This window comes from Rhinolophus sinicus, linkage group LG14 (genome assembly GCF_036562045.2).
Source record: "Rhinolophus sinicus isolate RSC01 linkage group LG14, ASM3656204v1, whole genome shotgun sequence".
Classification (NCBI taxonomy): Eukaryota; Metazoa; Chordata; class Mammalia; order Chiroptera; family Rhinolophidae; genus Rhinolophus; species Rhinolophus sinicus.
In genome coordinates this window covers 55,020,087-55,153,412 of record NC_133763.1, presented here as the reverse complement: position 1 = coordinate 55,153,412, position 133,326 = coordinate 55,020,087, and the positions used below count along the sequence as shown (strand labels likewise).

General features: G+C 47.6%; 29 protein-coding genes, 1 long non-coding RNA gene and 3 pseudogenes across 41 annotated transcripts; 15 read left to right on the top strand and 18 right to left on the bottom strand.

Moving 5' to 3' along the window:
- Positions 1-589: 589 nt before the first annotated feature.
- Positions 590-2,193, top strand: LOC141568523 (histone H3.1). Its single transcript, XM_074318690.1, has one exon. It carries the CDS (start codon positions 624-626, stop codon positions 1,032-1,034), a length of 411 nt encoding a protein of 136 aa, XP_074174791.1. The 5' UTR covers positions 590-623; the 3' UTR covers positions 1,035-2,193.
- Positions 2,194-4,679: 2,486 nt separating this feature from the next.
- LOC109435967 (histone H4) lies at positions 4,680-5,107 on the top strand. The gene has a single exon (XM_019714208.2). The coding sequence runs from the start codon at positions 4,694-4,696 to the stop codon at positions 5,003-5,005; it is 312 nt and encodes a 103-aa protein (XP_019569767.2). The 5' UTR covers positions 4,680-4,693; the 3' UTR covers positions 5,006-5,107.
- A 2,624-nt stretch (positions 5,108-7,731) lies between these two features.
- LOC141568553 (histone H4) lies at positions 7,732-8,473 on the bottom strand. The gene has a single exon (XM_074318777.1). The coding sequence runs from the start codon at positions 8,357-8,359 to the stop codon at positions 8,048-8,050; it is 312 nt and encodes a 103-aa protein (XP_074174878.1). The 5' UTR covers positions 8,360-8,473; the 3' UTR covers positions 7,732-8,047.
- Positions 8,474-12,742: 4,269 nt separating this feature from the next.
- LOC109435936 (histone H1.3) lies at positions 12,743-17,822 on the top strand. Of its 2 annotated transcripts, none has more exons than XM_019714168.2 (2): positions 12,743-13,555; positions 17,684-17,822. In XM_019714168.2, the coding sequence occupies exon 1, from the start codon at positions 12,904-12,906 to the stop codon at positions 13,552-13,554; it is 651 nt and encodes a 216-aa protein (XP_019569727.2). In that variant the 5' UTR covers positions 12,743-12,903; the 3' UTR covers position 13,555; positions 17,684-17,822. The 2 variants fall into 2 exon arrangements, with proteins under 2 accessions (XP_019569727.2, XP_019569726.2); XM_019714167.2 differs by lacking the exon at positions 17,684-17,822 and adding an exon at positions 14,177-14,274 and having other exon boundaries at positions 12,745-13,555.
- Positions 13,624-14,706, bottom strand: LOC109435913 (histone H2A type 1; annotated as a pseudogene).
- On the bottom strand, positions 17,709-18,117 carry LOC141568534 (histone H3.1-like; annotated as a pseudogene).
- A 1,115-nt stretch (positions 18,118-19,232) lies between these two features.
- Positions 19,233-19,754, bottom strand: LOC141568535 (histone H2A type 1). Its single transcript, XM_074318743.1, has one exon. The coding sequence runs from the start codon at positions 19,632-19,634 to the stop codon at positions 19,242-19,244; it is 393 nt and encodes a 130-aa protein (XP_074174844.1). The 5' UTR covers positions 19,635-19,754; the 3' UTR covers positions 19,233-19,241.
- A 96-nt stretch (positions 19,755-19,850) lies between these two features.
- Positions 19,851-22,166, top strand: LOC109435955 (histone H2B type 2-F). The gene has a single exon (XM_074318744.1). The coding sequence runs from the start codon at positions 19,971-19,973 to the stop codon at positions 20,349-20,351; it is 381 nt and encodes a 126-aa protein (XP_074174845.1). The 5' UTR covers positions 19,851-19,970; the 3' UTR covers positions 20,352-22,166.
- Positions 22,167-23,892: 1,726 nt separating this feature from the next.
- Positions 23,893-24,347, bottom strand: LOC141568550 (histone H2B type 1-C/E/F/G/I). The gene has a single exon (XM_074318775.1). It carries the CDS (start codon positions 24,320-24,322, stop codon positions 23,942-23,944), a length of 381 nt encoding a protein of 126 aa, XP_074174876.1. The 5' UTR covers positions 24,323-24,347; the 3' UTR covers positions 23,893-23,941.
- A 277-nt stretch (positions 24,348-24,624) lies between these two features.
- On the top strand, positions 24,625-25,312 carry LOC109435950 (histone H2A type 1). Its single transcript, XM_019714189.2, has one exon. It carries the CDS (start codon positions 24,635-24,637, stop codon positions 25,025-25,027), a length of 393 nt encoding a protein of 130 aa, XP_019569748.1. The 5' UTR covers positions 24,625-24,634; the 3' UTR covers positions 25,028-25,312.
- A 635-nt stretch (positions 25,313-25,947) lies between these two features.
- LOC141568575 (histone H3.1) lies at positions 25,948-26,715 on the top strand. The gene has a single exon (XM_074318841.1). The coding sequence runs from the start codon at positions 26,243-26,245 to the stop codon at positions 26,651-26,653; it is 411 nt and encodes a 136-aa protein (XP_074174942.1). The 5' UTR covers positions 25,948-26,242; the 3' UTR covers positions 26,654-26,715.
- A 694-nt stretch (positions 26,716-27,409) lies between these two features.
- On the bottom strand, positions 27,410-28,571 carry LOC109435937 (histone H1.3). The gene has a single exon (XM_019714170.2). The coding sequence runs from the start codon at positions 28,536-28,538 to the stop codon at positions 27,894-27,896; it is 645 nt and encodes a 214-aa protein (XP_019569729.2). The 5' UTR covers positions 28,539-28,571; the 3' UTR covers positions 27,410-27,893.
- A 4,077-nt stretch (positions 28,572-32,648) lies between these two features.
- Positions 32,649-33,531, top strand: LOC109435961 (histone H4). Its single transcript, XM_019714202.2, has one exon. It carries the CDS (start codon positions 33,048-33,050, stop codon positions 33,357-33,359), a length of 312 nt encoding a protein of 103 aa, XP_019569761.1. The 5' UTR covers positions 32,649-33,047; the 3' UTR covers positions 33,360-33,531.
- A 61-nt stretch (positions 33,532-33,592) lies between these two features.
- Positions 33,593-56,788, top strand: LOC141568467 (uncharacterized). Its single transcript, XR_012491606.1, has 3 exons — positions 33,593-33,837; positions 36,396-36,523; positions 56,656-56,788. It is a non-coding gene; the product is annotated as an uncharacterized LOC141568467 (long non-coding RNA).
- On the bottom strand, positions 34,526-34,951 carry LOC141568466 (histone H2B type 1-C/E/F/G/I). The gene has a single exon (XM_074318571.1). It carries the CDS (start codon positions 34,919-34,921, stop codon positions 34,541-34,543), a length of 381 nt encoding a protein of 126 aa, XP_074174672.1. The 5' UTR covers positions 34,922-34,951; the 3' UTR covers positions 34,526-34,540.
- On the bottom strand, positions 40,713-47,762 carry LOC109435953 (histone H2B type 1-M). The gene is made up of 2 exons (XM_019714193.2): positions 46,889-47,762; positions 40,713-42,210 (listed from the first exon to the last, which is right to left on the bottom strand). The coding sequence occupies exon 1, from the start codon at positions 47,275-47,277 to the stop codon at positions 46,897-46,899; it is 381 nt and encodes a 126-aa protein (XP_019569752.1). The 5' UTR covers positions 47,278-47,762; the 3' UTR covers positions 40,713-42,210; positions 46,889-46,896.
- H1-4 (H1.4 linker histone, cluster member) lies at positions 48,102-48,927 on the bottom strand. Its single transcript, XM_074318568.1, has one exon. It carries the CDS (start codon positions 48,878-48,880, stop codon positions 48,224-48,226), a length of 657 nt encoding a protein of 218 aa, XP_074174669.1. The 5' UTR covers positions 48,881-48,927; the 3' UTR covers positions 48,102-48,223.
- On the bottom strand, positions 56,612-62,222 carry LOC109435945 (histone H2A type 1). 2 transcript variants are annotated; one of them, XM_074318569.1, is made up of 3 exons: positions 61,636-62,222; positions 59,121-59,249; positions 56,612-57,431 (listed from the first exon to the last, which is right to left on the bottom strand). In XM_074318569.1, exon 1 carries the CDS (start codon positions 62,149-62,151, stop codon positions 61,759-61,761), a length of 393 nt encoding a protein of 130 aa, XP_074174670.1. In that variant the 5' UTR covers positions 62,152-62,222; the 3' UTR covers positions 56,612-57,431; positions 59,121-59,249; positions 61,636-61,758. The 2 variants fall into 2 exon arrangements, with proteins under 2 accessions (XP_074174670.1, XP_074174671.1); XM_074318570.1 differs by lacking the exon at positions 59,121-59,249.
- A 121-nt stretch (positions 62,223-62,343) lies between these two features.
- Positions 62,344-62,918, top strand: LOC109435960 (histone H2B type 1-C/E/F/G/I). Its single transcript, XM_019714201.2, has one exon. It carries the CDS (start codon positions 62,491-62,493, stop codon positions 62,869-62,871), a length of 381 nt encoding a protein of 126 aa, XP_019569760.1. The 5' UTR covers positions 62,344-62,490; the 3' UTR covers positions 62,872-62,918.
- A 3,259-nt stretch (positions 62,919-66,177) lies between these two features.
- LOC109435966 (histone H4) lies at positions 66,178-67,030 on the bottom strand. Its single transcript, XM_019714207.2, has one exon. The coding sequence runs from the start codon at positions 67,004-67,006 to the stop codon at positions 66,695-66,697; it is 312 nt and encodes a 103-aa protein (XP_019569766.1). The 5' UTR covers positions 67,007-67,030; the 3' UTR covers positions 66,178-66,694.
- Positions 67,031-70,459: 3,429 nt separating this feature from the next.
- HFE (homeostatic iron regulator) lies at positions 70,460-78,958 on the bottom strand. Of its 9 annotated transcripts, none has more exons than XM_074318388.1 (7): positions 78,542-78,837; positions 76,800-77,285; positions 75,091-75,354; positions 74,643-74,942; positions 73,571-73,846; positions 73,339-73,452; positions 70,460-72,500 (listed from the first exon to the last, which is right to left on the bottom strand). In XM_074318388.1, the coding sequence occupies exons 3-7, from the start codon at positions 75,326-75,328 to the stop codon at positions 72,460-72,462; spliced, it is 969 nt and encodes a 322-aa protein (XP_074174489.1). In that variant the 5' UTR covers positions 75,329-75,354; positions 76,800-77,285; positions 78,542-78,837; the 3' UTR covers positions 70,460-72,459. The 9 variants fall into 9 exon arrangements, with proteins under 9 accessions (XP_074174489.1, XP_074174491.1, XP_074174488.1 ...); XM_074318390.1 differs by having other exon boundaries at positions 76,800-77,260; positions 78,542-78,639; XM_074318387.1 differs by lacking the exon at positions 78,542-78,837 and adding an exon at positions 77,871-78,499.
- An 11,359-nt stretch (positions 78,959-90,317) lies between these two features.
- Positions 90,318-91,028, top strand: LOC141568538 (histone H1.4-like). Its single transcript, XM_074318749.1, has one exon. It carries the CDS (start codon positions 90,347-90,349, stop codon positions 90,986-90,988), a length of 642 nt encoding a protein of 213 aa, XP_074174850.1. The 5' UTR covers positions 90,318-90,346; the 3' UTR covers positions 90,989-91,028.
- Positions 91,029-91,475: 447 nt separating this feature from the next.
- On the top strand, positions 91,476-94,371 carry LOC109435939 (uncharacterized; annotated as a pseudogene).
- A 1,353-nt stretch (positions 94,372-95,724) lies between these two features.
- Positions 95,725-96,376, bottom strand: LOC141568539 (histone H3.1). Its single transcript, XM_074318750.1, has one exon. The coding sequence runs from the start codon at positions 96,243-96,245 to the stop codon at positions 95,835-95,837; it is 411 nt and encodes a 136-aa protein (XP_074174851.1). The 5' UTR covers positions 96,246-96,376; the 3' UTR covers positions 95,725-95,834.
- A 996-nt stretch (positions 96,377-97,372) lies between these two features.
- LOC109435949 (histone H2A type 1) lies at positions 97,373-97,938 on the bottom strand. The gene has a single exon (XM_019714188.2). The coding sequence runs from the start codon at positions 97,901-97,903 to the stop codon at positions 97,511-97,513; it is 393 nt and encodes a 130-aa protein (XP_019569747.1). The 5' UTR covers positions 97,904-97,938; the 3' UTR covers positions 97,373-97,510.
- Positions 97,939-101,709: 3,771 nt separating this feature from the next.
- Positions 101,710-102,166, bottom strand: LOC109435958 (histone H2B type 1-N). Its single transcript, XM_019714199.2, has one exon. It carries the CDS (start codon positions 102,137-102,139, stop codon positions 101,759-101,761), a length of 381 nt encoding a protein of 126 aa, XP_019569758.1. The 5' UTR covers positions 102,140-102,166; the 3' UTR covers positions 101,710-101,758.
- A 243-nt stretch (positions 102,167-102,409) lies between these two features.
- Positions 102,410-102,979, top strand: LOC109435948 (histone H2A type 1). The gene has a single exon (XM_019714187.2). It carries the CDS (start codon positions 102,428-102,430, stop codon positions 102,818-102,820), a length of 393 nt encoding a protein of 130 aa, XP_019569746.1. The 5' UTR covers positions 102,410-102,427; the 3' UTR covers positions 102,821-102,979.
- A 67-nt stretch (positions 102,980-103,046) lies between these two features.
- On the top strand, positions 103,047-105,867 carry LOC141568573 (histone H3.1). The gene has a single exon (XM_074318839.1). The coding sequence runs from the start codon at positions 104,113-104,115 to the stop codon at positions 104,521-104,523; it is 411 nt and encodes a 136-aa protein (XP_074174940.1). The 5' UTR covers positions 103,047-104,112; the 3' UTR covers positions 104,524-105,867.
- A 1,890-nt stretch (positions 105,868-107,757) lies between these two features.
- On the top strand, positions 107,758-108,911 carry LOC141568557 (histone H4). The gene has a single exon (XM_074318788.1). It carries the CDS (start codon positions 107,815-107,817, stop codon positions 108,124-108,126), a length of 312 nt encoding a protein of 103 aa, XP_074174889.1. The 5' UTR covers positions 107,758-107,814; the 3' UTR covers positions 108,127-108,911.
- Positions 108,912-109,741: 830 nt separating this feature from the next.
- On the bottom strand, positions 109,742-110,246 carry LOC141568476 (histone H4). Its single transcript, XM_074318584.1, has one exon. The coding sequence runs from the start codon at positions 110,213-110,215 to the stop codon at positions 109,904-109,906; it is 312 nt and encodes a 103-aa protein (XP_074174685.1). The 5' UTR covers positions 110,216-110,246; the 3' UTR covers positions 109,742-109,903.
- Positions 110,247-110,250: 4 nt separating this feature from the next.
- Positions 110,251-111,838, bottom strand: LOC109435965 (histone H3.1). Its single transcript, XM_074318583.1, has one exon. It carries the CDS (start codon positions 111,415-111,417, stop codon positions 111,007-111,009), a length of 411 nt encoding a protein of 136 aa, XP_074174684.1. The 5' UTR covers positions 111,418-111,838; the 3' UTR covers positions 110,251-111,006.
- Positions 111,839-113,426: 1,588 nt separating this feature from the next.
- H1-1 (H1.1 linker histone, cluster member) lies at positions 113,427-132,063 on the top strand. 2 transcript variants are annotated; one of them, XM_074318563.1, is made up of 2 exons: positions 113,427-114,448; positions 131,475-132,063. In XM_074318563.1, exon 1 carries the CDS (start codon positions 113,806-113,808, stop codon positions 114,439-114,441), a length of 636 nt encoding a protein of 211 aa, XP_074174664.1. In that variant the 5' UTR covers positions 113,427-113,805; the 3' UTR covers positions 114,442-114,448; positions 131,475-132,063. The 2 variants fall into 2 exon arrangements, with proteins under 2 accessions (XP_074174664.1, XP_074174663.1); XM_074318562.1 differs by lacking the exon at positions 131,475-132,063 and adding an exon at positions 116,914-119,147.
- Positions 120,340-128,643, bottom strand: LOC141568462 (E3 ubiquitin-protein ligase TRIM38-like). The gene is given in 10 exon segments (XM_074318564.1): positions 120,340-120,675; positions 120,678-120,878; positions 120,881-120,921; positions 121,152-121,268; positions 121,358-121,380; positions 122,286-122,516; positions 123,577-123,672; positions 125,703-126,794; positions 127,304-127,372; positions 127,860-128,643. Coding segments are annotated over 8 exon segments (1,389 nt in total). The 5' UTR covers positions 126,114-126,794; positions 127,304-127,372; positions 127,860-128,643; the 3' UTR covers positions 120,340-120,406.
- Positions 132,064-133,326: the final 1,263 nt, after the last annotated feature.

Below are 133,326 nucleotides of genomic sequence, written 5' to 3'. Positions count from 1 at the left end.
CAAAATTATGCCTTTGACATTCCCACTTTGGTCTGATCGCAGCTGGCAACATTTAAGCTTTTTTCAAGAATCAAAGAATGGTCACATTTAAACAGAGGTGGGATTTTTCTCATTTGTAATCTCAGAAAGGAGCAACTGGAAGGGAGCAGTGTTTGTTGGAAGGTTAGAAATTATGAAATAGAGTGGTGGTGCTGGTAAAGTAAGACAATTTTTTCTCAAGGTCAAACCTCTGATAAAGGAAAACACCGTACTGGATGGATTATATTCAAACGCGGAGTTTTTGAAAAGCTTGATGAGCCCTGCAACTTTCACTTTCATTTCTTCACAAACTTAATCCCAAAGAAGGATATTAAGGAAACGAACAGACCAATTCATGAATGACTAAAACATGTAAAATACAGGGTAAATATAATGCAAAGAACTGAGGGGACATAGTAGAACACATTTCTCAATTTGAAGATAGTCTAAACTGGGTTCTACTAGCCAATCACAAGGCAAAGTAAATTACGACATTCAAGGCGCGGAATTTGAATATTGGGACCAATCAGAAGGGGGTTGCCGTTATAAGTAGGAGCGAGAACAGAAGTGCTTTCAGTTGTATGCTGTGTTTTTAACGTGTCAGCATGGCTCGCACAAAGCAGACAGCGCGCAAGTCCACCGGCGGGAAGGCGCCGCGCAAGCAGCTGGCCACCAAGGCGGCCCGCAAGAGCGCTCCGGCCACCGGCGGCGTCAAGAAGCCGCACCGCTACCGCCCGGGCACGGTGGCGCTGCGCGAGATCCGGCGCTACCAGAAATCCACGGAGCTGCTGATCCGCAAGTTGCCCTTCCAGCGGCTGGTGCGCGAGATCGCGCAGGACTTCAAGACCGACCTGCGCTTCCAGAGCTCGGCCGTGATGGCGCTGCAGGAGGCGTGCGAGGCGTACCTGGTGGGGCTGTTCGAGGACACCAACCTGTGCGCCATCCACGCCAAGCGTGTCACCATCATGCCCAAGGACATCCAGCTAGCGCGCCGCATCCGTGGGGAGCGGGCATAAACTGCTCTTACTGCCGAGCGGTAACCTAAAGCCAACCGAAAGGCTCTTTTCAGGGCCACCTATACGTTCAGTTGAAAGAGCTGTGCGCCAAGGGCTGCAATTTAAGACCAGGAATTCAGTTTGTGAAAGCAAAGAAGTGCACACTAACTGAAATGTGTGTGCTTCCTGTGTCACAGACTGATCTGGTCACTAAGGCAGGACTGGGACTCTGCACAGGTGAGGCGAATACAATAATTCTGTTTACTGGAACTGGTCAGGGACCATTGAGACCATCTCCACTTTCTCCAATAAAGGCGCATGTGGCGAGCCAGCCGCCACAAGTCGATCAGATCCTAAATGGGGGAGTGGGAATGAAATAAAAGACACTCACACAAATGCTAATGCTGCAGGTCTTCAGTGATGCTGAAACCTCGAGTTTATTGTTCACCAATATATGCAGTTTGAGTACGTGCAACTTAACAAAGAAAGTATGCATTACCTTAGCAAATGTAAATTTTTAACTTTTACATAGAGGATACAAAATCACTGAAACTCCCAAAAGTAATTATCCTATCAATTACCCTGATAGCCATCAGTCTTCTGTGTCCGGGAACTGGCCGCTCCCACCACATTCCTCAGTAGCTTGTAAGCACCCCCCAGGTGCAGGCAGAGACAATGCCTCAGGGGAGGAAACAGGTTAAGCATAAACCGGGCCATTCTATAAGGCTCGGAGTTAGCTGTAACCATGGCTCCCCACAGGCGCAGTCCTGTACCTCCCTTTGGCAACACCGGGTCTGGGTTCTGCCACTTTCGCTGACAGCACCGAGGTGAGTCCTCATCCTGACAAGTCTGTAAAGACTGGAGGCCCTTAAGGAACGATGTCACAGGTCTGCACGTCAGGAACACCGAAACTCCAGTAAGGGCCACACAGCCCGGCTTTCCTAGCAGTTTATTTAATTGCAGGCCGCTCAAGAAGTGAGATTCACAAACACCTGAACAGTTCAATGCAGTATTTTTTACCTTGAAGGCAACTTGCAGGTGATAGTAGCACCAGTGTGACTCTCACGTGACTTGATTGACTATCATTAGGCTCTCAGTCCTCATAACTGCACTTAATGTATCTGCCAAAAACTAATTTTTGGGCGGAAGTCAGGGAATACAAAACGAAGCAACAAAGCTGGGGCATCAGGTGGGGGAAGAAACAACCCTTGTACCTGAAAGTTCTTAACAGCATTACTTGTAATAGCCTTAAAGTGGCAACAACTTTGTATTTTTAGATTGACGCTTGGTCACACAAATTCTTGCACTGATACAGTTGAATCCTACTGGCAATAAAAATGGATGCCATTGATACGTGTAACAAGTCCGCTGGATCTGAAGGGCATGAATAGTGACAAGGCCAATCTCAAAGGTTACATGTTGTACAATTCCGGGTATGTAGCATTCTCAAAATGAAGAAACCACAGATGGATAACATGTTTAGTGATTGACCCAGGACAGGGGAGTAAAAGGTGGGTGCCTGTGAGCATGAAGGGGTAACACAGAGTTCCTTGGTGATGATGGAACAGTTTTGTTCCAGCTCTGCAGTGGTGGTTCCAAGAATCTACTCACGGGAGATTGCACAGGACCCTCCTCACTTATGCACAGACGCGTAAATGAGAGCATGTGAAAACTGGTGAGAACTGAATAAGAATAATTGTGTAGGGGATCACCATTAGGGGAAATTGGGTTCAAAGGACTGTATTTGAAATTAACAGGTATTAAAAAAAAGCTGTAACAATTCTTTAGCATTTGCTACTTTGCATCACTTAGGATTCAACGGCTTGCTTAGCAAATCAATGAGATTGTCATATAAACAGCACTTTTTTGCTTTCTTCTGGCTGTTCTAGTGGTGACATCTATTTGGCTGATTTGGTTAATTTATGTTACTTGATTTTGTAGATATTGCTGCTCCTACCTCAGAAGTAAATTGAGTTTCCAAAAGTTGATATTTGCAATCTCAAATTTTCTGACGGGTACTTGGTTGAGTTAATCCAAGGTGCTTAGGAATGTGTGCTTGGTACCTCATAAATGCACAATGGTAAAGAAGAAAACATCACAGGCCCAAAAGGACGTTACACATGCTAAAAGCCCAAGATATGAAACCTAGATTTCATACTTGGTCTAATTGCAATTTGAAACTCTCCCAGAAACATAATTGACCAGGATAGGATTTTCTGATCAGGCATCAGTAACGCCTTCTGTCACATGAGCCCTCTCCATCTACCCTCTCCCCCACAGCTAAAAGAGCAATCTGCATGAGAAAAACCTCTTTCTGCTTCTCTGAAAGAAAAGATGTGCAGGCCCCAAGAGCAAGCCTTTCTTTTGTTAATAGCTCCCTTGCCCTACCCTTGTTCCTCTGAAAACTTTCCATTCTTAGAGCCCCTCAGATCGCCATTCAAGGCGGTAAATGGGATGTTGCCGGATCCATGAGTTGCTTTAATAAAATTAGATCTTCCAGTTTACTCAGCCCAATAGTTTTCTATCAGTACAGATCATCTCCTATTTTGAACACTCTGTTGCATACTAAAGACATCATATATACCTTAATGGTCTTATATACTAGCTTAGCATTTTTTTATAATACAAAAAGATAGGAATGCCCACATTTTAATTAATATTTCTGGCACTTGCATAAAATCCCTTTGCCTAGCTTCAGAGTCAAGGAGCGCTGTGCTCAAATTCCACGCAGCAGCCCCAGGAAAAGTCTCCCCTTCCTCCCTGTGTCTTACGTAAGAGGAACAGCATTAGCCCTTGGCAATTTTCATCCTTTCCCTCTTCAATCCTTCGTTTTTCAAATGCATGTACTCAGTGTAAATGATAGCACTGGACATATGGTGTTTGTTACATGGGAAACGTTTTCAAATCCTTCCATGTGCTTTCATCCTGTCTGTCATTTATAAATCATTTGTTTTCAAAAGCAGAAAACCAGGGCGATGGATAGGAATTTATTGTCAACGAACTAGATGCCAGTCATTCTGCTTTTATAACAGCTCAGTTATCAACAAGAGTTTGTCCTTTTTAGTGACAAGGCCACTAACAGATTAACATGCTCCCATTAACAGTTTGACAGCAGCCGCTCAGGGATTCCAAACCCCAAGGCTGGTTGGGTTGCTTGGAAATATTTTTGCCAATTCCTTTTTTAATATGCAAGTAGGGTTTATTAGTGATACATTCTCAGGGAAGAGAATGGGCCTAGCGGAGGTGGGGGAGAGGGAGACAGAGAGAGACAGAGAGAGAGAGAGGAGAGAGAGAAGGAATGAATAGGCCAGAGAGCAGGGGCAAAAAAAAGAAGCTGCCAATTCCTGTTTCTTGGGATTTGGGCCTTGTCAAAGTCTACTCAATTCCAGTGTGGAAAAGATCCAAGAATATGTATGGGATCGACAGATCGCCACACACACACACACACACACACACACACAGAAAGCAGGTAATTCCTGTACCTGTTTGGCACCCTGATTAGAATTTCTTATTTTCTTATCACCAGCAAATCTTCGATTCCCGCCTTTGCTAGGGGCGGGGACTCAGGGCGGTTTCCCGCCTTCTCTGTCTTTCGGTTTCAAACGAGGTCCGCCCACTCGTTATTTAAGAGGCTGCAGCAGCCAGTGCCAGGCAGACATCGCGGAGTCTGGTTCCTCGTCATGTCTGGTCGGGGCAAAGGCGGCAAGGGGCTCGGGAAGGGCGGCGCCAAGCGCCACCGCAAGGTCCTGCGCGACAACATCCAGGGCATCACCAAGCCCGCCATCCGGCGCCTGGCCCGGCGCGGCGGCGTCAAGCGCATCTCCGGGCTCATCTACGAGGAGACCCGCGGGGTGCTGAAGGTGTTCCTGGAGAACGTGATCCGGGACGCCGTCACCTACACGGAGCACGCCAAGCGCAAGACGGTCACGGCCATGGACGTGGTCTACGCGCTCAAGCGCCAGGGCCGCACCCTCTACGGCTTCGGGGGCTGAGTTACTTCTACTCACCAACCTATCCTTTTCCCCACCAATGGCCCTTTTCAGGGCTCCCCACTTTTTCTACAAAGGAGCTCACACTTGCCTTTTGGTCCATGAAAGCTCATTAAAGCTACCACTCCTATGGGACAGGCATATAAAAGCAGGTAACGTGCCTCGTGCGGTATTGTCCTTCGGAAAAAACGGTGTGATGCCTAGCATTTTTTCATTTAGGTGACTGCTTACATGGGATAGTTCTAAGCTTCAGTTGTATACACACGTGGCTAATTTAATCCTCAAAGCAACCCGAAGACACATCAGTGTTAAAATAATAGCGTGGGTAGATACTGATCTTCCGGGCTATATAAGTAACTTGGGTGCCCACACACGTGGAACTGAGGGTGGCAGCCAGGAGTGGAGCACCAGGGAGCAGTGTTGCTTCTGTGCCAATACCTGGCTCACAGGAAACAGCGCTCTCCATTCTAGCCTGTTGGATGTTAGCTAGATGCCAGGTGGCCTTTGTAGGGGTGTCAAAATTTTACCTTTAACTTCCCTTGCTGGGCCTGAGAATTGAATTGACATGACTGAAGGGGCGCAGCACAGGTACCACAAAATGTGCCATTTTGGCTTGTGACTTATTTAGAGCTGAGGACAATCAGGACCCGGTAGAGCAGAAAAAACTTGCACTTCTTCCTTAACTGCCTAAAAGAGTTTGGGGCAGGGCGTCTGTCCCAGAAAAAGCGTTATAACCAGAGATGACTTATCTGAATGACCCACCTCTAGGTGAGGCAAACCTCTACTAGCAAAGTCTGTCCTCATCTTCCTGTGAATAACGCCCCCAGCCGTAGGCCCCAGGCCCTACCCGTTTCTCAGCTCAGGATTGGACTTACGTGCTTACAGGGGTCTGGCTAAATTTCCTTTCACTACGGAGTCAGGGAAACGATGTCTCATCGTTAAATTCAATGACAGCGTTTAACTTTAGAAGCCAAGACTTGGGTAATGGTTGTCACAGCTTTTCCTTTTGAGTAGTTCGGTGGCTCTGAAAAGGGCCTTTGGTTTTGCTGCAGAAAGCGAACTTACGGGGTCGAACTCAGCCCCCGAAGCCGTAGAGGGTGCGGCCCTGGCGTTTGAGCGCGTAAACCACGTCCATGGCGGTGACCGTCTTGCGCTTGGCGTTCTCCGTGTAGGTGACGGTGTCCTGGATCAAGTTCTCCAGGAATACCTTCAGCACCCCCCGGCTGAGGCAAATTTGACCCGATTCTAGTCTCCAGTTGGGCCTGACAATGAAATTGACATAGGACAGATTAACAAGAGAAAATCACACATTTTACTTAATATTATTACAGGTACAGGGGAGTGTACACGGGAAAGTGAAGACCCAAACCTGTTAGGCCTAAGAGCCTACATATTAGGTTGGATAGAGTAGCAATTGTGAAACAGTAACTAAAATATATGTAACTAAATACTAAAATATATGTAAAAATATATGTGAAACAGTAACTAAAATATGGGGAGACTGACGTGAAGATAAGGGTTATTTTAGTAAGGTCTGTTAGTACAGATTTCTCTCAGCCTCAAACTCTTCCCCTCCCCCACCCCACCCCAATCTCTGGTGGTAAGCATGTTCTTTTCTTCCTGGTACAGGGAGGGTAAGTTTCCCATGGGATAATTATCTCCTTTCAGAAAGAAAAGATGCCAGAGCCCCGTTTTTCTATCTGCTCTATTTCAACTGCCTTTCGCTCAAAATAATCCTTATGCCAAAGTGGCATACTTTGGGGGCGTACGTATTCTGCTATCTTTCAGCTGACACAAATAATAAACGGGTCAGATGTAGCAGATATAATTCTTAATATGAGTTTGGATTTGGCACCAATCACTCACAATAACCATGGCAAGGGTATTTGTGAGTGAGTGATTGGTGCCAAAGTCATGTCATGAACTGTGACTCCAGATAATTCAAACCTTGGAGATTTGGTACAAAGGGAAGGGTGTAGTAATTGATAGAGGTATGGATTAAGTTGAGACAACCAAAATATATTTTTATATGGAAGAAGCCAATAGAGAGATTAAAATTTTAAGATGGAATATCATTATGGTTAGAGTAGGATGACCAACTCATTTATTATCGAACCAAATAATTTATTGATAGTGGAAGAAGGCTTCATTAACTAACCTAAAACATATCAGGTAGACTGAAGCTGTCCCTGGTAAACTAGGGCGAGTTTTCACTCTGCATTTAAGTGACACAAATGCAAGTCCTCAGGTAGGGAAAAGATTTCGGACACAGGTGGGAGGGTGAGCGTGGGATAGCCTAAGGCTACTTCTTTTGCGTGGAGGGGAAATGGAGATGTAAGGATGCAGTCAGGGTCACAGGTGGGAAGGCCTTAGGCTGACAGAACACGGAAAGACTGTTAAGTTAAATTATCCAACTTTGGAAAGAAAGCTGTAAGATGATGGATGACCTAAGTCACAGTAGAGTTCTAGTCCTCAGGGATGCACTGGGTAAGACAAGTTTAAAATTTCTCTCCCACTCCTGACATGGTTTCCTACCCTAACTGTATCCACGTGTTCCCCGCAGGAGGGAGGTTAGTTAAAGGCCAGCGCGCCCTCTGGAGGACGCAGGTGCTGGGTCAGCGGTGCGTCCTGGTAAAGCGAACTTGAATGCTCCTGGGATAGAATGAAACGACTTACTAACTTAGTAACATTTAGGTTAGGGAACTGCTGCTATTTAAGGCAATTCGCTCCCGGTGGTTACAAGACGAGTTCCCAACCGCGCGAGCTCCTCTCCCCCGCCCTTTGTTCTTTGAGCTCATTTCAGCCGCCATGTTGGGCGATAGCCGCCGACTGGAAAGATGGCCAAAAAAACCCGAAACAAAAAACAGCACCGCCAGGCTTGGCAAAGGAACTTTTTGTTCAAGGTCAGAATTGGAACGACCACCGCCTCCAAGTATCAAGTGTCACCTTCGGGCCCTGTTAGCTACAGCCCTTGTGCGAGCAGGTGGGCGGCCCTGAGAAGGGCCTTTGGGAACGCGCGGCCACGGGAGCGCGCGACGGGGACGCTCAGCCCCCGAAGCCGTAGAGGGTGCGGCCCTGGCGCTTGAGCGCGTAGACCACGTCCATGGCCGTGACCGTCTTGCGCTTGGCGTGCTCCGTGTAGGTGACGGCGTCCCGGATCACGTTCTCCAGGAACACCTTCAGCACCCCGCGGGTCTCCTCGTAGATGAGCCCGGAGATGCGCTTGACGCCGCCGCGCCGGGCCAGGCGCCGGATGGCGGGCTTGGTGATGCCCTGGATGTTGTCGCGCAGGACCTTGCGGTGGCGCTTGGCGCCGCCCTTCCCGAGCCCCTTGCCGCCTTTGCCCCGACCAGACATGACGAAGAGCGACGGACACTCACCCTGCTGTGCGGAGCGCTGGCTGCAGCTCCTTATATATCACTTTTCCGTGCGTTTCAGGAAACTGAAAGGGCAGGGGGCGGGGAAAGGCGCTCGGCTTCCGACTCTTTCCTATTTTCTCGGCCGGGTCCGCAGTCGCTGGCTTCTGTGGCCTCTAGTTTTGTGCCTGTGGGTTGTCGGAAATAATCGGTCTCCTGACCGCTATTATCATTTATAAAGAGGAGGCAGTAACGCTACACTGGTCTACAAAAGGGAGAGACACCAGAGTAAAATTAATTTTTAATATGCAGATTCTTCTAAAAATATCATTATTTATTACCACTCTAGCAATAGTTACTGGATCGGCCGACTGTGGTACATGCCTGTTTGCTGAACATAATAATACACATAGTTTTCAATATCCTAAGGGGGACCCCAGGAAGGGGCGTGAATGTTAATGGAAGTTCCACTTGTTGGCTCCACATTTGTAAGGTGCTGTTTGCGTTGTAAAAAGGGAGAATCCCAGGCTTGGAGAGCTGCTCTGATTCTGGTGCGTGGAGGTGTTGGGCTTAGAACCGAGTCCTGTTTCTGGAGTCTGATGACCTCGCCACCTACCGATCATCTATGCCAGTGTGGTGAGGAAGTGTTTGCAAATTTACAAAATTAACAAAAATTATAAATCCTGGGAAATACTGTCCAAGTAAAAAGAGTGACTAAAGTGATGTTCTGCTCACAGATGATACAGGTTCACCTGTCTGACAGAACGCCAGCATTTGCTTACACTGCACACACTCCCAGGGAGCGCCTTTTGTGAACTACAGAGCTGATGAAAAACTCGTTCTCTGCGACTGCTTACCCTTTCATTTCCTGCAGTCAGAGCCTCAGACACAGATTTAAGCAGACTTAGACACAGTGATGTCCCATGCTGTCCTTTTTGAGAATGTGGCCAAACAAGAGTCATTGACTGATTCATCCATCCATCCATCCATCCATCCATCCATCCATCCATCCATCCATCCAAGAATTTAATGTCTATTTGCCAAGAATGGTGTGTAAATACCAGGGGCACACACACAATCACAGAAGTTCTTTTAACGAACTCAAAGTCAAGTGGAGGGACTAGAAAGTAACCTGACGGGGAGGGGCCAGACACCAGCCCACCATGCTCCCAGTTTCTAATGGGTGGTGAAGGGCGGTGGTGTGCTGGGCCGCTGTGCCCTGTCAGTGTGGGCATCACTGGGGAGCTTATCTGACTTACAGAATCTGCTGTAAGTCTGACGACCCCAAACCTACTGAATTGATGTGGCATTTGAACATCTCTGAGCACGTCAAGTTCACATACAAGATTGCAAAGAGTTGCTTTAAAGCTGTGCTCTTCCACATGTGTGTATTTAAATTAAACTTAAATCAAATTAAAAATTAATTTCTTCAGTTACTCCAGGTTCATTAAGCGCTCAGTTAGCACATGTTGGTAGTGGCCGCCCATTTACAGTACAGATACAGACCATTTCCTTCATTGCAATAAGTTCTGTTGTGCTGTGTTGTGATAGGGAATTTCTCGTGAAGAACTTCCAGTGCAGACTGGGAAAGGAATGTGGTGCGAATAGCAAAGGAAGGTGAAGGTTGGGGTCTTTTTGAAAAATACTAGAAATGAGCCAACTTTTGGGTGTACTAGATAGTACAGATAGACAGAGGGACATGTAAAAGGGACTTGGAAGTTTGAGATATTATAGCATTGCCCCTTTTAGGAAATAACATTCACAAGATATAGTTGTGCTTGGAGTGGAGTTTCAAGTGGGAGCATGTCCTCAGGTGAGACTCTGATAGGAAATTAGAATGTAATTTCTCATGATACTCGTGAACATATTTGGTTCTAACACAGTGCCTTTTTGCTTTATAGATCTTATATTTCTTTGCCCCTTTTGGTATTTTGTCAACATGGCCACCCTCCCCTTTAAACCTTTGAAATTCACTGAGTCTTGGCACACTTAGTGTAGCCCCTGTGCATCGACCCGGTGACCACTGCCTGTAGGTCCCAGGCATTCACGATGCTGAGAGGGTTTAATACCACAGGTGAGAGAACAAGAAGTCATGAGTAGGACGACCATCACTTATCTAACTGTGGCCTCAATTACTTTTTGCATCTATAAAAATAAATGGTTCAAGTCTTAGTATAGTGGAAAACCCACTGTTTTAAGATATATACAGATTTAGGATGCGCAATAAACACAACTTTTTGTGAGCTACCAAAAGAATAGGTGAAATTTTTCAAGTGCACCGTCCCATGGAGTGATCCAGTGTTGCAGAACCTTCTCACTACAGCACAGCGAGTATAAGTGCCTGGGCCTCAAGCACTAACAGTAACTACATGCAACACTGCCCCTTCCTTCTAGAAACATCCAGGGAAGAACTTTCCAGGTAAAAGAAGTTATCTCAGTTTTTGAGAGGGACAGTGATTATCTACAGATTATTAAGGAAATGGCCCTTAATCCCAATGTCTTCTCACTTATTTGGGCCCCAAATAGCCATGGGAACCAGTAAGAGTTGCACAAGAATGAAATGGTGACATATGCCATAGAAAGAACTTTTCATCCATCTTAAATCAACTATATGTAATTTAGGGAATAATTCCAGCAATTATGCAACAACTGATGTTATGACTACAATGGCCAAAATAGTAAAATTTTAAGAATCTGAATTTTAATCATTATCTTTAGTTCTAGATAATATTAGGCTCTGGACCAAAAAGGAAAAGGTATATATAATATTTGTGGTCAACGCTATTCACAATGTACAACCAAGACCACAGTCTGTAGACGCCCATAAAATGCCTGCCAAGGAGGAAAGTGCTATGGACCGAGTCCTACCTGCTCACCTTTTCATACAGTGTTTGTGTTTGGTGTATAAAACATAGTCTCAAGTACCAGAGTTTTGGTTTCAGTCATTGCTTACCAAGAAAAGACTATTTAAAAAAAAAAAAAAAAAAGCCAAATGATTTTTTTAAATGGAAACAGTTAAATATATAGAGAGGATATCATTAAAGATGATTATTTTATCTTGGACTCATGAGAAAATTCTCAAATCATCATGGAATCTAGGCCAGAATAACTAGGTTTATGGAAATAGGGGTATTTATTAGAGGAAACAAAACACCCAAATGCTTTTCTTGGTCATTGAACAAAGCTATAATTTCAGTTTCTGATTATTTGGATAATTTTGTGCTTAATTATTCAGTACGTACTGAATTCCACGAGCTCTGTCGTGTTGCAGACTAAAAGAGATGGAGTAGAAAAGTCAGTCATGCTTGCAGTGAAATTTTTGAACCCCATAGGTGGACATATTTGGCCAATTAATTTAGGTTGTGACAACCTAGTTCATATTTTGTTAGAAAGAGCCCACAGAAAAATAGGAAAAATCCAGAAAGCGATTTACATGAGAATTCATTCTAATCCTGTGTCCCTACTTACAATATTAAAAATAAAGTCAAATCAAACTTGTATTTTAAGTCATTTTGAAATATAGGAAATACGCTCAAAATTCTATGCTAAATATCGGAGGGAAAAAAACTGATGGGTAAGGTGTCTGTCATGAAATAATTTACAACTTTGAGGCGAGCCGATTACAAACAGTTGGTCTTGTGGGGTTCTTCACCTCACAGCTGGGAAGTCGATGCAGAGCTTCCCTTTTCTCTTGCTTCATGATTCACTTTTTCTTCTTTAGATAGATTAGTTTGTCTCCAATGCCCATTCTATGTCTGAAAAATCGATTTTGCTACTTTAAAAAGAGACTGGTGACTGGTTAGAACTGACTATCTAGAAAACGGGTGAATCAGCCTCGCCCACCATCCTTCCCAAAATGTTCGAATCACAAAAACACCGAGATCAAACTCAGATTCCACAATGGTCAGTCAAATACTCTGAAAAAATAATCCACCTTCTCTAAAATAGCTGCCCGTCGTGTGTGTAGAGCTGTCTCCCCCATGCCAAGCCGCGGTGCTCAGTGCAAACAACCTGCAGGAGATGTGTGCTACTGCGCTGGCGAAAAAACCGATTTTCCTTGTATATTTAAATAAAACTGAGTTTGTTTACACCGATTTGCAAAGAAAAGACTGTGCAGAATTATTATCTGGAGGAAAGATTTGCAAAGGAAACAGAGACAAATGGTATTTTTAAGGAAAATCTGAAAGTTGTCTCAGTTTGTCTGAAGTTTTAGAGAGACTTGGGGGAGTCCGGGAAGTTTCAGGGTGCCGGCTTTGAAAGCAGGTAAAGCAAAGAAGGCAGGCCTGGAGCCTGAAGACTCACGGATCCGTTTTCCCCAAAGCCCTAATTATTTCGTGCCCAGATTTCTTATATTTTTCTTCTTTTTTAAAGGGCAAGAAACACAGCCACCCGGTAGAGCGGAGGAGCCTTCTGGGCCGCGCGGCGCACGGAGCGCGCAGCCAATCACCACTCAGCGACTCGCTATATAAACCCCCGCCGCCCGCGCCGCGCCACGCCGCTCTGACAGTTCAAGTCTCTTTTTGTCTTTCTTGGCAAAACAGAAAAATGTCGGAGACTGCTCCAGTTGCTCCTGCTACTCCTGCACCTGCGGAGAAAACACCTGTTAAGAAGAAGGCAAAGAGAACCGGCGCCGCTGCCGCCAAGCGCAAGGCGTCGGGGCCTCCGGTGTCCGAGCTCATCACCAAGGCCGTGGGCGCCTCCAAGGAGCGCAGCGGCGTGTCGCTGGCCGCGCTCAAGAAGGCGCTGGCGGCCGCCGGCTACGACGTGGACAAGAACAACAGCCGCATCAAGCTGGGTCTCAAGACCCTGGTGAGCAAGGGCACCCTGGTGCAGACCAAGGGCACCGGCGCCTCGGGCTCCTTCAAGCTCAACAAGAAGGCGGCCTCCGGGGAGTCCAAGCCCAAACCCAAGAAGGCGGGCGCCGCCAAGCCCAGGAAGGCTGCCGGGGCGGCCAAAAAGCCCAAGAAGGCGGCGGGCTCGGCCACCCCCAAGAAGAGCGCCAAGAAGACCCCGAAGAAGGCGAAGAAGCCGGCGGCGGCTGCGGGAGCCAAGAAAGTGGCCAAGAGTCCGAAGAAGGCCAAGGCCGCCAAGCCCAAGAAGGCGGCTAAGAGCCCGTCCAAGGCCAAAGCCCCAAAGCCCAAGGCGGCCAAACCGAAGGCTGCAAAAGGGAAGAAGTCGGCGCCTAAGAAGAAGTAAAGTAAGGTCGCAGCGGCTTGTCCTGCTTTGAAATCTCAAAGGCTCTTTTCAGAGCCACCCACTACTTTCAGGAAAGAGCTGAGCTTTTTGGGACTTGGTGTGTGTTTGCAGCGCCGTGTGGGGTGAGGTGGGATGCAGAGGGTCGTGCACGATGTGGGTTTTCAGAAATCCTAGGTGGCTTTGGTAGCAGTCCAATTGGGTGGCTCTTAAAAGAGATTTCTGCATCTGGTAGCAGGGATAGTGGTTTAAAATCTTCACTTGCTCTTGGCCTTGTGGTGGCTCTCGGTCTTGGGCAGCAGCGCGGTCTGGATGTTGGGCAGGACGAAATCCTGCGCGATGGTGACCTTGCCCAGCAGTTTGTTGAGCTCGTCGTTGCGGATGGTCAGCTGCAGATGGCGCGGGATGATGCGCGTCTTGTCGCGGAGCAGCCGGTGCACGCGTCTCACTGGGAACTGGAGGCCGGCCCGCGACGAGCGCTTCTTAGCTTTGGCGCGCTCCTTGCCTCATTGTTTACTGCGTCCATACAAACTAGAATGGGAAGGTGCAATTCTCTTTAACCAATGTGAGGAAAGGGTTATTACTGTCTCTTGTTTCCTAAATTTCCCTTTTTATTGTTTTGCAGAGGTTACTGAGCTAATCAGAAAGTCCCGCTGGATGCACGTGCATGGGTCCTGAGAAAGTACCAATTAGAGGTTGAGGTATTAAATCTTGTACATACTGTCACGTAGTTGAGAAGCTTGGAGTTTTTTTTTTTTCTTGAGATCAATGAATTTCTCTTGGATTATTCGCGCTATTATTCTGAGGTTATGCTGCCACCTTGAGGCTAAGGGAAACTGAAGGTGTAAAGCTCCCTTCCGGCTGTTTGTAATTGTTTTTTTTTTTGGCCGGATTGTTGAGAGACCCAGGGAAACGTGGGTGGCTGTCCAATATCTGCTGAACAGAGAAGACAGCGAGGGTGGAATAAAAGAAAACGTTTGGGAAGGCAGCATCGTTGGTTAGACAGCTCCTGGAGTTGGGGTGACGGGCAAAAAATGACTCGAGGAGGATGGGTTCCCCCAGATGTCTGACTCCACTTAGTCCCCCAGACTGAGGTGTTATTTCAGGGAAGCCCACTTAATTTTACTTGACAAAAACTTGAGTTCTAGAGACCATTGTGGGATGTAAACCTGGATGGGGAAAATTTTTTTCCCCCTACAAACTAAATACAACTTAGCATTTCTTTCAGTTAGGCACCTAATCTCATGGATCTTGCAGCACCTGTGACTTTCAACAAGGCCAATCAGTTTTTCTATCACTTTGCAGTTACTGGGATTATCTTTAAATTTTACTCTCATTCTGAGTCCTTGAAACTGATATTAATTATTCCATCTGCTGATCCTTGTTACTTGATGTGTTACTAATGAAACACATTACTATACATACTTACACTTTGATGTATCTTAATGTTAACTTTCTTATCCTGTATGCTTTGAGTATTTAAAAACATTGTTTTGAAAAGGTGTTTTCAGGCCTCCCCAGACTATCCATAACGCCCATAGGATATGTCCAGGGAGCACTGAATACTCTGGGTGGAATGCCTCTCACCTTATTCTTTGTTTACAGCACCCCGCATTGGATAACCATTTCATAAATTTTACTATTTAATCGTAAAAAACCAACCAACCAACAAACAAAAAGGTTTGGTCTGTAGCCATTATCTCCAGCTCTTCTAAGCAGAAATTCAATTTTTTCCCAGTTATAGCTTCATCGCATTATTTCTTCATCCTTTTGTGAAAGTGGCTTAGTTGAGAAGGAAGATCTGGTAGATGGGGGAATGAGACATAGTTTACTCACAAGAATCTTTGAAAATAAGAGATTGCATCGAGTAGGAAAGATAAGAAAAGAGCTGTGAGGTCTTTACTACCCAGAATGAGAGGTTTTTGGTGAAGAGTGATGAGGAATAAGGGACCTATGTGGGAATGTGACCTTCAGTAAGAGTGGCCAAAATGGCTATATAATATCTGTAGTCCCTTACAGTTGATGAAGCACTTCTGTGACTTCCACATCATAAAGTACTTGCATTACATAGTTAAAATGTTTATTTTACAGTTAAGAAAAATGGTTTAGAATGATGTACTGACCAGAATCACCTTACTGGTGATTGCCCAGAAAATTCTGAATGGGTTGAGTAAGATTATGTTTTTTGGGAAAGTTCGAAACTGCAATTAGGTCTGGTATGAAATCTAGGTTTGCTATGTTGGGTTCTTAGCATGAGTGATGCCATTTTTGGCCTTGGCTTTACTATTGTGCATTTATGATGTACCAAGCACACTCTCCTAAGCACCACGGATTAACTCAACCAGTACCCATCAAAAAATTTGAGATTGCAAATATCAACTTTTAAAACTCAATTTCCTTTTAAGGTAGGGGCAGCAATATCTCCAAAATCAGGTGCCAATATAAATGAACCAAATCCCAACCAAATGGATGTGTCACAACTAGACCAGCCAAAAGAAAGTAAAACAGGGGCGGCCTGTTAGCTCAGTTGGTTAGAGCGTGGTGCTCTTAACAACAAGATTGCTGGTTCAATCCCCACATGGGCTGCTGTGAGCTGAGCCCTCCACAACTAGATTGAAACAACTACTTGACTTGGAGCTGGTGGGTCCTGGAAAAACACAAATAAATAAAAGTTTTAAAAAAAGTAAAACAACTGCAGTTAATATGACAAAAGTCCCATTGATTTACTAAGCAAGCCAATAGAATCCTAAGTGATACAAAGTAGCAAATGCTAAAGAGTTGTTACAGCTTTTTTTCCCCCTTGTACCTTGTAAATTGGAAATAGAGTCCTTTGAACCCGGTTTCCCTAATGGTGATCTCCTACACCATTATACTTATTCAGTTCTCACCAGTTTTCACATGCTCTCATTTACGCGTCTGTGTGTAAGTGAGGAGGGTCCTGTGCAATGTCCTGTGAGTAGATTCTTGGAACCACCACCGCAGAGCTGGAACAAAACTGTTCCATCATCACCAAGGAACTCCGTGTGTTACTCCTTCATGCTCACAGGCGCCCACCTTTCTCTCCCGTCCTTGGTCAATCACTAACCTGTTATCTATCTCTGGTTTCCTTATTTTGTGAATGCTACATACATGGAATAGTACAACATGTAACCTTTGAGACTGGCCTTGTCACTATTCATGCCCTTGAGATCCAGTGGGCTCTTTACATGTATCAATAGCTTCCTTTTTTATCGCCAGGAGGATTCACTTGTATGGATGTATGGGAGTTTGTGTGACCACGCGTCAGTGGAACTGCTAAGCTATTGCCACTTTAGGGCTATTACAAATATAGCTGTTAAGAATTTTCAGGTACAGGAGTTATTTTTTCCTTCTTCCACCACCCCACTGCCCCCCCCCCCCCCCCCCCGTTTTATTGTTCCATTTTGTGTTCCCTGCCTTCCACTTATACTATTTGGCAAAGATGTATTAAGTGCTGCGAGGAGGACTGGGAGCCTAATGATCCTGTCTATCAACAATCACATGGGAGTCACATTGTGGTGTTATTACTTGCAAGTCTGCTTCAAGGTGCAAAAATATTACACTGAGCTCTTTCAGGTGTTTCTGAAAGTAGTTCTTGGGTTCCATAACGGACGACTTGCTCCAGGCAGCCTGCAGTTGTTGAATAAATTGCTGGGAAAGACAGGTTGTGTGGCTCGTGCCAGGACTTGGGTGTTTCCTGAAGTGCAGACCTATTGACTTCGTTCCTGAAGGGCCTCCAGTGTTTACGGACCCCAGGATGGGGACTCCCTTAGGTGCTGTGAGCCAAAGTGACAGAACCCAGATCCTGCGTTGACCAAGGGCGGTTCAGGCCCCCTTCCTTTGTTGGAGAAAGTGGAGGGCTTGTCTCAGTGGTTCCTGAGGGGCTCCAGCAAACAAGGGATTATTGCATTCGCTTTACCTGTGCAGAGTCCCAGTCCTGCCTTAGTGACCAGATCAGTCTGTGACACAGGGAGCACACACATTTCAGTGAGTGTGCACTTCTTCGCTTTCACAAACTGAATTCCTGGACTTAGTTAAATTGCAGCCCTTGGCGCACAGCTCTTTCAACTGAACGTGTGGGTGGCCCTGAAAAGAGCCTTTGGGTTTCGTTTAGGTTACCTCTCGGAAATAAAGGCGGCTTACGCACGTTCCCCGCGGATGCGGCGCGCCAGCTGGATGTCCTTGGGCATGATGGTGACGCGCTTGGCGTGGATGGCGCACAGGTTGGTGTCCTCGAACAGCCCCACCAGGTACGCCTCGCACGCCTCCTGCAGCGCCATCACGGCCGAGCTCTGGAAGCGCAGGTCCGTCTTGAAGTCCTGCGCGATCTCGCGCACCAGCCGCTGGAAGGGCAGCTTGCGGATCAGCAGCTCCGTGGATTTCTGGTAGCGCCGGATCTCGCGCAGCGCCACCGTGCCCGGGCGGTAGCGGTGCGGCTTCTTGACGCCGCCAGTGGCCGGCGCGCTCTTGCGGGCCGCCTTGGTGGCCAGCTGCTTGCGCGGGGCCTTCCCGCCGGTGGACTTGCGACGTCTGCTTCGTGCGAGCCATGAGGTAACACTGGAAAGTAACCTAGTTGAAGAGAACTGGGGTGGTTTCTGACCTTATGCATTCGAGCACATCAGCCTGGTTCATGCGTCCCACGCTGTGATCTAACGTGGTTTTGTTTATCTTCGGAGAAATGATTAGATTTCCATTAAACACTGATTAAAATCAAACGTTTTCTTTCTTTCGCATTTATACTCCACGTTGTGTCCATAAAAGCAAGGTTTCATTTAGTGTTGTTTGTAGTGTACATTACTTAAGTGTTTTTTGAAAAGACAACCCACGGATTAGTGTTGAATGCCATTATCACTGAAATTTGAAAAGCCCGCCCTGGTGTGTGATTGGTCAGCTATCCCTCCTTTGTTCTGTATTTTATTCATACACTACTTTCTGACACGTTTACTTGAATGTACACCATCATTATGCATTTGTGTATATGCATGGTACACTCAGAAAACAATTTCAACATGTTGAAACATTATGCTTGATTCCTACCATGTCCTGTACATAGGCCAGTCCTAACTTACCTCCTGACAGAATTCCAATTGCCTTAACAGCCATTCCTTTTGTAGGTTTAGAAACGTTTATCTTGTGTCTGTAAAAGGGGACGCCAGAAATCTAGTTTCCAAACTTCTTGTAAGATTTTATAGGGCATAAAACGTGACCAATTGCTTCAAGTAAAGCAACCTCTTTGTGTCAAGTATATAAAACCTTAGCAACCAGGTGCTAACAGAACACAAGTGAATTACACAATGATTTGCACACATCTAAGTATTTCAACCCTTTCCAGAAAAAGGTGACTGAAACAAGTCCTTTTCCCAAATGGGACTGCTAAGTGCTTCACTTTTAACTCTCGAGGCCAGCCGTGCTAGTCTCCATTAGAAGTGACACAAAGTATCTCTGTATCCGTTTCAATGGGTTGATGTTAATTTTTGTTAGTTGTAACCTTAAAGTTTCGCTTTTTCCCCGGTGTTAAACCACTGACATCTACCGACCAACAGCGGGAAAGGTCATTTTCAGTTATCAACCTAAGGAACACGCGAGCCCTTTTAGTGAAAAAGTGGGTGGCTCTGAAAAGAGCCTTTGGTTTGGACTAGACCTACTGAAGCTGCCGCGAGTAAAGGTCTCTTCTACTTGCCCTTGGCCTTGTGGTGGCTCTCGGTCTTCTTGGGCAGCAGCACGGCCTGGATGTTGGGCAGGACGCCGCCCTGCGCGATGGTGACCTTGCCCAGCAGCTTGTTGAGCTCCTCGTCGTTGCGGATGGCCAGCTGCAGGTGGCGCGGGATGATGCGCGTCTTCTTGTTGTCGCGGGCCGCGTTGCCCGCCAGCTCCAGGATCTCGGCCGTCAGGTACTCCAGCACGGCCGCCAGGTACACTGGCGCGCCGGCCCCGACCCGCTCGGCGTAGTTGCCCTTGCGGAGCAGCCGGTGCACGCGGCCCACGGGGAACTGCAGGCCGGCCCGCGAGGAGCGCGTCTTGGCCTTGGCGCGCGCCTTGCCGCCTTGTTTTCCGCGTCCAGACATCCTGAGTACTAACACTGAAAACACAGAGACAGAGAAAAGCAGCGAAAGAAATGTACTGAAGGGAGCAATATGACGCCAGTTATAGTGCTGGATGGAATTGTAAATAGAGATATGGGATTGGTTCAAATTTCACTCCTTGACATAAACAACCAATAAGAAAGGAGAGGTGTTGCAAAAAAATTTCTATGATGTCGTCACTGACATATTATCAAATCAGATGTGGATGGTCTTGACTACCTTATTTGCATAGAGCGAGTATAAAGGAAGATAATCCAAACCTAGGCGGACATTTTAGAACCACTTGTTTGGCTCTAGTCCTTTCCTTTTTTTGTTGCCATGCCTGAACCAGCCAAGTCCGCGCCCGCCCCGAAGAAGGGCTCCAAGAAGGCGGTGACCAAGGTGCAGAAGAAGGACGGCAAGAAGCGCAAGCGCAGCCGCAAGGAGAGCTACTCTGTGTACGTGTACAAGGTGCTGAAGCAGGTGCACCCGGACACGGGCATCTCGTCCAAGGCCATGGGCATCATGAACTCGTTCGTCAACGACATCTTCGAGCGCATCGCGGGCGAGGCGTCGCGCCTGGCGCATTACAACAAGCGCTCGACCATCACGTCCCGGGAGATCCAGACGGCCGTGCGCCTGCTGCTGCCCGGGGAGCTGGCCAAGCACGCCGTGTCCGAGGGCACCAAGGCTGTCACCAAGTACACCAGTTCCAAGTGAGTGCTTGTACGGCAGCATTCAACACAAAGGCTCTTTTCAGAGCCACCCACATTTTCAGGATAAAGAGTTGTGCATGCTAAACAGTCAAACTAGTTTCCTCGACTAACTTAAGTGATCGTCCTGTGTTGTGTCCCCTGCCTTAAAAGTTGAGAGTCTTGTTTGAAAGCAAGATCTGCATTTAGCTGTGGGATCGTGGTGGGGAGTTCTCGCTGCTAATGGTCACTTGGATAACAAGCTTGCCAAAGTCCTGCACGCAAATAAACTGATGTCAGAATGGTTAGACGTGGCAAAATTCCCTCTGGACCTGATGATACAGTCCAGAAATGAAACACCCTTGTGTTTGGTGGAACTTACATTAATTTGCTTTTATCCTGGTTGTAAAAGTTAGAAAGATTCATGTCATTCTAGTTACAGCACCATATGATAGCCCTGCCCCATGTAGACATACAATGACAATCTATACTTGATTCCAAACCCAGTTAAAGTTATGAAACTGCCATGAATGAAATACCATGTGGGGTAAACTGTACGAAAGGACTCTTGATCCTTTTAGGATTTCAGTGCACGTAGGGAAAAGGTAGTAGTATTCTATATATTGTGTATTTTATTTCATGAAAAATAATAACCTCCCCAGTCCCTACACAGCACATACATAAGTACACTACACACACCAGAGTGCATACAAAGAATAAACATTCAAAGAAAGCACAAACAAGAGGAATAAGCAAAATGTTAAAAAACTGAAAATACCAGCTAGCTAGCTGTACTATATAAGAATAATTAAACAGTCAAGTTTTGCTTTCTGTAGTCCCAGAAGTGAATACCTAAGGAAGGTCTGTATGGGCTTCAGGGGTGTTCATGAATTTCCTGATAGTTTTAAATCCTGTCTTTATGTTCCTCCCCCTCCCAGAACAGAAAGTACTCTAGGTAGCTTTCTATCAAATTCTAAATATACTGTCACCTAGTATGTGAGGCTGAACAATGCCACCACAATAAGTCTACCTCTCAATCTCTAGGATTGTGGGTATCTGAGGTTACCCAACAAAGGACAGTTAAATTCAGGATGAAATTAAGGTTGCTAATCACTTTAAAATAGAGAAATGACCCTAGATTAGCCAAGGGAACCCAATGTAATTTCTGGGGTCCTCAACAATGGAAGAGTGAGAATACAGAACCAGAGGTGGCAGCATGGGAAGGATTTGGCCAGACACTATCAGCTTTGAAAACAGGGAAGGGGCTAAGGAAGGAAGACAGCCTCTAGGAGCGGGAAAAAGCAAGGAAACAGATTCTGTTTTAGAGGCGCCGGAGAGGAATGCAGCCTGTGACATCTTGATTTTAGTTCAGTGACATCTGTTTGACTCCTGATCTACAGAACCATCATGTTTTAAAGGTGTCTTTTTTAAGCCATTAGATTCGTGATAATTCATCCGACCATCAATAGGAAATTAATACACTTACACAAGTTTAAGAATCGTTGATTAATGTATTCAATGATGGTATTTAAGATTATGACTTTAAATTTAAATGTGTAAATATTATCAAAATTACTATAGATGCATGTAAATTCTTCCTAAACATTTCAGGTTCGTGTAATTTTGCAATTGCTCTAATTTTAACAGCAGCAAGTTATATTTCCTTTTTGCTAGTGTCTATGGTCTGATTTTAAGAGCAGAAAAGTCTGCTTTCGTGGAGAAGGACTTCCTCCACCCACTGCAGTATTGTTATTAATTCTGATAATAGTACTTCAAAAAGCTAGCCTTCATTATAGGTAAAGTCTAGGAGTAATGATCAAATTTACCTCGTAATGTCTACAAATAACTCCATGAATAGCAAATACCTCTAAATATTTATGTCTTGCTTTGTTTGCATAAGTGTCAATAAAGTTGATTTTGGTAATATTGTCATTTTATAAGGAACAGAAGGTGTGAGAACCAAAGCTCATTTACCTGGCAGAAGTCAAATTCCAGCCAATGTCTTCTGTTGCTATGCTCTTTCAAAGATGTGTAGATAGAATTCAAAACATTTCCATAGAAACGTATTGATTTCTCAACACTTTAGGAAGTTATTTTAAATAGATTTTCGCCTCTGCCCAGCACTAGGCTATGTGTCTTTCCTCGCTGTATTCCTTTTCATCTTTCATGTGTCCACAAATTAGCCAAAAAAGGCCGCTTGGTCAGGCGACGACATGAAGCCTCATAGGCCACAGGCGTGCAAGCTCCACGAATTTCCCTCACTTCTGTTTCCTGGAATAAAAGCTTTACCTACCTGTGGGAACAGAGTGTGATGACCCCTTCTGAGACTGCATTCCCTGAAAGCAAGGAAAGTGTCTTATGTGATTTTCAACCTTCTGATGCTAAGGAGTGCAAGAAGTAAATATCTTAAACAGGTAAAGTAGAAACAGCACTTTAAATCAAGGGAGGCTGGGTGCCATGGCCTCAGTGTCTAGCCAGGAAAACCAAAAAGTACTGGTTGTTTTTACAAAGATAATTGAATAAATGTTCCGCTGGTTCTGGGATAGTGGAAAGCAAAAGCAGAGCTGGTGTTGGGAAATAAATGAAGGTGGAAGGAGCCATACACAGGGTTCAGAGCGCAAAGAAAAAAGTAGTTATTACAATTTAGAAATTTAAAGGTGGGCCAGGTGGAGAAAAGGCTCAGAACTGGGTGGGGGTGGTTATAAACGTGATTCTAGAAGTGTAGAATCCAGACTGGGGAAAAAGCCAAAGCGGGAAATTGAAACCAAGAGTAAGACCATAGTTGAAACGTAGAGAAGTAGAGTTTCCTCCTAGCTTCCCTAGCTTTCCTTAGCCATGACAGGAAATAGTGTGGTGTACAGGACCCCAGCCCACTTACCAGAGAAAACACCAAAGGCCAAGGAGCAGGGACTTGGAGCAGGGACACAGGGCCTGCTTATACATTTCGTCCTTGAATGCACAACGGTTCAGCAAACTCGGGTGTCAACTATGCTTGAAGGCACAGAAATAATTAAAACTCGATGAGAGTGTAAACGGCTCTGAAAAGATCCTTTGAATTAGGTGTCGAGAACGCTGCGACAAAACGCTCAACCGACTCTAAAGGCCCCAGGCCAAGGGCTAGTAAATGAGGGATGGGGAGTGAAGGCCAGACGCAAACCGAAGACAGTGGGCGGAGACCCGCCGCGGCGCCAAGAGGAAGTTCCGCTTTTGGAGCGCGAATTTCAAATGTTGCTGGGGCGACTGAGAAGCGCCGGGGTCATGCTTTAGATAAAAGAGACCGGACAGTCACGGCCGTTGTACGAGCTTCATGAAGCGCAGGCACTGGCCCACAACCCGTGATCTTTAAAAAGGTGACCAGGAGCTCCAGGACTTGGGGAGTCAGCCCGGGGTTTCAGCCAAGGTTCTGCACTGCTGGGAACCCGGTACTGGGCACCTGAGTGTCAGGATCTCGGGCCCTGGGGCTGTGACCCGGGAAACTGGCAGGGCTTTTCCTTAGTGTGACCATCACAGCTTATTAAGTACAGTCCCCAGGACAGGACAGGCCAGTGCAATGCTCTGTTGTGAAAATGTGAGTGGCTCTGAAAAGAGCCTTTGGATGAAACACTGCTGCACAGGCGCTCACTTGGAACTGGTGTACTTGGTGACGGCCTTGGTGCCCTCGGACACGGCGTGCTTGGCCAGCTCCCCGGGCAGCAGCAGGCGCACGGCCGTCTGGATCTCCCGGGACGTGATGGTCGAGCGCTTGTTGTAATGCGCCAGGCGCGAAGCCTCGCCCGCGATGCGCTCGAAGATGTCGTTGACGAAGGAGTTCATGATGCCCATGGCCTTGGACGAAATGCCCGTGTCCGGGTGCACCTGCTTCAGCACCTTGTACACGTACACCGAGTAGCTCTCCTTGCGGCTGCGCTTGCGCTTCTTGCCGTCCTTCTTCTGCGCCTTGGTCACCGCCTTCTTGGAGCCCTTCTTCGGGGCGGGCGCGGACTTGGCTGGCTCGGGCATGGTGTGGAGAATTCGGAAAGAGATAGAGAACAGCAAACACGATTTGTGAGTTGAATTCCCCGTGTTCCCTTTATATAAAATGTCGCATGCAAATAACGGTATAAGTTAGCGTCCTGTGTCTGATTGGTGGTTATTCAGAGTGACGTTAAAAAAACAGCTCTTCCCAATCAGAACGCAGGTATCCCAAATTTGCATTCGTCCAAGCTGCAATTTTAGCCAATGACACAGCCTCTTTTTCGCGCCCAAAGAAGGCTTATAAATAAAGGCCAACCCCCAATTAAGATCACATTCAGTTAGTTTCCTACACTGAGAATGTCTGGACGTGGGAAACAAGGCGGTAAGGCGCGCGCTAAGGCCAAGACGCGCTCGTCGCGGGCCGGCCTGCAGTTCCCCGTGGGTCGCGTGCACCGGCTGCTCCGCAAGGGCAACTACGCCGAGCGGGTCGGGGCCGGCGCGCCCGTGTACCTGGCGGCCGTGCTGGAGTACCTGACGGCCGAGATCCTGGAGCTGGCGGGCAACGCGGCCCGCGACAACAAGAAGACGCGCATCATCCCGCGCCACCTGCAGCTGGCCATCCGCAACGACGAGGAGCTCAACAAGCTGCTGGGCAAGGTCACCATCGCGCAGGGCGGCGTCCTGCCCAATATCCAGGCCGTGCTGCTGCCCAAGAAGACCGAGAGCCACCACAAGGCCAAAGGCAAATAGAAGTCCCCCTACTTTGCGGCATCTCTAGTATGTCCAGTCCAAACCAAAGGCTCTTTTCAGAGCCACCTAGCTTTTCACTAAAAGGGCTCGCGTGTTCTTTAATTTAGGCCGATAATTGAAAACAATCTTTACCGCTGTTGGTCGTTAGATGTCAGTAGTGAAACACCACAGAAACGTGACACTAATTCATGTGAGATTTGTTGAAGTTCCATCAGCTAATTAGAACGGATACAGCGATACTTTCGTTTTACAAGTAATGATGTCCATCAGGGCAGCCGGCCCTCTGTGAAACCGTGAGAAAGCAATTGGAGAGAGCAATGCTTGGCCAGAGGTGAATATTTACATGCAAATGTAGTTAGTAACCTACTAGCAATAAAGCCGCCTTTCAATGTTGTTTCTCAAAGCACTTGTTTTGCATCTTAATAGGGCTACCCATCTGCAATTCGCCCTTCGCCACCTCTGCTGGGTCCTAATCACTTGTAAACAGGAATGCGATGTTATCTGCCCCGGAGTCCTGTCATTTAGGCCGAGCTTAACCCGGGCTTCAGAGGGACTTGAAAAAGGCTTGCACATAGGAAAGTTGTACCATGTGTAAGTCTGAGGATTTTTTCTTAACCCCATTTCGCACACACCGCAGTGGAAATTGAAACTTAGTGGATAGAGTGCTTTTATATGAGATGCTATAGTGAGTGGAAAGTATGTTCATGTAGTTCTAGTGTCAAATGTGAAATTCAGAGTTAATGGTCTGGGTTTACTTAGTTTACATAAACATTTAAAGATTCGCTAAATTTAAACAGAAAAAAAACATTGAAGCTGAAAAAAAATCTCCAATTGCAGCTAGCGCGCGCCTTTTCAAAAATCAACAAGAAACCTGTTTCAGGTGTTAGAAATTAACATTTTTTATTCAGTAAACAAGATATGTCGTTGTAATATGTATTAAATTCAGCACCGAAAAGGTAAAGAAAACACGAATACATTAGAGGCGAGAAAAGGCTGAAAATATCAGAATTTGCAAGGATGGGTGACAGGAAGATGTTAATTTTCGGTCTGAACACATCGCCGGCTCATGTGATCAAGAAGGGGGCGCCGTTTCCAATACGGTCCCAGCGAACCATGATGGACAGATGGCCGGCCCAATCATAGCAGGACTCTCGTTATATAAACTGGTGCAGGCTCCCGCTTTCAGCTTTAGCCAGCTGGTCTTCAGAGGTTGTCATGGCTCGTACGAAGCAGACTGCGCGGAAGTCCACCGGCGGGAAGGCGCCGCGCAAGCAGCTGGCCACCAAGGCGGCCCGCAAGAGCGCCCCGGCCACCGGCGGCGTCAAGAAGCCGCACCGCTACCGCCCGGGCACGGTGGCGCTGCGCGAGATCCGGCGCTACCAGAAATCCACGGAGCTGCTGATCCGCAAGCTGCCCTTCCAGCGGCTGGTGCGCGAGATCGCGCAGGACTTCAAGACGGACCTGCGCTTCCAGAGCTCGGCCGTGATGGCGCTGCAGGAGGCGTGCGAGGCGTACCTGGTGGGGCTGTTCGAGGACACCAACCTGTGCGCCATCCACGCCAAGCGCGTCACCATTATGCCCAAGGACATCCAGCTGGCCCGCCGCATCCGTGGTGAGCGGGCATAAACTGCTCTTACTGCCGAGCGGTAACCTAAAACCAACCCAAAGGCTCTTTTCAGAGCCACCTACGCTTTCAACCGGAAGAGCTGTTAGTGAATTGTCGGTATCTTGCAGAAAAAGGGACCCATCGGTGACAGTTGACATTTTGTTTCAATGTCACTGGCTTCCCAGTTCCTTTCTCTGTCCACCAACCCCGAACCCTTCCTTGCCTGACAGGCGTGTCTCCCGGTGTCCCTTTGGCACCGAGTGTTGCCACTTTCAGAGCTCGGCACCTAACTGCCTGGGCCTGGCGTGTTGATCTGGGAGTTCATACCAGGAATTGAGAATTTGTTACGCAGTAAGTAACCTAAGCTCACTGCAGAACGTATCGCTAAGGCAAGACTGGCATTCTGCACAGGTAAAGCGAATACAATAATCTCTTGTTTGCTGGAGCTCCTCAGGTACCATTGAGACAAGCCCTCTTCAACAAAGGCGGGGCCTGAACCTCCCTTGGTCAACGCAGTATGGGGGTTCTGTTACTTTGGCTCATAGCACCTAAGGGAGTCCCCATCCTGGGGTCGGTAAACACTGGAGGCCCTTCAGGAACTTTGTCAATAAATAGGTCTGCACTTCAGGAAACACCCAAGGTCCTGGCAGGAGCCACACAGCCTGGCTTACCCAGTGATTTATTGAACACTTGCAGCCTGCCTAGAGGTAATGGTCAGCTACGGACCCTAGAAAGAGATTCACAAACACCTGGACAGCTCAGTCCAGTTTTCCATCTTGTAGCCAACTTGCAGGTGATAATAGCACTACTGTGACTCCCACATAACTGGTAAAGTGTCATTAGATGCCTAGTCCTGCTAACAGTGCTATATTGTATTTTTGTAAAAGTGTCAGTTTAAGGCAGGGAACAAAAAAACAAAACTCGCAGTCGGGGGGCGGGGGAATGTTTGTGTGTGAATAGTACCCGGCAATAAAAAGGGAGGCTATCCACACTTGTAACAAGTGGGCTGAAGCTAAGGGATAAATAAGGCTTAGTGAAAAAAAGTAGGGCGCCGAGTGCCCACCTTAACCCAAAAGGCTGTTCCCAGCACCAACCACCCTTTCTGTGGATTGCTACACTGCGGTGTCTAGTCAGAATTAAAGTATAAAGATTCCCACCTCCGTTCCCCCACGCCATCAAAAAGGGTGTTAGAAGCTCTTTTTATCAGATTCATTGGGTGGCTCTGAAAAGAGCCTTTGTGTTCTCAGATCGCCTTAATCCTTACTTCTTTTTGGGGGCCACCTTCTTTGGTTTCCCAGCTTTAGGTTTGGCCGCCTTGGGCTTCGGGGCTTTGGCCTTGGACGGGCTCTTAGCCGCCTTCTTGGGCTTGGCGGCCTTGGCCTTCTTCGGACTCTTGGCCACTTTCTTGGCTCCCGCAGCCGCCGCCGGCTTCTTCGCCTTCTTCGGGGTCTTCTTGGCGCTCTTCTTGGGGGTGGCCGAGCCCGCGGCCTTCTTGGGCTTCTTGGCCGCCCCGGCAGCCTTCCTGGGCTTGGCGGCGCCCGCCTTCTTGGGTTTGGGCTTGGACTCCCCGGAGGCCGCCTTCTTGTTGAGCTTGAAGGAGCCCGAGGCGCCGGTGCCCTTGGTCTGGACCAGGGTGCCCTTGCTCACCAGGGTCTTGAGACCCAGCTTGATGCGGCTGTTGTTCTTGTCCACGTCGTAGCCGGCGGCCGCCAGCGCCTTCTTGAGCGCGGCCAGCGACACGCCGCTGCGCTCCTTAGAGGCGCCCACGGCCTTGGTGATGAGCTCGGACACCGGGGGTCCTGACGCCTTGCGCTTGGCGGCCCCGGTGGACTTGCGAGCCTTCTTCTTCACCGGCGTCTTTTCTGCAGGAGGCGCAGGAGTCACAGCAGGTGCGGTTTCGGACATGGTTGTTGGTTTGAATTGACAGAGAAAAAAAAAATTAAGTCTGGGAGTTAAGTGCCACGGCTGGGGATCGTGTCTATATAAACACACAGCGGTGCTGCACGCTGATTGGTTCCCAGCTCACTCTTCCGGCTTGACAGCTTCCTAGTGTCAGTTCTGTCCCGAATTGTGTTTGTTACAATTCAGTAAAGCCACAAAATTAAAATTTCTCTGGGAGGAATGACACCAATTATACTGTACAATGTTCTGGGAGAGCTCAAGCTTTGAGAGCTTCATAACTTTTCCCTCCAGTTATTATCAGTTTGGCTCCAGCCTGTGTCAAAAGCCAGGGTCACTGAGAGATTCAGAGGTGGGAGAGACAACTTGCTGATTTTCGTTTAAAATTTAAATACTTCCCTTTGTGTCCTCAGGGGCTTGGTCTCTAGTAATGCTGGGGACATTCCTGGCTTCTCCCACAGCTCAGCGACTGATGTATTTTCATTGAGATTTACCCAGAAAATCTCTTTCATATGAGGAGAAATAACACAGGCTCTTTCAGGATTTCTCTACAAGAAGGGTAGTAAGGGGTGCTTGCAATAATAGCAATGTCTGAGAGAAAAGTCATTATTTTGTCTGAAAACGCTTGATGAGAGCTTGTTGTGGTGGTGTGGAAGTTGAGCTCTTTTTGGGTTTCAATCATTCAAGATTTCTTTAGGAAAGGGGGAAACTCAACAGTCAATAGTTCTCTTGACAGGGAAGCTTGGCCTGTGCTCAATCGCTGATGGCTGGGAACATCCAGGAAAAGGCATGAAAGACAGTGGGACCCTTTTATGGGTAAAAAAATAAAAAATAAGTCTTTTACTTACATTGCTTCTTTAGGGGAGGGTCAGGTTTTTAAATGTTCACAAGCTTTTGGGAAGACCCTTCAGGTCTGTCTTCTTCCCTAAATGACAAACTTACATTTCTGGGTACTTGCTGGAGATCTGCTAGTCCATCTACATCAGACTCTCAACGTGACCAACATCATCTAAGTAGTTTACAATCAAAAGATAACCTACCTGCTGATATCTCAGAGGTTCTATCAACAACACCATTCTTCTATTACCTGGCACACACAAAAATTCAACTCTCCCATTTTCATTGTCACCAAATCCAGGGAGTCACCAAGTTCAGTGAATTCTTCCTAAATTCCTCTCTCCTCTTTTATTTCCCCCATTATGGTTGTAATTCTGGCTCTTGTTTCTTGTCTGGACTGGCTATTCTCACAGCCTTTTTATGGGCCCCTACCACCTCTCAGTCTGTCTGTAATTCATCCTGTTTATTGTTCTCAATGAACTATTCCTCAGGTGAGCTTCAGATTTCTATAGCTCATAGTCCTGTAGTTTTCTAATTGAAGAATAAGCACTTTAGCATTCAAAGTTTTTTCTATGGTGTTCAGTCACCATTCTGGCAGGTGGTTTAGTAGAAGAAGCGTGGGATTTGCAAAACACACTGATATGCATTTGAGTTTCGTCTTGCAGCTTATGAGTTACATGGTCTTGGGGAAACCGTCTAACATTTCACAGTACATTTTTCCAGGTTTTTCTTCCCTTTTCCTTTTCCTGCTACTCACCCTATTTTAAAGTCAATGTATACATCAAACTGATCAAATGACATACTTTGAAGTGTTTATATATGTCATTCCCAGTCTCTTAATGTGCGTCAGATCTCCCCCTCTTCTCAACTGCTATACTGATTTCTCTACGGGCTATTATAATATGCTTCATATTATCTGCATACGTATCCACTTTCAAATCTTCCTAGTAGCCTGTAAACAACCAATGGTCTCATAGAGGAGTCGTTTATATAAAGAAACGTGCACAAGTACGCACAGGGAGTCTGTGTGGACCCAGAACACAAGTGTGTCCTCAGTCCCGTTCCAGGCCTTTATTCTGCTGTCTAGCTGCTGCCTGAATGCTTGTTCTCTGTGCTACCACACTTCGCATAGGGCTGTCCATGCAGTATTGCTTGACACTTGTTCATTTGAAACTGAATGAGAGCCTAGCCTGACCGGTTGGGGCCTTATCATTCATTGAAGGTGCAGAGCGATTAGGAAATAATCTGCCATTGAGGTCTGAGTGCCTCAAATATGCCTCTTCTTAGAGAGTTTGAATCCTCACATTAACAGGCAGAGAATTCATGTTGCAGCAAGCACATTCCTCTTAGATGTGATAAAGGAATATAAAAACTAGGGGGCTGTCTGTCCCCTTCACATGTTGGAGAAATAAAACAGTTCTGTCAAAAAAAAAGAGACATTTCTATATCAAAATAGAAGAGAAAGAACACAATTTATTATTGAGTAAGCATAAAAATTTACATACATGTAAGTTAGAACAAAAGCGACTACAGTCAGGGAAAAACAATCTCACACATCTTCAAGCACAAAGTAGAAGAAACAACAAGCTTATCTCTTGAGACAACCTTTGGTATGTCTTGTGAGAAACTACAATACTAATTTTACGGGTACATTTTTTACTTATCTGCAGATTATTTGGCCCACAACCTAGGAGATATCTCTACATCGTAAAAACTGAAGACTGGGCTTAATCCCCAGAAAAACTTCATTTCTAAGGGAAGAGTGAAAACTCAGACACACTCATTCTCCAAGAAAACTCTCTAAGACAAGGAGAGGCAGTGACCTTCTTAGTGTGTAGAAGTGCAGAAAATCAGCGTCACTTTCCTTTCACACCTCTGTCAGAGTATTGTAACTAACCTGATTTTTATTGAAACATTGTCAGTTTTCCTCATGCAATTTTCTGCACATTCTTGATATCCAGAGACTTTCAGTGCATTCAGGATTTTACGGAAGAGTGATTCTTAACCACTTTTGTGTCATGGTCTCTTTTCATGAAACTGATAAAGCTTATGGGTCCCTTCCCAGAATAATATTTGTAAATGTTTCGGAAAATATACATAGGATTACAAAGCAAAACATTTACATTAAAATACCATTATTAAGCTTATGAAAAACCCAAATTGGTGAAGTACTAACATAGTACTTCTTTATCAATGCATTAAATACATAAGATTTCCCATGAGACCAAGAATTACAATTTAGATGGCGTACTATGTTTAAACGATATTTTTGAGATCTTGACAGCTGCAAATACATCCTGATATGAATACAGCACAATTTCTGCCAATTAAACTATTTGTTGCCTGCATTCATAAACAGAGGAAATGCTTAGGTTCAGGTGGGGGACAGTAAGAATAAAGATGGAATTTCTGTTCTATGTATACAGAGGCTCTGAATGCCGTCTGCATATCTCAGATTAAGAAATTCACTGTGGAACTTCTTTCCATACACTGTAAACTCAGCTGTGATGAACTTGGTCCTCCTCCTCCTCCTCACAGACCATGAAGGAAAAGAAAATCTACCAAAAGTCAGCTGGACCTCATCAAGGGAATGAATGATGAGTTAAATATTATTTTGAGGAGTCCTCAAGGGAAATGGGGTCAGGAACAAGTCTACCTGAAATGTGACACCCTGGCCTACAGACAATTTTGAGTTGAAGTTAATTAAAGCCCAACAATCTCAGGAAGAATTTCCCTTTCCTTGTTAAAGAGATTCAGACAGAAAGACCTGCTGCAGGCAGGGAACCTTAGCATAATCATTTTAGCACATTTTTAGCACATGTGAATTAAGTATGGTAGACAGGAACGGTCAATGCAAAAATCTGTCCACTAGATTTCTTTCTGTCCTCTCGGTTCTAAGTTGCCTAGCAAGAGTGTTTGCCACTTTCTCTACCTCTGAATTGCCTATTTCCTCTTTGAAATCCCAGACCCCTTCCCCACTTTTTCCTATGTCCAAAATGATAGATATACCGTATTTTGCCTGTCGTTGGGATTTTCCTGCTTATATGAATTCCCCGTATGCACATATTAAAATTTAATTTTCTCCTGTTAATCTGTCGCTGTTAATTTGGAGGAAAATTATTTTTTTTAAAAAAAATGACCTCACAGGAGGTTTTAGCAAATCGGGATGCTGTCAGGCTGTCTTGGGGGGCACATATTGAGGGAGGAGTTCAGGGCCTCCATAACACTGTAGTGTCATAATAATTAATGTTGAGTGGCTGATGATTTACAGATGTCACTTTAAACAATTTGCAGATTATCTCTTATAAATGTCTTGTAAGGGAAGTGTATTGACTAATAAATTAATATTTTGGGAAATCTGAAGGATCAGTGTCAGGCTTCTTTGTGGAAAGTATGAATTTTTTCCCACTTAATGCTACAAGTATTATACGCAAACACCTACGCACATATCCATATGGAGGAGCATTGACCAAGTCGCAGCCCCTGGGTCCATGGTCCCTTCAGATTCAACATTGGGTCTGCACAGCTCTGAGCACTGGACAAAGGAGAGAAAGGCGGGAACTAAGTAGGTTCCCGCCTCTGCACTTGTGGTTTCCAATCAGGTCCGCCATGACCCTATAAAAGTGCTGAGCAGCAGTGCTTTCAGTATCGTTAGGAGCTCAGCGAGTTTGTGTAGAGATGTCTGGTCGCGGCAAGGGTGGCAAGGGGCTCGGAAAGGGTGGTGCAAAGCGCCACCGCAAGGTCTTGCGTGACAATATCCAGGGTATCACCAAACCCGCCATCCGGCGCCTTGCCCGGCGTGGGGGCGTCAAGCGCATCTCCGGGCTCATCTACGAGGAGACCCGCGGGGTGCTGAAGGTGTTCCTGGAGAACGTGATCCGGGACGCCGTCACCTACACGGAGCACGCCAAGCGCAAGACGGTCACCGCCATGGACGTGGTCTACGCGCTCAAGCGCCAGGGCCGCACCCTGTACGGCTTCGGGGGCTGAGTCCGAACTCGCAAGCTCGCTTTTTGCAGCAAAAACAAAGGCCCTTTTCAGGGCCACCTATTCTTTCACTTGAAAGAGTCTGTCTGTGTATTTCTGCATACGTTGGGTTTTGTTTCATGACGTCTATAAACTTTTTCTGGTACGTTATTAAAGTGAAAGTTAGCATCACAAATAGCTCTTTTTTAACTTTTTACCGCGTGGTGGTATCCTGGGCTTAGTATTGGTGTGCAGACAAGGTCATTTTTTTGGCCAATGCCGTTTGTTTGGTTAGGTGAGTATGCTGCGGAGTTATGCAAGTGTGAGGGTGTAACTTCCAGGACGTCTTTAACGCCTTCCCTCGCCAGCTACCAGTGTGTTGCTCTTATTTGAGCGAGCAGAGAACAAGCCGGAGGGATGACGTCAAACACTGGAGAACAGAATCCCCAAGAACTGGAGCAGAGGTGGGCCTCAGCTGTACGATCATTTGCCTGTCACACTAGTGAGTTGATTTAACACTGAGAATTCAGTTTGTGAAACGAGTTAGAAGCTGGGGAGGGAATTATGCTTTGACATGAAAAAGAAACTCAAGGACGAGCCGACTTTTATAGATCAGGAAAGAGATAAATCCAAGTTAATGGCCGTTCCCAAAATGGAGAGCAGCAGCCGCCCAGCCTAGTCGATTGTAAACTTTCCATAGAACGGTAGACCAGGACTCAACGGCCCCAAGTGTAGGGATTGGGGTCTGGGGAGTGAAAGTGAGACACAATCAGTAGACCAGACCGTGGGGGGAGAACCGCCTCGTCCCCAAGAGGGAAGTTCCGCTTCTAGGGCGGGAATTTCAAACGTTGCTGTGGCTTGCTTGAGGCACCGGATCGGTGCTTTAGATAAAACGGAGACCGGACCATTTATGGCTGTTGTAGGAGATTGATGAAGCGCTGCCACTAGCCCACAGCCCATGAAACCTTTAAAAAGATGACCAGGAGCCCCAACAGCTTGGGGAGTCAGCCCTGACTTGCAGCCTAAGTTCTGTACTGCTGGGAACCTGGGCCGTGATCCAGAAAGCTGGCAGGGCCTGTTTAGTGTGACCGTCATAGCTCATTAAAAACCGCTCCCAGGACGGAACAGGCCAGTACAAAGCTCTGTTGTGAAAACGTGGGTGGCTCTGAAAAGAGCCTTTTGATTAAAGGGTGCTACATAGGCACTCACTTGGAGCTGGTGTACTTGGTGACGGCCTTGGTGCCCTCGGACACGGCGTGCTTGGCCAGCTCCCCGGGCAGCAGCAGGCGCACGGCCGTCTGGATCTCCCGGGACGTGATGGTCGAGCGCTTGTTGTAATGCGCCAGGCGCGACGCCTCGCCCGCGATGCGCTCGAAGATGTCGTTGACGAAGGAGTTCATGATGCCCATGGCCTTGGACGAGATGCCCGTGTCCGGGTGCACCTGCTTCAGCACCTTGTACACGTACACCGAGTAGCTCTCCTTGCGGCTGCGCTTGCGCTTCTTGCCGTCCTTCTTCTGCGCCTTGGTCACCGCCTTCTTGGAGCCCTTCTTCGGGGCGGGCGCGGACTTGGCCGGCTCGGGCATGGTGTGGCGGACTCCGACAGAAATGGAAAGAACAAAAAGGAAAGTACGTGCGGTATGTGTGCCGTGTCCCTTTTATATAGAACCTCGCATGCAAATTTGAGGATAAGCTAAAGTCTTGTGTCTGATTGGTGGTTATTTAGAATAACGTCAAGAAAATTGGCTCTGCCCAATCAGAACATAGGAATACAAAATTTGCATTAGCACTGGTTGAGTTGAAGCTGCAGTTTTAACCAATGACACACTGTCTTTGTCGCGCCCAAAAAAGTTTGTACATAGTGCCTTTCCTGCACTTTTGCCACGTCGTGAATTTTCTAGGGTCAGTTTATCCGGAAGTCGGAAGCAGGGCGGCAAGGCATCAGTGTGTCTTTACCTTTGAATCTCGATGAACTAGTGAGGGGTTGGGGGAAGGAAGAACTGAAAAGAAATAGGTGATTGCGGCCATCCAGGGAATTCCGAGAACAGTGGTTTCCACTTTAGGCACAATGCAGAAATATAGCGTTAAAAAAATAAAGGACGGGCAATAAAACCTCAGAGAGAAAGCAAAGTTAGCACGGCTTGAAAGGGAGGTAAGAAAGAAGGAATTTGTTCGTTTATATGGCTACACTCCTTCGTGTTGGAAATTATCATATATTCAGTTTAGCCACAGAGGAGGGTCAGAGATCTCAGTATAACTAGTGAAATGATTTTTTAAAATATTAAAGTGAAAATCTGATGTTCAATAGCTTTATTCTGAAGTGTTAGCTTCATATTTGGCTGAAATCGGCTTATGTAGTTCTTCCACACTCTCCTTTCTTCAGAGTCGTCCTCCCTTAACAGTATTGTTTCTAACCCTCCTTTGCCCCGCCCCCCTCAGTAAATCAGGGCAGTCGCTGCAGGAGGCAGGCAGGCCCATAAGACCGTACCCCTGCACTCATGCCTTTGTTTCACCAAATAATTAATTTGTTTTCTCATTTCCATATTGAGGAAATCTGAAGATGTATCCAACTGCATCATTTCTTCTTTATTCCCAATTTATCCAATGTAGCAATTTTCAGAATAATTGCTAACTTGCTTTATAGGTATTTGCTTAATCATAAACCCTGGTTAAATATTTCTATTTTTGTTCATTTTACAGAAAAACAAGATACATATCTAAAGTAGCAGAGATTGGATCTTTGTGTAACAAAAAACAGGTTAGGTGGTCATTCTAATTGATTAGCTGTTGCTATTTTTTATTCAGCTCTTGACATTACTTCATGAGCACTTGATTATCTGTAGAGCTGCAAAATTTTACGCATGCTTTGGTTCGTCTCCCTGCCATTGCCCAGCTGGCTGCAATCCTGCTTTTCCAAAACACATCCTCTGAGAGATCCTCTAATTTTCTTAAGTGCAGCCTTGTGCAGCCCCACTCTCCTTGGCCTGAGTCCTGGCAGATCAGGCTCCCTTCCCACTGACACTTGCTCCCAATTAATTCAATCGGCTTCCTTTCCACTAGGGCCTGGCTACTCAAATTGTGGACGCTGGACCAGCAGCAGCAAGTCACCCAGGAGGTGGTTAGAAATGCGGAGTCCTGGGCTCGGCCCCACATCTACAAAGCAGACTGCATGTCAACAAGGTCCCCAGGTAATCTGCGTATGCTATGTTTGAGAAGTGTGCTCTGGAGCTCTGGTTTTCACCTGCAGGGGAGGAGTGAGTGGCAGAATAAAACACAGGGCACCAAAGGCAAACGTTTTCCTTCAATCCCTTCTCTTATTTTTAAAAACACTCTCGGTTCTTTGTCCAGGGTCATTTGTTATTTATCAGTTTATATTAGCATTGCCACTGGCTTTCTTTGTTGGCTTTATTAGCGTTACCAGTTCCACATCTTTATTCATTTACTAGTTGAGAATGTTAATATATTTCCATTTTGGGTAAAGTTGAAAGCCACCAACTGAGAACCAAAGCTCTGGTATGCAATCACTTGAGGTGTGATGATTTCTTTTAACTTTACTCAGATGTTTTCCTCCCCATGAGATTTCACTGTGCAAAGGTCACCTATTTGTAGAAATATATGTGATCATTCTGTGACTAAGATACAATGCCTGGAAACACAAGACCTTTGTGGTCGGATTTATGTCCAACACAGGACAAATATAAATAGCGAAATAAGAACATCAGGTTAATAATACTTGACCATTTGTGCCCAAATGTAATCATTGGGTTTATAGGATTTAAATAATGGATATAAGGGACCAAAACGCTAATTTAAGTGTGTGAATAGATCGTTAAAGAAAAACCACAGGGCCAAACTGGCATCATTTATGCTAAAAGCCCATGATACCAAACCTAGATTTAATACCTGATCTAACTATGGTTTCAAACTCTCCCAGAAATATAACCTTAATCAACCAGAATAGAACTTTCTGATCAAGCACCAGTAATCAATCTGTCACAGGGTCCCTCTCCACGCTCTCTGGAAAGAAGCTGTCGTCTGCATGATACCACCCTTTGTGTTCTCTACCCACAAAAAAGATGTCTCTGCCCAAGACCTTTCTTTTCTTTTGGTAATAGCTCCCTTGCCCCACCCCCCTCGGAGCAGCCTTCAGGTTGCTAAATGGATTGCTGCTGGAGTCATGAATTACTTAATTAAAGCCAACTGGGTCTTCAGATTTACTTGGTTGAATTTTATGTTTTAATAAGGTGAACCTGGCCACGATATAACATTGAGGAGTGGTGAGGATTGGCCCAAACTGGAGTGTTCATTCCACGTCTACCTGACCTTAGTTTAAAAAACACACACAAAAAACAGTACAGGTCAGACAAAATAGTCCAAGAATTGTGTTTAATAAAAAACAGATCCAGGCTTGGTAAGAAGAGATTTTTTTCCCATAGGATGATGAATGGGGTGAAAGAGATTATTGCAACAGGGGGAGGGTGACTGTTGCATAAGATCTGTAAGCTTCTCAAGCGTTAGGCAAAAGGGATTTTCTTTATAGGGAAGATTTAAGACTAGAAAGGACAGACTTGATTGGATAGCAGATCAGAGAATGTTTTACCCTGAGGTCATCCAGTTCTCAGGAGGGACCCTTATTGAGGCTGAGTGAGGGTGGGTTAGCGTCAGGGGTCTTGGGGGCATGGAGGAAACATGAAGTTTGGTTGACAAACATATTGTTCTGATTGTGAGGACTTTAGTTCAGCTCATCATTTATGAGGCACAGAATGGGAATTTGCAGGATCCATGTTTGGCCCTGTGGTAGGTAAACAAAGAATTCATCCCTGAGTCTTACCTAAGTCATAGAAGGAAGCATTGGTTCCTTGCAATAAGCCATTGTCGGAATATAAAGGATGGGTGGGGATGTCTTTAACCTTTGTTGTTTCCTAGGATTGCACGTCTCAGAAGGAAGCCAATAATGTCAGTTACATTCAATGACAAATCTTGCAGGGGCTGATGTTTAAAAAAATTAAAACTGTAAAATATTGAACACATTTGGTTTCTCTTTGAAAAAGCGTAGGCTGGGGGGAAAAATGTTTGAAAAACTTCCTAAGAAGAAAACCCTCTCGTCTGGGCAGGGCTCTGAGGAGGAGGATAGAGGAAATTTGCCTCATGGGTTTAACCACAGGCCTACTTAGGGTACAGAATCCCAGTGTCTTGAAATTAAAGTGACGCGGGTTGGTAGCGCCACCTAGTGCCTAATGAAGGCAAAGATTAACCCCTGGAGGAGGGAAGCGTCTTGAACCCAAGTTCTGTAGATAACCACCGGTATAAAGAAGGGAAAGCAGCTACCAAAAGGGAGATATTAAGAACCATGAGAATGCTATAAATAACATTTACAAACAATTAAACTTAACATAAAAGGATAATTTTCAAGAAAACATTGCGCAATAAACAAGTGAATGAGCAAGTTGATCACAAGGAAACATAAGATACCCTTCACCCAGATGACTACTGCTCAGTTGGGTTTTACAGGTTTTAGAGAAATTTACGGAATTGATAATCCCTATTTAGCAGAAGCTGTCTCAATAAAACAAAATAGCTCTCTTCCTGTTTTTTCTTTTGAAAATGTATAACCTTATTATCTGAACTGGACAGGAACAAAAAAAAAAAACAAAGGAAGAGACAAGAGACAAAATTATACTCTTATCTTATGAGCATTCATAAAAATAAGCACTTTTTAAAAAGCAAATGGAAACCAAGAGGCCATATTATTTAAAAAATAATAGTATGTTGTGTAGTGTTTATTCCAAGAATGGAAGAAACATATAACATCATAAACCTGCCAGTGAAAGCTATTACTAGAGAAAAACTATGTGGTCATCTCCACAGATCCTGGGAAAGTATTTGCTAGAATATAACACCCTTTCATCATACACTTTTTCCATAGACTAGAATGAGGAGTAGCTATTTAATAATACTTCAGAAGGAGTAGCTACAGTGAGTATAACATTTAATAATCAGTTTTAGAAGGATTCCCAGAGTTAACAAAGACAAAGGTGAGTGGTACTACTCCTATTCAACACGTCATCAAGGGCCCAGCCAATATCATGAGACAAGGACAAGAACTAACAAGGAGAAGGATTCAATAAGGAAAGATGTTATCTTTATTGTTTGAACGTAATATACCATTGTTAAAATCCATGAGAATCTATAAACAGATTTAATAGAGCTCAACAGGGTTGGTAGATATATGAGCACCGCATAAAATTCTATACATTAGCACTGTCTATACATTAGCACTGACCTATCTGGAATTGATATAGAAAAACCAGACATCACTCATAACAGTACAACAGATCCTAAGGATTCTAAGGCAAGATCAGAAAAAAAAAAATCTGATCTATATGAATGAGACTATAAAATGTCATTGAAGGATACAAAACAAGAACCACTTAAATTAAGAGATGGCTACATAATATTTATGTTTTGTGATGATTCAATATGCCAAAATGTTTATTAATTCCAAAATAACCTAAAAATTCTATGTCGTGCCACAAAACCTTGATGGATTTTTGGCAAAGCATTGTAAAATTCATGTTGAGCAAAAATAGTCAAGGTGATCTTCCCACCCCCCCACTCCCCCTGCCCCCCAATAAAAGGGAAAGAATAGAAAAGAAGAAAAAAAATAAAGAATGGTTGGTCTTGACTTAAAGCAGGGACTTTAAGAGGGAGAGATTGGGGTCATCCTAGGGAAACAGCCTTGAGCTGTTAGAAGCTATGTTAGTGTTTGTTATCTAAGTGTTTATAGGCCAAGTCCAGAAGAGGGCTCAGAGGAGCCTGGCTGGAATTTGGTCTAAATTTTACCTGCTGTTATTTGTATTAATTGCTTAGAGTTACCAAAAGATCATGTCTTTAGTGTATTGGGTTTCAGCAGGGACCCTGGTGCTAAATTTCCTGGGTCAAAATCCCCTCTGCCATTTATTAACTGTATGACACGGGACACATTCGTTTAAACTTTAGGTGAGTCAATATATCCATGGGTAGAATTAGAATAAAAATAGTTCACAGACGTGTTATGAGGATTACATGAACTAATAGCCAGAAACCACTTGGAAATGTGTCTGGCTGTTGGCAAAAAATAAATAAATAAATAAATTATTATTATTATTTTTTAAGTACATACAAATAACTGGGGAGGTCTGTTTGCTACCTGTAGCCGGGTCTCCATTGCCTCTTGTGGGCCTTAGGCACGTTTGCCTTCCTGGGCCTCTCCATAAAAATAACAAAAATAACATCATTAAAATTATATAAAGATTAATGCATTAGTATAACATTTTCGTCCACCTAAAAGTTTATTTTTTCTTCTAATTTTAGAAGAAATGAAAATATTTTCGTGAGCAGGTATTGTCAGCCCTGCACCTATGGTGCCTAATGGATTGTCCGCCCTACATGTGCCTGAGATGTAACTGTAAAATTATTCAAGTAGGAAATAATCCGCACACACTCATATACGCACACACAATCCTCACTCAGTGCCCTACTTGTGTGATGACAATAAATAGGGGTGGTGCAAGCAACGTGTCCTGGGGTTTGTTAGGAGGGGTGTCCTCAGTCATGGGAGGTGCCAGCTCTGCAAAACAGTCCGGAGAGGGGAAGACAGACCACGGAGGGTTATTGCCCTGCTTCTCGGTCTTCAAACTGCTCGCTTTTGTGTTTGTATATGTGAATGACCCCAGTGACTGTGTGGACTCTTCGGGTGTCCAGTGGCAGCCCAAAGACACAGGCCGAGACAGTACGGTCTCCGCACCAGCAGGAGGCGGGCGACAGGCAGAAGCAAGCATACGGACCACACCATGCCCTCCCCCCCCCCCGCAGTGCGTAACGTGGCGTAAGCGTAAAGTGCGTCCCTGTCAAGGAACAGGCGGGGCGTGAGGACGGGCCAGAGGGCCCAATGAGGAAGCTGGGGCGGAGGGGCGTGGTTATGGGGAAGAGGGCGGAGGGGTGTGGCGGGGTTTGCTTTCCACCCGTGTGTGCTCGCACTGGAAGGAGGGTGGCCCCTGCCAGTTTTCAGGACTTTTCACTTCCCAGTTTAAACCTATGTGGTAGCCGTTTGGTGTTAGCATTTCAGGGAAATCCCATGTCCTAATTTGAAGCTCGTTCTCCAAGTGTGAGCTCTGCTCCAATTGCACCAGCATCACCTGTGAAACAAATACAAATGATGGGATCCTACTATGGATCTAGTGAATCAGAGACAGTGGGGTGGAGCCCAGCAATTTGGTGCACACTCAAATCTGAGACTGCCTCAAAGTATTGTTTCTTTTGATTCAGATGCTGGAAATGACCTCTCCAATGTCAGCCTAGCCAAACAACTCTGTTACCAAAACAGTGCTTAGGCCTTTCCTACTCTGACTTTGATGCCAGAAGATAAAGTGAAAAATCAATAAGTTATATGTCTAGAAAGGGGAGATCTTAGGAGAAATATTTGAATTAATGAATGCAGAATTCCAACTTTCCACAAATTTTATTAATCACATCCCACTTACACACGTTTTCCCATCCTCTCATTCAGACTTTTCTAAGCAAAGGTAGTCAGTCCATGGGGAGTAATGAATCCCAGTAAGTAGACCTGTAACAGAAGTAAATCCTATTTCTGTACTTCAAACAAAAAATAAAATGAGAAATCTAAAACACCTCGTTTGGGCTCATCCACTCAGGTAATGATCTCTTTTTGATGAATCAGTGTGCAGCAAAGCAGGGTTGGATTTAGGCAGGAGAAACACACTAATAGGTCGTTCTCAGGCAGATCAGACTTTTCATATTTCATAACTTCTATGGGCTGAGTCACATTTTCAGTTACTGTTTGCATTTCCTTCTTCTCTGCATTCATCTCTCTCCCCTAATTGAAGACATAAAAAGGGTTTATTTGTTAGGTGCCATTTGGCCATCCACATTAGTATTTGCTATGCAATGAGAGGATCCTTTTCACATTTGCTCGTCTAATGTGCTAGGAGAAGTTTCTGCTGCAGTATTACCTACACTTTAGTCATTATTAGTAAGAACAGGTAATGAGTCACTTCATGCGTAATCAAGAGACACTCCTGCATAATGAAACTGCATTCCAAATCCCACAGGCACCCCGCTTGGGGCGGGATTCAAACAGTTCACATGCTTATAGTCTCTCCCCTTAGTTTTTTTTTTTTTTTTTTTTTTTTAATTTATTGGGGTGACAATTGTTAGGAAAATTACATAGATTTCAGGTGTACAATTCTGTATTACATCATCTATAAATCCCATTGTGTGTTCACCACCCAGAGTCAGTTCTCCTTCCATCACCTCCCCTTAGTTTTTGAGCTGAAGATAATTGGCTACTGTAATTTACATTTTAATTCAGTGTCTATAAAAATATAATAATTGGTAACAATGGCTAAGTGCCTCCCAAATGTCCCTGTTTTTAAGAGCTATACATGAATTATCTCGCTCAGTCCTGAAAAGAACTTTAAGAAGTAGTGTACTGCTATTATTCTTGTTGTATCCACGAGAAAAGTGCACCCCAGAAAGGCTGAGTCACTCATTCTGTGGAGCCACTGTGACAACTCAGCTCCAGCCTCTACGCCCGCTGCTAGTCTACATTACTGGAATTCTTAAAGATCCACCAGTTACAAAGGTAATAGGTCCAGGTGATTGTCCAGCTGATTTCTACCTAATCTTTAAAGCAGGGGTACTTTTTACGTTCAACTATGTAAAGTATATAAATAGATGATGTGGTAGTTTTACAATATGTCCGCAAATATTTTACCATTCTTGCCTTGAAAGGTGGAGTCTAATTCCCCTACTGACTACATGACAGATGTAAGTGATTTGCTTCTAATGACTAGAAAGTGGCAGAAGTGAGTGTGTGACATTTGAAACTAGATCACAAAAAGAACTGTGGCCTCTCTCTTCCTCTCTCTGATTTCTCCTTCTGGGTGTTAAGAGCTACCATGTTTCCAAGAGAGTCAATTAGGCCTCCAGACAGGTCTACATGGCAAGGAACTGAGGTCCTCCTGCCAACAGCCCACAGAACTAGTCTGGCCTGTGAGCGGGCCACCTTGGAGGGGAGGCTCCAGCCTTCAGGTGACTGTGGCCTGTGCTTACATGTGCACATTTCTGGATTCCTGACGCGTAGAAATGAAATGAAATAATAAATGTTCACTGACTTAAACTGCTCAGTTTGGGGTAATTTGTTATACATAAATAATTAATAGAGGAGAGCCCCACAATGGAGTTTTTGAAGCTTCCAGAAACCTCATGACAAAAATCTGACAAAGGTAAACCCAAAAGAGAAAATCATAGAGTGATTTTATGTATGAATAGAGATGGAAAACAATCCGTGTAAAATACTAAAATTATCCAGTCATTATTTAAGATCATAATACAACAGGACCAAATAAGATTTGGCCTAGGAATGAAGTAGGGATCAACATTAGCACATCTACCTATACTTCATTGCACAGGTTAAAGGAGAAAAAGCACATGATTTCATTCTAATGCCAAACATTCATAAATCATTTAAAAAAGGACAACTCTTAACAAAGGATTAGAAGGAAACAACATCAACCCAACAAAGTTATACACACACACACACACACACACAGCAAGTATAAATCATGAGATAGGAGGGAACAGCCCTGTGCGAACCAGAGTGACCTTGGTTGTGAAAATTCCAGGCTTAACTCACAGTATCACACTGTGATCCCCTTGTGTTGTTATCACTTTTTCTCCATTTATTTCTCATTGTATGAGTTACTCATCAATTCTAACAAATTCTCAGCTACGATCTTTTAAATCGCTCATCTGCGTCATTCTGTCTGGTTGTCCTCCTGGTACTATGATTAGACGCATGTCAGGCAATTTTACTACTAATTCTAAACCTCTTGTATCTCTCTCTGTATTTTGGATAATTCTTTAAGATTGGATTATGTAGTTCATTAAATTCTTTGACTGGGTCCAACTGGTTATTAAGCCCACCTAGCAAGCTTTTAATTTTGTTATAATTGTATACACACACATTTCTAGAATTTCCATTTGGTTCTTGTTTCAAATCTGTACGGTCATTCTTTGCATTCTCCTTGTCCCTTAACACGAATGAAACAGGCTTTTTTTAAATTTTTTTTCAGTAAGTCACTTCAAGTCTGTTAATTCCGTCTTTTTACTCCTTTTGTTTCCACTGTTGCTTGTGTTCCTGGTTGTGGTTATTTGGTTCATTTCGGTTGTGAAGCTCACTCATGGTCTTTGCTATTCGGTTGGTGTGAAAGTAATTGCGATTTTTGCAATTGTTTTTAACCTTTTAAACCGCAATTACTTTTGCACCAACCTAATATTTTATGGGTGGGGATTTGGTGAGGCCTATTGTGAAGTTTATTCCTTCAGGGAAGACCTGTTTGCTTTCACCAGCTGCTCAGAGGTACAAAACCAATTTGAAATATCTCTAGATTAAATGCTCAGCCTGGGAGTTCTGAATCCCTGTGGGACTGATGCTGGAAACAAGGCGGTGTGGAGGTGGGCTTGTGGTTCACCTTCTCAGTGGTGGGTCTGCCCTGCTCAGGGCCTTCTCTCCAGTCATCAGTGCTGTGTGAGTTTATTTCTAGTTCATGCTTCTACTCCAAAGATGTAGCTTTTGCTCTGGTGTCTCAGCTTCATGGGCAAGGATTTTTCATCAGGCTCTCCCCAGGGCTAGGCTTCACATAACCCCCTAAACAACAGAGCTCAGGTTTGAGTGAAAGCCAGCTGTGGTGCTTGGAGTTTCACACAAGCCAAGCAGGCCGCTGGGCCCAAGACCGCTTACTTTCTTAGTGGTTCATCACTGCTTTTAGGAATATCAAAAATATTCTGGATTTTAACTGTCAGTCCAGGTACTCAGTTTGCCATCGTGGGGAAGGGGAAAATTCTCCTTTCCTCTTCTGGTTCTTTCTGGCCAAATAATCAAATTGTCAGGAAACAGATTAACAAGAGAAAATCACATTTAACCTCACGTGCACGAGAACCCCACATGCAGGAGAGTCAGACACCCCACAGATGTGAAGTTCAGAGAGAAAGGGGGTTTGAAGTATAGAAGAAATCCTAAGGCAGGTTAGTTGCCTGGGGGCTTCCAAAGGTCATTGGGGGTAAGAAGAGCAGATGTTTAGTGAATAGACATTTGCTCTGCCCTATAAGTGGGTCAGAAGAGGTCATCTCTGATAACCTATTGTTACGGGCAAGGCGCCTAATTCAAATTCAAGGTAGTTAAGGGAGGGGCAGAATTTTCTCTTGAGCCCAAGGCTAAAATTGTCTTTAGTTCAAAATAATCCACATACCACTAAGGCACCTGTTGGGGCTGCTGGGCCTGACACACACTGTTTGGGAAATCTATGCCCACAACCCATGAATCTGAGTTTGCTTGGGAGATGGTGAGGACACTAGAATGAATTTCTAAATTCATTCCTCCTTCAGCCAAACACCCCCCACCTAAATTCTCCTTATCCACCAGCACATCGCTCCCATCCCAACCTCACTTACCCTCCCATTTTCTTGGAGAACTCTGAACCATTGATTACTTTCCTTCCTGCCCACTCTCTCCCAGGTCCTTGTGCCTCCTGAGACAGATGTTCCCCACAATAATCCATTTCCCAGCAGCAAAAGCCCTTTATGCCACAGAGTGCTTTCCTCCCCCTTTCTACCTCCCCTCTATTCTGGATCCTCGGGGACATCAGGAAAGGGTACTAACAAGGGGGCCCCAGTCCTGAGGTCAATGTTGCCTATCCAGTCAGACACCTGAACTCTCGCTGGGCTTTTCCCTTGTGACACAGGGGACTTTAAAGATGAATGCTGCCCAAAGACTACAAATTAAATAGGACTTTCTGGGAAAGAAGATATAGTACCTGACAAGATTCAAAGAGGGCTTCCATTTCCTTCCTCTCCGGGCCTGCCCTTCCGACGCCTCCTCCCCCTTCCCTCACTGGCTTCTAGAGCCTCAGGCGTAAGGCTGGCTGGCTGAGTAATCAAATTGTCAGGAAACAGATTAACTAGAGAAAATCACATTTAACCTCATGTGCAGGAGAACCCCACATGCATTGGACTAATTGCAAACAAACCAGAAAAACCTCTGTGAAGACAGCCATTGTTTTCGGCCTTTTTTCGGTAATACGTGTTTAAAAAAACAAAAAATCCAAACTATGAATATAACAAAATTGTCACTCCACGTTCTACTGTGCTCTGTGAGCCGTCATCGCCAAGTCCTTGATCAATTTGGGAGATCTGTACACGGAAATGAATTATGCACTTGGACTGACATGTGATGCATTATGATATGGTTAATGGCTCTAGGAAAAGTATACTTTGTCCATCGTGAGCACGCAATTTGTAGTAGCTATAGTTACTGCCTGGGTTCCACGCAAGTATTTCTTACGCCGCTCTAATGAAACAAAATGCTACTGTAGCTTTAAATTCGCCATGAGGAATGTGACGATAGCCATTTCAAGTGAAATAGTTACAACTCATTTGTTGAAAGCATGCGTGGCTCTGAAAAGAGCCTTTGGGGTGGGAGACAAGCAGCTTACGTGCGAGTCTACTTGGAGCTGGTGTACTTGGTGACGGCCTTGGTGCCCTCAGACACCGCGTGCTTGGCCAGCTCCCCCGGGAGCAGCAGGCGCACGGCCGTCTGGATCTCCCGGGACGTGATGGTCGAGCGCTTGTTGTAATGCGCCAGGCGGGAGGCCTCGCCGGCGATGCGCTCGAAGATGTCGTTGACGAACGAGTTCATGATGCCCATGGCCTTGGACGAAATGCCCGTGTCAGGATGCACCTGCTTCAGCACCTTGTACACATACACCGAGTAGCTCTCCTTGCGGCTACGCTTGCGCTTCTTGCCGTCCTTCTTCTGCGCCTTGGTCACCGCCTTCTTGGAGCCCTTCTTCGGGGCGGGCGCGGACTTGGTGGGCTCAGGCATTATAGCGTCACACGTCACAATATCGCTGGTAACTGACAAAGTAATTACTCTCAATGAGGCCACGGTTATTTATAGATGGTGTATTCAAATGAGGCTAGTAAGATTTCATTGCTGATTGGATCATTCTTAGTGTGTCGTCACAAATGAGAACGTAAATGATTGGAAGGCCGGCCTTTTCATTGGTTAGTTAGTTGCTTTGCTTGAGCCAATCAGAAAGCCTACGCTAGACTACCTAGAGCTACTATAAAAGGCCCACTCAAGCCAGTGCAGTGTTCTTGAGTGTAGGAAACTTTTTGTAACTGTTCCCTTAAGTGTAGAATTGTGGGTGGAAGCACGCCGTGCTCGTTGGGACAACACGCAGTTTGAGTTCCACACCAGAGGGGTATGTAGTGGTCATGCTGATGTCTTAAATGCTAGGGTTGGCGAGTATGCAAGACACATTATCTCGCGCCCCCGGCAGCCGAATAGTCGGAAATACCAGCCCAGCAAACCGCTGTGTTGCGCGGCCCACTCGTCTCATTTGTTACCCCAAAAACGTACAACATGGAAACGTCTAATCAAGACAGTGTAACATAAAGGTCCTGGACCTCAGGAAGCTCCCAAGTTTGTGTTCCCCCACCCCTTTCTGTGTATGCTAGGCTGTCGGAGTTACATAGGAAATTGTGTTGGCGCTCCGCAGCCAGAGTCCGGGAGCAGAGACGACACAAACGTATAGTCAGTCCCCCCGTTAACTCCTCCCCATACAGCTCATAACGCTTGAAGGAAATACTCCCAGGGCGCCGGTAGAGGCGCAGCTGCCTTGCCGGAGGTACGCCCCTCCCTCAGCCTTATACCGCCAGCCACTCCCCCCTCCAAGTGCAACAGCTCTTTTGCAGAGATTTGTGGGTGGCTCTGAAAAGAGCCTTTGGGTTGTGTTGAGCTTTTAACAGTTGGCCAAAGGAACTTCCTATTTCTTCTTGGCCGCCGCCTTCTTTGGCTTCGCAGCTTTGGGCTTGGCAGCCTTCGGTTTGGCCGCCTTGGGCTTCACCGCTTTGGCCTTCGCGGGGCTCTTGGGCGCCTTCTTGGGCTTGGCTGCTTTCGCTTTAGGGCTTTTCGCCTTCTTGGCTCCCGCAGCCGCCGCCGGCTTCTTCGCCTTCTTCGGGGTCTTCTTGGCGCTCTTCTTGGGGGTGGCCGAGCCCGCCGCCTTCTTGGGCTTCTTGGCCGCCCCGGCAGCCTTCCTGGGCTTGGCGGCGCCCGCCCTCTTGGGTTTGGGCTTGGACTCCCCGGAGGCCGCCTTCTTGTTGAGCTTGAAGGAGCCCGAGGCGCCGGTGCCCTTGGTCTGCACCAGGGTGCCCTTGCTCACCAGGGTCTTGAGACCCAGCTTGATGCGGCTGTTGTTCTTGTCCACGTCGTAGCCGGCGGCCGCCAGCGCCTTCTTGAGCGCGGCCAGCGACACGCCGCTGCGCTCCTTGGAGGCGGCCACGGCCTTGGTGATGAGCTCGGACACCGGGGGCCCCGACGCCTTGCGCTTGGCGGCCCCAGCGGACTTGCGGGCCTTCTTCTTCACCGGCGCCTTCTCGGTGGCGGCCGGGGCGGCAGGCGCTGCGGGTGCGGTCTCGGACATGCTGCGGGCGGGCGTGCGGAGAGGACTCGAGTCGGAAGCAGAGGCACTGGCCGGGACTCGGGCCGCGCCGCTGCGCCCGCGCGCTTATATAGGGCGGAGCTGCGCCGTGATTGGTGCGCTGTCCAGCCCGCCTCGCTGGCAGCCGCAGAGAGTCCTCTCGGATCCCGAGTTGTGTTTGTTACACCTCAAAAAATGCCAAAAATATCAAAATTCCCAACACCGAATTGCCCGGTTTTTCTCAGAAATTGATCCCCGAAGCCTCAGGCTTCACGCAGGTCTGAAATTATGAGGAAAGCACGAATCCTTCTGTCAAAAACCAGCAATATTTCTCGCCGTGCTCGTCAGATTTCAACTCAGAGAAACAAAACTTTCTATTTTCTTCGTAAATTATAAACCGATCTTTAACTGTGGAGTTTTCTGACCTCTAAAGTATAATTCTCCAAGTGGTTAGCTCCTTATATGTCCAAAAACCATGCCACTGGCCTTAAGATTTTTATTACAAATCTGCACTTAAGTGAGGGAAGTAACACAGGCTCCTCGGAGAGTCCTGTCTATTGAGCCGAGGGCATTTGAGTTCATCAAACTGGTTTACTTCGATGTCAAAGAAATTATTGCCCATTTGGGGTTAAGTTTTGGAGCCCTGGGACATCACTCCATGCAGCATGGTTTTATTTCTGTCTGCGGCACCTGGGTTTTTAAATAATTCCTTAGGAGAACTCTTCCTTTCTGCTCCCAAGGGTTGGGGGCGGGGCGGTTGCTTCTCTTTCCCCTGGACAACTGCTCCAGGAGTTAAGTACCCTAGACTCAGGACGTTTGGGAAGAAAAGGGAGACCAGAACATAGGGTACACAGCAATGGAAAATGATTCATTTTCAAATCACCCCGCAGATGGTGTCCATAAGGACAGTGGAAGCGGAGGTCACTCTGACGGCTCTGTGGGCCGTCGTGCTGAGTTCTTTCGGCCCATGCTTCAGGATCAGATTGTAATGTACTAGTTAGAACTGAAATTCAGGCGTTGATCATAAAGGGAAACGAACGAGAAGTGTAGATCATGACATATTTATTCCAATCGTTACAGAAACTCAGACCCTGTTATTACTGAATAGCTGATGAATGACTAGTCCACACACCAAATATGCTTGATTCATGAGGCGGGTGGCGCTATGCATAACGAAGGAAACGAATTACAGGTAGGATTGAAGGACAAGTTCCGATTTCCATCTCAGAAGCTGCACTCGGAGGGACAATACAAGTTAAGCCACTGCCCTCTGAAGACATCCTTTCCAAGGTCTCTGAAAGAGTGGGCTCATTTAGGTAGTTGTCCAATCGCAAAGAATACATGTTGGCAATGAAAACCCAACTAAAGGGATTATTCCTGGAAAATGGTCTGGATAGAACTGACTTGAAAAACTGCAAGCTGTGTAATTGACAGACAAAATACAACTGCTGGCCACTGCTAAAGGGGACATGATACTGTTCTGTGGGCTGGTGGTAACACAGCCATGGACACCACATTTGTTTTTGGTTCCATTGCCCCAAATCTTCACACACAACAAGACCCTATTACTGAAATAAAAATGAGAATACAAATCTTTGACGCAACATTAATGAGACGTTTCAAAATAGTCTTGTTTAAATTAATGGTGAACCTGGCCTAAAAGTGATATAAATGATCGATTTCTCAGGCCTTAATGTATAAACATTTTCAATGTGATTAGTGCATGCTGGAGAAAAATAAATGTGCCCTGTGGTATATATTAAAATAAAAAGGGAGAGGATAAGGTCCCAAAACAGTCCAACTGATAACTATCAAATAGGGAACCATCAAACCATCAAATTAGGAAAACTGATTTATGGGCGTTTGATCCCAACACAATGGGCTATCTCATTTTCAATGACAAACAAAATCACTCCTGTAAATTGCTTCTATTTGCATAACAAATTGTCATTTTCCTCTCAAATGCCTCACTTTATTCTGTGTGTTTCTTACTACTAATGACTTGGGACCACTTAAACTTTCCAAAATTCTGGGCTCTTTCAACTCACCTAGGTTTTTGTTTGAATCAAACTATTTGATGGAGTTAAAGAAGACATTGAGGACCTGCCATTATTAGGTCAAGCATTTATGTGACGCTCTTCTATGGCGAAACAGGGATGACACCAAAAGGTTCCACTTTCCCGTTGCTCTGTCAGCTCTGGCTGGCTAGTCAGCACTCTCTCGGGTGTGTGCGTATGTTTGTTAGGAAACAAAATTCAACTGAGTAAGTCTGAAGATCTAATTGAATTTGTGAAGTGCTGCAGGAATCAGGCAGCATCCCATCTAGAAGCTAGGCGAGCTCTGCAAAGAGCTGTACAAAATGGAAGGATTTCATTGGGAGAAGGGGAGCTCTTCGTGAAAGGAAAGAAAGGAGTATTCTTGGGTAGGGTCATCTTTTCTTTGGGGGAAGAACACGGGAGGGTTTTTAACATGCAGATTGCCTCTTCTTTCTTTGGGAGGGGGGGGACCAGGGGCAAAGGGGTTTGGGGATGGAGAGGGCACTGTGACAGATGACCTGACAGGTGCTTCACCACAAAGCTCCACACTGGTTGATTAAGTTGCTGGGAGAGGTTGAAACTGTAGTTAGATCAGGTACAAAATCTAGGTTTGGTATCATAGGCCTTTAATACCAGTGGCGTCATTTTGGGCCTGTGGGTTTTTTGTTTGTTTCTTTGTTTCCTTTAACAATTTTATATACGGATTCCAAAGTCTTGCGTCACGTGATTCTGAACCAGTCACTCCAGTGGGTCCTGGAATCTCAAATATTTATCAAGTTCCTCAAGTTCCTCTGATGCACAGCCAAGCCTAGGAACCAGTGGCTCGCTGTGTGGAGTGTTTCCTGCCATGGGAGTGTCCCTGGGGATTTCTGGCCTCGCCCTTCTCAGTCCTTCCCAAAAAGTCTGTGTTGGATGTGGCCACAGGTCCGGAGGGTGGGGGCAGCGGCAATCCAATCCCGCCATCCTTGGGTTCACACCTGACTGGGCACTAGAGTGGGCTGGCGAGGGAGAAAAGAGAGTAGAGGCCACCGGGGGCAGACGGAACGTGGGTTGCGTGTGGGCTACTGGAGCTCCCTAGAGTGGTATCTCCACTTCTTATCCCGTCTTATCCTTCTTAATAATAATTACCCTTCCACTGACTGGCTACTGTTGTGTGTGCTACCTGCATTTTCCTAAGTCAATGCTCTGGGTAGTATCCCCACGTTAGGTAGGACGACACGGGCTGACGCAGGCTAAGGAATTCTCTTGAGAAGTATGATGTAAGAGATGCCTCCAGGATGCTGGCTCACATCTGTCTGATCTCAAAGCATGTGCTCTAATAAACAGTGGTTTTCAGACAGCAGGTCTGAATAATCATAAAAGGTTGTAAAATCAAGTAAGTGCCACAAGGCCAGAAAGTTCCTTTGTCAATGAGCTAGAATAAAACATAAAATACCAGAGCTCAGTGCATGTAGTTTCAGTTACTTACACAACTGGCTGGATGAATGCTGGGTGTCCCACGGAAAAAGCAGTTCTCACTGCGCAGGCTCAGACGGCCGGAGTGGGAGGAGGCGCCCTCCTGCGATTGTAGTCTTGGAATATTCTCAAGTGTATTAATCTCTAAGGATCAGAAAAGGTAATTTTTAAAAAAAAAGCCTCTAAGGAACCCTGAGTGGTGGGAAGTGAGGAGAACTCTGTGTACATGTCCCTTTGGACATGACAGGAGCTGTGCTAAGAGGAAGGAACAATGTGATTTACAAAAAAAGGAAAAGAGAGAGGGACGCTTCTACTTGGTTGCTTTTCCTCCACCGTTCTGGGTTCTAAGCACTGGATTCTGTACTGTTGTATTTCAGTATGTTGCCCTGACTGCTTTACTGAAGACAAGAGTTTGGGGAAGAGGTGTTTTTTGCTAAACGAATGAGCCCCTCCCCAGCTTCCTCACAGGAGCAGTGGCATGGTGGCGCTGTGAAGACAACCTGTAGAACTCTCTGTTGCGACAGACTTTTTCCTTTCTGGACTTTTTAAATAGGCATTTTATCTTGGCTTTTGAAGTAGGGCATTTCCATAAACCTTTCCTTAAAAAGGGGTAGACATGATCATAGAAATTGTTATTCTTTTGATTTAATTCAACAGTCACAACTGTGGGTCGCAAACCCCGGGTTATTCATGGCAGCATTGTTTGGAACTGTAAAATGTTGGAAAGAACTTTATTTTCTACACCTAAGAGAGAGGTTGAATAAACGAGGACACACCCCCATATGGAGTGATATGTAGTTACCAAGATGAATGAGAAAGGTCTCTGAACTAAGGAGGAGCGAATTCCAGGACATATGGTTACATGAAAAATCCAAGTGTAAAGGAGTATCCATAATATAATACCCCCTGTGAGGGAAAGAAGAGGATATAAGAAAACACACTTTTCTGCTCATTTGTGTGAAAGATATACAAGAAGGTTAACCAAAACCAAACAAGACTGGTTATATCTGGGGGGGGGGGGGTTAGAAAGGAGTGGGAAGAGGGGAGAAATGGGAACAAAGTAACAGGAGTGAGGAGGGAGTGGCAGTTCTCTGACTGTATTTTTTATAACTCTCATTCTTACTGCTATAGTAATGTTTCTTATGTAAGCAAAATAAACAAACAGCCATAGGAATGAGGACCCAAAATGCAATATAAGCACTAACAAATGAACTAAAACGTATTAATAGCATAATAACACTGAAGGAGTCGAGGAAGATAAAAATTAACTCAAGTAACGGTGGAAACCCGTATCTTGATTGCCTCCTGTAGGGCTAAAACAAAAGTAATGATCTATAAAGACTGTAATCTAATAAAAGTGGTTCTCGCATCGATATGGGTTAACGACTCTAAAACTAGTTATGTGTCTAGTAGAATTGAACAAAGCAGTAAACATGTTGTCAGAAATGAGATCCAGTGTTCCCAAAGGTGGAAAAAATAGTATTTGGCTAAAACTAACTTTGTGGTGGTGGGTTAGAATCAGAAGTATTAATATAAAGTTACATTTTTAAATATATGTGCAGTTATACTCCTAGCAAGACATAGATGTGTGTATGTGTGAGTTAACATACGCACACAGTTCCTTTGAGCAACAAATAAGAATTGGTAATATTGCATTTTAACTCACAGAATACAATGTACAGCTATGAATATGTAAATATGTAAATACACAAAGAGAAGGAACAACTCTTCCTTGTTGCAGATAAACCCCACAGGTGGACGCTTATATCATTGGCTCCGAGTTCCAGCAGGAAATGCATAGTCTCACAGCATCTTCCCCAGGATAGCTATTGTTCTGACCCTGAGGCCCAGCTTCTGAGCCTCAGTGGAATCCCACCAGTGGGGCCTGAGGATGGAGCCGGGCAGCATGGCTCTGACTCCGACTCCAGCACCACCTTCCAGCACCACCGAGTTCCGCCTGGTGTCCGCCGAGCCAAGCCACAGTAGGGTCTCCACATATTTCAACACTGACCACCTATTGTGAAAACAAGAAAGCTACTGTTTGCAAGTGCTCCTTAAAAAACAGTTGCTGCTTAATGGAGAGGAAAGACAGATGGTGGGGAAAAGATGGGCATAAAATTGGGGGTATTCAAGGGGACAAATGGAAAGTTACAGAAAGAGCTAATTAGTGGTTTGTAGCTTTCAGCAAGAGCGTGTGAGAAGATGAGACACAAGGTGAGCAGAATGATGATTGAGAAGTTAGACCCTGGCCCCTTACTGCAAACGTATATCCACCCCTTTACACTCGCTGCCACACTAGAGATCATTTAACTCCTCCTGACAGGTCTTCCTGCTGTGGCTTCTGTCTGTCTTGTCAGCAAGCACGGTGTCACTTGTTCCTGCTGCAACTCATGGGCAGAAGTCAGCAGATGTGTCTGTCCTCATGCAGCCCTCAGAGCCATGTGCCCGGGAAGGGGACAGGCTCACGCACAGAGAGGCTGTGCCCCAGAGGGGGGACCCACCGCCTATGTGGTTCCTTTTCATAGACAAAGCCTGACAGCAGACTTGAATAAGGAGAAACAGTTTCTGTGTGGGTGTCAGCTCTGAATGCCAGCCTCCCAGCACCAGGGAACATTGGTTGATCCTCCCACAGGGAGACAAGCAGCATTGTTCCCAGTTCATTGCCAGGCAACCCAGAGGAAGTCCCTGGGGCCCTTGGTTAAATAAACATCCCTGCTGGTCTTCGCTGTGCTCATGGCATTTCTAGCCACGCTGTGCTGACAGCCCACACTGGCAGCATCATCGTGGACCAGCCCATGGCCCCTCCCCCAAAGGCATCTCTCCCGCTTTGGGAGTAGGAGGATGGTCAGGGAGGACCTCACGGAGTAGGTGACATTTGAGCAAAAGCATAAAGCAAGTGAGGGGTGGGGCGCGTGAGTATCTGAAGAGTGTTCTGGGCTTCCTCATAACATTTGGAAAGCAGATATGAAAACACAGTAGATGGGAAACAATACAGAAGGATGTGGGGTGGTGGGGTGGTGCAGACCACCGGAGTGTGGACGCAAATCAGCCCTGACGCATTGGGGTCATTGGGAGTGGAGACAGGACCCTTTTACGTGCGGAAATAGCACAATAGTGTGATCCAATATGCGTAGGCATGAGAGGGAGAGACAGACAGGGGGAGACACAGACAGAGACAAGGAAACAAAGTGCTTTGTCATGTGCCAGCTCACTTGACTGGTTTTCAAAACTCTGGGATGTGCTATTTCATTTTACAGGTGTGTGGGGACAGAGCTCAGAGAGCAGTTTCCAGGCTCTCGACCTCACATAGAAAGGTGCTGGCTCAGGTAGTAAATGGCCATCAACTGTGATTGGATTGGCCATCAGCTGTGGCTAGTTGGCCGTCAGCTGTAACCAGTGAGCCGTTGGCCACTAATATAACTGCTGTGGCTACGCTAGCAGCAAATGGGGGCTAGCAAGGAGATGGTGGCTGAGCTAACAAGCACGGACTGCAGTTAGCACGGCGGATTGCAGCTTTCGAGAAGTTAGTTGGTTGGCAGAAAAGCGGACAGCAGGTTGCACGTCGTGTGAATCCAGCCTCCAGTGAGACTATAGTGGTATGACTCCCCTACCTATGGTTCCGTGCGTGTTCCTTTTTGGCCTCGCCATATCCTGTGTTCTTGTGTGGGGAGCGGGAGCTGAGACCCCGCATGTCACCCTGCGTGACAAGGTGAAAAGCCTGATTTTCGGGAGTGGCAGGTGAGTCCCTCAGTCAGGCTCTGGGCACAGCTGGAACCCAAACACACTGTTCCAGAAGGAACATCGCTGCATGTCTGGGCTGTATGCACACGCGCACACAGACGCTCAGTATGCAGACGCACTTATTGCAGGCATGTGGTAAGGCTGAGGTGTTTTCTGTCTCCTACACCCCCCTCCATGGATTCAGGTGTCCCAGTGTTTCCTATACACATACCCATGGGTGACGGGGTGCCCTGCGGAAAGCCAAGCAGGCTCCACCCCCAACACCCAGATTTCATGGAGAGCAGAGACCTTCAAACCCAACCTTGAGTGCGCGTGGTGGGCCCTGCTTCCCAAGCCCTGTGTGAGGAGGGCGGCAGTGGCCATTTACCAGGGAGGCATCCCGAGAGGTCAGTGCAACTGTCGTCCTCCCACTTGGCACCATCTTCCCTTTCCTGGTGCCAGGCCAGCGGTTGGGGAATCTGTTTCTATTACAATATAGTATGCGTAACTCTCACACAAGAAATGGTGTTGAAAATGAACGAATTTTATTTGTGCTATTCTTTACAGCTCCGAACAATTCAGACGCGTGATCTTTTCTTCATTGTTACCCGCATTTCCCAGACGAGGAAACGGAGATCCAACGGTACTGCCTTGGCTGAGGCCACATCGTTTTTAAGGGGCAGAAACTTGAGTCCCAACCACGAGGGACTTCAATTTCTGTTCCCTTTCCACCGTCACAGCAGAATATGAGAACACTTTCAACTGGCTGTAAATCAGGGCTGACCATTCCGGAGTTGTCTCCACTGACTCCCAACAGGGGGCAGGTTACATAAACTGCTGTGCAGCCACACAGACCACCACCAGGGGACGGTACAGGAAGCTCCTGCATCAGTCTGGCAAGTTCTCCAAGACATTGAATGCAGGGGGGTGGGGGTGCGGGATAGGGTACTCACTCCTTCTTGTCTCACACTTGCATGAATGAACAATGCAGATGGCCTAGGGAACAGTGGGCTGGTCCATTGGAAGAGGACATTCTCAATGCACACCTTGTTGGTTTGTTTGAACCCTCCGAATGCATTGCTCATTCAAAAAAACTAGACACATTTTTGGACGAATGCTGCTTTCCCTCAGTAATACTTTCTCTCCCCTTTACTCTCCTTATCCCCAGGGCACACAGGGACACAAAGTAATTAGACCGGAGCAAGTTTTCAATAGGAAAAATTTGCAGGTGGGGAGTGGGTCAGTGACGTCAGAACTTGGATGCCGTCCATCTATTTCTGAGCACTGGCGAGTCTGACAGACACTCGGATTCAGGCATCTCTGCAGTGACACGCGTTTGACACCTAAGGAGAGAAGACACCCAAGTAAGGATGTTTGGGAAATTCTTTCTCAGCCTTCCTGAACATGAGCAGAAAACGTACAGACCCGTTTCCTCGGGAGTTAGCTTCTCAGTTCCTTACATAAAACCCCAGGTGATGAGAGGACCCAGCTTCCCAGAGAAGATGGTCTGATCTTGCTCTGCAGATAAGGTCGCCAGATTTGGCAAATAAAAACACAGCGTGCTCCGTTATGTAGGCATTTCCGATAAACAACAATTTTTGGCTCAGTACAGTATGTCTCATGCAGTATTTCAGGGCATATGGATAATAAAGCAATTATGTGTTGTGTATCTGAGATTGCAATTTAAGCATCCCATGTTTTATCAGACGCCACCTGGAGGAAGCTCGTTGAGTGTCCCTGAACATGACAACCCACAGGGGCAAGAAGGACCTAGCTCAGTGCTGCCAATAGAACTTTCTTGACAACAGGTACGTCCTGTATCTTTGCTGTCCAATATGGCAGCCACCAGCAACTTGAAATGTGGTCCCGGATTTTTAATTCTTTTATTTATATTGAAGATGTCACACATGGGTAGTGGCTTCTGTTTTGGACAGAGCAGCTCTAGAACCAACCAGTCACGTATCTCCCTCCAAACTTAGCGACTGGAACTTAAGATGGACTGGTGGCTACAATGGCACACACCCAAGGGACAAACTCGTCCCTGCAGCTTAGTGATCGTTCCATTTCTGTGCAGAAATGACCCCTTTCCACAATTTAAAGCAAACATCGATGACCAAAGCTCCCGCAGCATATCAAGAGGACTGTTTGGTGCACGTCAGCCAGCAGCCAGCAGGCGCTCAGGAATTAAGGGCTTCCTGAGGGAGACTGAATGGCATTGGAGGAGTTAGTGAAGAGACCTGGAAAGGTAGGGTGTGGAAAGCAAGTGGGGCTTTCCCCAAACTGCCCTGCATTCCTGTAGCTGGGGAGGGTGGGTAGTGGTATATGAGCACCTGTTAGCGGGCAGACTTTTATGCGTACACAAACTCCCATAACCATGTGTGGGGTCTGAGGGCTTTCAGGCCACACTCCTTCCCTGGCTCATTCCCTAGAGATGTGTGCCCGCAAGGTGCCAGGCTCCCTGCTAGAGGCTGGGATGTCACAGTGATTAGACAGACCAGGCCCCTACATCATGGAAGGGCGTAATGGACAGAGGCAGGCGAGAAATCTGGTCATAAAATCTGACTTTTGAAGAATCTAAACAGAATAATTGTTAAAGATTTGGCGTGAGAAGTGGGCAGAGGGAGGTGCCTTTTTGTTTTATTTCTATGCTTTAAGTTAAAAACTGGATACATGCTCATTTTAACACTTTCCATTTATAGATGATGTTTATAAAGGCTCACACAACCTGAGTGGGCCTTCTGTTTCTAGATGGTACACACCCTCTTTCAGTGTCTACTTTTTTCCTTTTTCATTTACTTAATCTAATATTACCGTGTTGGACAAAAGGCCAAGTGTCTACTAATCAATTTTAATCAGTGTTGCCAGGAACAGTTTCTCAAAAGTTTATATGACAGTGAACGACAGTGACAATTCCTCTCATCCTCAGCCGTCCTGAGTCCTACTGGTTTCAATAAGAAATGGGATCCCTTTGCTGCTGTGAATGAAACACAGCTTAACTACCTACGAGGAAGGTTAGCAGTCTTGTTTCTCACCTGCCACTGCCTGGTGTCCCTGAGAGCTGACGAACATGGTAAAGGTTTTGCGCTCCGACTGGCAGACTGGCAAACAACTCGTAACAGAGTCTGAGGCTCACTCAGCACACTTGCATCCTTCTGGAACAGCTGCAATTGTGAGTAATTGCATTAAGTCCCCAGTCCCTAAGACATGTCGGTTCTCTCCCTCTGCCCAAACTACAACTCAGACAAACCACTGCAATTCTGCTTTCTCACAGGACTAGTGATTCCATGCCTGAGATTTCACCTTGTTTTGAAGGCCACATGTCATATTCCAATGTCTCGTGGAGTTAGAATGGTTATATTTCGGTTTTTTCATAGATTTGTCTATTATTAAGAGTATGATTTTCAAGATGTAAATATAGGCGATGGCTATCTTTTAGTAGATCTGATGATGCTAATCTTAGTTTTAAAACACAATATTAAGGTACTGGAATAAAATAGGAAAGACTTCTGAGGCTACCTATGAGCCCTTATTTTCAATTTCAGTATGCATGGGAAGCCTCAATTAAATTCCTAACACCTCCGAATAATACATGTGCATCATACTTAACAGGAATATTTACATTTAGAATTATGATTTAAGATCGACAGATGACAAACCCTTACAAGTTAACCTAATTCTACCCCTAAAATGCGTATTTTTTTTTTACAACTGATTATAAAACTTATATTGCAAGAAAAGAGTTCAAGAAATACAGAAAAACATGAAGCAAGTGGGTGATGGAGTAAAAGAAAGGGTACTGCTGCACAGTCTTTGGAAATGTAAAAAGGGACTTTATAATTGGCGCCATGTCAAGCTGATGTGCTTGTGTGGAAAGCCCCATATAAACAGGTGATTCTGCCTGGGCCTCCATCTTAGTAAATCAGCTTTTTGTCCCTGGTGCCTGGGCCTTCAGTTCTCCTCACTTTCTCTCAGTTGAAATGGGTCCTCCCCAGCACCCTGGTAGATAGAGACCTGCTCAAGGGGTGGGAACCGACTGAAGCTGCTGAGCTTACTGCCCACTAGAGAATTCTCTCAAGTGTTTATTGCAGGCTGGGCCTAGGCCGGCCATCAACAATGTAACCAGCTGGGGTCCTTGATCTTTGGGCCCTGAAGATGAAATAAATAAGATTAACACAATGTACCATTTGTTACTAAGTAATCAAATGGAAACGTTTTTAAATGGCACCCTGAGGGAAAATTCAAACTCAAGTCTTTTGTAACTCCTTTCCTCACAAGTTTATTCAGTACAACAGATCTTTACCCAGCCATCTCCCCACCTGTTCCTCCTTTCACTTGTCACACACTAAAGCAAAAAAGTGATGCCCTTTTTTTTGGGTTTATAGTGCTCACAGTGTTAATATCTACCTCCCTCCCTTTATGTAGATTCTGGGAGAACTCCCGCCTTCCCTTACTTCAGCGTTTAGGATACAACTAGTTAACACTGGAATGTGGTCAAAGTTAACTCTTAATGTGCACTTTTTACAGGTTGCATTATTCCAGCAATAATCTCTCAGGGAGCAGGGTTACAGACCAGCAGCAGTTAGAAGGCCCGTCTTCCTGACTGTGGAGCTCAGGCAAGTTGCTTCACTCGGTTCCTGTGGCCTCAACTTTAAGATGGGGTAACATTAAGTGTTGGGTTAAATGAATTCATATGCTGGACGCTCAGGAAATGTCCTGACACTAAGAGGTTAGTGGGTGTCGGCCATTGTCTTGAGCACCCTGTGTTCTAACTTCAGAAGAAAAAGCACACAGCAGGCATGGGAGCGGGGAGAGCTTTGGCACCCAGTCAGCCAAGCTCATCCCCGAAGTGTTGGCGCTGGGTTCAATGGCAATCAGGGGGTTGGCGGGGAGAATGGTCAACCGTAACAAAATCTTGGTTAAGATTCAACCCTAGGGAATAGGACCCTAAGGATTTCTGCGCTGTCCCTGATCGTCACTTAATGGGGTTGGTGCAGCTGAGTTACCAGATCCCTGCCAGCAGCTGTTTTGGGGAGGCCTCGGGCCCTAGTCTATACCTTTTCCGGCTGCATCAGTAACAGGCTAGAGCCTCTTAAAATCTAACACTCTCCCCATCAACAGGTCAGTTAAAATTGTACCATAAGTTAGAAACTGGAACTGCCATCCAACTCTAGAATCAGAGAACCGACTTTTTAGTAGCTTTTCAAGGCCCGGGTAAGTTTCAGATGGTGCTTTGAATGTTAACAGCCTCTGGGGTTACAGAAGGATGGTACGATGCCAGCTGGGAAGTTAGCTTTTCAGATAATCCAAGAAATTTGCAAAGCAATCTGAAGTTTAGAGACCCCAGAACATCTCGGCAGTTAACCCATTCAGGACCAGAGCCAGACTGGAGTGTAAAAATGCGTCTTAATCCACCTTCATGAGGCTTTTGCTACACGCGTTCACATCACAGCCTTCACCCACTTATTTTCTAGAGGCCGCCTGAGTTTTAACACCCAGGTCCTCTTATCGAACACCTAACTTGCATCACCGTATTTTAAATTGGCTTACCTTCATGTATTTTATTTCCTTTAAACGTAAAGTGGTATTAGCTCTTCCTTTGAAGCGTTGGGGGGGCTCTGAAAAGAGCCTTTGGGTTTTAAAGTTCTTCCGGAAACTCACATGCCAGTCAAATCACTTGCCCTTGGCCTTGTGGTGGCTCTCGGTCTTCTTGGGCAGCAGCACGGCCTGGATATTGGGCAGGACGCCGCCCTGCGCGATGGTGACCTTGCCCAGCAGCTTGTTGAGCTCCTCGTCGTTGCGGATGGCCAGCTGCAGGTGGCGCGGGATGATGCGCGTCTTCTTGTTGTCGCGGGCCGCGTTGCCCGCCAGCTCCAGGATCTCGGCCGTCAGGTACTCCAGCACGGCCGCCAGGTACACGGGCGCGCCGGCCCCGACCCGCTCGGCGTAGTTGCCCTTGCGGAGCAGCCGGTGCACACGGCCCACGGGGAACTGGAGCCCCGCACGAGAAGAACGAGATTTTGCTTTGGCGCGCGCCTTCCCACCCTGTTTACCTCGTCCAGACATTGCTAAGCAAATGGAAATGCCCCCAAACAAGCTTAAAATACTCAACCCCGAAAGACTCAGTCGTGGGAACTGGCAGAGCACCGCTTCTTTTATAGGCAGTTCCTGGGGACTAAATCAAGATGACTGATTGGCTACTGACATACTCAGTCAAGTAGCCAATAGAAGGCCGTCATTTCCACACCTAATTTGCATAGCTCGGCCCATTGATGACAGATTTGTCATTCACCTTCCAATGAACTAAAAGGCCCTCTGCATCCTTCATTAGCATAAAGCCCCTATAAGTAGCAGAGATCCGGTCTTCAGCTCCATCTTCTTTCTAGGTGTTTTGAGACTTACAAGATGCCAGAACCAGCTAAATCTGCGCCAGCCCCGAAGAAGGGCTCCAAGAAGGCGGTGACCAAGGCACAGAAGAAGGACGGCAAGAAGCGCAAGCGCAGCCGTAAAGAGAGCTACTCTGTGTACGTGTACAAGGTGCTGAAACAAGTGCACCCGGACACGGGCATCTCATCCAAGGCCATGGGCATCATGAACTCGTTCGTCAACGACATCTTCGAGCGCATCGCGGGCGAGGCGTCGCGCCTGGCGCATTACAACAAGCGCTCGACCATCACGTCCCGGGAGATCCAGACGGCCGTGCGCCTGCTGCTGCCCGGGGAGCTGGCCAAGCACGCGGTGTCTGAGGGCACCAAGGCCGTCACCAAGTACACCAGCTCCAAGTGAGTGCCTGTGCTGCACACTTTAACCCAAAGGCTCTTTTCAGAGCCACCCACATTTTCACAACAGAGCTGTAATCAAGCCCTTATATATGCTGATGGAGGTGGGTTTAGCGTTGACACTCACAAAAGGGCGAGTTCGTATAGCCGGAGGCTGGTTGTAGGCTGTGGGGTCCACTTTACTCGTGGGGTCTTTGCCCCAGGCAGAAACTTAAGCAGCGGAGAGAACTTGTTCCTTTCATTGTACCGAAGTCTCAGGCACTCTTACAGCACGCAAGGAGTTACATTCTGTTAAACATGGAGAGCTATACAAATGAGGTAAAAGACTGATTTGGTATTAAGTCTGTAGTTCTGTGTCTCGGGAGGAATACTAAGGCCTGTCTGACACTGGGTCTTCATTCAGTTCTGGAATCGCTGCTTGGGGAGGGGTGCAGGCCCAGGCCCAACCAGCCTAGGAGTACCAACGCGGCAAGTGGGCAGGTGCTTGCCTCCTCATGCAAACTAAGGATTTTTCCTGTGCCCATGTTGAGCCTACTCCAGTACTGATGGCCCAAGGCAGGCTGACCTCTCCTCTAAGAGAGCTAGTCAGTCCACCCAGTAAATGTGCAGTCACTGCTAGCCTGACACACCCCATCCCCCCTTTTGTATAACTTCTGGTTTTGCATTTGTTGAGTGAAGTAATTCCACTGCTTGTTTTCCTTCACAAGTGAAGCGCAGGCTAATCGTGAACCCCTTGGCCATTTCTGAAGATACCAGTAAGACATGTAACAGTCCAACCATAGCAATCGATAGGAATGTGCGACCTACTAAACTACTTGTCCAGCCTGCGGGCTTAGAGTGTCCTGTACAGCTGTCCTTTCCCCTTGCAGTCTAAACTCTATTCCTGCCCATTTTGGTTCTTAACTGATTACTCTCTATGGGGCACTGTCTGTGGGCTGGATGGTCAGATCATAAGAGAAACCGGTGACAGGAGAGGGAATCTGGACTCTGGATCATTTGTTAATCTTTGTTGGTTTTGGTTTGGATTATGATAGTTTCTGGCATCTGAGAACACAGGATCAGGAAATTGGTGTACTTCTGGTCTTTGGTGGGATCCACTGTGTTTGGTGTTTTGTGTTTGTATGCCGTGGGTTCCTGCAACTAAACAACAAACTCTCGCCTCTTTTCAACACTGTCTTTTTCCATGTTTCGTCATAAATTATGAGTCCAAATAGTTGTCAGTGTCTGACAAGGTTTTTCTGACTGGTGTAATAATGAAATAGATATGAGACAGATTAGGAAGCAAAAATGCTCAAAATTAATGCACACATATGTATGGGAACCCCACGCACATGAGAGTCAGAGACCCCACATGCAGGAGAGGTAGGGAGATAGAAAGGGAACATGGGTACATAGACATCCTGAGCTGTGGGTGAGGTAAGGTCCATTGGCGGCTTCAAAGGGTCATTGCAGCATGGTAAGATCAGATGCTTAGTAAATACAAACTTGCCCTGCCACTTAGGTGGTCAAAAAGGTTATCTCTGATAATCTCTTAATCTCTCATTATGGGCAAGTCCCCGAATTCAAATTCTTCTAGGTAATGGGAGGGGGGGTGTAGTGAAGCAGAAGTTTAGTTTTTGGGACCCTGGCTAAAGTTGCCCTTAGCTCAGAACAATCACCACAGAGACACATCTTGGGGTGGCTTGTTCTGAACCCTCACATGTGCAAAAATAGCATGCCGGCCTCAAAGAAAATACAAACATGAAATGGCCGCATATAACTTCTGACATCGTTAAAAAACAAAATTCAACCGAACGAGTCAGAAGATCTAGTTAGCTTTATTAAGAAATTCATGAGTGGGGCAGCAAGAGTCCCATCAGGCAGCTGGAACGGGCTCCAATGAGTTGTGCTAATTGGGAGGGTTTCATAGGCAGATAGGGTGGCACTAAGAAAGTTGAAAGAGTGGATTATTTCAGGCAAGGACACCTTCCACTGGGGGAAGGCAGGGGCTCTCATCAAATTACCCTCACCAGTGCTGACCAGGAAATTCCGACTTCTGGGAGAGGTTGAATCTCAGATCAGGTATTAACTCTAGGTTAGGTATCTTGGTTTTCAGTCCCAGCAAGGCCATTTTGGCACCTATGGTTTTCTTTTTAACTTGTTAGGCCTAAGAAGGGAGCTGGGACAAGAAAGAAAACAGGAAACAAGTCCTCCAGCATGCAGTGTCCCTTTAATTGCTACACTGAAGCCTCTAAAGTTTGATTCAATAATTCCAAATTATTGTCCCTTCAGGTCCTTTAAGTAAGGTTAGAGAGGAGAGAGAAGAAACATGTCATAATGAATCAGACTGCTGAGTCAGAAGAGAAGGTTTCCAATGCTTGTATAACACAAGCATTTAATAGTTTCTATACCTTACCGAGTTTATTATAGAGGCTACAGCAATCTTAGAAGGGTGTCAGAATTTACTTATTCTCAGGGATGACGCTCCTGAAGGCTCTCTGATCTTAATCACGTCTTTTTTCTTTAACTGGCCATACTCAATTCTGTGGCTGTTTTTACCTGCTTTGAATTTTCCATTTCCACAATTAGCTCTTCTGACTTGCACAAGGACTGAGAATATTTTGTTTTATGAGTACAAATAATTTTGATCAAATTGTTTACTTCAGCAGGAAATTAATAACTTATATGAACTTAAAATTCATATGACTTACATAGACTGAAAAACATCATTTAAAAATAAACTCAAAAATCAGAATTCTCCTGATGCTTTACATGTGCTCTTCAAATTGTAACCTGGAGAAAAAAAGCAAGTTTAACTGAGTGTAATTTAGTAGTCTTAGTTAACAGGTAATATATTAACAGGTTAACAGATTAATGAGAAACATACCAGAACTACTCCATTATTTTAACCAATTTAAAAACTTTAATTTACGGTATGTCATTTTATAGGGGCAAAAAAATCACAGACACCCTGTTGCGCAGGACGGAGCTTTCTCCTTTACACATGCAAAGTTCGGCCCTGGGGCTCGGGCTCCCGGGAAGTTAGACCGGTTAGGACACTGGCGCCCGGGTCTGTAACTTACAGGGAGAGATAACTTACAAACTGTTGGCCTCAAGCTTAGGGAGGCACACAGCCTGAGAACGGGAATCAGCAACGCCCAACAGCGCCATTTAACCCCAAGGACACCGGGTTTGGGGTGACGGCACCCAGCCGGTGCCTGGGGAGGCCGGTGGGGGAAAGAGGGGCAAAGCGTCCCGATCCTTCCCGACATCGATCACAGCCAACATATGAGGAATGAACACCAAGCGTTTTGCTGACAACGGCGGGTTTCAATCATCTGGGTGCCTGTGGGCCGCCGGCATAATCCTCGCAGGTTTCTGTAGTTTGTCCGTTTATTGGACCACCCAGGCCTAATGAGCCCGATGGGCGGTGCTTCCAAGACTTCCAGTCACCGCGGACTGCCTCCTCGGCGGCACTGCGGCCGGTAGTTGATTTCACAGGGACAAGGGGTGAATGGAGGGCCCTGCCAGATCAATTTGGGGGCTCTGGAATTTGACCTCCAGCGGGAGGCGCGGAATTGCCGCGTTCCTGCCTGTCCCCTTAAGAAACCTCTTCCCCATAAACCGAGAACGCCATTGGTCCTGGGAACCCCCGCAAACTGGACTATCGTGGAAGAGCCACCGTCCAGTCTGATTAATTTGTCGATGAAGGTAAGCAAACACTAACATTAAAGCCAACATACAATCACACAAATCAGCAGAAATGCAGCGCACAGCTCTTCCGAGAGAAAGTGGGCGGCCCTGAAAAGGGCCTTTGTTGGGAAAAGACTAAGTTAGTGCATACAAGTGACTCAGCCGCCGAAGCCGTAGAGAGTGCGGCCCTGGCGCTTGAGCGCGTAGACCACGTCCATGGCGGTGACCGTCTTGCGCTTGGCGTGCTCCGTGTAGGTGACGGCGTCCCGGATCACGTTCTCCAGGAACACCTTCAGCACCCCGCGGGTCTCCTCGTAGATGAGCCCGGAGATGCGCTTGACGCCGCCGCGCCGGGCCAGGCGCCGGATGGCGGGCTTGGTGATGCCCTGGATGTTGTCGCGCAAGACCTTGCGGTGGCGCTTGGCGCCGCCCTTCCCGAGCCCCTTGCCGCCTTTGCCGCGACCAGACATGGCTGCAGTGAGAGTGACTGTTGAAGGCAGACACGGCCCTTTAAATAGAATTTTTGCGGACCTGATTGAAGACAATGCTCGCTGGCGGCTTTCCTCATTAGGTCACCAAGGGGGTGGAGTAAGGGAAGGATATTAACATGTCAGTGTTTTGATTGGTCACTGAAACCTCGCTGTCTTTCTTCTTGAAGGGGTAGTTCAGATTTTACTGCCCTGAAAAGATTGTTTCTGTTTTGCGTTACATTATTTTATTGCAGCACGTATTGTGTAAATTGAATGTGTTCTTCAGTTCTAAGACGCTGAACAAAGAGGTCCACTCAATATTTCTTTTTATTTCCACCTATTAACTAATTAGTTATGTACTGGTTCTTTGGGGAAAGTAGAAATAATGTGTAAAGGATGTTGGATTAGAGAACGAGGGGCTTTCCCTCAGTCCTTTTCATATTTCTACTTAAACTTACGCATTTTGACAACCTTCTTGGTGCCAGACAAAGCATAAGCCTAGCGACAAAGCTCTCGTCCTAAGGGTCCTGGGTTTTGGAAGATGGAAAGGTAGACAATTGCGAATTAAAAGTTCTTCCTTTTCTTCATTATCTGGATTCCAGCGTTTATTGGGTAACTCCTTTTTATGGCAAGTCCGAGAGTGGGAATCTAAAGCTAAGCTTGGATCAGCAGTCACCCCATCCTCTTTTTGGCCTGCGGCACCATCTCACCTGCCTGTAGTTCCCAACAAGCTCCGCTTCCCACCTTCATTAATCCCTTTCAACCTTGTTCAGTTTCAGAGATCGGCCCCTACCTTTTGTAGAGTTGGGGATTAATTGTAGGTAAGGCTAATACTTCATGAAGGCTATTATGAAGCCTTCAGGGCCATACCCTGGGAGGCCTCTAAAGAGATGACTGCTGTTTTAAACAAGGCTAATCCCATGGGAGGGGGGGAAACGCAGAACAGAGCAGAAGTGGGTCTGAATATGGCTTGAAAAGAGGGATATCTCGAATCAAAAATTTCTCCTTAGTTTTCTTCTGCAATTGTCACAAATTTCCACGGTAGGAGTCACTCTAGTTGGAAAAAAAAGAAAAAAAGGAACACCCTCTCCCCATTCTGGTTAATAAATCAATGCCAATTTGGGAACTTAGAATGATACTATGGCGGGAGAAAGACCACGTATTATATAACCTCAGGCTTAGGTGAACAGAGAGAGGAGACCCCGGGAGTGAGAAAAATGACTCAGAAGAGGACGAGAGAGCTCTGAGTGGCCTATGGGTTGTAGCACTTCTGAAATGATTCAGTGGTTATATTCTACCCCAAATGGGAAGTTTATAGGTTCTTGACTTTCACCACTCCCTCCCCACCACACACACTTTGTAAGGGGAGACTTGGCTAGGAAGAAGTGCCAAACTTTACAAAGTAAAAGTGCAAGGTCAGAGGTAAAACTGAAATCTCAACATGCTTTTGAAGTCATAAAAATATGTAAAAATAGAATGTATACAACATGGTTCCTTCTATTCCCTTCTCATTTCCCCTATTCTAAATGTTTCTTGGTGACCTTGACTCAAAAAAATGTGAATGTCAGAACAGAAATATTTGAAAGGTATACACATGTAGATTTATGTAACAAATGGATCCTTCCCCTGTGGGCAGAGTACAGGTATTGTTTGGTCATGTGACTTGGGAAAGGGCAGCTTACTCTAGAACTGATAAGGTGGTTGTTCTCTTGTCTTTCACCCTCCTCTCACCCCCAGAGTGAACCTGGCTGTGGCACCCCATTCATTCAACATGTGAGGTAGGCCCCTCAGATAAAACCCCTGGGGATGAGTTGTGGATAATTGGACACATGACATTTTCAAACAAAAAAAACTACGATGTTAACCAAACACCTTATAAAGATATGAAATGCCCAGAACCACCCTCACTGACTAAGTCAATCATTATCAGAGATGAAGAATTATTTATATATATATATATATATATATATATATATATACATATACACATATATACATATATATATATATATACATATACACATATATACATATATATACACACAGAGGGGGCCAAAAAAATGTATACACCTTTTAGGAAAGTAAAAAACTGTATTAAAATTGTAATACTCGATATATACCAATAACAAAAGATGAATACAAGTAATGTGTATACATGTTTGGCACTCCCAGGATATGCATTTCTGAATTCTACTCATTCATTATTAGTGTGGTTAGAAAACAGTGGTAGCTTACAAGAGCCTTCAGCATGTTAAAGGAACTTTGTTTTTGAAGAATGCGTCAAGTGCACACTGCACTGTAACACTGTATAATTATTACAGAAAATAAGAATTTTTGCCTGTACCTCCCTTCAGGCCTTTACCAACTGTTGCATGTTGTCTCAAAGATGGCCAGATTGGTTTTCCTCCTGTTCCATTTCCACTTCAGGAAGCTAAACAGCGCTGTGATTCACACAGCTCTTGAATAGTTTTTTTCATTTCCTCAGATTTCCACGTGCTTTTCTCCGTCAGTGATCTTCCAGTGTCCCACTCTTTGTCTTTGTCCCAATCCCCTGGGGAAACCCCCCAGCCCAGCTCTTTAGTTACATGACACTGTGACATGTTTGACTGTGGCCAGCAGATGGCACCATTCTCCGTACTACCACGCTGTGTGCAGGTGGTTTTACCAGAGGTGAAATAAGATACAGAATTTAAAATGTAGGTCTTTGATTTTTCCAATATAGTTGACTTTGAGGACTAATAAACGAGGCCAGAAAAATCAAGCTAAGACACACTGAAAGATAATGGAGATTTGTAACTTCAGTTATAAAAAAGAAAATTAGCAGGTCATGGATGCCGATGGTTAATAAATGTCTGACTGTGTGACTAGGGTGTTTGAAATGTCAGCTTGTGGGAAATAACACAGTAGGAAACAAACCACTGCCTAATGAACTGTAACATGTCCTCCAGGGGTAGGAGAGGAAGGGCAGCTTTTTGGCAGTCGGCTTTGAGGATCGGATGATATTTAAAGAGAATTTGTCAGTGCGCGTCCAGCATGGTTTGGTGGGAAAATTGTTACCAAACTCAAGGGGTCGGCCACTTGGGGTGTCCTATTCAGGGATGAGATGGGGTTGTGTTTAGGTAGTTGTATGTATTTGTGACAAGTAAAGGACACTGGGGATACACATTGATAGCTGTCTCCGGGAAGTGAGAGGCTCAGCTGGTGCTTATACACACTATTTGGTTAGCTACAAGTTGGTTTCTTCCTGGCAGTAGGCTAACCTGATCCCTTAGATTCTAGGTCAAGTTCATTCTGTTACAGCTGAGCCTGCAAAATACTGTGCTACATTTTAACATTTAGCAAGAATAGGATTTAGTGAGAACCGCCCAGACCTTGAGACCCTTGTTCTATCTAACAAAATGACCAACGTGTTACAAACTAGATGGCATTTCTAGGGTGAAGAAACACAATTAATTCAGCTATCATACTTTAATGAAAATATTCCATAAGACAAAATGTAAAAAAAAATTAGAAGCCATATAAATGTCCCCAAAATGACATAATGATTAAGTATATACATAAGATGAACAAATACATCAGAAAAGTCGTGTAGTACACAGCACAATTCATCATGCATTTATTAAAATGTATGTATTTGTAGCTTTTATGTATTTTAATATAGCAATAATGCTGAGAGGAAGCACACATTAGTAATAGAGTTTGTAATTGGCTAATGGAACAATAGCTTCAATTTAATTCATTTTCAGCTTTTCTACAGTAAGCACATGTTATCCATGTAACATTCGCAACCAGAAAAAAAGTTTAAAAAAATAGTTGACATCTCTTTCCCAAATTCGGTACCTACCAAACAGACCTGTGAGCTGTATTTGGCCTCTCGAGCATCTGTCCTTCAGGACAGAATGCCCCGTGCCATGGCTCTGCAATCACACGTGTGTGGCCGGGTCAGGCAGATCCCCCCCCCCCACCCTTCAGGGTGGTCAGATGACTCACTTAACCAGACTCTACTCGTTCCCGAGGGGCTGGTCAGACTAAATGTTTTGACAGCTGGGGATGGATGAAAACCAAACTTTCAGGGCACCAGGAAGGTGCCAGCTACCCTCCGGACCATTTGGCGGCTACAGTTTTACCACATTTAATGAGAGGTTTTCCCAGTTCATGGATGTGAAATGCCACTGAGGTTCTGACTCCAGGGGCCCTGGTGGGGGGAGGACACTGTGAGGTCCAACACAGCCACTCACTGACACCAATGACAGTCCTGTACTGGCACCTAAGAGGCGTGGCTGAGAGGGCAGACTGCTGGTGGCAACAGAATAGCCAGGGAGTCACACGCCGGGTCCTTCCCACAGGCCTGTGAGAGGCAGCACAGCCGAGGCTGTTTTCTGCTGGCTTCCTTTCAGCGGGTCCAGCTCACTGAAAAAGACAGTGAGGCAGAAGAGTGTCTGGTAGGCACGCCTTCCTCCTGCGTCACACGTCCCGGCTGGGAACGCAGTGGGTGGGAGCGTGGTCCGGGTCACTCGGACGCAGCTCGAACCGGCGAGCTGTGAGACGCTCTGTACTTCGCTGTCTTTATTTAAAGAAATGAGGATGACAGTACTTAACATCAAAGAATTCTGCTAAGAATTACAGGAGACAATGCATGTAAGTGGGTGCTCCAGACACAGCCTGGAGCCAAGGACGCACTTTCTTTTTCATGTGTCGACCACTTATCCTCATCCTCATCGTCCTTACTGTCATTTTCATGATCAGAACAAGGAAAGGGTCAGCAGAGGCCAAGTAGAAACTGGCTGTGCGACTTGGAGTCTGGCTTCCCAGGGAGGTGCTGGAAAGGCAGGCCTGGCTGACTGAGGAGGCCCGAGGGGCACCTCTGTGCACGCGGCAACAAAGGGACCCTCGGCAGGACACGTGCCACCCACTTTCTGGAAAACTGTCCCAGCACACAAACATCCAGGAAACCTGGATGGGAAAGGCGCTCCTGTCCGCATGCGGTCGCACAGGGTACGGGCCCGACAGCTACACGTGCCCCAGGTCACTGTCTGGTAGAAGGGACCACAAGGCTGGGTGACAGATGACTGACTGGCTAATAGAGAGAGAGGGGATTACAGGGAAACTAGAATGGGTGCAGGAAGTGCCTGGATGTGTGCAGAATTCCGGTGGGAGTCTGAGTATGTCCTGAGAAGGTTCAGAGCTTTTCTCACGCTCAGTTAAAAAGAGTCACGAGTCCCCAGGTGAAAGAGCCAGTCACAGAGGTAGGAGGTGAGAGGCCGTGGGCGTGTGGAGTGGGAGGCGATCCAGGAAACAAAGGCAGCGTCCACGTGCAGCCTGAGAGTCCTGACAGCCAGTTCTGGGGACAGTGCCTACTTGTCAGGCCCAGCTGTCCTGAAACAGGAAGGGCTGCACACATGAGCCCAACAGCCTCGCACGGTGTCCTCCCCGCCGGGTCTGCCGGCTGCCCCTCATTCAAGGTCAGCTAACACGTACTCCTGCGTGGCTCCCCCTGTAAAGACGAGACACCACAGGCTGGGCGCCAGCTTGTCTCCGGCCTGTGGTCAGCGGCCTCGTCCACCACCGCTGCTCTGACCAGTCCCTTCCCAAGGGCCCGCTAGATCTCAAGTACCATGACTTCTCCTGTCCTCAGCTCCCCACCAGCCGCCCTGCCTTCCACCTCACTCCTGACAACTTCCCACACTGGGGAGGCTGTCCCTCCTGGCTATGTCCCTGCGCTGACTCCCCAGTGCTCATGACAGAAAGGCCCTGGGTTTCTGCGTGCCCGTCTGTCCCCACAGTGCAGATGTCCAGGGCTAGAAATGCAGACCTGGTGACTGACAGGCACACCAAGTCAGGGAGGGCGTGCACGATGGTTCCACCACGCTCATGCCCCACCTGTGTAGACCCCCAGTCCTCAGCCTCACCCACGGAAATCCTGCTGCTTCTACCCCCAACTGAATGGCCATTCCTTCTTTTGGCTCCCCACGCATTTACTGCCTTAGGACCGGGAGCGGGAGGAGGGTTGGGTCACCACACTAGCTATGTTACTGATTTCACTGCCTACTGGACGTGGGTCTGAGAATGGCCGGTGGCTGAACCTCAAAGCCCCTGCATGACCTTCACCAGCACCTTGCAAAACATAGGTGCTCAGAAGATGTTTATCGAATCAGGAGCTTTCATTCCAGGGAAACGCTAATCCTTGCTCCGGGGCGGGCCAGTCCCCGAAAGAGGGAGAGAGAAGAGGCTTCTCAGGGAACCCAGCCCCAGCCCTCTCTGCCTGCTCCCTACAGGGGACCCATGTGTCCTGGGGGCAGAGGCACTGAAACTTCCTGTGTCTTCTTACTCACGGGAAGCCTGCCTTTTCCTCAGGATTCTGAACAGAATTCCAGCAAAGAGGATGATGGAACAAACGGCGATCGCACTGATGACCGCAGTGACCAGGGAGCCGGACAGCGAGGACTCTAACACAGCAAAAGTAAGTGAGTGCCTGTGACAGCCACCAGCCCACCGCAGACCGTCCCCAAGCTGTCCCACTCCGTCCCGCCCACAGGACATCTTTTCAGCCCCTGGCCCCTGTACCCCAGCTGGCAGTGAGGGGCCGCTGCAGGCCTGGGTGTGTCACATGGCAGGTGTATCTGTGCTCTTCCCCAGGGGGTGTGGCCACAGCCACCCAGCCCTGGTAGGTCCCGTCCCCACTGGGCAGCACGTCCCCAGGCTCCACGTCCTCGGCGTTCACTGGCTGCCTGTCCTTCCACCACCTCATGGTAATGTTCTGGGGGTAGAAGTTCAGAGCCTGACACCGAAGAGTGGTCACGGCAGAGGCCACACGACGAGTCACCTTCACCAAAGGAGGCACTGGCAAGGGAGGAGGAAGGGGCAGGAGAGGGGAGCCCTCTAGCCTTGCCAGGAAGACCAGAATGGCCCTGCCCTCCCTTACAGGTGGGAGGAAGGAGCCAGCCTGGTCAGACAAAGCCAACTGCACACACCAGCGTGTGCCCAAGACATGTCCCAACACTCTGCTCTGAGGGGCTTACATGGCCTACAGTCACAGTGTATCAGCCTGTCCTGTCCTGTGGCCACCTGCACGCCTATTGGCCATGCCTTCCATGCTTTGTTACTAGGCTGAGTTAAATCAGATAAAATAGTCCTTTACAGATCACAAATGATTGAACATTTACGACCAGCAGTGTCGCCTGGTTCAACCCAGGAAGCACTCTTGTAAGAGGGGGCCTTGTAAGACAGCCAGCCTGCCGTGGCCATGCGGTGCCCTGAGAAAGTAACCTTGAACCCCCAAGGCTTCTGCTCCTCTGACTGGCTGTCTCCCTTGGTCATTTCTTGCCTTGGTGTTCATGGGATAACTGACATCTCTGATTCCTAAAAGGCATAAGTGCACGCAGGATTCGGAGTTAAGTCAAGAGACCACAGATACTTCTTCTTTGGCCACATACATGGAGAGAAAAAATTAAAGCCACGACTGATGCTGTGTCAGGCATATCACGTACCAGGAGGAGACTTAGGGTGGAAACCTCAGACCTCAGTTCTTTCCCAGCGTCTCACAACCTCAGACACCTTGAAACCCCACCTGGGGGTTCAGGCCTGCCCCGCCCGCTTCGTCCTTAGAATGTGGGTGCACCAAGTGCTCCCGACATACCTTGCCGGTCCAGCACCCCTGTGCCCAGCTCCAGCAGCCGCTGCAGCTGCTCAGGGCACTCCCTCTCCAGGTAGGCTCGGTTCTGCCTGGCCCGAATCTTGCTCACTTCCCACTCCAGCTTGGTGACCTGGGCCCTCGGCTCTGCAGCTCTCCAGTCCAGCGTCTCGGGGCAGAATTCGAGATGGTCCTCCCCGTCGTAGCCGTACTTCCAGAAGGTCCTGGTGCTGTTGTCCTCTCGCACCTCACAGCCCAGGACCACCTGCAGGGTGTGGGACTCTGGCAGCACACCCTGCTTTGTTACTGAAATCAAAGGAGCAGGTCTCTGTCTCCACCATCTGCAGGGACCGAACAACCCCAGGAAGCAAACTCATCTCCCCGCTGCCTGCCAGGACCTCAAAAGCCCAGCTCTCTCCCTCTAGGAGGCGAGCCCCCCCCGCCCCCCACGTACCCTTAAGGTGATTGCAGTTGTCCATGATAGTCCCGAAGTCCACTGTGAACATATGGTCCCAGCCCTTCAGACTCTGGCTCAGCGGCAGCCACAGGGGACTGGCAGCCCTACCCAAGACCCACGGGGCCCGGGGCTCTGCTCGGCGACTCTCGTGATCGTAGGACACAAACAACTGGTCGTCCACGTAGCCCAAGGCCTCAAACAGGGGCAGCCCAAGGTCAGGCTGTGAGGCGCCCATGAAGAGGTAGCGCAGAGAGTGTGATCCTGGGGAGACAACAGGCCTCCGTGGGCCCAGGGGACTGGCCGGCCCCATGCCCTCTGCATCAGCTCCCACCCGCAGCACCTGGGCCCAGAATGAGCAGTGAAGCCAGTGCCTGCCTCCCCTCCATGTGACAGTCCTGTCCGCACCCTTCATGTGCCCTTTACTCGCTGCCCAGGATTCATCTGATTAGGGCAGGCTCCCTGCAACCCCACAGGCCCTAGAAAACCCAAGGTGTGTCCAGCTATGGCACTGAGCTCGGGAAGTTGGTGCTCGGAGCTCATTAGAGCCAAAGCCAGAGGAATGTGCTGCTGGGTTTTCACTGTGTCCTCTCTAAACCCTTTCCTGTGTCCAGGTGGTTGTTAAATGCTGGAAGGTCTGCTGACCAATAGCTCAAGCAAGCTTCAGCATCCAAACAGCTTCAGAGCAAATACAGAAAGAGCCCCAGGAAGCCAAAAAGGACCAGGAAAGTGAGTGTCCCCAGCGGCACCTCAGTTAGAGTGGGGAGTCCAGTGGTGGACCCCAGTGTCTGGCACAGCGTGGCCAGGAGGACGTGCTTAATGAAGACTCATTGGATGAATACAGGGTGACAGCTCCTACGTGACACCCCTAGTCGGATGGCTGATGGGACTCTCAAACTTGACAGGCCCCAAGCTGCTCTGACTTCCCCCCAAGTGCTCTTTCTTCTGCCTTCACCATCTCAGAGAGGGCATCACCTATCGCCCGGAGCTCAGGCCCATGAAATAATTAAAGGACAGCGTCGCCTGCGACTCCTCTTTGTGTCGCACAGCTTACAGGTCTTTCAGCAGCTCCTTCAAAACACCCGGAAAAGCTGCCCCCCAACCCCCACACACGGCTCTGCTACCCGCCTGCTGCCCGGAATACCGGGCTATTTCCCCGCTTGTTTGCAGCTCTCTCCGCCCCGCTTTCCACAGAGTAGTTTTGCTAAAAGCTGTGACAGCTCATGTCACTCCTCGGCCAGGATCCACACCGTGGCCCGCGAGACCCTGGAGACTGGCCTGTGGCTCCTCTGCAGAGCCTGTCACTGTCACTGTCACCGAGTCTTGGCCTCCGGCCCTGCACTCCTGGAGCACCTGCGTCCTTGCTCTTTCTTCAACACAGTGATTCTTAAGTGGGAATTCTTAGACCAGGTCAGGGGATATTGGCAATAAAGGAGATGTTTGTGCTTGTCACTCCCGTGGAAGGGCCACGGCATCTAGGGAGTGAAGGCCAGGGATGCTGCTAAACACCCAGCAACGCACACGGCGGTCCCCACGCGTCATGAGGGCTGAGGCTTCCCCACCCGCCAGGGCCCTCGGCTTGTCCAGGCGGTGGTGCTGGCAGGCAGCGTCTGGCACCCTTATTTCCGGCAGGACTCTCTGCTCAAAGGCCGTCTGCGACAGTGGCCCGTCCTGACCTGTGCTCCACGCGCCTTCACAGCGCTCCTCACCTGACGTTCTCGTTCCTTTCCCTCCTTTGCTTATGGCCACTCCTCCACCAGAATGCAGTGGCAGAGGGCAAAGGCTTGGCGCCTGGTCTCCCAGGGGTCTGGCACAGTGCACATGGCTGGTGCCCCCTTCCGGGCGAACGAGGAGAGCTCCAGTCCAACACCAGATTCCCGGATACAACCGCTATTGCAGTGTGACGTGTAACAATGGCGGCTATGTAGTGGGCACCTGGGTGGGCTCTGGCGCAGGAGCTCAGGGTAACATCACCACCAGAGAGCAAACCATCTCATTCTTGTCATCTGTACAAGTGGACAACTTCCCACCTGCCCTCCAGGTGTTGCCCTGAGGTTCCGTGGTCACTAGTAAAACGCTGACCTGTGCCCGACGGTGAAGTCCCTGCCAGCTAAGGTTAGAAAGAGCAGTGGTACTCGCCCGGCAGGAGAAAACCACGTTGTCCAGGTCTCTGTAACCCGAAAAAGTAATTTAACCTGCGAGGGCCAGTAAAATCAACATATGAATGTCTCCTACCTGCCCAGGCTAGAGTCTGTAAGATCAGAGCTAGGAAGGTGACCTAAAACTGAGGTCATTACTTAGATGTTAGTTGTCGTCTCTGTGGCATCCTTCAGTAAAGGCCCTTTAGTTACAGTACTGTTTAACACCACAAATCAACGCCACTGAAAGCCAGAACTTGACTTCCAGTTCAGAAATAACTGGTGAGTTATTTGTCCCAGCAGAATAGTGTCGCAGAGACAATAAGACTGAGGACAGATCCCTGTCAGGAGCCTCCACCCCAGGGATCAACGACAGGGGTGGGGCTGGGGTGGAATTCAGATTGTTGGGACGGTTTTTGCCTGCGAGCACAGCCTTGGGAGCTTTCGGTCCCCCTCAGTCCTCCGATATCTTATCGGAGCAGTTTCCCTGCGAGCACAGCAGTTAGAGGCCTTCCCATCAAAACAGTGTTGAGCAATCACAGCTGTTAGGGACGGACCTCCCCGGCACCCCGGCCAGATTTAACCAATCCCTAGCGCCGCAATCGCAATGGCGCGAATCCCCCCCAAACCCCGAGGCCTAACCTTATAAAACAAAGCGCCGGACCCCAGTAAGTGCTCAGTCTTTGGGAGCAATCCCGCTGAGCCCGCCGGCGTAATAAAGCTGTGTTCTGCCTGATCTCTGCGTGCCGCTTGAGTCTCGGTCTCCGCCGTTTTTCCGCAACAAGATCCCAGCCTCCCTCCTTGAATAGGCCCCTCGCGCACCCCCGAAACTCTCCCCAGTGCAAGGGGCTCTGAGCGGGACACCCGCGTGCCCCCTCAGCCCTAGCGGCGCCCGGTGCGGAAAGGTCGAGGGGTGCTCCAGACGCAGTGACCCCGAGTGAAGACTTCCTGGTCGGGGGAGGTGACGGGAAACAGGACACAACCGGCAGTAGAGACAAAAAACCCGAGACCCGAGTCCAAGGACCTGAAAGCCAAGCTCGGCCTCCAGGAGAAACGGAAAGAGTGACATTTAGAAGCGTCAGGTGAGGGAGGGAGAGTGCTGCTCCGCGGATTGGGGCCAGTGGGGTGGGGGCCAGGCCCCGGGAGGGAGGCCGCGGAACCCACCCGCACCCCACGGCCTGGCTCCTCCCCGGGGAGCCCGCACCCCTCCCTCTCGCTGACGACAGCTAATTTTCGATCCGTAATTTCGCTCGGGGCGCCCGTGCTAACCCCGCGTCCCCCGCCCGGTCCCCGCGTCCCCCGCCCTCACTCACGCGCTGGGCCCTGCGCGGCTGCGATCCGCACCCCCAGCAGCCGGAGCACCGCCAGAGCCCGGAGCACCCGCAGCAGCGCGCGCGCGGTTCGCGGGCCCATCCCGGCCGCACCGCGCGTCCCCGGGCCTTTCAGCCTGGGCGGCGGGCGGGGACATGGGGTGGCTCGAGGCGTCACCCTGCAGCCATCGCCGAATGAAAATTCCTGACCAGTGTGACCCTTTTCCGGCCACTGGTGGAAAGAATTGCGCCTCCTGCACGTACACTCGCCCTCCTGCCGCCGCGTGCGGAACGCCCAGCGCCCGGCTGCCCAGCGCCCGCTGCCCAGCGCCCGCTGCCCAGCGCCCGCTGCCCAGCGCCCGGCTGCCCAGCGCCCCACCGCGGGCTCTACACCCCCAGGGGACGCTGCTGACAGGGGAAACGGTGTTTAACGAGTTTCTGATAGATCTAGATATTTACATATTGAATAATTTAAAAGTTCAATTTTACATTTCAAAAGTTTTACCTTAAGTTCAAGGTGCCAATCTTGTTATTCAATTTAGAATAATTCGATTTCATTATTTGGTTAGAATTAATTGAATCATAGTGTTGCAGAACTCAAGGGACGGCCGCTTGGAGTGTCCTATTCAAGGAGACAGGGCTGTCATTAGGGAGATGTATTTACTTGTGACAAACCACGGAGACATTTTTCACAATTTATCTAATTTAATCTCATTTCACAGACTCACAGCACTTCGGGTTAGCTGGAGACACAGGAAGCTTCTTGCCGGCGAGCTGGGACCCTCGGACACTGACTGATTTGGTGTGGGTGCCACCTGGGCGTCAGGATGTTAAAAGCCCCCCACCCTCACACACAACAAGGTTTGGGACCTACTGCTGCAGACATTTCAAACCAGAGGAACAAATTCAATAATCTGATTTTCCAAATACCTTTACATACCTAATGAACCCAATAAACAGTATCTTTTTAAGCACATATGCAAATTTTGGCCATCTAAGGGAAAATCAGACTGGGGAAAGGGCGTCTTACCTGCAGGGGGCATGAAGCAGGGCTGGAAACATGTTGAATATTGGTGATGAGCACATTGGGGTTGATTATACTATTCCTTCCCCCCCCCCTTGGTAACAGCTGTGTTGTTGAGATATAATTCACATTTCACACAAGCCATCCATTTAAAGTGTACAGCTCAGTGGGTTTTAGTATATTCGCAAAGGTGTGCAACCATCATTACGATCAGTTTTGGAACATTTTTCATTCTCTCCACAAAAAAGGCCTGGACGTTTTCGCCCTCACATCCGAGCAGCCTTTCTCCTTCTCCCCAGCGCTAGGCAGACGCCGGCCTACTTTCTGTCTCTAGATCTGCCTGTTCTGGGCCTTTCATGTACAGTTGATCCTTGATCAACACGGATCTGAACCGCCGGTACACTTACACGAGGGTTTTTTTCCGATTGACCCGCGTTGTTGGGAGGGGGAGTACAGAGCTTTATTACTATTTTATTTGTTATATATTTTAAGAGGGAGAGAGGAGACCTTGCGGAGGAACAAATAACAGCGGCCTGGAAAATGACCGGCCTGCGGAAGATGCTGGAAGCGGGATGCAGGAGTGGGGAGAGTGGAGGAGGGGGAGACTCACGCGCACGGTGCTCCGAGGGCCTGGCTCCGTGGGGCCAGAATGAATCACCAGAAGAAGCCGCTGGAGCCAAGCCATCTCGGTGCAGGTTATATTTTGCCTGAGAAAGTGCAGCTGGGACACGGCTGCTGCTGCAGGTGGTGGGCAGGCACCTGAGCTCTTGCACGTGCTTCTGCCCAGCGCTCGCCAATCCTGGGCTCACGCAACGCCCTGGGAAACGGAAAGCTAAAGGAATGCAGGGAGTTGCGTCCTTTAAAGAAAGGATTGTTGGATGGTGGTCCTGGGCCAGGAGCGTCAGCATGCCTGGGGAACCTGTGTCAACGCAAGGCTGATCCCAAAGCTACTGAAATGCGAAAGTAGGAGTGGAACCTGCCCCTCGGTTGTCAGCAGCCCCCCTTGGCTCCTGTGCACAGAGCAGCCTGAACACCACTGCTGTCTGGGGGGCTGGGCAGAGCCAGCCAGTCCGTCAGCTCCCATCCTTTCCCTCCGTCTGCTTCTTACTGTCATTTCTGTGGACACCAGGGGCTCTTAGCCTTAGAGTTGCAGCTCAGGCACTTCAGCAAAACTTCCAACAACCTTAGAAAAAGACTTCCCTTTCTGTTTGCTAAAGAACCTCGTGCATGCTGCTCGTCATAGCAATTGACTTACAGACCCCATCCATGTTTATGAGAGAAAGATTGAAAGCAGACAAGCCAAACTAGGAAAATAAAAATTACGTGCAATGTCAGCCTCCAGAGACAAAACCCTGTGGATATATCAGTGTTTCCTTCCAGCGGTTTTTCCCAGACAGAGCTCAAGCTAGAACATTATATTCATAGTATTGCCTGGTGTAAGTACTCAATACTTAGATGTGGAGTGGATAACTAAATGAGTGAGCGAGTGAATGAATGTTCAAGATTAGATTGTGAAGAAGAAGAAGAAGAAAGATTAGACTGTGAAGCCACCTGCACCCCGCCTTGAAGCCCTCTGGTCTCCCTGTTCCCAGAGCTCCTGGTACATGTGGACACTGGAGAAGTTGTGTTGTCTGGTGACCAGCAGGAGTAAGAGGTGGCAGGGCAGGTCACAAGTTTCTGGTCCTCTCATGTTATCTAGGAGTCCGAAGTCCTGCTTGCCGGCTGCTGGCCTCACCGCCCGCTGGCCTCGCTCCAGCCTCTCTGACCTCAGTCTTCTGCTCATCTGTTAAATAAGGTAACGGTTTCTGATCAGCAGGTGATACTTTATGTGAATGACTTCTTACAACTGTTCATAGACACCAGAAGGTAATAATCACAGACAAGCAGGTTGGGAGGAAGCTGTATGTGTCATACACTTTGGTGTAGAGCCCAGTACATGCCACCGTGCAGATGTCTGGCTCAGATGTCTGGCTCAGCCGCGGCCACTTTGAGACCAGTGCAACGCCTACCTTTGTAAATGGTATCCTTGGGCTCTATTAGCCTTAAGAACCTTAAGGGGGCAACGTCCTCGGTACTTACTATCTTCTGGTGGAAACTACCCATGTTTTTTTCCATTATGATGGATTGTGGGGACAGAGCCAGGAGTGCAGTTTCCAGGCTCTCGGCCTCACGTGGAAAGGTGCTGGCTCAGGTAATAAATGGCTGTCAACTGTGATTGCATGGCCATCAGCTGTGGCTAGTTGGCCGTCAGCTGTAACCAGTGAGCCATTGGCCACTAATATAACTGCTGTGGCTATGCTAGCAGCAAATGGGGGCTAGCAAGGAAAATGGGGGCTAGCAAGATGGTGGCTGAGCCTGCAAGCGGCGCAGTGAGGGTTGCGAACAGTGTGGCTCCTGCTTCCTGTGTCTCCAAACCAGCCGCCAGCGAGAGTATAGTGGTATGACTCCCCTGCCTATGGCTCCGTGGGTGTTCCTTTTTGGCCTCACCATGTCCCACGTTCTTATGTGGGGAGCGGGAGCTGACACCCCACAGGCCGCCCCCCACGACACATGGCGCGGTGAGCAGGGTCTTCCGCACGACATGGGTAAAACAACAGTCTACTCTCATTCATTTTTGTACATCTTGAGTTTTCGTAAACTGCCGTGTTGCATTTCATTTTTGATACATATGTGTGTGTTTTAAAGGCACGTGAATTATAACCAGTCGGCCAAGTTATGTTGTAAAGACACAAATTCTCTAAGTCTCGACTTTCTCGTTTGTAAAGAGGTGGTAATAACAGCTGTTTTATAAAGTGATATTAAGAATTGAATTACAAAATCAAATATGGATAAATGAAGCCATCAGCCCAGTGTTTGGAGTATAATCCAGGCTAACCTGTGTTTATTATTATCACATATCCTAATATAATGACAATATCATCAGTGACCTTGCCAATCGGAGGATGTTGCTCCCTAGGTCAGTATCCTCTTACAGATTGCCTACATTGTAGTTCCCTCGTTAAAAAAAAATAATAATTGAAAAAGGTAAGGCCTATACCGTCTCTGGGGTTTGTATGCTTAGTGAGTTACCACGCTGAAAACCACTGAAGTGGCTTCTCCGTGAGGCTTTCTACCCCCATTATTTGGTAAAATTGGCCACTTCCACCTCTGGTCTCCTCTTTACACGATGCGGACAGATGTGCGTGGCACGTTCCTGCTCGGTTCTCTTCTCGTGGCTTCCCCGTTATTATAAATGATAGGCACCACCAGGGTGGTTCAGTGTATTTCTCCTTAATAATTGTTTGGGGGAGCCCGTTAGATAACTAACGTGAGCTTAGTGTACATCTGACAACTTATTTCTCTTTATGAAGAGTATTTTCTCCGAAGGTCCTGGCAACCAGCCTCCTCCTGACTGCTCTGGGCTCTGAGTCCAGTCTCACAGCTTCTCAGTGCTTCCATGGTCAGTTGTGAGGAATAATCACTTCTGTCTGTCAGGAGGTTGTAGAGGAATGAGGTTTGAAATCTCGTGAGTAATACAATGTCAACCCAGGTTAATGATTGATGGCTTGGCTAGGCACCCTGAGCCTCTGCGGTCCCTCCAAGGGCGGTTTTCATTTGGCTGGACCTCTAGTGCCTGTTTGAGCAAACAACATCCTCATTGTAAATGCCTTTGGGCGGGGAAGGGGTGGAGGCAAAGCAAGTCTGTTTAGTAAATCGCTATCCTTGAGCAATTCAACTAGCCTTGGAAACTTTAAAGGTCTAAATAATAATAATAATAATAACAACATAATAATAACCACCTTTATTTTCAATTCTTACCTGGAACTCTTTACAGCCACTAGTTAGAAATTGGGTGGCTTTAATTTAATTAATTTGTATTTTGCATTCACAGATGTGAAAACAATGGTAGGGGCCTCTTATAGAACTTTTATGCAACCTACAATTTAGTGCAGTCACGTTTCGGGGGTTGGTGCGTGTGTTACAATCAAGATGCTGGGTTGGTCTTAGGCGTATTGCAAAGTCACAAACCCCTTAAATTGTTTTATTCTTATTAACACATAGTTAATAGATTTATTATTCTTCTCATTGTTGCAACTGACATACTGTACCCAGGAATCTCAGGAGCCAGTTCCAGTATTACTATCTTCGCACAATAGTTTTTTTATTTGGTTATCTTCCTTCTCACTGTGTTCATTTTACTTTAAAAATGAAACGAAGAAATTTAGTATTTTTAAAGTCGCCCTTGTAAGGCTATGTCTATGTCTAGACTCTGTTTAACTCTGCGTCTAATTGTTCCCCCCTCTTTTCATGTCTGCTCTGACCTTCCTCACAACCACCGTTACCGGTTTCTAGGTCCCGGTCCTCCAAATCTCACCTTAAGAGTGGAGCCTGTCCTATTTTCCTTCTTACTCCCTGGTCCCAGCACTGTGCTGGGCCCATCGGAGATGCTGATTAATGCTTTGTAGAATGAGTGAATGAATGAATGAATGAATGAATGAATGAATGAATGAATGAATGAATGAATGATCAATCCCACATGATTTTCCTAGACCACCTAGAATTGTTCGTGTTTTCTCCCACATCCGTGCTTGCCTTTGGGCTTACCAGTGGCTTCAGGATCATCACCTGTCAAATAGAAATAATGCTTTCCGTTCACCAAAAGAAATGACAAACTGTTAAGGGTATGTATGACTAGAGATTAATAAATTACATAAAGGCCAGGAGCCATGGGAACATAGAATAGCCTCTAAAAAGGCGTTGGTTGGTTCGGCGCGCCATCTAGTGTCCATCAGAGCAAACAGCACGACGTGTGTAAACACCTTTAATTCTGCAGGGAAGGTATGAGGTTCATCCAAGATGTATTTTCTACCTAAAATCCACTAAACAGTTTAGCAAGTAGTTAATAACAAGGGTGTATTTTAATTTTATGCACTTTATATATAAAAACAAAAGTCTTATCTTCTTCGACTTTAGTTCATATTTGTGTGTGGGGGTGTGTGTTTACAGCACATGAATTGTATAATCACTCTGTAGGGATGTCCTAGGACAAATCTGAGTTCTCAATCTTCATTTTGTCATTGGTGAAGTGGTCATGATTGTAATGGTAGTTACAGATACTGGTGAGGAGGAAATGAAATCCATGTCTGGGTCATAGGAAGTGTCCAGCTAACTGTTAGCTTTATTACACTCTTAAACCAAGAGTTGCAGAATTGTGCCACATTGTAGTGATAAGATGTATCTACAATTGTAAAAGCAATTTTGATTGTGTATATAGTAAAATATATACATAAGTTTGTACTTACAGTATGCCAGTCACTGTTCCAAGAACTAGATAAATATTAACTCGTTACTTCTCATGACAACCTACGAAACAGGAGCTGTTGACACTTCACAGGTAAGAAAACTGAGACATGGAGAAGTGAATGAATCTGTCCAGGTTACATCGCTGGTAAATGGCAAAGCTGAATTTGAACCCAGGCATTCCAGCTCCTGAGCAAATCCTTTTGATAAACATACCATGGCGCCTCTGTATTTTTCTTGGATTATTTTGTGAAACTAAGAGGGAAATATAAGTACCGTTACCATTAACCACGAAAAGTGTGAGGAAGGTATGTACCAATTGAAGCATAACTACAAATCCTTCGGTGAACTAGCATAATAAGAAATTGGCCCAATCAGTTTTGTTTAACTTCAGTAAGTCTAGGCGAGTTCAGGAGTAAAAAGGGCAGGGTGTTGGAGTACCTTGGTCCCTCTTCTGTATTGGCAACACACAGTTCTCCGTGACAGCCACACCTGCCTGACATTGAAAGTACGTACACAACTGGGATGCAGGGGGCAGGGAGTGGATGGTTATGTGAGTGTCACCACAGTGTTTTCCCACGGAGTGTTGGGCAAGCAGTGAGCTCCAATCACAGCAACGCAGGGTAGATTCTGAGTGACAGTGATGGGCACCTACCACTCCCCAGCACACACACACACACACACACACACACACACACATACACACTCACACACACACCTCCCTTCCTGATGGCCCAGCTTCATCTCTTTTGGTTGGACTTCCTTGGGCTAGCACCTAGGTCCTGTGACCTTTCAGCAATGGCCAGGGGAAGCGCACCTAACTGGAAAGACGGACTTGGTCTACTCTCACCAGCCCCTCCAAATGAAGGCGAGTACCAACTTTCTCAGGTCACCCCGAAACAGGAGGGCCCCAAGGTACAGAATCCAGTGTGAATACTCCCCAAACAAGGGGCTGTATGTGTCCCAGGAGCTGTATACACATGATCTAATTCAATTTACACTCTATTCCTGGGGGAGGGTGTTATTCCCATTTACAGAGGAAGGAATGAACTTGGGAGCCTGAGAACTTGGCATGTCACCAACTCATCCAGGGTGGAAGAATTGGTATTGAAAAGAAGCGTGCTTGCCCCAGAGCAGCTGTCTTTTCAGTCCTCTGCACTATCAGCTCCGTCCCCCTCGCACCCCCACACCCAGCAGTCAGCCAGTGAGGTGGCTGCTGTCATGCCTCATCCCGTGGTAAGTCGGAAAAACAGTGTTAATTACTCCCAGTTGAGGTCTGTAGGAAGGTTTACTAATATCAGGTTGGCCGGCTCCAAACGCAGACTGAACCCTGTGTGGTGTGGTAGGACCAGGAAGTGAAAGAAGAGCCCATTGCCAGCCCCGGACCCCTGCCTGGCCCCAGGACTCTCACTCTCACTCCTCTGAGCACGTCTTGCTGTCCAGTCTCCTCCCGCTTTCTCCAGCTCCATTCCATCCTTTTGGAACTGACATTCTGCTCTGCACATTTAAACTTTGTTCACCAGATTTCCAGGCCTAAAGAATATGAAATGAAATTAGCCAACCCACAACGTTCAGGATGGGCGTAAACATGAGAAGCCACTATTTCACTGCAATGTTTACCTGTGTCCTCAGCTGCTGGCTGGCTATCTTGAGGCCGTCCATTTCGACTGTAAAGATCGTACCCTTAATCTGAATTTTCCCTTGGAGCTCATTTCAATAGGCCTTTTGTTGTTCACAGGCTTCTTAAATCTTATTTCAAAGCCTGAGACTCTGTGGGACATCTTGCTTTAAAGTTGACAGTCAAAAAGTTTTGTATCTTCCAACGTTTAGAATGGTTTCCAAAGTTTCTGACTCTAGAGCCCTTAGGACAAACTCGGGGGCAAAGTACAATTTACGAAAGTTAAAAACATGACTCTGATACAAGCACTGTATACAGATAGCTCATGCCTGGGCCAAGGAGTGTTTCACGGCGCTGATGAGGGGGCAAGCAGGGGGACAACGGCAGGTCCCAGCAGGTTACAGGAGAGTGGAGTGACGTAGTCAGGCAAAGAAGGGATGCTGGGAGGCCGAACAGTTAGATGCAAAATTGGTTCACATCCTATTGGTGATACAATTGTAATGTTTAGGGTTATCTTTTCTATTGGAAAGAATTCATTTGCATCTCTACTAGACACAACCTTTATCAACCTATCAATCTTCTACAAGTGAGTGTCGAATTTTACATCCTCTGGGCCTCATCCAAAGTCAGTATGACGTGACAGTTCCCTTCACTGAAGCTGTGTTATCCAGTGTGATAGCTATTAGCCACCTGTGGCCACTGGGCACTTTTGATGTGGCTGGTCTAAATCTAAATGTTTTAGACTGTAGAGCACACACTAAATTATGATGACTTTCCATTAGCACAAGGAATATAAACTATCAGGTTGGTGCAAAAGTAATTTCCGTTTAAAAGGTTTAAAATAATTGTAAAAACCGCAAGTACTTTTGCACCAACCTAATATCTTTTTTTAAAATATTGATTACATGTTGACATGATAATCGCTTGGATGTATAGAGAGTTAAATGAAATACATTATTAAAATTAATTTCTCTTGGTTTTTTTCCAATGTGATACTAGAAAACTTAAGATTATATATGTAATTTGGATTGTATTTATTGTGTAGCGTGGCCTTAGAGCATCAGATGACCCACATGTGCCCTTAGACAATTTTCTAATACAGTTTGAAAGGATAGGAAGAAATATTTTTGCCTTATTTTTAAGTTTTGGATAGCTTTTGTCAGTACAAGTTACAGGGATCTGGGGAAGGGTTCTCTCTGCCTTCTGGCCTCCATCACATAGCAGAAGTTGGGAGCCGGCTCTAGGGGTTTGGGGGAGGCCGGTGTCCTCATGACTTGAGGCCTGGACTTCAGAGCTGACTGATTCAACCTGAGTAATATTCAGGAACCAAATCACAGTAATCAAATTTACACGCCGCTGATTTATAAATCAGGACACCAATTTATGGCGAAGGGATGTCCAGTGCCCTGGCCATCAGGCCTCCACAAAGCTGTTTGCCCTATGGTCCTGCATGATTAGCTGAGTTCCAGATGAGAAGGGGTTTACTGCACATAGACCAGAGTAGAGAGGCATGTTCTCATTTAATTTTTTTAGCCAAAACATTGCTATTTTTATATATTTTCACACATATAAAATACATGTGAAGGTGCTTTAGTTGTTCCTACACTTTCAATGATTTGTTACAATTCCTATACCCAAAGTCACACTGATGGATGGCAGGTCTCAAGTGGTTTTCTATGGCTACTAAGTCATCCATCCCTAATCTTATTAGGCTATTTATTCCCAGAGGACATGATTAGTAGTAGGCAGTTTCCAAATGTTGAAAGACGGTTGTTCAATGAAACCAGGGGGTTATCCTTCTCATAAAAGATGATGCCTCATTTTTCATTCATCCCTGAACTTAATCTGTATCACTGCAACACAATGGGTTTGTCTCTTGGAACGCCTGAGCTAAGGGGACACAAGTCTTATTGGAAGAAAAAGTTCAGTTTTACTTGTGACAAGTAAAGGATGCAGGAAAACAATTTTCAAAGCTCTGTCTCCCCCAACCCAGGCTTACTCTTTGCACATATACACTATTTGGCTAATTACATGTTGATTTCTTCTTGGCAGTCGGTTAAACTTAACTGGTGGCTGTTACAGTCAAGTTCATCCAGTTGCATACAGCTGGGTCTGCTGCATTTTAACATTTAGCAAGCGTAGCATTTAGTGAGAGCGACCCAGACCTCGAGACCCTTGTTCTCTCGCTTTTGACTACCACAGTCTAAGTCTGACACCTTTAACACATATTTTCATGTAGACGTATGTTTGAAAAATAATTTCTGGTGAGTTGTTAATACTTCCTTTGTCACTAAATAGAAAATATATGTATATTAAGCATATGAGCAGAGTGTTTACTCAGCCTTTTCTTTCCAGAAAATAATTGCAATGGTTTGGCACCCAAGAGTGAAATAAGAAGCAGCAAAATTAAAGAGGTAAGACAAACTTCACAGTAGAATACACATGGCCAGCTTTAGAAGGGATGAGAGGTGAGCTCATCTAGGAAGAAAGGATAAAATAGTTTATGTTCTAGTACTTTTCCTCCATTTGTTTTAAATTTTGCCATCCAATTTTTTTCCTGTTTCAAACCTACAGTTCATCTTATAAGTCAAAGTGTATCTTATTAAAGTCAGTTGCTTTATTTCCATCTATATCTTTGAGTTCCCAGCTAGGGGGTGTCCTTCTACATCATGACATGTGTTTGATATTGTTACTGGAAGAAACCTAGAATTTTTTCTTTTCTTTTTCTTCTTTAAATTAAAGTGTATTGGGGCGGCAATTGTTAGTAAAGTTACATAGATTTCAGGTGTACAATTCTGTAATACATTATCTGTATCTCACATTGTGTGTTCACCACCCAGAGTCAGTTCTCTTTCCATCACCATATATTGGACAAGGTTTACCCTCTTCTAGAGCCCTCCCCCCTCCGAAACCTAGAATTTTCATGTGCTGAAATTCATCTTTATATTGCAGCATACAAAAGTGAAATAAAATAAGTGCTTGTTTTCTTTGAAAACAGATCATCTCAATGTCCCTAGCTGCCAAGTCTCTTGGGGGTTCTTGGCAGGCTTAGGGGGCCTTCCTTCCTCCCTGATCCCTATTCTTGAGGGCCAGACCCCCTGACTTGCACAACGCAGAAGGGAACCTGAGAGCTGTTTAAAATCAGCCCAATTTCTCGCCTTTGGAAAGTGAAGGGTGCCCCACCCCCACCCATGAAGAAGGATTTGATAGTTTCAATGTTTACACATCTAAGATTTAAGTCTCTTCCGCACCACCATCCAGGACCCCCACTGGGCTTACGACCCCCCTCCCATCCGTCCCTCACTCCCGTGGGCTGGCTCTGGAGTCCCATCCTAGCCGGCAGCTCCTGTGGGTGTACGCAGAATTCAGAGGAGGTGTGTTACTTCCCTTGCGAAGAAACAGGATTGTCGTGAAAATTTAAGTGGAAACCATTTCGTTTCTGTCCCCAGAAGAAGGCCGGCATGTGCCCAACCAACCCTGAGAAAAAGAACTTTGGGGGGCAAAGGAGCGACCAGGTAATTTAGAAGAAAAACAGAAAGTGGTCTCCAACTGCCCTGGACTTCCCTCGGAGTTGGGGGAGTTGGGGGCTCCTGGACGCGTTGTCTTTGCAGTTGCGGACGAAATAATCACAGAGCCCGAAGCCTAAGGCTTCTCGGATTGTTTCCAGACCAAGCCCGGGTGATTTTGGATGGGGCATTTTAATATTTTCCCCCTTTTGTGAAGTGGAACAAACACAACTTGGGCGCACCGCGGCGGCGCGGAGCCTGCCAGCCAGGAGGGCGGCGGGAGCACCAATCAGCGCGCGCCTGCGCTCTATATATACGGCGGCGGCCCGCGCCGCGGCATCGGCACTTAGCCACTTGTCCCCGAGTCCCAGATCGTCACCATGTCGGAAACCGCTCCTGCCGCGCCCGCCGCTGCCACCCCTGCGGAGAAGGCCCCTGTGAAGAAGAAGGCGGCCAAGAAGTCTGCGGGGGTGCGTCGCAAGGCGTCAGGACCCCCGGTGTCCGAGCTCATCACCAAGGCCGTGGGCGCCTCCAAGGAGCGCAGCGGCGTGTCGCTGGCCGCCCTCAAGAAGGCGCTGGCGGCCGCCGGCTACGACGTGGACAAGAACAACAGCCGCATCAAGCTGGGTCTCAAGACCCTGGTGAGCAAGGGCACCCTGGTGCAGACCAAGGGCACCGGCGCCTCGGGCTCCTTCAAGCTCAACAAGAAGGCGGCCTCCGGGGAGTCCAAGCCCAAACCCAAGAAGGCGGGCGCCGCCAAGCCCAGGAAGGCTGCCGGGGCGGCCAAGAAGCCCAAGAAGGCCGCGGGCTCGGCCACCCCCAAGAAAAGCGCCAAGAAGACCCCGAAGAAGGCGAAGAAGCCGGCGGCGGCTGCGGGACCCAAGAAAGTGGCCAAGAGCCCGAAGAAAGTCAAGGCCGCCAAGCCCAAGAAGGCGGCTAAGAGCCCAGGCAAGGCTGTGAAGCCTAAGGCCGCCAAGCCCAAGGTCGCCAAGCCTAAGAAGGCTGCCCCCAAAAAGAAGTAGAACGTCTGCCTCTAAAAACCCCAAAAGGCTCTTTTCAGAGCCACCACTGACCTCAAAAAGAGAGCTGCGCACTTTCTCCCTACCCTGTCCCGTTCTCCCCTTTAACATTTTGTTTTAGTGCGGTGTTTTTTTAGGAGTCGCTGGAGAAGGCTGCTGACACCTCCCGGGAAAGGTGGCCGTTGGGGAGGGGGAGGCTGTGAGGTGACAGCCCTGACCATCCCTGCGGCGTACCCCTCCCAAGGGGCTCGGGGTCAGAGGCGGAGCGTCCCTGCGGGCCCCGCCCCACCCCTGGGAACAGGAAAACAACCGCAAGTGAAACCAGCCAGTTTTAGTCTCAAAGGATGTCCTATTAGGCTGAAGTCATTCAAAAGTCCCGCCTGCTCGCGGGTTGGCTTACTCTTCCAGCCATGCTTTTCATCATGGATTTAATTGGACAGTGCACGGTTTGTTTGTTTCTTTCTGTTGGATTGTTTGGGCCTTTAAGTTTGACGTAGATGTGTCTGTTATTTGGGACACGACCATGTTTTCGAAAGTCTGGTGTGTGTCTGGGGGGCGTTGTTGGCATCCAGCCCTGGGAGGGGGGTTCCAGGAACTTTGCACGATCTCTTAATTCCTGCTGGCCTGGCGACAAGGAGCACGCTTGAAAAACGACTGTCACCCAGGGCTGCACCGGGATCTTCCCCTCGTACCGTGTGACTTTGGACACAGCTGCGATGCGTCTGAGCGCATCAAAAACAACTTTCCGTCGCCATTTTGTCCTGGCAGGGCGGTCCCCGGCCCTCACTTTCGATAGACATCTAAAAATCGGAGATGCTTTAAAAGTACTTGTGCGGTCCAAATGTTTCTACGTGAGGAAGAAAAATATTGGTAAACTCTGGGATCCGTGTTTATGGGTCGGGGTGATGTCGCTAGTAAAGGGCTTTAGTTTTCACGGACAGTGTCATCTGTGGGTTCTCATATTCATGGTGTTTCTCCTGTAGAGAAGAGAAAGTCCAGGGTCCTGTTTTTCTTCTTTCGGACAATTTTTTTTCTCAAGTCCTAGGGACAGGGTCTTTTGGGGGCCTGCCCTTCAGTTCTTCACCTTTTGCCCCAGGGAGAGGTCTGGTGCGTTAATTGCCGCTGCTTTAGTGCTAGTCACCTCTGAGCTCATCCCACCCCGCCTGACCCACCCCTCCCTATTGGATTGGGGTTGTGTAATCTTCATTTTCTTTATAATCATGGATAGAAAAACCGTCCTTTCTTTGAGAGTAAACACATACACGAAGGAGGATAGTTCTCCCATGGTTTCTTCCGGTAATTTTGTGTCGTTAATTTTAAATTTCAAAGAATTGTGCCCTCTGTATTTTAGTGTAAGGTTATGGATAGGGATAATTTTTTGATATATGGCTGTTTTTTCCCAAAGACCATTTACTGACTCTTCCATTTCTGCTCCCCCTCCCCTCCCCTCCACCCCCACTGGAGATGCCACCTTTATCATAGGCTAAATTCCATGACAGTTCTTGGTCTGTTTGTGTTCCTTTGACCTTTCTGGCCACTCCCAAGGTGAGACCACACTGATTCGTCACCTTCACAGAGCTGTCTTCAATGCTGAAAGGAATACATAACCCACAGTAGGTACTCAAACAATAATTGCATGTTAAATAAATGGAGATGTTATAATGTGACTTTAATAGCTGAAAGAGCTGGTTCTCATTACTCTTCATTTTCAGAATTTCCTGGTTGTTGTATTTTCAGCTAATTCCCTCTCCTTACTCTTTTTTAAGGATGTTCGGGTTATTCTGTTTTATTTCGTTTTTCCATGTGTACTTTAAGATGCTCCCCTCTGATCCAGTCACTCCTTTATTACAGGTCAAAACCCCTCACCACCCTCTTGGTAGTTTCATTGGGATTGTGTTGTTTCTATAAATACGTCTGGGGAGATGAGTTTTCTATTCAAGAACGTTTGATGTTTTTCTACCTGTTCAACTATTTTGTACTTTCCTCCAATACCTCTTCACGTTTCGTTTCACCTTTTTCCCCAGAGCTGATCTTTGTTGCTATTGGAAACAGCAACCTGATCTTTTCAATTCTTTGAGGGCCTCATCCCGTAAAGTACACAAAGAAGGTGTCCAGTTCCTGAAAGAATCTCTGTGTGAGCGAATTAATCCCCAGAACAATGCTATCTATAGCCACATAAACAAAGAGCAAAGAAACAGGTGGAATCAATTTTAATAATACAATTATTTAACCCAGTATGTCTGCAATATTATCGTTCAACACACAACCAATGTGAAACAATGTATAAGACATTTCCCAGTCTTTTTTGTTTGTTTGTTTGTTTCTCATACTATGTCTTTGGCATCTCTGTATTTTGGACACACATCACATCTCAGTTCCTGCTAGCCCATTTCAAGAGCTCTTGTTAATCGTATGTGGCTCATGGCTGCATACGGACAACGAAACTCTAGAACACCCTCTGGCCTCAAATATCCTGGTCTTCTCTAATTTCATTTTTGGTTTAAGGCTTGAATGCCAGTGTGTCTTAATGTATACTGTCTTCTACGGCCTAAAACATTGGGAGGAACGGTGTCTGACTACAAAGGATAGTTGATTGGTCCAGAGGTCATTGGGCCAATTTGAAGGAATCAAAACATTTCTATCCCAAACTGGATTTGAGTTATTGAATCTGAGGGGACATGATGTGAGGGGCTGGGAGCTGCTTTCTTGGATGCTATGTAGGAGAAACCAGGAGATCCAGTGGATAAAGAGTAGTGTGAACATACACGTAAGAAACGTCCACACTGGTAGAGAATTTTTAAATATGTTTGAGCCAAACTGATGACATTGCTGGGGAGCAAGATCTCCAATGATCCAGGGAATGACAGTTGTGCAGTTTCTTTTGTGCAATTTAAGTTGAGGGGAAGTTAGGAGGATGACATGGAAGTTGGAGAGAGCAAGGCAGATACTGGATTGCAGGGAAGTTACTATGTGCTTTCTTGAGGGTGGTCACGTATTTGAACGAGGGGTCTGAAAAGAGGCATTGCAGGGGTGTGTGAGCCTAGATGCACAGGGATAGGGGAGAGGGCTGGCTTAAGGCCAAGTTAACCTTTTACTAAAAACTCAGGGCCTGGTACCTGACGACCCACTGTGGCCTGCCTAGTTAGGGGTTGGTGGTCAGATCACCCTGTGAGGTTACTTTCCATAAAACCCCTTTTTTACCCATTGTTGATTTCCTTTCCTGTTATGTTAATATTCACTGTCTAGTTTTGTATCTGTAATTTCGTATTGTAGTTTTTAAGAGTCGCCAAGTTCTATAAAAGCTTTAGGACTCAGAAAACCTGGATCTACTCCATCAGTTGCATTATCTTTCTATATTTGTAAAAATAAACAGAACTTAACACTTAGATATTTGTGCATTTATTAAAAGGGGCATGTGTAAAGAGAAGCTCTACAGTTGCTACCCTTTGTGGATGAAAAAGGGGTGCTGTGGTGCTGTATAAATCATAAAATCCTAACTGGCAGGTCATGGGGGTCGTCATGCCCAGCCCAGAAACTTTTTAGTAAAAGGCTTATCTCTGCCTTTGTAAAGAAGCAGAGCTGGCCCATCACCACTGCAGGTGGCCAGCTCAGCTGACACTGGGAGCAGTGACAGAAAGAGGCATTAGGCAGCATTACACAATGGAGAATGGGCAGCTTGAGGTGAAAAAACCGGCTCTCCCATGGTTTAGACAAGGAGGTTTAGAGGAAAAAATCACGTTATCATGAGCAAGGGGCCTGCTGGTTGGTCAAGAATGAGGGAAGGGCAGTAAATCATAATTTCAGATCTGGAGGTCAGCTTCCACCTCCTTCAGACTGGCTTCATGAGGCCAGGGGATCATTCTGCTTTCCTGCTCTGAGGAGCTGAAACACAACTCCCTCCATGAGGGTATCTTCAGCTTAAGAGAAACCCATAACTGCTAGCCTCAGTCAAGGCCTGCCATTGTTCCTGGCTGCCTCGGGGTTAATGAGTAGTAAGGGAAAGGGCCGAGGCTTACAGGGCATGCTGCAAAGAAACAGAGGGCAGGGGCTATTCAATCAAAATCATACATTCAAGTCAGGGCTCTCGAGTTCAATTGGTTGTTCGCTTTGTGGGCTGAAAAGCATCTTTATGCACGTTCCCAGGTTTTATCTTGACGTTCTGGGGTGGAAGCTATACCTGTTGTTTCTCTTATCCATTGTGTGCTATTATTTGTCTTGGTGATTTATTTTTCCTGCCGTCTACCAAGCCCCAGGTCAAGCAATTTAATAGGGAGCTATGTGACTTCCTCCTTGTGGCTGTTAGTTCAAACTAGCATACAAACCTATCATTTTTTTAAAAGATACTGAGGGGTCTTAACTCCTTGGCTTTTTCTTAAGCAGTACTGTCCTTGCCATCCAGGTTAAGGAATCCTTGATATGCCCCCTTCTCAGACACCCCCTACTTTCAAGAGAGAACATAATCTTAACTACTTGGCAATCAAATCTCTTTGCTAGACTCCACCTCGATGTTACCGTCATAACATCTCAATACAAAGTGCATGAAACATTGCAAAGCTTATTCTCCGGACCGTTTGTGATCTTGCTTCCCTCCACACCATGTTATCAGGTTTGGCCTAAATGAAACTAGTTCTTTACAGGTTTGGACACTACATGCACACTTTTCAACTTTCTTAAACCCCATTGATTTCAAGGTGCATAGAAGAAACAGCCAGTAACCACCCAAATGAATTGCTTAGTGCTAGAAATATTAAAATATCCTTTGTAATCGGCAATGAAATTACAACTGCTTTTAAGTGAAATTGTGGGTGGCTCTGAGAAGAGCCTTTGGGGACAAAGGGTGACCTTGATTTTAGGCCCGCTCTCCGCGGATGCGGCGCGCAAGCTGGATGTCCTTGGGCATGATGGTGACGCGCTTAGCGTGGATGGCGCACAGGTTGGTGTCCTCGAACAGCCCCACCAGGTACGCCTCGCAAGCCTCCTGCAGCGCCATCACGGCCGAGCTCTGGAAGCGCAGGTCCGTCTTGAAGTCCTGCGCGATCTCGCGCACCAGCCGCTGGAAGGGCAGCTTGCGGATCAGCAGCTCCGTGGACTTCTGGTAGCGCCGGATCTCGCGCAGCGCCACCGTGCCCGGCCGGTAGCGGTGCGGCTTCTTGACGCCGCCGGTGGCCGGGGCGCTCTTGCGGGCCGCCTTGGTGGCCAGCTGCTTGCGCGGCGCCTTCCCGCCGGTGGACTTGCGCGCTGTCTGCTTTGTGCGAGCCATGACGATCTCTGAGCTCAACTAGCTAATGCTGAAAGCAAGCTTCTGCACCGGTATATATAACGAGATTCCCGCTCTGATTGGGCCGGGCATCTGTCCATTACGCCTCGCCGGGACCGTATTGGTTGTTGGTGGAGCGCACTTCCTGATCACATGAGCTACCGATGTGTTCAGACCGAAAATTAACATCTTCCTGCCACCTATCCTCGCAGTTTCTGATGTTTTCAATCCTTTCTCGCCTCTACTGTTTTCGTGTCGTTTCTCTACAACGTTCTTTGCCTTTTCTAGGCAGAATTTAATGTAAATATTACAACGATGTATCTTGTTTGCTGAGGAAAGTTTTAAATTCTGGCACCTGAAACTGGCTTTCTTTTCATCTTTTTGAAAAAGCGCGCGCCAGATGTGATTGGCCAACTGATTTTCTTAGCTTCAATCAAATTCAGGAAGGCTAATTTCACATCAATGACTTGATTTCTCTCTTTAGAGATCTTTGAGATCTTCCAAGGCTTTTTTGTAGCTTTTCTAAATGCGCCAAGACGATTAGTAAATTGTCTAATATTAGAAATTACTCTGAAGTAATTTCACATCTGATATTAGAACTACATGAACACATGTACTTTATACTAACTGTACCATCCTCATATAAAAGCACTCCAGTACATTTCACAATTTCCCTGCGGTGTGAAACCGGGTCAAGAAAAAAAATCCTCACTTGTACACGGTACAAGATTACTGTGTGTGAGCCTTTTTCAAGTCCCGCTGAAGCCCGTGTTAAGCTTGGCCTAAAGGACAGGACTCCCGGACAGGCAGCACCGCATTCCTGTTTACAAGTGATTAGGTCCCAGCAGAGTTAGGGGAGAATTGCAGATGGGTTGTCCCATTAGGATGTAAAACAAGTGCTTTGAAGAAAGTTCAAAGACGGTTTTGTTGATCTGTCAGTTACTAGATTTGCATCTAAATATTTGCCTTTGGCGAAGCATTCCCCGTCTTTAGGCCGGCTGCACTGCTAGCCTTAATCACCAGACACAAAGTATCTGTGTCGTTTGTAACGAGCGGATGGTAACTTTTGTTTGTATTTTAACTTTCAAGTGGATGGGTTAGTTTCCTTTTTCTGGGGAGTTTACATACTGACATCTAACGACCGACTGCAGTATAGGGAACTTTCAGTCACCTGCCTAAGGAATAAACGAGCCCTTTCAGTGAAAAGTTGGGTGGCTCTGAAAAGAGCCTTTGGTTCGGACTGGACGTGCTGCCGAGTAAGGTCGCTTCTACTTGCCCTTGGCCTTGTGGTGGCTCTCGGTCTTCTTGGGCAGCAGCACGGCCTGGATGTTGGGCAGGACGCCTCCCTGCGCGATGGTGACCTTGCCCAGCAGCTTGTTGAGCTCTTCGTCGTTGCGGATGGCCAGCTGCAGGTGGCGCGGGATGATGCGCGTCTTCTTGTTGTCGCGGGCCGCGTTGCCCGCCAGCTCCAGGATCTCGGCCGTCAGGTACTCCAGCACGGCCGCCAGGTACACGGGCGCGCCGGCCCCGACCCGCTCGGCGTAGTTGCCCTTGCGGAGCAGCCGGTGCACGCGGCCCACGGGGAACTGCAGGCCGGCCCGCGACGAGCGCGTCTTGGCCTTGGCGCGCGCCTTGCCGCCTTGTTTCCCGCGTCCAGACATCAGTACATAAATAAGCACCAAACGCAACACGGAGAATTCACCACGATGGATGCGAAACCAGAATGAGAGAAGCATTTATAGTAAGTGGAGGTAGGCTGTAAGCAAGTTTCCTATTGGTTCCTTAGTTACTGCGAAGTAACCAATGGGAAGTCAGATCCTACATTCTTTATGTGCATACAGGACGTTGTTTTTATTTGCTCTAATCTAACCAGGCCTGATGAATTTTTAATCTTAATTGAATCCGTTTTTTCCCCCTCTAAACACTATTAAAGGCAGCGAGTAGCAGGAGTAATTGCCTTCATTGTCCTGACTTTTGGCTAGTGGTCCTTTCTGGGATTGTGACGAGTGATTTTGGAAATAAATAGATGCAGAGCAATTTCTAAGTAGATAACATTTAAGAGGTACTTCAATGCCAGGCACTTCTTTAACTCTTAAACCTCACAACAGAAAAGAGGAAGAAAGGAACATTTTCAATTCTATTGGTAGCCCAAGTGTTCTTAAACTATCTGAACAATGAAACTTGAAAGGAAGATCAGGATGCTTCAGCCCCTGACCCAGGATGACAAACAATCCTTCCGTTTGGAGCACATCTTGTGTGTGAGGTCTTCAGTGATCACCTTGAAGGTGTACAGAGTGAGGAGTGTCCTCATTTGGCACATTGCAAAACTGAGGCACCCAAATTGGTTTTCTTACCCTTCTGAAGGTGACACTGAGTTAATTAGACCAAGGCCTCTGAAATCCTGACAGGAAAAGCCTTTGTCATTTCCCAGTGCCATGCCCAACCATCCTACCCTCCAGTTCTCATGCAGAATTCTAATTATTTCAGAAAACTCACCCACCATCCTCCATGTCCTACTGCGTCCCTGCGGTTAGAGGGCTGAAAACAGCAAAATATATGGTTATTTATTTATTTATTTATTTATTTTGTTTAAAACACCCAATATATGGTATTTTTGTTTATATATATAGTAGCCCCAGTAGGCTAAGAAACATAGTTGGGTTTTTTTTTTTTTTAACACGAAGGTCAATTAGTAAAGGGCAGTTACCTACTTCTCTACAATGGAATGCAGTCATGAAAATGATGGTTAGTACCCGTCTTTATCAATTTAAAATAACAAAATTATGATCTCACTTGTATAATATTCATATCTGTGTATATAAACTTGCACAAAGTAAATTTCTGGAAGATTGGTAGCCAAAATGTCCTGGATGGTGGACTTGCAATCGAATCTTATTTATTTAAAATTATTTGTAGTGGTTATTATTTTAAAATAATGGGCAGGTTTTATTTTTCAAGGAAGTTTAAAAACTCATTTAAATGTATTAATTAATGTAAATGAAAAGCTAAGAAAAATACATTCAATGTTGCTGAGAGATGCCGAAGACAACATTGAGAAGTCCATGTCTTCTCGTCTGCCAAGAAGCAGGGGCCATGGCATTCCTTTTGTGCTAACTGTGCGTCCTCCTTCCCAGTCACGGACGGGTCTCTGGGCCTCCTGTCACCTGTGTCTTTGTGGACTTTTTTTCTTTCTTCAGAATTCTGTTAACTTCCCTTCAAATTCAAATTCTCTCCAGCCTCCTCCATCGGGTTCCAGGCGTCCAGAACTCTCCCAAGACAGGGACTCTTTCTTTCCCTCTAGAAATTCAGTTCTTCCAGTGTTCAGGCCCATCTTTGTTGGAGAAGGAGATAGTGAAAACTTTCCATGACTCAAAGTAGAATCGGGGATGTAGTGCAGGTTATTTTCCTCTCTTTGGTTTGTAACTCAGAGACTGCAGCTCCGGAGACAATGTGGGTGTTTATTAGGGAAAGGGGTGTATAAACCCTTCTGTTAATTAAGAAAGGGGTCTCAAGGGCTGGGGGCTTCTTACTAAATGCTATTCTTGTTAAACGTTAAAACGTAGCACAGTAATTGCAGACACTGGTGCAACCACATGAGCTTGACCAGAACCCAACTGGGTAAGTTTAGCAGACTGCAAAGAGAAAACAACATGTAATTGGCCAAATAGTGTATGTAAGCAATGGCTAAGCCTCCCTTCTGGCAGACAGCTTTGGGTATGAATACCATCTCCTTGCTCCCAGTAAATGAAGCTATCTAAGGACAATCGTCTGGTTCTTGAACAGAATATCTCAGGAGGTGAATCCCTTGAGATGTTCGGTAACACTTCTAGTATCTCTCAAGTTCATGGACTTGTCCTGTGGCCCTGCTGTGTTTAAAGTTGGTGCCAGATCAGAATCAATGGGGTGGATTTATGAATAATTTTCTGGCTTCTCACCACTCACCACTTTTCTTCAGAATCTACTACAAACTCCAGGCATCTGACTTTTTTCTTAATTTTCCACCAATTGTTAAAAATTAACCAGGTATCAGAATAGATGGCAAAAATAGCTTTGAGTTTGGGAGGCCTGGTTTTTGGTTTGAGCTTGTCAAGGGCATAGGTTCAGGTGTAATACAAATACTAGGAAGGATGAGAGAGAGTAAGGTAGAAAGCATGCAGGCAAAGTTATTAATGACAAGATGGGGAAAGTAATCCACACCTCAGGGGATCATTTTGGAGAAATATTACTACCCAGATTTCACCCCTTCAGGGGATTAAGACAATGGTTAGTGGTTCTTAAACTGTAGCCCGAGTTCAATAACAAAGTTGGGTTCTGTGTTTTGGGGGGTGGGGTGGGGAAGGGGGTAGGATCTTTTACAATCTGAAAAACAAAAATTAATTTGTAAGGCGTCTTTTCCACAACTATATTTTGCATATGCTGAGGGTTTCTCATACAGTGGTTAGCTGACATGTTTGGGAAATGGGAAAATGTAAGTTTTAATTTTCTTTTAAGAGGTGTCCTGTTTGAGAAATTCTACCTTAAATTTTTTTTCATGCAAAGACCCCATTGTAAGTTACCTATATAAAGTGCTCATAAAACGAAGGGAAAAAATTATTTTTTGTAATAAGTCAACAGCTGATTCTCCCTGCTCTTCAGTCCCCCAACCCCGAATCTACACCTGCCCCATTGACTTGTCTTCAACCCAGGGCCGCTCCGGTATTCTGGGGATTCTTTTTGGAGTCCCGGAAGTTTGAAAAAGGTTTACAAAGAAAAACCAGCACACGTTGTCCACACGCCCCCCGACCGCTGTAAGCCACGAGGAGGCGCCAGATGGGCAAGGGCGGGAAATTCAAACCCTTTGTCCCCGCTAGAGTTGGAGGCCACCCTCTCCTTCCCTTCAAGTGGCATCCCAGAACAGCCCAAGACCCAGGAAATGGGAGCCCAGATTTCTGGAATGCAGGAAAAATTCAAACGGCTTTAGCTTGCATGTTGCCATCGGCAAACCAGAGAAATTAGAGAAATCTCATCTGTAAACCAAGACCTCGAGACATTCCCGTAAGTGCCCACCGTAACCACGGGCGATTTTGCTTGTTTTTCGCCAAAAGCCCAGGCTAGACTGAGTTCCGACCCCAGAAAGAGACGTCCCCACCTTGTCCTTTGTGCCATAGGGACCTTTCCTCCACCCACCCTAAGACTGCCTGGATCGTGCCTTAGTCCCTACTCAGCAAACGTTTAACCGCTTCATTACCCCGAAAGTGCCAAGACACGTACTGCAAGTGCAGGTATAATAAGCACTTGGAGGCTTAGGGGAACAGGGCTGCAACACTACAGCAGTGTATTTCGGTTAAAGGCAAATGACCTCCCAGTTGAATCTCCCCTGAGTTTGCCTCAAGTAAGTTCACTTTCTTACCGGCAGGTTCCACAGAACTCAACCTATATAGCAGTTATGCCACTCAGACATGGCAGTTACAGCTCTCCTTCGACAAAATGGGTGGCTCTGAAAAGAGCCTTTGGATTCAAGAGTGCTGCACAGGCGCTCACTTGGAGCTGGTGTACTTGGTGACGGCCTTGGTGCCCTCCGACACGGCGTGCTTGGCCAGCTCCCCGGGCAGCAGCAGGCGCACGGCCGTCTGGATCTCCCGGGACGTGATGGTCGAGCGCTTGTTGTAATGCGCCAGGCGCGACGCCTCGCCCGCGATGCGCTCGAAGATGTCGTTGACGAACGAGTTCATGATGCCCATGGCCTTGGACGAGATGCCCGTGTCCGGGTGCACCTGCTTCAGCACCTTGTACACGTACACCGAGTAGCTCTCTTTGCGGCTGCGCTTGCGCTTCTTGCCATCTTTCTTCTGTGCCTTGGTCACCGCCTTCTTGGAGCCCTTCTTCGGGGCGGGCGCGGACTTTGAAGGTTCAGGCATAGCTCTCCCCACAAGTCTAAACTGCTTATCCTGCGTTCTACAGTTGTGTAGACTACGCAGCACATGTGTTTATATACAGTCTTCTATGTAAATGAAGACTGAGGAATTCTCATTTATGATTGGATGACCGGCACACCTCATTTTTCTCCCCCCTTTCTATTGGATAGACAATATTTTAGCCAATCAATTCTCTTACTACTTCATCCCTACACTGTCTATAAAAGGATTACTTAAGCGTAGGAATAGTTCATCCTTCTTGACACACTTTTTATAAGAACCTTAGTTGGCATGTCTGGACGTGGGAAACAAGGCGGCAAGGCGCGCGCCAAGGCCAAGACGCGCTCGTCGCGGGCCGGCCTGCAGTTCCCCGTGGGCCGCGTGCACCGGCTGCTCCGCAAGGGCAACTACGCCGAGCGGGTCGGGGCCGGCGCGCCCGTGTACCTGGCGGCCGTGCTGGAGTACCTGACGGCCGAGATCCTGGAGCTGGCGGGCAACGCGGCCCGCGACAACAAGAAGACGCGCATCATCCCCCGCCACCTGCAGCTGGCCATCCGCAACGACGAGGAGCTCAACAAGCTGCTGGGCAAGGTCACCATCGCGCAGGGCGGCGTCTTGCCCAACATCCAGGCCGTGCTGCTGCCCAAGAAGACCGAGAGCCACCACAAGGCCAAGGGCAAATAGAAGCGACCTTACTCGGCGGCATTTTCAGTAGGTCTAATCTGAACCAAAGGCTCTTTTCAGAGCCACACACCTTTCCACTAAAAGGGCTTGCATATTACTTAACTTAGGCCAGTAATTGACAATATCTTTTAATGCAGTCGGTCCCTAGATATCAGTAGACACTCCTGGAAAGAGAAAGTGACATCCATGTGGAAATTATAACGAAAGTTACCATCGCCCCATCAGAAACATACTTTGTCATGTAATTAAAGCCGTCAGTGCAGCCGGTCCTGAGGGTTAAACCGTGAGAAAAAGATCAGGGGGAAGAGCAATCCTTGGTCAAAAGTGAGTTTTAGACGTAAAGCTAGTAACCTACAGAGCAATAAAACCGCCTTTTCTAAACCCTTTCTTAGGAGTTTTGCATCTTAATAGGGCAACTAACACATCCGCAATTCGCTCCTCTCCACCTCTGCCGGGCCTTAATCATTTGGAAACGAATGCCTTGGTACCTGCCCTGGACACCTGTCTTTTAGGCCAAGCTTAAGACGGGTTTCGGCGGGGCTTGAAAAAGGCGCACACACTGGAATCTTGGACCATATACAAGTCTGAGGATGTTTTCTTAACCCCATTTCACACACCGCAGTGGAAATTTTGAAACGTAGTGGATGGAGTGCTTTTATATGAGGGTGCTATAGTTAGTGGAAAGTAAATACGTGTTCATGTAGTTCTAATATCAAGTGAAATTCAGAGTAATTTCTAATGTTAGACAGTTTACTAATCGTCTTGATGCATTTAGAAAAGCGTCGAAAACCTTGGACGATCTCTAAAATATCTAAATTTAAAGAGAAATCAAGAAGTTGACGTGGTATTAGCCTTCCTGAATTCGAGTGAGGCTAAGAAAATAATTGGCCAATCACATCTGGCGCGCGCCTTTTTAAAACGGTGAAAAGAAAGCCAGTTTCAGTTGCCAGAATTTAAAATTTTCCTCAGCAAACAGGATACATCATTGTAATATTTACATTAAACTCTGCTCAGAAAAGGAAAAGAACGTTGTAAAGAAACGACATGAAAACAATAGAGAGAAAGGATTGAAAACATCAGAAACTGCGAGGGTAGGTGGCAGGAAGATGTTAATTTTCCATCTGAACACATCGGTGGGTCATGTGATCAGGAAGTGTGCGCCGTTACCAACCAATACGGTCCCGGCGAGGCGTAATGGACAGATGCCCGGCCCAATCAGAGCGGGAATCTCGTTATATATACTGGTGCAGAACCTTGCCTTCAGCATTAGCTAGTTGGTACCGGAGGTCGTCATGGCTCGCACAAAGCAGACAGCGCGCAAGTCCACCGGCGGGAAGGCGCCGCGCAAGCAGCTGGCCACCAAGGCGGCCCGCAAGAGCGCGCCGGCCACCGGCGGCGTCAAGAAGCCGCACCGCTACCGGCCGGGCACGGTGGCGCTGCGCGAGATCCGGCGCTACCAGAAATCCACGGAGCTGCTGATCCGCAAGCTGCCCTTCCAGCGGCTGGTGCGCGAGATCGCGCAGGACTTCAAGACCGACCTGCGCTTCCAGAGCTCGGCCGTGATGGCGTTGCAGGAGGCTTGCGAGGCGTACCTGGTGGGTCTGTTCGAGGACACCAACCTGTGCGCCATCCACGCCAAGCGCGTCACCATCATGCCCAAGGACATCCAGCTCGCGCGCCGCATCCGCGGTGAGAGGGCCTAAATTGCTTTTACTACCAAGAGGTAACCCAAAACTAACCCAAAGGCTCTTTTCAGAGCCACCTACAATTACCATGAAAAGAGTTGGGAGCAAACTGCTGTAAAACTTAGTTCAAGCCCAGGTATTAAGTGATTTAACAATTAAGCCCAGGCTCACTACTGAATGTGTGCTGTGCGTGACTAATACAGATACGGTCATTTAAACTCCGTTTAACTTGCAATTTGCACCGATAAATCTGGCCAATCCTTTATTTGGTGAGAGCCTTCAGAAGCTATTAACAAGCCCTCCACTCCAACCAGGGTGGGGTATTGGACCTCCTTCGGGCAACGCAGGGTCTGTATCGTGTCACTTTGGCTGACAGCACCGAGTGTAGTCCCCAGCCTGGGTCTTGGCGATACACAGTGGAGGCCCTTCGTGGACGAAGTGAATAGGTCTGTTCAGAGAGCTCCGTGTCGTGGCAAGAACTACACTGCCCCGCTTTCCCAGCAGTTTATTGGTGAACAACTGCAGTCTTGCTCAGAAATCGTCAGTTATGGAACCCAAGAAATGCACAAATACCTGGAATATAGCTCTGCAGTATTTTTACGTCTCGAAGCAAAATTGTTAGTGATGAAAGCACCAAAAGGTGCCTCCCACGTGAGTGGGTTGACAGGATTATTAGACTCCCAGTCCTCATTGTAGCAATTCTGGATCTTTCCCAAATAGTGTTTAAGATTTAAGGCAAGGATACAAGATTTTTAAAAACGGGGGTGGTGTAAGGGAAGAAACAAAACCATCCCTGTACGTGAAAGTTTTTAATGGCTATTTGTAATAGCCTGAAAGTGGCAACAGTTTAGCAGTTCCACTTACACATGATCACACAAATTCCGTACATCCATACAAGTGAATCCTACTAGCAATAAAAATGGAGGCTATTGGTATACATAACAAGCTGGCTGGATCTCAAGGGCATAACTATTAGTGACAAATGGCCAGTCTCAAAGGTTACATGTTGTATTATTACATTGATGTAACATTTTCAAAATGAAGAAACCAGAGATGGATAACAGGTTAGTGATTGATCCAGGACGGGAGAGAAAGGTGGGTGCCTGTGAGCATGAAGGGGTAACACAGAGTTCCTTGGTGATGATGGAACAGTTTTGTTCCAGCCCTACGGTGGTGGTTCCAAGAATCTACTCATGGAAGATTGCACAGGACCCTCCTCACTTACTCACAGACGCGTAAATGAGAGCATGTGAAAACTGGTGAGAACTGAATAAGGATAATTGTGTAGGAGATCACCATTAGGGGAAACTGGGTTAAAAGGACTCTATTTGAAGTTAAGAAATAAGAAATTAAAAAAAAAAAAAAAAAAAAAAAAAAAAATTAAAAAAAAAAAAGCGGTAACAATTCTTTAGCATTTGCTACTTTGTATTGCTTAGGATTCTATGGTTTCCTTAACAAATTAATGGGATTCTTTTCATAAAACAGCAGTTTGTTGCTTTTTTCGGGTTGTTTTAGTTATGACATCCATTTGGTTGGGATTCGGTTCATTTATGTTGGTACATGATTTTGGAAATATTGCTGCCCTTACCTCAATAGGAAATTGAGTTTCAAAAGTTGATATTTGTAATCTGAATTTTCTGATGGATACTTGGTTGAGTTAACCCGTGGTGCTTAGGAGAATGTGCTTGGTACCTCATAAATGCACAATGGTAAAGAAGAAAACATCACAGACCCAAAATGGCGTCCCTTGTGCTAAATGCCCCAAATACCCAAACCAGATTTCATACTTGATCTAACTGCAGTTTCAAACTCAGAAATGTAATCAACCAGTCTGGAATTTTCTGGTCAAGCACCACTAAACAGTATGTCTTAGGAGCCCTCTCTAACCCCTCCCCCACCCAAAAGAGTCAATCTGCATGATAAAAACCTCTTTCTGCTTCACCCGCTGAAAACATGTAGAGGCCCAAGAGCAAGCCTTTCTTTTGTTAGTAGCTCCCTTGCCCTGCCCTTGCCCCTCTGAAAAGTTTCCATTTTTAGAGCCCCTCAGATCGCCATTCCAGGCGGTAAATGGGATGTTGCCCGATCCATGAGTTGCTTAATAAAATTAGATCTTCCAATTTACTCAGCTCAATACTTTTCTGACAGTACAGATCATCTCCTATTTTTGCATACTCTATTGCATTCTGAAGACATTTATCTTAATGGTCTCATATACTAGCTTAGCATTTTTTTTTATAATGCAAAAAGATAGGAATGCCCACATTTTTATTAATATTTCTGGCACTTGCATAAAATCCCTTTGCCTAGCTTCAGAGTTGAGGAGCGCTGTGCTGGAATTCCACGCAGCAGCCCTAGGAAAGCAATCTCCCCTCCTCCCTGTGTCTTACGTAAGAGGAACAGCATTAGCCCCTGGCAATTTTCATCCTTTCCCTCTTCAATCCTTCGTTTTTCAAATGCATGTACTCAGTGTAAATGATAGCACTGGACATACGGTGTTTGTTACATGGGAAACGTTTTCAAATCCTTCCATGTGCTTTCATCCTGTCTGTCATTTATAAATCATTTGTTTTTAAAAGAAAACCAGGGCAATGGATAGGAATTTATTGTCAACGAACTAGAGGCCAGTCATTCTGCTTTTACAACTCAGTTATCAACAGCGGTTTGTCCTTTTTAGTGACAAGACCACTAACGGATTAACTAACAGACACGCCACCGTTAACAGCTTGAGAGCAGCAACTTAGAGATTCTAAACCCCAAACCTGGTTGGGTTGCTTGGAAATATTTTTGCCAATTCCTTTTTTAATATGCAAGTAGGGTTTATTAGTGATACATTCTCAGGGAAGAGAATGGGCCTAGCAGAGGTGGGGGAGAGGGAGAGAGAGAGGAAGGGAGAGCGACAGAGAGACAGAGAGAGAGGAGAGAGAGAAGGAATGAATAGGCCAGAGAGCAGGGGCAAAAAAAAAAAGCTGCCAATTCCTGTTTCTTGTGATTTGGGCTTTGTCAAATCCCATTCAATTCCCGTGTGGAAAAGATCCAAGAATATGCATGGGATGGATAGAGTTACACACACACACACACACACACACACAGAAAGGAGGCAATTCCTGTACGTGTTTGGCACCCTGATTAGAATTTCTTATTTTCTTATCACCAGCAAATCTTCGATTCCCGCGTTTACTAGGGGCGGGGACTCAGGGCGGTTTCCCGCCTTTTCCTGTCTTTCGGTTTCAAACGAGGTCCGCCCACTTGTTATTTAAAAGGCTGCAGCAGCCAGTGCCAGGCAGACGTCGCAGAGTCTGGTTCCTCATCATGTCTGGTCGCGGCAAAGGCGGCAAGGGACTCGGGAAGGGCGGCGCCAAGCGCCACCGCAAGGTCCTGCGCGACAACATCCAGGGCATCACCAAGCCCGCCATCCGGCGCCTGGCCCGGCGCGGCGGCGTCAAGCGCATCTCCGGGCTCATCTACGAGGAGACCCGCGGGGTGCTGAAGGTGTTCCTGGAGAACGTGATCCGGGACGCCGTCACCTACACGGAGCACGCCAAGCGCAAGACGGTCACGGCCATGGACGTGGTCTACGCGCTCAAGCGCCAGGGCCGCACCCTCTACGGCTTCGGGGGCTGAGTTCGACCCCGTAAGTTCGCTTTCTGCAGCAATCCAAAGGCCCTTCTCAGGGCCACCGAACTACTCAAAAGGAAAAGCTGTGAGATACAACCATTACCTAAGTCTTGGTTTTTAAAGTTAAACGCTGTTATTGAATTTAAGGAAGAGACATCGTTTCTGACTCGGTAGTGAAATGAAATCTGGCCAGACCCCTGTAAACACGTAAGTCCCTTCCTAAGTCGCCAGTGTTTTCCCCAGTCCAGACCCATTCAGTGGGTGCAGGAATAATCGAACTCAAAAAGTAAAAACTGGTGAGAGAGAGTCGCGTCCGGAAACATCGCCGGTGCTGCAAGCCTCATGAGGCCAATGCTCAGGTGTAACGACTGTTCAGCTTGTCCTTGTTACGAGTTAAACATAAATAGCTACCTAGACAATCTACCTAGTCCCTTTTGATTGGCAATCCATTGCTTCCACTCCTTTACTGTAACAACGCGATGGGTTGTGTTGAAGTCTTTGTTGATCACATCAGTTTCACCATCACCTACGCATATGCTTATGCCCAAGTTTTTATCCTAGTCCGGACCTCTCCCCTGAACTCAGTAATATCATTTATCAGTATTCTGTATTTCCTCGTGTCAGACCTGTCAGCAGAGGCCGGCTGTAGTTTGTTTCTTAAGCAGCCATCAATACTTTTCTCAAAGATACAGATTTTTCAGTTGGCTGAATTATTCTGAGGACCTACTTTTAAAAACTTTTTATAACTATATTGCAGTGTTTGAGTTGTCCATAATAAAAAACGAGGGGGAAAATGTTAGGATTATTGCAGGCGATTAAGAGGGAGATGAGCAGGCATGCGGAGGGCGGAGGGAGGTGGGCGAGAGCCCACCGCGAGCCTGGCGCGCAGGAGCGAGCGCCTCCTTTACACGTGCCAACTTCGGCCCTCCGACTCCTGGGAAGTTACGGGCCCGTTAGTACACTGGCTCCCGGGTGTGGTAACTACAGGGAGCGGTAACTTACAAACTGCGTGGCCTCAGGCTTAGGGAGGGACTCAGCCTGAGAACAGGAATCAGCAAGGCCCAATTAGCGCCATTTAACCCCAAGGACCCAGGTTTGGGGGTGACGGCACTCAGCTGGTGCCTGGGGAGGGTGGAGAGAGGGGAGGACGGTGGGGAGGGGCAGTGTGCCGATCCTTCCTAACATGGATCTGGGCCAACATATTAGGAATGAACACCCAGCGTTTTGCTGGCAACATCAGGTTTTAATCATCTGGTTTCTGTGGGCGGCTGGCAGAACCCTCGCAGGTTTCTGTAGTTTCTCCGCTTATTGGATGACCCGGCCTAACGAGCTCGGCGGCGTTTCCAGGACTTCCCGTCACTGCAGACTGCCTACTCGGCGGCACCGCGGCCCGTAGTGGATCCTCTCACAGGGATAGGGGGTGGATGGGAACCCTGCCGGAAAGTTGGGGGCTCCGGAACTTGACCTCCTCCATTGGGAGCCCGGAATTGGCAGGTAACCGTTTTGTTTATTGCCGCCTGACCCGCCAGAAGCCTCTCCTCCCCGATAGGCTGGGGGGGCCGTTTGTCCTGGGTCCCTGCACAGACTGGCCGACGACTGTCGTGGAGTTGTCACCGTCCCGTCTGCAGTCGTTGCTAAAGGCAAACGCGCTGGAATTAAACCCAAAGACACGACCAGAGAAACCAGAGCACAAAGGCAGAGCACAGCTCCTCCCTAGAGGCAGTGGGCGGCCCTGAAAAGGGCCTTTGGTTTTGCTGCAGAAAGCGAGCTTGCGGGTTCGGACTCAGCCCCCGAAGCCGTAGAGGGTGCGACCCTGGCGCTTGAGCGCGTAGACCACGTCCATGGCCGTGACCGTCTTGCGCTTGGCGTGCTCCGTATAGGTGACGGCGTCCCGGATCACGTTCTCCAGGAACACCTTCAGCACCCCGCGGGTCTCCTCGTAGATGAGCCCGGAGATGCGCTTGACGCCGCCGCGCCGGGCCAGGCGCCGGATGGCGGGCTTGGTGATGCCCTGGATGTTGTCGCGCAGGACCTTGCGGTGGCGCTTGGCGCCGCCCTTCCCGAGCCCCTTGCCGCCTTTGCCGCGACCAGACATGGCTTTGCAAGTAGCGAACTAAAAGCAGGAGACAAAGGGGTGAGTCGTTCCTTATATAACTACTTCTTCCCCTTAATCGCCCCTCCCTCAGTAGAAAGAGAATGAGAAGCCCGTGGGAGGGACATGTGACGCCAACAGCCTCCTCTCTTGACCCCTCCTCCAAATCCAGGAACTCCAGGGGATGGGAGGATGCGCCGGAGCCCAGCTCGAAGGAGCGTTGGCCTTTGCATAAATAACTACTCTGAGGACCTAGGAGGAATAAGTTCACGTTATGGCTCTAAAAATATTTTAGAAAGGAGAAAATACTTTAAAGGGCATATTATTTCAAAGTAAAATTTGGGAATCGCGAAACACCAAGTTTAAATTTAGAAATGAAACTTGAGCAGTTAATAAGTTACTGACTAGCCAGGCTTTAAGGGCTTTAATTTGTATGTTTTGCTTTCGTAAAGCTTTGTACACTTCCTGTTCACCTGTTTTAAATGATGGTGCTGAGGCCGTATTTTAACTTTTGAAATGTCAGTTCTTTCGCGTTCCTCTTAAGATTTCACTGGCTCTCTCAGGACTTACGTGGACAGTAACATTTTTAACATTTGTAAGACCAGCTTGTTTCCCTAAGCAAGGGTTTATATAACTCATCACCCGGCAAAATACTGTCTGCATACCTTTCCATTTCCAAGCTTAAGACTAGTTATACTAAACGAGAGGTAGGTAGGCAGTGGTTTTTACAGCCACTTTGAAAACGTGGGTGGCTCTAAAAAGAGCCTTTGGGAACGAATGGGTGACTTTGAGGTTCAGGCCCGCTCCCCGCGGATGCGGCGCGCGAGCTGGATGTCCTTGGGCATGATGGTGACGCGCTTGGCGTGGATGGCGCACAGGTTGGTGTCCTCGAACAGACCCACCAGGTACGCCTCGCACGCCTCCTGCAGCGCCATCACGGCCGAGCTCTGGAAGCGCAGGTCCGTCTTGAAGTCCTGCGCGATCTCGCGCACCAGCCGCTGGAAGGGCAGCTTGCGGATCAGCAGCTCCGTGGATTTCTGGTAGCGCCGGATCTCGCGGAGCGCCACCGTGCCCGGGCGGTAGCGGTGCGGCTTCTTGACGCCGCCGGTGGCCGGGGCGCTCTTGCGGGCCGCCTTGGTGGCCAGCTGCTTGCGCGGCGCCTTCCCGCCGGTGGACTTGCGCGCCGTCTGCTTTGTGCGAGCCATAACAAGTAAATCTTAGAAACGTGCACCAAGCACCTCAGGAGAAGTAGTTGCCTGATTACTTTTATTTATAGGACGTACGGTGTAGTGATTGGATGAGACAAATGCTTAGTTATTACGCTCCAGGCTCTGATTGGTGAATCTGTACACTTTCCAACAACCGTGCATTTTATTGTACTATAGTCTATCTTTTGCTCTTCCTTTCACTTTTGTTTTCTTACCCCATCTGATTTTTAAACTCTGAATGCAATACTTTGAGCATTCCATTTTCGTAAAACTAAAATAATTGGATTAATTGGTACTCTAGCTTTTCAATTCTGTGTATCTCCTTAGTTCTTGGGAAAGAAATGGAATTGCCCCCCAATGTACACTACCTGCGCCATAACCCAATATTGGATGATAAGTTTCCGAAACCTATTATGAAAAGGACCCTTTGCATTGCTAAAATTTACTGAAGAAGTTTGTCACTGCAAGACAATCTTCAGCAGATTAAAAAAAAAGTGTTTACAGGAATATTCCCTGTAATTAGGCACCTTTTGGTTAAATGTTTATACTCTGAGTTGTATACTTAGACGTTTCTGAAACTTACGCTTCCTAAGGCCTAGAGTATATTTTCCCAGGTGCAAAAAGGCCGAGAGTGTCAAGTTCTCCAGCCCCGCAGCAGGGTACACAGTACACAGGTCCAATCACTGGGTTCTGGACTACAAGGAGGGCACCTTGCCATTAATAGTAAGACTCCAAGTTTCAGTTCAAGGTTGAAAATTTCGAATATAGTACTTATATATTAAGATAAGGTGGAGGAGATTCCACTTCTCAATTCGTTGTCTCCATTATAGGGAGTAGCCTTAAGAAAACAGATCTAGAATTCTTCATTTGCATATTGGAAAGCTTCTTAACAAAGGACATACATAAGGCAGATACCATTTCAATAAGAGTTTTGAATGTAAGTAGTATTTTTGCCTTAAGAATAATGAATAGTAAATAGCTGCCTTCATTATTCTAAAAATAGTTTGTCTAAGTCTTTTAAAAAATACTTATGTAGGAAACCTTCCAGTCTCGGAGGAAGATTGTATACCTGTGTTACTATAGTTAGCTATCCTTCAAACTAAGGCACCTATGGTCAGTTGTCCTCTTCCCATTTCTTAGAAATTACGTGATGCATTTTGAATACAGACTCACAAGAAAATGGGAGGCAGGAAAAAGTAGAGCGGATGGAGGAAATGTGACTGGGACCATGACATTCCTGGCTGCCACCTGGTAACCAGCTCCTACATTGCTAGGGAAACGAAGCGCAGATTAGCAGGCCTCGCGGACTTGTTTGAGAACCGCAGCCGAGCGCGCGGGGAACGAGACTTACCAGCCTGGATGTCCTGCCGCCGTGGTGCGAGGAGCAGGGGAGGGTGGGCTTTTTACCCTGTCATTGGTATTGTTAATCTTGCAGCCGCACAGGATAAGGGAGATTGTCTTAAATGTTTTCTCTCATTTCCATACTTAAGGCAACGTGCACCCCTGCACAATGCCCTTAGGGGAACCGTGTTGCCCCCGGGAGCTTCGTTAATGCTTCTGGGACTCTAGGTTTTGAGCTTCCGAAATGTGTCGAATTGGATATGCGCATAGGGAACACAGGTTTCAAACCTTAGCGCTCGTTTAATGTTTGTCGTAAGCATGATAAGACATCGAAAACTTATGATGTGCATTGGGACGTAGAAATAAATAGGAATTAGAGAAACTACACATTAAGTTTTCCACATGTGCAGTTTGAGTGCTAATTGTGCTATTAGCGTGTTTGTTTTCTACGGTACTCCTTTGACCAAAACACATACATAGGTCATGTCGTTCTGCAGCGCTGCGGGATAGGGACGTGGCACTGATGAGAATTGGTCTCAAACCTGCAAACCAGGCCTACACTCCTGGGCTTTCCTGTTGTCCTCAGCCATTGAATACCGCCTCTCAAATTTATTATGATTACAAAGGAATGTCCTTGAGAATGCTTCCCCTAGGTGAAGTTTCAGGTGAAGATGCTTGGATTCTCAAACACAGCCCCCTCCCCAAAAAATACTTGAAAGAAAACAGCTACTATAAAAGAAAGGAGCATCTTCTGATGTTTATGTGCTCCTCCCTTGCCTAGTATTTCGCCTAGTATTTCCATCTCCACCAGGCCAAGGAGGTTGCCTGGGTGCGAGGCTGGCACCGGGAACGCCAGGCCGGGCGACCCTGGCTCCTTTCGGAGCTGTGGAGGAGCCTGGCGCGCCGGCGGCGACAGGGGGCGCAGGGGCCGGCGAGCACCAATCACAGCGCGTTCCTGACCTATAAATAGGGGCACCCAGTACTCCGGTGTCGTTTTTTCCTTTCTGGTTTCTGTAGTCAATTCTGTCCTTTCGCTGTGTCAGCATGTCGGAGACCGCGCCGCCTCCTCCAGCTGCTTCCAGCGGTCCTGAGAAACCTTCCGCCGGGAAGAAAACCAAGAAGCCAGCCAAAGCTGCGGCCGGTCGGAGGAAGCCTGCGGGCCCTTCCGTGTCCGAGCTGCTTGTGCAGGCCGTCTCCTCCTCCAAGGAGCGCAGCGGCGTGTCGCTGGCCGCGCTCAAGAAGGCGCTGGCGGCCGCCGGCTACGACGTGGACAAGAACAACAGCCGCATCAAGCTGGGTCTCAAGACCCTGGTGAGCAAGGGCACCCTGGTGCAGACCACGGGCACCGGCGCCTCGGGCTCCTTCAAGCTCAACAAGAAGGTGGCCTCCGGGGAGGCCAAGCCCAGCACCGCAAAAGTTTCTGCAAAACCCAAGGCCGTGGGCGCTAAGAAAGCCACTGGAGGGGCCGCCAAAAAAGCCGTCAAGAGTCCGAAAAAGGTTAAAAAACCTGCGGTGACCAAGAAGCCCTCCAAGAGCCCCAAGAAACCCAAGGCTGTGAAGCCCAAGAAAGCAAAGAGCCCTGCCAAAGCTAAGACTGTGAAGCCTAAAGCAGCCAAGGCGAAAGGGACCAAGCCAAAGACCGCTGCGAAGCCCAAGAAGGCGGCACCCAAGAAAAAGTGAACTTTCGGTGAGAAGCTTGTTTCCATAACCCAACGGCTCTTTTAAGAGCCACCAACATTTTTCAGAAAAGGGTTTTAATAGCACTAATATGCCTCGTACTAGCTCCCCTGCAAACAGTTTTCATGCCAGGTTGCTCCACACCAGGCCGGGTCAGTACATGGTCGGAACTTTCTCCCTACTGGACAAAGCAAGTGTTAGGCGCTCCAGGTAGTTTCCAGTGCAGCCAGATTTGGGAGCCACTTCCTAATCTGAAGGCTCTGGGGAACTCCCAAGTTAGTTATGGAGAGTACCTGTAGCCGTGGTGGGACCCCTGGCCCTGTCTGCAGCTTGTATTAGGTGCTCACTTGTCTGCAGGACTTCCCTGGACGTCTCAGATCAAAGCAGGATCAATATTGCAGAAGCACTTTTTCCCAAAATTGGGTGGCCCTGAGAAGTAATTTTGGGGTAATCAGTGACTCACTGGTGTGGATGGTACAGGGGTTGCTGTCGGTGGGCCTTTCACACCTGCACATCTGAAGGTGTAATGCTCCTTGTGTGAAGCCTGACTACCTAGATTTGCTGTCTGTCCCTTAGTTTCCGGCCATGGTCTGGACAAAGGAGCTTGGGTGCAATGGAGTTTCAGTTAAAGTCCAAAAACCCTTACCCAGTTCCTGTTGATAGAAACAACTGTCCTGAGGAGATAATACTTGAAATTATCTAATAATTTCTACAATTCTTCACTTTACAGTCCCTTAAGTTTTTCCTAGTCATCAGGAAATAATTTTATTTTTTTTGTTTTCCTTAATATGAATACTAAGCATTTCATTTTCTTTTCTTTACATTTGCTAAGAATTCCCAATGTGAAGTTGGATGTTAGCAGGTACACATCTTTAGTTCTTGGTTTTAATATGGTATTGTGTTTCTCCTGAATATTTGCTATTAATATTTGGTATTTACATTATGTTTAAATAGTTACCTTTAATACCTCCTTAATTTTTTTTTTTTTTTTGGCTTAAACAAACATTTATTTCTCAGTTCTGGAGGCTAGAAGTCTGAAATCAGGGTGCCAGTATGGTATCCAGGTTATGTCCTCACTTGACCTTTCCTTGGTGTGTGAATGCAGAAGAGGGAGGGGGAGGGAGAGGGGAAGAGAGAGAGAGAGCTCTATTTCACTTTGTTAAAACACGTGAATGGCTGCTAAATTTCTTCATGAATCGATATAATCATATGGTGCTTCTGGTTTTTTTGACAAGTTTTGGGGAAGAAAGAGTCGAATTGAGGTGGAGCTATAAATTTGGGAGTCAGTCATGTATGGGTGGTATTTAAAGCCACGAGACTGGGTGAGGTCACAGAGAGGGGACTGAGGTAGAGAAGAGTAGAGCTATATTCCGTGTTTCTTGTGCTACATTCGGTACTAGGTCAGAAGCACGTGTCCAGAATTTAGCAGTGTCCTGACTGGAAAGAGCCGGGCAGAACCGGAGGCAGCAAGTGACCGTCATACTGGGAAAGACTATGTATCAGTAGAGCAGCAGTGAATGTGGAGAGAAAGCCATGGGTTTAAGAGACCATTACCAGGCAGAAACAACTGCTTAGATGTGGGGATGAGCAGTAGCACAGTCAAGCCTATAGCAGAGTTTTTACCGGAAGCGAGCAGTTCCCTTCTCGAAGGGGATGGGGGGGACACTGAAAGAGAAGCTGATTTGGAGAGCAGGGGTGGGTGACAGGTCATGTGTTCAAAGTGACTTCCTAGAGCTAGAAGAGTAGAGGGCCTGGGAGGTGTCAGCCCAGGTGCAGTCGGGAATCAGAAACCACACTGAAATTTGGCATAAAGAATTGGACATAAATGTTTGTTAATTGTCAAAACACAGAAGAGGCCAAGGGGAGACACAGGTATCACCGAGACAGTAACAGTCCAAAGCAGCCACTGACCTAGGGCCGGGGAATAAGGAAGACGCTCCGAGGGGACTTCCAGAACCAGGACCCAAAGCTGTGGGGAGCCGATGCTGGCCCACGGTGCTGGTGTCTGTGGAGGCGCCATCAGGCTGGCTTCAGGCACGTGGGAGCCCTGTAACAAGCCAAGTGCTGCTCAGTTAGATGAAACTATCGCTGCCAGGATGAAGCCTTGCTGTGGTGATGTCAGCACACGTGTGCGTACACAGGTAGCACGTGGGGGGCCTTTCTCACCCTGCCAGCCCCCAGTGTCCCCCGCTGGCAGAGCCTGGGGTGTGGGGCTGCTGGCAAAGCAGAAACAGGGTTGCTGTCACAGCTCCAGTCCACCCCGCAGAGGACAGGAGAGGCTGGCTGGTCATCAGCAGTAGCGCAGGGTGGTGTCAGATGCCACTGCTGCTGGTCCCAGGCTGCGACACCACCCCCTGATCCCTGTACCCCTGTCAATACTTTGGAAGTAGTGCCTTCGGCATATTGTGTTCAGAAAACCTTTCGGTTTACCTTTTTCAGGTTGGGATTCTAATTCGGCATTCTTCCAATTCACAGGACTCAGACTACAAGGTGGAAGCTGGCAAATTCCACTCATTGCACCCATGGTCCCCGTGAAGGCCAGAGTGAGACAGCCGCTGAAAATGGGGGCTCGCAGGACAGGGAGGGGCACCAGGCATTGAGAGAATGTCTGAAACAGCTGCCATGTGGGGTGCACTTTCCACAGGGTGGAGACTATGCCTATTTGGATCCCGATGCCTATATCGCACAGTGGGTGCTTTATGAGTATTTGTCGATGAGTAAAGTGGACGTGCAGCAAATCGGAGACTCAGTGACACTGGTGGGCATTGCAGAAGATCCAGGTGAGGCCCCTGGCCACGGGTTTATACAGTGTAACTGAAAATTAACAGTAAATATGCTTAGGCATTGCATAAAAGTCTGGAGATGCAGGGATGGGCTTTAACTAAGGGTTTCAATCGCTTTGGTCATCACGTACTGAGTCAAAGTTAAGAAAGAACGTTGAAACAATAACAACGGTCGTAGATGTTTAGTTTCTGTCTTTTACTTTGAAAATAACCAGTATCTTTGCATATGTGATTCCAGGCCGGACCTTGACAACCTTGTAAAATAGAATTGTCTTCAGTTTTCAGAGTGAAGGAAGAATTGAGGAGTCAGTAGTCCCAAAGCTGGGAACCCTGGTGCCTCCCTAGACAGATTGCTCCTGGCTTTGGAGCTGGGGGTGGGGTGTGGGTCTCACTGGCATCTCAGGGTTCTTTCCTCACCTCCTGACTGTCCTAGGACCAGGAAAGCTGGCCAATTTATTCCTCGAGGAGCCATCTATATTCCTTCTGAAATGTTCACACTTAAACACATGGTAAAGATGAAGTAAGAATGTAGCTACACAGCATTGAGTGGCCCAGGTCTTCAGCCCATTGGGTGATTTACGAGTCTTGGAGCTGCTTTATAGGGTCAGCTCAGAGGCAGGAACTCAGTGCAGGAGGCTGGCAGCTCAGTGCAGCGTTTCCCTAAAGCACAATGAGCATGAGAGTCCCCCTGTTCAGCAATGATGACCAGACTGATTATACAATTGAGCCCAATTAGCCACCAGGATTCCTGGGATAACAGAACTAAGCACTGTACCAAGTATGGTGAACCTTGAGAAAGACTATCTCCCAAGAAGAATTCCTCAAGGTTAATTGGGCTCTTTCATAACCAGAATCCAGCAGCCATTGCTGACACAGGCCTTTCAAGCATGCAGCCTTTCAGGAGAAAGTCACAGACTGCAGTCAGCTTCCTGCATTGGGTTTCTGCCAGCGGAGCTCATGCTTATAAAGGAGTTCCTGGAATTGTAACTTGATCAATGGGCAGAGGACTGCCCCTGTAGCCTCATTTGCATCTTTACCAACTAATCTGAGTGGCTCGATATCAACCAATTAGAATGAGTGACTCTGACCAATCATGACAGTGCTGTTTGGACCAATCAAACTGTGAAAATTTGGATTCCTCGTTTGAGTAAAACTGGACCAATCAGGGACCAGGGTGAGTACTTTATATAAGTGGACCTCGTGCTACCCTGGGGACTCCTGTTGACTTTGGATTAATGGCAGCAAACTTTTGTTGACAGTATAAAGACAAACATTGTAATCTCTGGAAAACTTAATTTCCTCATCAATACGATAGAGACGTTCATCCCTGATTTACCCATTATTCTGAGCCCCAATCCTTTGTGACTGCGGCAGGTAGAGCTTTATCAGTTTCTCTGAATGGCTCTGTGGGTCACTGGTGGATGCTGGATGTGGGTATGCCCCAGGGCCTTTGGGATTACACTGCCCACGTCCTTCTGTCACCTCTGCATCACTGCTCTGCCCTTCTGTAGAGCCTTTCTTACCCATAGAAGGATCCAAGTGGTTCTTCCTGCTGTCGGCCTGCCCTGCTCGTCCTGACCGGCTTTGCTCACATATTGTAAAGGCCTTTTTCGTATCCATGACCAAGATTTTATGAGAATGTAGAATTGGTCCTAAACCACACTGAGTCCGAGGAGAATAAAAGCAGCAGATTGTCATTGGGATTTAAAAGTGGATCTTAGAGAGGACTTCTTGCCAAGTCCCTTGGGGTGATTGCTCTACATGGTGACTCAGAGATGAAGCCCATTCCATGCTGAGGTTTGTAATAGTAAATAAGGGCTGGTTTTCACAAGGTTTGTTATACACATTCCTGGTGCTGTCTCTGGGTTGATAAGGGTCTAAGCTTCTCTCTGGCAATTAATTTCTGTCCTTCCTGGTACAGAGAGGAGGGGCACACTTTTACAAATTCATGTCCTGCTTTTAGGTAAAATAGGGGAGGACAGAGAGGTTTTCTTGTATCTGTTTTTTCTCAACTGCCTTCGGCTCAGTACAGATCTTACGCCAAAGTGACATATGTGGGGTGGTATATTCTGCTACTCTTCACTTTCGAGTTGCACCCAGCTTCTATCAGTGTGGCTTGGAGAACTTGTGACACTGGGGACAGTGGGTGATACCCTGACCTCTTCCATGTATTTCTCGAATGGAGGTGGATGCCCAACCAGGACTCTGACACCCCTAAACAATTTTCTTGCTTCATTTCCTCGGTTTCTAGAGAAAGTGAGAGAACTGCAACATCAATGAAAATCGTGTTTTATATCAATCATAACATCTAGCGATTTGGTGACATGTTTTAGTCATCGTTAATGTGCATGTTTCGGTGACTTCATCATGGTCCTATCATTAGCGAACTCAGGTCTGTAATTTAGGTTTGACGTGGGATGTAGTTTTCCAAGTAAACTCATGTAGAGTTAAGACCTATTGGTTCATATCTGAATCATAATCTAGACGGCCAGCAACCATGACAGCAGTAACTATTGACTGAGATTAGAAATATTTCAAGATAGCGGTGCTAGCACAGTGTAGAGAACATCAACTTCTATTGCAGGACTGTGTCTCCCTGCAAAACTCGTTTTCACCCTTCACCTCGTCCCCTTCGCAGCATCTCACTGTAAACCCATCCTCAGTCTTCACCCGCACTTGGCTTGGGTACCGCAGGTCTGAGCCTCTGCGCTCACAACCGCCCAGAACCGTGGCTAAAGCTACTCCCAGTGCATCAGTGCGCACAAGTCACTGCTCTGTTGACTTTCCTGCAGCGGGCCGAGACATGCAGCGTTTCCTCATCCCCCCACGAGATCAAATAGTGTCAAACAAACTGGGAGGACTCAGACCTGACCTCTGGGTCACCCTGCTGGTCACCCGAGGGCTCTCAGAAATCCAAGCTCTGACCCCATGGGAGGGGGATAAAGAGGACAAGGTCTGGTCACTGCTATTGTCTTGCTCCCCCCCAGACTGACCAGCCGTGTTGTCTTCACAGTCCTTCCGTCTATTCATTCAATGCACATTTATTAACGACCCACGAGAGGCCCCACCCACAACGGTCTAGGTACAAGGAAATAGCCGGGAAGAAAACAGACCAAAATTCTGCCTCACAGGATTTATATTTTTTCTCGATTTTGCTGAAGCCATGAGGGAGACTGCGCCTTTCCTTACTCATCTGGGGGCGGCAGGAACAAAGGAGAACAGGGATAAACCTGGAAATAGGGCCGCAGCTTCCCTGACAAAGAGGTCCTTGGAAAGGTGAAGATATGGGAGGCCGTGGTCATGTTGTAAAAGGACAGGGCTCCCGCCTCATAGTCCAGGAAAACCCCCACAAGCAGGGGCCGCTCCCGCAGGGGAAGGGCTGTGGGGGGCGACGTCAGCGCCTTGTAGCCAGCCTTCCTGCACAGCCTGATTCCCCAGAACCCGGACTGGGGTTCTGCCTCGTGTCAGCTTCCCGCTGTACGTTTTCCATACAAACTCCTATTTCCCACTGAGTGCCTTCTCCCACATACACTTCAAAGTCATGTCGTCCTGAGGTGAAGCCCTCGCGGCCCAGGATACAGGGGTAGGCGGTAAATCTCCCACAAGATTTGCCCACATCATGCTGGGGGACTCCCGTAGTCACTTGTCTCTGATCACAGACAGGATTAGTCCACGTTGCGCTGTCTCTGGATCCAGTCATCTTGACTGAAAGGAAAAGAAGACATGGTTTTGTCCTCAAGAGCAGAATGAATTTGAAATAAAACCAGCCTGTGCTCAGACCTGAGCTTTGTTCCTGACCAGCTGCGGGAGCTCAGGCAGATCACCCGTGAGCCTCACTTGTGACCTAGAAGTAGGAATGACCCACCTGTCCCACGGATTGGTGGGGGATGGATGAGCACATGACACTTGGTGCCTGGAGAACGCCCTCACATACCTTGATAGTCCCTTAACATCCGCGTCACATCAACTTACAACTCATACACATGGCAGACAGTCTGAACCTCCAAAGATGGGACCTCCAACCTGTCCAGCTTCACATCCCAGCTCCTGGAAAGAACAGAGACCAGGCCTTCTCCGTGGCATGTCCCATCAGCTCTGCGTCCCCATGTCCTTTCCTACATTCCCACAACACTCACCGGCTCAAAGCATCCTTCACGTCCTACAGAGAAACAAAGATGAAAGGTGAGTGTGGGGACATCAGGATTCCAGCGGTTTGGCACATGTGTCCACCCTCTAGGAACACTCCTTCCAAAGGAACATACAGAGGGGCCCGGCCTTGCATACCGTGGGGTCCCAGAAGGGGCGGTGCCCACCCAGCCGGGGTGTGCATCACGGTGGGACGTGATCCACCTGAGTCTGCGTCGTCCTGGCTGAGGCCGTGGGAGCTTGCGGGCTGCTTGGGGAGCAGGGCCACTGCTCCCCCCATGTTCCCTCTGGCAAGACTGGCTTTCATTGACCTAACGCTCTTCTGAGTGAACCCACAGTAGAGCTCACTTATCACAAAGCCCCAAGGCAGGGCCACCATGGTGGTGGCAGCAGTTGATGGTGGAGCTGCCACACTATGTTCTCATCGGTGTGACCTGCAGGCCTATTAGGGGACCTGGAATAAACAGCAGGTGTGGACCATCCTAACAGGCCCTAAGAGCCCGGGAACCAGGGATGTTGTAAGCAAACCAGGACAAAGGTTCCCATCCATTTGGGCTGCCCCACCTGCCCACCCACAGTCACCTCGACGAGTATTTCAGGAGACTGACGCATGGGTTCTGGGCACATGGACGAGCCACTGGGAGCGGAAGTTACCCCAAGGTCTCTTCAGCCAAGCAACTCCGCATATGCTTCCAGAGGGGGCATGTTGTTCTGATTCACGTAGAGACACCTACAGACTAGTGAGGGCACCTAGCAGACCTTGATCCGCAGGATAGAAGTGCCACTTCAAAGTCCCCACCTATGTGCCACCGTGAGCAAGGCGGGTGGGCCCGCCCGTCTCTCACGCTGCCTCACCACTGTCCCCTCCACACTCAGGGACAGACCCCTCCTTCCCTTCCTCCCAGTGCCCAGCCTCACCTGCAGCAGCTTCTGGGCTGAGCCTTGGCACCTGTCCTCCAGATCTTGGATGTGGCTCTCAAGTTCACTTGCCTTGTGCACCAGGCTGGCCACATTGTCCCTCAGCACCTCCAGAGTCTCCTCCTTTTCCTGCTCCAGTCTCTGCAGGTAAAACTTCTCCTCTGTCTGCAGTAATCTGTGCAGGTCCTCGAAGTCAGCCTGGATTTTCTGTCTCTGAAGCTCCACCTTCCTCTGGAGTCGGAAAAGGGTGTTTAGAAGGAGGAGCCAACCCGTGGGACCAGAGACAGATGAGTGATCAACAACGTGTGTCACAGACACAGCGGAACACTCTTCAGACGTAAAAAGGAGGGAATTCAGACACGTGCTACCTCATGGAGGGGCCCTGAAGACGGGATGCGAGTGCAATGACCAGACACAAGCGGACACATTTGTGTGATGACACTTATGCGAGGGGCCTAGAGTTGTCACATCATAGGGACGGACAGAAGAATGGAGGTAGCCAGGAGCTGGGAGGAGGGGGTGGGGAGTTAGAGTTCAATGGGGACAGAGTTTCAGTTTGGGATGAAGAAAATTTCTGGAGATGATCGGTGCTGATGGTTTCACCACAATATAAACGTACTTAATGCCACTGCACTGAGCACTTAAAAGTGGTGAAAATGATCAGGGCAGATGTGGGGAGAGACCTGTGACCAAGGCACGATGGCTCACCAGCCAGCCAGTAATGGGTCACGTAACTATTTCCATGAAGGAATGCATGTCTGACCATGGAAACAGTCAGAGACCCAGAGTCTGCCATGGTAAGGCTTGGGCTCTGGCAGCAGACGTGATCGTCCTTATAAATGAACCTCATATCCTTTATCAGAAATGACCCTAAGTCAGTGACTGTCCACCTGCACTTGGTTCCTGAGCCTGTGAGGCTGAGAGCAGCACCGTGCACGGTGGTGAATGTGCCCAGGTAGTGAGGTTGAGGCCTTCAAACTAGGAAGGTCCTCGGAGGTGCTGACATTGGAAACACGTTGAGGACAGCTCTGGGTAAGCAGACACACCCACCCTGCTTCTGACCGAGGGTCAGGGATCCTAGCCAATTACTACTGAAAGGCCGAAGGGTAGGAGACAAGTTCTCAAAGATGTAGACCATAAGAGCGTAAAAATGAATCACGGCTTCTTCTTGTGGTTCTACCTGGTTTTGGTCTGGTTCAGTGGGAACAAAGCCCCTGTGCTTTGCCGATCAGCCCCTCTGCCTAAGCTCTAGGACGGAAAAGACTTGAGAACAATAAACCCCAATTCTTACGTTCCATTCAGTTATTTGCTCTGTCATGAACGCTTTCTGATTCGTACACTCCTTTTCCAGTTCTCTCAAATTTGTCACAGCTTCCTGGAGCTCTTTCTGTAGGAAAATGCGGTGAACGAAGTCAATTCAGTTTGGCAGCTCCTCACTGGGCACCCAGGGGGACCCTAGGCGTCTGAGACTGTTGGAATGACACCGTGTGTTTACCACGTCCTTACAGTGTGCGGGGAGCCTGCTGACAGCTGCATGTGCAGTGACATATCTGACACCCTTGACACACTGAGCACTGGTAGGCCTCTGACGTCATTCAGTGCTGCAGACACTGAGGTGAGGAAGGGGCTACGTGACTTGCCCAAGGTGCTACACCTGGGAGGTGGTTAGACTATGAGCCCAAGGTCACCTGCTGAGGTCCAGCCCCCACACCCATCCTGCCCGGGAGACGAGGCACAGAACACGATAATGACTGTCTAAGAGAAGATTTGAGAAGACTGTGCCGACCCGGACGTGGCCATTGCTCTGGCACACAGTGGCACCTGGGCGTGTTTGGTGAGTCAGGAAGGAAAGTCCAGGACACTGGCTGATGCTGTTAGAAGCAGTTCGTGGAGGAGGGGCACTGGTACCTTTTGAAGGATAGACACGTGAAGCTAATTTAAAACGAGTTTGTGTCCGTACCAAGCTTTCAGGTTATTTTTCAAAATAGTTTCTCACGTTCTCATGGAAAGCAGCTTGAAGCTGAACCAGATTGCTAGACAGGTCCAAACTGAAAGAAGGAGGTCCTGTCCTCTGTCACCCGACAGCACACTCACCATGTCCCCGTGCTGGCGAGAAAGGGCCCTGGTGCTTGTTGGCTAAGGGCTAGGTGTTCGCACTGGGTGCTGAGTGCTGTTCCAGGCTTTGCTTAGGTGACTGTACTTAAAGCTTGTGACCGCATGCTGGGAATGTGTGTGGTGAGTGGGGGCTGCTGTTGTCCCCATTACAAAGGGGGACATGCAGATATTAAATAACTGCCAGAGTCACCCATCGAGTCAGTGGCAGAGCTAAGGTTTCAAACCCACAGTCCGAGTCTGAGGTGGCTCAGAACCGTCACCGTGTGGTGTCCCTTTTCCAGCAACCTGGTGGGAAATGTCCCCATTCCTGTAATGAGCTGCCCATGGAGTTTGAGGAAGGGCTGCCCAGGGACATGTCCTGATGGATGGCCCAGGACGTGATACAAGCCCACCTCGGCCTCCTGGGGGATGGAACAGTAACCCCCCCCCCTCCAGGGACATTTTCCTCAAACCTGGGCATGGCAGAGAAGGGGTAGGGCAGCAGGACAGTGTCCTCTCCCCACGTCCCCACAGCCAGGGTCAGCTTCCTCCACAGCCATTTCCACGTCCTTCACCCCCTTCCTGAATCTTGCTGACAACCGTCCACTCCTCCCTTCTTATAGGAATGATCAGAGTTTTACTCCCTGACATTCCTTCTGTTTTGTCACTGTGAGAAAGCTCTTTTCACTGTCCACCTTCATTCTGAACAAGCAAGTGCCCGAGGCCAGGACCACTCTGCACTCGGACTTGGACCTGAGCTGGTACCTGCCTCTCAGGTACGACAGTCAGCCAAGCTCCCACGGCTGTACTTTGCCCTGTGGTCCACTCGGCCTGGGACGCACTCGCTTCCCTCCACACTTCTGTATATGGTGAAGTTTTATGTGCCCTTCAGGAGTCATCACCACCCCCAAACCAGGGGCCTCTGGGAAGTCCTTCTGCTGGTCTGTCTTCCGTGGTTTGTCTGTGGGACACCTGAAAGTTGGTGTTGTGTCCCCTGCGGTGCCTCGAATCTCACACACAGTGTGAGGCAATGGAGTGTGCGGGTGTGGGTTTGGGGACATTGTTCTAGTGCTGGGAGTGCTGTCCTCTCTGCAAGAGTGGACAGGGACGAGTCTGACCGTCTCACACAAGGTCACACAAGCTCAGGATGGGCTGTGGGGATGTGACCCCTGGAGAACCCATCCTGAGCCATTTTCTAGAAGAAGGAGATGGGGAAAGTCGTCCTTCGGGATGCAACCTTGGTGTCCGGCTGGATGACCTCAGGTCTGGGGAGCAATGACAGTGGGGACCCGCCGAAGCCCCATCCCAGACCTACACACTAACCTTGTAGACCAGGCAAGCGTCCTCCACGAGCACGGTGACGTGCCCCTTGTGCTGCGGTGACCGCTCACAGAGCAAGCAGATGAGCTGGCCCTCGTCCTCGCAGAACAGGTGGAGCTGCTCCCCGTGCTTTTTGCACATTATCTTGAGGTTCAGCTCCTTCATGGCCTCAATGAGGCTCCGCAGCTGCCTGTTGGGCCGCAGGCTCGTAATCCAAAACGGAGCCCGGCACTGGGGACAGAGGTACGTGGCCAGAAATGGTTTCTTCTTGGCATGGTTGTACAGGAAGTCCTCTATGCACCGCTTGCAGTAGCTGTGTCCACACCTGATGCTCAGCGGCTCGGCCATCAGGTTCAGGCAGATGGAACAGGTGGCTTCCTCCCTCATCCTCTCGGTGGCTGCGGCAGAGGCCATGGCTTCTGCTGAAAACCTCCAGGATCAGATCCAGAGACGGAGAGGGAGCAGCCAGAACCCCCACAGTGACGGAAGCTCTCGTCACTTGGGCTGCGGTGCCACTGCCCCCAGGTCCCAAGGTCTTCTCTCTGGACAGAAGAGATGGACTGGGACTCAGAAAGGGCAGGACCTGGGGCTGTGCTGTGGCCACTCAACTCAGTAAAACTACATTGGATTCAAAGTTCAGATTCTCAGTTGCACTGGTCACGTCCCAATAGCTACACGATAGTCCAGACATAGAACCTTCAATCACAGCTGAAAGTTTTCTTGGACCAAGTGCCGAAAGAGAGACAGAGGCAGACAGAGAGAGAGAGAGAGAGAGAGAGAGAGAGAGAGAGAGAGCTCACCAAGGGCGTGTGAACACTTCCTGTCCTGCTCAACATGAAGAATAATTGTTACATCCAGTGGTGACACTTAGGTGATCGGTAGTCATGGAAGATTCCATCAGAGCATCACGTCACTTGTACCCCCACCCCCACCCCACAAAGAACACAGGCACCAGGTTAATAGTCTCATGGGGACCCCAGCAGGGTGACAGCAGAGGTAGACAGGGCCACCAGATGGATGCGTTCGTCGTCTCTGTGATCCTCCCTGACTGAGGTAGGAGAGCTGAGGATGAGGCGGTGACAGGGTCTCTGGCACCTGCCAAATGGGCGGCAGAGGGAGGACCATATCAAGGGGTGTGCCGGGACCCCAGCCCTGCCCCCAGCCCACACCAGGCCGGTTAGAGAGGCCTCCCTTTGAACTGACAGTGGTAGAATCAGAAACAAGAATTCAACACCAGTTACTGGAGACCCTGTTTCCTCTAACAAGCAGGGCCCTTTGCTCGGGGCCAGAGAAGGTCGCCTGGAGGCTGCTCCATGGCATGTGATTCCCAGGGACAGAGGCTGCTCAGTGGCAGGAGGGTCCTGTGCCCCTCCCGAGGCTCCAGGGCGCCCTGCTCAACCTGCACCAACCACACATCCTGGATGCCCTGAGACTTGTCTGCATGGGGCCTGGGGAAAGTGAAAACACACAGGGTGACAGGGACTGATGACTGCCCAGGCCATGTCCTGGCTCTACAGCTCCCACACACACCCTCCCTGCCACCCACCTCCACACCCAGCTGTGGTGTCCCCCCAACAAACCCTGGCCTGGACCCTTCCCAGTACCTGGACACCGCAGCTGGGGTCCCTGGGAGCTGCCAGTCCGGACCAAGCAGGTGAGGAAGTTAACTCAGACTGAAACAAACAGAAAGAAAATCTGGGGGCGGGGCCTGTGGGGTGGGGCGGGAACTAGTGAACTATCCCACTGTTTTGTACTCAGCTAGCCCTGAAACTGGGGGAGGGTGGGGGGCAGACAGTTGGGAAAATATCCATTTTTACAGCAATGAGAAAGGGACGGATTGGTCACCCTGAGCTGCTTTGTGACCCAGCACAGATCGGGGGTCAGGAAGTCTGTGCAGCTCGCAGAGTCGGACTGAAGACTTTTCTGCTTTTGTCATCAACCCCTCGTGATCCATCAGACTTCGGCAAATATCTAGTTTGCTAGTTTTAGGTCGCTTACTTTTTTATAACCTCTCTGAAGGTGATAGTAAGACAGGGGTGGTAGGACCTACTGAGGTGACAGGAATGGCTCCAGCCTGTGTCTGTTTTCTGGTCCTCTCGCTGTGTCATGTCCCCCTCCACCCCCCTCCCCCGTGTCCCTCTGCAGGATTCAGATACTTACCAGGACACCCAGCAATGGTCAGCAAGCTGCCAGGAGCCATGATGACCCAGCTGTGATGTGGGGGCCCTGTGACCCCAGGGCCATCACTGTGCTCTGCGTCTGGTGCAGAAAAGGCTGTGGGCTTCGGGGCAGGAACTCCGACTCAGCTGCAGTCCCTCCTGTTCGCACGGGAGCCAAAGGACTGTCCCTGCCCCATTCAGAGCCATGACTGAATGTGGATAACAGGGCACACCTCAGAGGAAGAGCTTGCCACAGGGGTAGCCGCAGGTAGAAGACATGCTCACAATAAACCCACGCACAACAGATGTTTGCTCAGGAAACAATTTCTGCAATGTCCCGGGGGCCAGTCAGGGAGGCTCAGCTCCTGGCAGAAGTCAGGCGTGGACCCTGCCAGCTGCCGGGGACCAATGCTGGGCCCCACGCCTGGCCGGTCAGGTGCTGACCCTGACAATCCTGTGGGAAGCTGAGCCCTGGGCAGCACAGACAGGGCCTGGCGGGACTTTGGCCAGGCGTCCAGGCTGGAGGCAAAATTGTGAAAACAGACCCTCTCTTTCCACCGCACACAGGCGCCTCGTCAGCACTGCCCTCTCCCGGGAGCTCACAGAGCCTCAGCCCCGGTGCCAGCCGGTGCCTCCTGTGCCCTGGCACGTCCTGTGGGCAGACCCCGCACAGGACAGGCCTGAGGCAGCCAGCATGCAGGCAGAGGACACAGCCACCAACTCCCTGAGATGGCGAGGGCTCCTTGTAGAGTCCCATGCCCTTCATTTCTGTGGCTGTGACACTGGACCCAGGCACAGCGCATCCCAAATCGTCCTGTCCAAGGATGAGGAAAAGGAAGCAAGTGAAAGCCAAGAGGAAAACAAACGACCACTAGCAACAAAGCACCACCATTACGACGGGCTGCGTGCCGTGACAGCTGCCCACGTTGCCCCTGTGTCCTGTGGCGTGAAGGAGGAACCGGCCCATGCCGACAGCTGCAGGTCACACTAGGTGACAGGGGCTGCAATGGGCTTCCAGAGGTATGTTCCTGAAAGGTGGGCCCAGGGAGAGACCAGTAGGAGCTGTCCAGCCCCACCCCCACCCTTTGACCCCTCACTAGGAAATGTATCCCCTCCAATCAGTGAGGCTGGGCTTGGCTCTGTGAGTCAGGGACGCAGGAAACTGGAGACCCACAGCCAATGGTTCCACGGAGGCTCCTTAAAAAAGATGTAAGTGTTTATAGGCGTATATTTATGATACAAAAACACTGGACGCAAATTGCCTGCTAACGATAGTAACACGTTAAATAAATTAGGAACCACGGCATGTTTTTTTTTTTAATTCTAAAATTTCCATTTGGTTCTTCTTTGCACCTTGTATTTCTTTGCTAGGGTTTGCATCTTTTCAGTCATTTCAAGAGCATTTGCAATTATTGGAGCATTGTTTTAAAATAGTTGCTTTAGTCTTGTCAGAAAAATCTAACATCTATGTCAACTAAGTCCATTTTGGCATCTGTGATCCCCTTTTCCCCCGTGAGATGTCATCATTTTCCCGATTCTTATCCATCTATTTCTCCCACTAAACTGAAATATACCATCTTTGTTATTTATTAAATTCTTATACAGTAGGAACTGTTTCTATACTCTTATTCTTTTCCACTGATCTCACCATATAAATCATGCAACATTCTTAATTCTATTCCTTATTAATGTATATGCTTGTTTCTGTTGAGAACGGAACGGTCTTCTCATTTCCTTTTTTCAGGTCTTACTGCTCAGAAGATAAAAATGTATTGACATATAGTATCCAGAGAACTTACCAATTTCTACAATTATGTCTACTTTTTTTACTCGTTAGAGTCCCTTGAGTTTTTCCTAGTTATCAGCAAGTAATCTTATTTTTTTGTTTTCCTTAACGTGAATACCAAGCATTTTGTTTTGTTTTTGTAGTACATTTGCTAAGAATTCCCAATGTGAAGTTGAATAATAATGTCGGCCGGCATCCCTCTTTAGTTCTTGGTTTTAATTAATATGGTATTAAGTGTTTCTATTTCTGGATATTTGCTATTAATATTTGGTATCTACATCATGTTTAAATAGTTACCTTTAATTCCTCTTTTAATTTTTTTTTTTTTGGTTACACTACAAACATTTGTTTCTCACAGTTCTGGAGGCCAGAAGTCTGAAATCAGGGTGCCAGTACAGTCAGGTTCTTGGTGAGGGTCCCCGTCCTGGTTATGTCTGCACATGACCTTTCCTTGGTGTGTGAATGCAGAGAGAGAGAGAGAGAGAGAGAGAGAGAGAGAGCTCTATTTCACTTTGTTAAAACACGTGAATGGCTGCTAAATTTCTTCATGAATCGATATAATCATATGGTGCTTCTGGTTTTTTTGACAAGTTTTGGGGAAGAAAGAGTCGAATTGAGGTGGAGCTATAAATTTGGGAGTCAGTCGTGTATGGGTGGTATTTAAAGCCACGAGACTGGGTGAGGTCACAGAGAGGGGACTGAGGTAGAGAAGAGTAGAGCTATATTCCGTGTTTCTTGTGCTACATTCGGTACTAGTTCAGAAGCACGTGTCCAGAATTTAGCAGTGTCCTGACTGGAAAGAGCCGGGCAGAACCAGAGGCAGCAAGTGACCGTCATACTGGGAAAGACTATGTATCAGTAGAGCAGCAGTGAATGTGGAGAGAAAGCGATGGATTTAAGAGACCATTACCAGGCAGAAACAACTGCTTAGATGTGGGGATGAGCAGTACCACAGTCAAGCCTATAGCAGAGTTTTTACCGGAAGCGAGCAGTTCCCTTCTCGAAGGGGATGGGGGGGACACTGAAAGAGAAGCTGACTTGGAGAGCAGGGGTGGGTGACAGGTCATGTGTTCAAAGTGACTTCCTAGAGCTAGAAGAGTAGAGGGCCTGGGAGGTGTCAGCCCAGGTGCAGTCGGGAATCAGAAACCACACTGAAATTTGGCATAAAGAATTGGACATAAATGTTTGTTAATTGTCAAAACACAGAAGAGGCCAAGGGGAGACAGGGTATCACTGAGACAGTAACAGTCCAAAGCAGCCACTGACCTAGGGCCGGGGAATAAGGAAGACGCTCCGAGGGGACTTCCAGAACCAGGACCCAAAGCTGTGGGGAGCCGATGCTGGCCCACGGTGCTGGTGTCTGTGGAAGCGCCATCAGGCTGGCTTCAGGCACGTGGGAGCCCTGTAACAAGCCAAGTGCTGCTCAGTTAGATGAAACTATCGCTGCCAGGATGAAGCCTTGCTGTGGTGATATCAGCACACGTGTGCGTACACAGGTAGCACGTGGGGGGCCTTTCTCACCCTGCCAGCCCCCAGTGTCCCCCGCTGGCAGAGCCTGGGGTGTGGGGCTGCTGGCAAAGCAGAAACAGGGTTGCTGTCACAGCTCCAGTCCACCCCGCAGAGGACAGGAGAGGCTGGCTGGTCATCAGCAGTAGCGCAGGGTGGTGTCAGATGCCACTGCTGCTGGTCCCAGGCTGCGACACCACCCCCTGATCCCTGTACCCCTGTCAATACTTTGGAAGTAGTGCCTTCAGCATATTGTGTTCAGAAAACCTTTCGGTTTACCTTTTTCAGGTTGGGATTCTAATTCGGCATTCTTCCAATTCACAGGACTCAGACTACAAGGTGGAAGCTGGCATTCCACTCATTGCACCCATGGTCCCCGTGAAGGCCAGAGTGAGACAGCCGCTGAAAATGGGGGCTCGCAGGACAGGGAGGGGCACCAGGCATTGAGAGAATGTCTGAAACAGCTGCCATGTGGGGTGCACTTTCCACAGGGTGGAGACTATGCCTATTTGGATCCCGATGCCTATATCGCACAGTGGGTGCTTTATGAGTATTTGTCGATGAGTAAAGTGGACATGAAGCAAATCGGAGACTCAGTGACACTGGTGGGCAGTGCAGAAGACCCAGGTGAGGCCCCTGGCCACGGGTTTATACAGTGTAACCGAAAGTTAACATAAATATGCTTAGGCACTGCATCAGAGTCTGGAGATGCAGGGATGGGCTTTAACTAAGGGTTTCAATCGCTTTGGTCATCACGTACTGAGTCAAAGTTAAGAAAGAATGCGAGTCATGTCCTGGAGGCCTGCCTGTCCAGCAAGTTCCAGGAAAGATGTTCCTGGAGATAATAGGAAAATGTGGTTAGTTAAGCATAAAGCAATGATAGCTGAAACAATAACAACGGTCGTAGATGTTTAGTTTCCAGTCCGGGCCTAGACATGTAATAAGATAGAATTGTCTTCCGTTTTCAGATTGAAGGAAGAATTGAGGAGTCAGTAGTCCCAAAGCTGGGAACCCTGGTGCCTCCCTAGACAGATTGCTCCTGGCTTTGGAGCTGGGGGTGGGGTGTGGGTCTCACTGGCATCTCAGGGTTCTTTCCTCGCCTCCTGACTGTCCTAGGACCAGTCAAGCTGGCCAATTTATTCCTCAAGGAGCCATCTATTTTCCTTCTGAAACGTTCACACTTAAACACACGGTAAAGATGAAGTAAGAATATAGCTACACAGCATTGAGTGGCCCAGGTCTTCAGCCCATTGGGTGATTTACGAGTCTTGAAGCTGCTTTATAGGGTCAGCTCAGAGGCAGGAACTCAGTGCAGGAGGCTGGCAGCTCAGTGCAGCGTTTCCCTAAAGCACAATGAGCATGAGAGTCCCCCTGTTCAGCAATGATGACCAGACTGATTATACAATTGAACCCAATTAGCCACCAGGAGTCCTTAAAGGGCCCATTCATTCTCTGGGATGACAGAACTAAGCACTGTTCTAAGTATGGTGAACTTTGAGAAAGACTATATCTCCCAAGAAGGATTCCTCAAGGTTAATTGGGCTCATTCACAACCAGAGTCCAGCAGCCATTGCTGACACAGGCCTTTCAAGCATGCAGCATTTCAGGAGAAAGCCACAGACTGCAGTCAGCTTCCTGCCTGCTGAGCTCATGCTTATGAAGGAGTTCTTGGAATTGTAACTCAACCAATGGGCAGAGGCCTGCCCCCTGTAGCCTCATTTGCATCTTTACCAACTAATCTGAGTGGCTCGATATCGACCAATCAGAATGAATGACTCTGACCAATCATGACAGTGCTGTTTGGACCAATCAAACTGTGAAAATTTGGATTCCTCATTGAGTAAAACTGGACCAATCAGGGACCAGGGTGAGTACTTTATATAAGTGAGCCTCCCCCTATCCTGGGGAGCCCTGTTGGCTTTGGGTTAATAGCAGTAAAATTCTGTTGACAGTATAAAAACAAACATTGTAATCTCTGGAAAACTTAATTTCCTCATCAATACGATAGAGACGGTCATCCCTGATTTACCCATTATTCTGAGGCCAATCCTTTGTGACTGCGGCAGGTAGAGCTTTATCAGTTTCTCTGAATGGCTCTGTGGGTCACTGGTGGATGCTGGATGCCGGTATGCCCCAGGGCCTTTGGGATTACACTGCCCACGTCCTTCTGTCACCT

Coding starts and splice junctions, on each gene's coding strand:
- LOC141568523 (XM_074318690.1), top strand. CDS start 624: ATGGCTCGCACAAAGCAGACAGCGCGCAAGTCCACCGGCGGGAAGGCG.
- LOC109435967 (XM_019714208.2), top strand. CDS start 4,694: ATGTCTGGTCGGGGCAAAGGCGGCAAGGGGCTCGGGAAGGGCGGCGCC.
- LOC141568553 (XM_074318777.1), bottom strand. CDS start 8,359: ATGTCTGGTCGGGGCAAAGGCGGCAAGGGGCTCGGGAAGGGCGGCGCC.
- LOC109435936 (XM_019714168.2), top strand. CDS start 12,904: ATGTCGGAGACTGCTCCAGTTGCTCCTGCTACTCCTGCACCTGCGGAG.
- LOC141568535 (XM_074318743.1), bottom strand. CDS start 19,634: ATGTCTGGACGCGGAAAACAAGGCGGCAAGGCGCGCGCCAAGGCCAAG.
- LOC109435955 (XM_074318744.1), top strand. CDS start 19,971: ATGCCTGAACCAGCCAAGTCCGCGCCCGCCCCGAAGAAGGGCTCCAAG.
- LOC141568550 (XM_074318775.1), bottom strand. CDS start 24,322: ATGCCCGAGCCAGCCAAGTCCGCGCCCGCCCCGAAGAAGGGCTCCAAG.
- LOC109435950 (XM_019714189.2), top strand. CDS start 24,635: ATGTCTGGACGTGGGAAACAAGGCGGTAAGGCGCGCGCTAAGGCCAAG.
- LOC141568575 (XM_074318841.1), top strand. CDS start 26,243: ATGGCTCGTACGAAGCAGACTGCGCGGAAGTCCACCGGCGGGAAGGCG.
- LOC109435937 (XM_019714170.2), bottom strand. CDS start 28,538: ATGTCCGAAACCGCACCTGCTGTGACTCCTGCGCCTCCTGCAGAAAAG.
- LOC109435961 (XM_019714202.2), top strand. CDS start 33,048: ATGTCTGGTCGCGGCAAGGGTGGCAAGGGGCTCGGAAAGGGTGGTGCA.
- LOC141568466 (XM_074318571.1), bottom strand. CDS start 34,921: ATGCCCGAGCCGGCCAAGTCCGCGCCCGCCCCGAAGAAGGGCTCCAAG.
- LOC109435953 (XM_019714193.2), bottom strand. CDS start 47,277: ATGCCTGAGCCCACCAAGTCCGCGCCCGCCCCGAAGAAGGGCTCCAAG.
- H1-4 (XM_074318568.1), bottom strand. CDS start 48,880: ATGTCCGAGACCGCACCCGCAGCGCCTGCCGCCCCGGCCGCCACCGAG.
- LOC109435945 (XM_074318569.1), bottom strand. CDS start 62,151: ATGTCTGGACGAGGTAAACAGGGTGGGAAGGCGCGCGCCAAAGCAAAA.
- LOC109435960 (XM_019714201.2), top strand. CDS start 62,491: ATGCCAGAACCAGCTAAATCTGCGCCAGCCCCGAAGAAGGGCTCCAAG.
- LOC109435966 (XM_019714207.2), bottom strand. CDS start 67,006: ATGTCTGGTCGCGGCAAAGGCGGCAAGGGGCTCGGGAAGGGCGGCGCC.
- HFE (XM_074318392.1), bottom strand. CDS start 78,641: ATGGGCCCGCGAACCGCGCGCGCGCTGCTGCGGGTGCTCCGGGCTCTG. Junction 73,847..74,642: donor AGGGGTGCTGGACCGGCAAG/GTATGTCGGGAG, acceptor CTCCCTTGCCAG/TGCCTCCTTTGGTGAAGGTG. Junction 72,501..73,338: donor GAGGAAAAGGCAGGCTTCCC/GTGAGTAAGAAG, acceptor TCGTCTTTACAG/GGGGAGCCACGCAGGAGTAC.
- LOC141568538 (XM_074318749.1), top strand. CDS start 90,347: ATGTCGGAAACCGCTCCTGCCGCGCCCGCCGCTGCCACCCCTGCGGAG.
- LOC141568539 (XM_074318750.1), bottom strand. CDS start 96,245: ATGGCTCGCACAAAGCAGACAGCGCGCAAGTCCACCGGCGGGAAGGCG.
- LOC109435949 (XM_019714188.2), bottom strand. CDS start 97,903: ATGTCTGGACGCGGGAAACAAGGCGGCAAGGCGCGCGCCAAGGCCAAG.
- LOC109435958 (XM_019714199.2), bottom strand. CDS start 102,139: ATGCCTGAACCTTCAAAGTCCGCGCCCGCCCCGAAGAAGGGCTCCAAG.
- LOC109435948 (XM_019714187.2), top strand. CDS start 102,428: ATGTCTGGACGTGGGAAACAAGGCGGCAAGGCGCGCGCCAAGGCCAAG.
- LOC141568573 (XM_074318839.1), top strand. CDS start 104,113: ATGGCTCGCACAAAGCAGACAGCGCGCAAGTCCACCGGCGGGAAGGCG.
- LOC141568557 (XM_074318788.1), top strand. CDS start 107,815: ATGTCTGGTCGCGGCAAAGGCGGCAAGGGACTCGGGAAGGGCGGCGCC.
- LOC141568476 (XM_074318584.1), bottom strand. CDS start 110,215: ATGTCTGGTCGCGGCAAAGGCGGCAAGGGGCTCGGGAAGGGCGGCGCC.
- LOC109435965 (XM_074318583.1), bottom strand. CDS start 111,417: ATGGCTCGCACAAAGCAGACGGCGCGCAAGTCCACCGGCGGGAAGGCG.
- H1-1 (XM_074318563.1), top strand. CDS start 113,806: ATGTCGGAGACCGCGCCGCCTCCTCCAGCTGCTTCCAGCGGTCCTGAG.